The 136801-nt window shown below is 47.2% G+C and overlaps 2 protein-coding genes across 2 annotated transcripts; one reads left to right on the top strand and one right to left on the bottom strand.

Annotated features, from left to right (window-relative positions):
* The first annotated feature begins 25282 nt into the window (after positions 1–25282).
* Positions 25283–37651, top strand: LOC143936215 (uncharacterized). Its single transcript, XM_077460628.1, has 5 exons — positions 25283–25391; positions 25697–25723; positions 35841–36125; positions 36698–36796; positions 37528–37651. Exons 1-5 carry the CDS (start codon positions 25298–25300, stop codon positions 37542–37544), a joined length of 522 nt encoding a protein of 173 aa, XP_077316754.1. The 5' UTR covers positions 25283–25297; the 3' UTR covers positions 37545–37651.
* Positions 37652–49884: 12233 nt separating this feature from the next.
* Positions 49885–112115, bottom strand: PECAM1 (platelet and endothelial cell adhesion molecule 1). Its single transcript, XM_077460627.1, has 15 exons — positions 111715–112115; positions 111592–111618; positions 105901–106194; positions 102992–103285; positions 102027–102299; positions 95956–96243; positions 94119–94409; positions 90942–91229; positions 89399–89506; positions 87767–87794; positions 87592–87659; positions 85513–85569; positions 84687–84755; positions 66540–66562; positions 49885–50574 (listed from the first exon to the last, which is right to left on the bottom strand). Exons 1-15 carry the CDS (start codon positions 111743–111745, stop codon positions 50545–50547), a joined length of 2169 nt encoding a protein of 722 aa, XP_077316753.1. The 5' UTR covers positions 111746–112115; the 3' UTR covers positions 49885–50544.
* Positions 112116–136801: the final 24686 nt, after the last annotated feature.

Here is a 136801-nt window from a genome sequence, read left to right as displayed (position 1 = left end):
TTGGAAGGTCATCTGATGGATCATATCTTCCAGGAAAATCAGTGGTGCGCCTCTAAAATAGCTTCATATAAAGGGTCTGGAAGGCCATCTGATGGAACATATCTTCCAGTAAAATCAGTGGTGCTCCTCTAAAATAGCTTCATATTTGGGGTTTGGAAGGCCATCTGATGGAACATATCTTCCAGTAAAATCAGTGGTGCGCCTCTAAAATAGCTTCATATTTGGGGTTTGGAAGGCCATCTGATGGAACATATCTTCCAGTAAAATCAGTGGTGCTCCTCTAAAATAGCTTCATATTTGGGGTTTGGAAGGCCATCTGATGGATGATATCTTCCAGTAAAATCAGTGGTGCACCTCTAAAATAGCTTCATATAGAGGGTCTGGAAGGCCATCTGATGGAACATATCTTCCAGTAGAATCAGTGGTGCGTCTCTAAAATAGCTTCATATAGAGGGTCTGGAAGGCCATCTGATGGAACATATCTTCCAGTAAAATCAGTGGTGCGCCTCTAAAATAGCTTCATATGGAGGGTTTGGACGGCCAACTGATGGAACATATCTTCCAGTAAAATCAGTGGTGGGCCTCTAAAATAGCTTCATATAGAGGGTCTGGAAGGCCATCTGATGGATCATATCTTCCAGTAAAATCAGTGGTTCTCCTCTAAAATAGTTTCATATAGAGGGTCTGGAAGGCCAACTGATGGAACATATCTTCCAGGAAAATCTGTGGTGCTCCTCTAAAATAGCTTCATATAGAGGGTCTGGAAGGCCATCTGATGGATCATATCTTCCAGTAAAATCAGTGGTTCTCCTCTAAAATAGTTTCATATAGAGGGTCTGGAAGGCCATCTGATGGATCATATCTTCCAGTAAAATCAGTGGTTCTCCTCTAAAATAGTTTCATATAGAGGGTCTGGAAGGCCAACTGATGGATCATATCTTCCAGTAAAATCAGTGGTTCTCCTCTAAAATAGTTTCATATAGAGGGTCTGGAAGGCCATCTGATGGAACATATCTTCCAGTAAAATCAGTGGTTCTCCTCTAAAATAGCTTCATATTTGGGGTTTGGAAGGCCAACTGATGGAACATATCTTCCAGTAAAATCAGTGGTGGGCCTCTAAAATAGCTTCATATAGAGGGTTTGGAAGGCCAACTGATGGAACATATCTTCCAGTAAAATCAGTGGTGGGCCTCTAAAATAGCTTCATATAAAGGGTTTGGAAGGTCATCTGATGGAACATATCTTCCAGGAAAATCAGTGGTGGGCCTCTAAAATAGCTTCATATAGAGGGTCTGGAAGGCCACCTGATGGAACATATCTTCCAGTAAAATCAGTGGTGGGCCTCTAAAATAGCTTCATATAGAGGGTTTGGAAGGCCAACTGATGGAACATATCTTCCAGTAAAATCAGTGGTGGGCCTCTAAAATAGCTTCATATAAAGGGTTTGGAAGGTCATCTGATGGAACATATCTTCCAGTAAAATCAGTGGTGGGCCTCTAAAATAGCTTCATATAGAGGGTTTGGAAGGCCAACTGATGGAACATATCTTCCAGGAAAATCAGTGGTACGTCTCTAAAATAACTTCATATTTGGGGTTTGGAAGGCCATCTGATGGATCATATCTTCCAGTAAAATCAGTGGTGGGCCTCTAAAATAGCTTCATATAGAGGGTTTGGAAGGTCATCTGATGGATCATATCTTCCAGGAAAATCAGTGGTGCGCCTCTAAAATAGCTTCATATAGAGGGTCTGGAAGGCCATCTGATGGATCATATCTTCCAGTAAAATCTGTGGTGCGCCTCTAAAATAGCTTCATATAGAGGGTCTGGAAGGCCAACTGATGGAACATATCTTCCAGTAAAATCAGTGGTGCGCCTCTAAAATAGCTTCATATAGAGGGTCTGGAAGGCCATCTGATGGAACATATCTTCCAGTAAAATCAGTGGTTCTCCTCTAAAATAGCTTCATATTTGGGGTTTGGAAGGCCAACTGATGGATCATATCTTCCAGTAAAATCAGTGGTGCACCTCTAAAATAGCTTCATATAGAGGGTCTGGAAGGTCATCTGATGGATCATATCTTCCAGGAAAATCTGTGGTGGGCCTCTAAAATAGCTTCATATGGAGGGTTTGGAAGGCCATCTGATGGATCATATCTTCCAGCAAAATCAGTGGTGCGCCTCTAAAATAGCTTCATATAGAGGGTCTGGAAGGTCATCTGATGGATCATATCTTCCAGTAAAATCTGTGGTGGGCCTCTAAAATAGCTTCATATGGAGGGTTTGGAAGGCCATCTGATGGATCATATCTTCCAGCAAAATCAGTGGTGGGCCTCTAAAATAGCGATAACAAATATTTAAAACCAATTGGTACAGACATTAGCCAACATTTTTGGCTTTTGAGACCAGCTATGATTGGAAATCTCGGTTTTGGATGAAACCAGCGAGAGTTGGGTGACTTGACAACAACACAGGAGATGCGGATGGCACGTGTGTTGGAGAAATGCCTAATCTTTTGATGACAACAAAGCTTTGAAAAATCTCAATCATTGTCCATATACAGTACACATAAAAGGGGAAATGGTATTTCTACATGAACAGGGGGGGGGGGTTGGCTTTTGCTATATGATGAGAACATTGCGTCACAAAGGTCTGCAGGCCTCAGCTAATGACTGAGCAAACTTCTGCATGTCTTGGGAACTTCCTCGAAGTGCTCGTTTTTTTTTTTCTAAGGAAGCTGAGGTTACGGTTAGTATAGAAGAGTCATTGAGTTGGAGCTGCAAGGCATAGTGGCTCCTGCATAGACTGTCAGATCCGAGACACCAGACTGCTCTCCAGAAAAGCTCCTGACAACTAATTGCCAGGTGGGGCCACCAAGTGGGACGGCAGGATCTGCATATTGGATCATTTTCAGGATTAGCTGCATGGATCCTTCATACTGGGAAAAAAAATAGCTGCTGTTCTTTTGCCGTATAACCACCAGGTTTTGGTAAAAACTTTTTTTTAGACAGGGGGTCTAACCCCTCACTAATATACTCAAAACTAAAACAAAAATCTTGCCTTCACATACACTTTAATATACACAGATAACCAATGACGACAGAGCTAAATAATGGAAGATAAATCCCAGAGGAGAGTTTGCAGTTTGTTACGTTGTTGTGTTCTACTTTGTCCTTGGCAGCTGCTCCTTGTACGGGACGTTTTGTCTTGGAAGTGGGTGACGTCACTGTCCCAGGGGCGCGGCGTCCTCCTTGGCTGCTCTTCATTGGGTAACAAGACGGCAGCTCTATAACACAATACATCATTGAGGTCAGGGCTGGACGTCTCTGAAGGTCACCCCGGCTTGTGGGAAGTGACCATTGTCCTACGGCAGTCTAAACTTCCCCCAAATTTTTTCCTAGATCTGCCATCAGCTTCTGCAGACTGCAGATCATTTCACCTTCCACTTCAATACATTTATTTTTTTTCTGTTTTGGATCCTTCATGAGCCAAAAAAATTCAGCATTCCATTCAACTGGCAAAAGTTGCACCCTTCGTAGACCGAAGCCTGCAGGTTCTCATGCTATCACTCATCTTTTTGCTTCCTTATGTTACTCCTGCAGGCGGATGGGCAGGCAACCTGAATAGGCGGAGCCACTTCCTATGGACTTGGGGAGGCTACATAGGCTAATATAAATCCGATCTTCAGTCAGAAGTGACCGCGCCATCACCATCGCCATGTGTTCTCAATAAAGTCCCTCATTTTATTGTTACTAATGCCGCGTACACACGAGCGAATTGTCCGGCGTACTTAGTCCGCCGAAACGCATTTCAGTGGACAATTCGATCATGTGTGGGCTTCAGCTGACTTTTCCAGCGTAAAGTCCGGCGGACTTAGAAAGTCGTTTTGCACTCCAATCTTTCCGCCTTGGGTTTCAGCGGACAATACGTTTGCGAGTATGCTAGTCCGGCGGACTAAGAATGACGCATGCTCAGAAGCAAGTACGAAAAAGGAAGCTATTGGCTACTGACTATTGAACTTCCTTTTTCTAGTCCCGTCGTACGTGCTGTACGTCATCGCGCTAGCAAACGCCGGACTTTCTCTGTGTCCGTGTGTGGCCAAGTCCGTTCAGTAGAAAGTCCGCCGGACTATCCGCCGGATTGTTTGCCGGACTAAGTACGCCAGGCAAAATTCGCTCGTGTGTACGCGGCATTAGAAATAACAAAAGTACCCGATCTGTCATTTGCCTCCTGTGAGACGAAGGGACAGGGCTCAGCCAATAAGGTCCCTCTTTCTATGCTTGGTGTTGTCAGGGAATCTGGTTGCAACAGCAACGAGTGGAGTGATTACCTAATTGGTTTGCTGCTGCTCCTTCAGCGTCCAATCACAGACTAGGGGTGGGTCCTGGACCAGGCTGCAACGCTAAACCGCAGCGTAGTCTGCAGAGAGGTCCGGGACTTTTCTGTGCTGCCTGGATGCAGAAATACAAACTGATCTAGAAACTCAAAAGGAAGGCGATATTTACACTCTCAGCCTCTCACCCCAGACAGAGATGTTCCAGCTTGCAGGACAACCATCTAGGCACCAGCAGGCTGAGGGCGGACGTCACCGGGGTCCGGAAGCTCTGCAGTTAACCCTTTCACACACACAGTGGTCACCACTTTTTTTTTTTTTAACACACTCAGCAATCACAGAATCTTCTGCTGCAATTCTGACCTTTTAACCCCTTCAATACCGGCCACTTTCACCCCCTTCCTGCCCAGGTCAATTTTCAGCTTTCAGCGCTCTCACACTTTGAGTGACAATTGAATAAATGAATGATTTGTATAGTGCTGCAAATGCGAACTGAATCGCCTCAAGGCGCTTGGTCCGTCCTGTGTTGTCCTGCTTCTTAGAAGAGGAAGGTCTTGAGTTTTTTCCTGAAGCCCCCATGGTTTTCTTCCATGCGGATGTTCGTGGGTAGAGCGTTCCAAAACCGTGGTCCTTGGACTGCGAATCTTCGTTCTCCCTTTGATTTGTAGAGGGACTTGGGGATGAGAAGGAGGCAGGGCTGGACTGGGACAAAAATTTGGCCCTGGACTTCATCCAGACCAGCCCACTTTAATTTTGCAAACAAGCACAAAAACAGTATATAAAACTATACGTAATTGTGCAAAGAAACATAAGTAGCATAACATAAGGAGTCCTCACTAACCTCTTTTATTATTTCACTTATTTTCCTCTGTATTTTTCTCATCTTTCTCACATCACTGCGTGAAGTTGAGGGTGAGCCGCGCAGCCATTACTTTGTCACTGAAACCGGCCCACTGAGCCATCGGCCCACCGGGAAACTCCCTGTAGTCCCAATGGCCAGTACATGCCTGGAAGGAGGTTTTGGTTAGTTGATCGGAGGTTGTGATTGGGGGTGTAGTGTTTTACTTTCTCACATAGGTATTGAGGAGCGTTTCCTTGTGTGCATTTGTGGGTGAGGCAGAGGGTCTTGAATGTGATCCAATCCTTTACCGTTAGCCAATGTAGGGTCCTCATGGATGGGGAGATGGATTCCCAGTTTTTTTTTTCCTGTGAATAGTCTTGCTGCCATGTTTTGGACGACTTGTAGCGTGCAATCTGGTATTTAGGTAGTCCTATGTAGAGGGAGTTTACGTTGTCAAGTTGCGAATTGATGATTGTTCCAACTACTATTGCTTTCTCCTTTTCTGGAATGAAGGGGATGAGTCTACGTAGCCGGTGGAGAAGATGGTGAGATCCGCTGACTACTGATCCTATTTGTGCGTCCATTGACATCTCTGAGTCGAAGATGACTCCGAGACTTTTGGCTTTGGTGCTTGGGGAGATGGTCTGTCTAAGGATGGTGGGTGGAATCCATGGGGTCTTAGTTTTTGTATTTCAGTGTCATGCAACACTGTACCCAAACTACAAATGTATCATTTTTTTCACACAAAAAGAGCTTTCTTTTGGAAGTACCATATTTATCGGGATATAACACGCGCCGGCGTATAACACTCATCCCAAGTTTAGGAGGGAATTTTAACCACTTCCCGACCAGCGCACGACGATGTACGTCGACAGAATGGTACGGGCAGGCATATTGGCGTACAGGTACGTCCAATATTCAATGCCGCCCTGCCATCGGGAGCGCGCTACCGCGCTGGTCGGGACCCCCGTGAGTCCGGTCGCGGGACCCGCGGACTCGATCGCCACGAGCATCCCCGCGATCGTCTCACGGAGCGGCCGAATGGAGGAAATGCCGTGTAAACAACATTTCTCCATTCTGCCTAGCAACTAGTGACGCTGATCTCTGCTCCATGTGATTGGAGCAGAGATCAGTGTTCACTAAATGAAAGCCCAGCCCTCCCAACAGTTAGTAACACACCCCTAGGAACACTTAACCCCTACACTGCCACCCACTGGTTAACCCTTTCACTGCCAGTGTCATTTACACAGGAATCACTGCATTTATATAGCAGTGATTACTGTATAAATGACAATGGTCCCAAAAATGTGTCAAAAATGTCCGATGGGTCCCCCACAATGTCGCAGTCACAATAAAAATTGCTGATCGCCACCATTACTAGTAAAAAAATAAATAATAAAAAATTATTAATAAAAATGCTATAAAACTATCCCTATTTTGTAAACGCTATAACTTTTGCGCAAACCAATCAATAATCGCTTATTGCGATTTTTTTTTACCAAAAATATGTAGAAGAATACGTATCGGCCTAAACTGAGGGAAAAAAATGTTTTTTATATATTTTTGGGGGATATTTATGAAACAAAAAGTAAAAAATAATGCGTTTTTTTCAAAATTGTCGCTCTATTTTTGTTTATAGCGCAAAAAAATAAAAACCGCAAGGGTGATCAAATACCACCAAAAGAAAGCTCTATTTGTGGGAAAAAAAGGACGTCAATTTTGTTTGGGAGCCACGTCGCACGACCGCGCAATTGTCAGTTAAAGCGACGCAGTGCCGAATCGCAAACAGTGGTCTGGTCTTTGACCAGCAAAATGGTCCGGTCTGCAAGTGGTTAAGGAAAAAAAACTTACATTTAAATGCATATTATTAATGCAGCCTTGTCAGTTCCACCTGCAGCCTTGTCCCATTTACACCTGCAGAATTAAAAAATGGCGCCGCTGAGATACAGAGACGGATGTCCTGTGTATCTCAGCGGCGCTCGATAGTTCTTGTCGGCTTTCGGCCGCTCTCGATGGCTTTCCGGCGTTCTCTGAGGCCTTCGGCCACTTTCGGACGTTCTCGGCAGCTCTCGGCCGTTGGCCAAAAGCGTCCGAAAGCCTCCGAGAACGGCCGAAAGTGGCCGAAAGCCTCCAAGAACGGCCGAAAGTGGCCGGAAGCCTCCAAGAACGACCGACAGCCTCCGAGAATGGCTGAAAGCGGCCAAAAGTCACGAGAATGGCCAGAGAGGCTCAGAATCGGCGGGGGATCGACGTATAACACGCACCCATGATTTTCCACTGATTTTTAGGGGAAAAAAGTGCGCGTAAAAGGCTCAAAAATGTCAGGACAGTACAAATCCCCCCTCCCCCCCTGAATGATCCCTGTTTGGAAAGTAGACAGTCCAAAGAATTTAGTAAGAGGCATGGCGAGTTTTTTTGTCATAATTTTATGGAAAATTAAGAAATTAAGAAAAAAGAACGTTCACAATTTTACATGCTGTCACCAGTGCAGTACGGCGTCGTCATATAACTGGTGTGGCGGTGATCAGGGACACTGACTGGTGACAGTACAATAATAATCATAATGATTATGATAATATTGATAATGATTTATAAAAAAAATTAAAAATTCTGATCACTTCCCCAGAGTAGTACAATGTTACTATGGTGTGTTAAAAAAAAAAACTGTAAAACAAATAAATAAAAAATAAATAAAAAATGTAAAACTGTAAAATAAAAAAACTGTGAAAAAGGAAAAAATTACAGAAAGTAAATCAATATGCAGGTGGCAGAATTATTAAGCCTGATAAATACATGACACCATAAAATTCATAATATAGTAGCAATGTTACACATGATTGGTAATGAACCTGCAGTACACTCACAAGTGTATAAAAATGGCAACCAATATAAAATTAATTGAGGATTCAAACAAATCAAACCGATAGTAGACACATGGTTAATGCAGCATAACATCCAATAGGAAAAGCTTGACGCATTTCATGGATTGTTTCCACTCATTGTCATGGTTATGCAATAGTTTGTCTGCTTACTTGTTTCCAAGTGTTCATCTAGAGACCAGCCGACCCTCACCTGTCTGCTTTTGTAATCCATCCTCTGGCATGGCTCCACCCTAGCTCCTATCAGGGAGCTCTATATTAACCTGTGCACTTCAGGCCAACCCTGCTGATCAACCTTTGTGTGTTAGCTTCCTGTTACCTGCCGTGTGCTCTTCTGTTGTTCCGTTACCGACTTTGGCGTGTCCTTGACTATCCCTGTTGCCTGTGATCCTGACCTTTTGGCGTGTCCCTGACTATTCCTGTCTGCTTGTGGCCCCAACCTTGGCTTTGTCCCTCACTATCCCTATCCTCCTGTTGCCTACTGTGGGTGTGAGCTGGGGGACCTGGAGCCAGTTGCAGCCAAGTCCATCCTCACCACTAGAGGCGCTGGTGAACACCTGCTGGCTCTTAGACTCCGCACCCCAGGGAATCTTACGCTCTAACCCCAGTGGGATCTGTCTCCCGTCTGCAGCAGTCAGCCGTAGGGTCCACAACCTTGCGGTGCACTCCTGATCCCTACGGTGTGCATCTGTCACCTCACCTCAAGGTGACCTGACACTCATCAGGAGCAGCTCTACATTGGGGGTACCTATGGTAGATAACAGATTAATAATCAATGTTAATTGATTTTGGAAGGCAGAGAGGGAACAGCAACTAATGTCCTAACTCTTACCTATGGGTAGAGCAGGGGTCTCAAACTTGCGACCCTCCAGCTGTTGCAAAACTACAAGTCCCATCATGCCTCTGCCTGTGGGAGTCAGGCTTGTAACTGTCATCCTTGCAATGCAACATGGGACTTGTAGTTTCGCAACAGCTGGAGGGCCACCAGTTCGAGACCCCTGGCGGTAGAGAATAAAACTCATAGATAATGGTATTGGTGATAATTGATCGGAGGCACTGAGAAGTGTGGAAACATCCCCCTGGGAGCTGAGGTGACATCCATGATAGGAAGGAGGGCCAATATGTGAAGTGGGAACCACACGTGAGTGGGGGTCACTCTTTCAGAGCTGGGGTATAAAGGGTGAACCCTGGGGGCTACTAAAACAAATGACGGTAGAGAAGTGTTACTGAGTGTATATGACAAGCGAGTACATAGTAGAGATTGAAAAAGAGGGAAGGAAACTATGTGTAGGAGGTTGAGTTGATCCGGAGTAGACACCTAAATGTGAAAAAAGTTAGAAAGGAGATTATGCAGAGATGGGTACGTGCTTACTGGGTATTAAATGGTAAGTAGGTTCTGCCACAATTGGATTTCACTTGCTGTGTGGTGGCAAACCATTAGCAGAATCCACTACATCCCAGTTGAGAACTATAGTATGTAATCTTCCCAGTCCCGTTGTCCTTAGGTCAGGTTCACACCATACAGTCATTACTTTCAGTGTAGGCTTAATGCATCCTGGGCATCCAATGTGATCCTACAACCCTTCCAAATAGTGCAAGTAGGGAGGGTACCCCCTGTGCAATTTTGGTTTCATAACTCCAAATTACTTTGTGCCAGAAGGTTTGAGGCTTGTCTCTGTGCTGTTTGGCATATTGTAAGTGGGATACTTTGTGACATTTGCGTAGTAATGGCTTTCTTCTGGCGACTTGACCATGCAGCCCATCTTTCTTCAAGTGCCTCCTTATTGTGCATCTTGGAACAGCCACACCGCATGTTTTCAGAGAGTCCTGTATTTCACCTGAAGTTATTTGTGGGTTTTTCTTTGCATCCCGAACAATTTTCCTGGCAGTTGTGGCTGAAATTTTAGTTGGTCTACCTGACCGTGGTTTGGTTTCAACAGAACCCCTCATTTTCCACTTCTTGATTAGAGTTTGAACACTGCTGATTGGCATTCTCAATTCCTCGGATATATTTTTATAACCCTTTCCTGTTTTATACAGTTCAACTACCTTTTCCCGCAGATCCTTTGACAATTCTTTTGCTTTCCCCATGACTCAGAATCCAGAAACGTCAGTGCAGCACTGGATGGAAGATACAAGGGTCTGCCAGGAGTCCAGAAACTCATTGACCTTTTATACACACACACTAATTACAAGCAAACAGATCAGGTGAGGATGGTGTCTGTTAATAGCCATTCAAACCCCTTGTTTGCATGTTATCAGGCCAAAATCACCGGGGTATGTAAACTTTTGATCAGGGTTATTTGGGTCGTTTCTGTTGTGATGATTTATAAAGAGTAAGCACGGTTGATTGATAATAAATGGCTTCAGCCAAACACTAACCATGAGTGAAAAAATAAGTTTTTGTGTTATTCACATTCTCTGAAAAATGGCCAAGAGATCACAAATTCTGCCAGGGTGTGTAAACTTATGAGCACAGTCAGGGCCGTCTTCAATATTGATTGGACCCTGGGCAAAACTTTTCTTGGGCCCCCCCCATGCAGTTTTGCTCTCCACCTGCTCTGAGACATATAATAAATAGCAGCTAGACTCAAAATCAGTTTACTGAATCAGATCAGGCAGCTATTGCGATTGGTTGCCAGAGGTTACAGTGTACCATTACCGCTCACTGACTGGTTGCTAAAGGTTACACCACACGTTACGGCTCACTGATTAGTTACTAGAGGTTACAGCACATGATTTCTGCTTGTTGATTGGTTGCCAGAGGTTACAGTGTATCATTACCGCTCACTGACTGGTTGCTAAAGGTTACACCACACGTTACAGCTCACTGATTAGTTACTAGAGGTTACAGCACATGATTTCTGCTTGTTGATTGGTTGCCAGAGGTTACAGTGTATCATTACCGCTCACTGACTGGTTGCTAAAGGTTACACCACACGTTACGGCTCACTGATTAGTTACTAGAGGTTACAGCACATGATTTCTGCTTGTTGATTGGTTGCCAGAGGTTACAGTGTATCATTACCGCTCACTGACTGGTTGCTAAAGGTTACACCACACGTTACGGCTCACTGATTAGTTACTAGAGGTTACAGCACATGATTTCTGCTTGTTGATTGGTTGCTAGAGATTACTGTGTATATGACCTCAGGGAGACATGATATACATATCAATGCCACCGGCCGCCGCTATTTACATATGAATGCTGGTAATTTACATGTAAACACGGGGTCTGCAGGTGAGTCATCTGTACACAACAATAGGGCAGCATTAGTAACAGCACTTCACACTGAAATATCAGGACACAGCACAGGACTAAAACCTCAAGGGAACAAGGGAATTTAAACTGGGATAGTTGGCAAGTATGAGGCAGCTGCTTTGGGCCCCCACAACAATGACAGGGCCCAGGGCAGCTGCCCCTTTTGCCCTGCCTTAAAAACGGCTCTGAGCACACCTGTATGTATTGCAATAATAGCACAGGTGACTTTGGTGATAAAAGTAACAATGTGCAGCTCGGACTTTCTGCTTTGGGAGGGAGAGAAGGCAAAGAGCAGGGGTGAGCGTCACAAACTGATTTTTGCACCTGCCCTTTGAAAATGTACAAATCAGCTCCCTTTCCAGCTAATAAAAACGGATTGGTTGCCAGAAGGAACTGTTATGGTGAGGAGGAGGATGATTTCAGGTTTAGAAAACGGGAGTCTCACTCCACAGGGCGAAGTAGCCACATAGTGGAAAAAAAATAATTATATTTACTTTATTTATTTTTTAAAGTGGACTGCCTCTGTGTCCCATCTGTGATCCAGATATTGAGGTTTTCTGTTGCTTTATGTAAACTGTATAACAATCGTTACTGCTTATCGGGGGTGGGGGGGGGGGTATTATTTTCTCTGTGTGGCTCTCTTCCTGTGGGATGTGGCCCTTCCCCTATTACAGCTTTTGTTTGCTTATTTTTCTCCCTCTGACCAATAACTGCACATCCGCTCCTCCGAACACCGAGATCAGCCTCTGCTAATGATCGGGGGTTCTCTGTACAGCGCTGCGGTATATGTCAGAGCTATATAAATGTAGGACTGTGGGGGGGGAGGGGACATTAGAGTGTGAATTTTTGTTTATTAAAAAAAAAAAAAATCATACAAACATACAGCTTATTATTAAAAACATATTTACATAAAAAATAAACAACAACTAAACATAAACAAGCTTGCTTACATCAGCAAGTAAAGAACTTGTAACTATGTAACTACGATAGTTTGCAACTAAAACCGTTTCCTGACAAGATAACATATTAAGAAACTTATATTAATGACAACAAAAAAGAGACTACAAACTCGACTTAAACGCAATCCAGGCTAAGAAACATAGAGATTTAATCGCAATCAAGATGCGATTCCAAAACCCTCCATAAACCCCCCCCCCCACATCATTCACCCCGACTTCCACATCGTTCACCTTGCATTCTGCACCAGCCACTCTCATTCCCTTCCCCCCTCCCCCACCATCATCCAATCCATCCTTCACTCCATCCCTCACTCCATCCCTCGTGTCCGCTGACTTACAGCCGCACTTCTGCCACGCCGAGGAGGAAGGGTTGGAACCACCATACACGCTGGTCCGGCACCCTCCACTGCCTTCACTACACTAGGAGAAACAATAGGTGAAGACATAGATTTGACAACCACACTTTTCGACACTGACTGGTAAACCATAGACTGGAGGGACAACTGACTGACACCTCACAGGCACAGATTCTGATGGGACAGAGACACTAGGATATCCTGGTACAACCTCCACCAACCCAGACTCTTCTCTAGCCAGACAGAATAATTCCTCCACCAATAATTATTGGTTAACCTCGCGCTACAATGGCTAGACAAGAGAGCTAGTATGGTTGCAGCAAAACACAGACAGAGGTGCAAACCCTCCCCTCAAATGTGATAATAAGTAAAAAGTGGTGTTGCGCTCCACAAAAAAAAAACTAAATTAATTCAATAAATACATAGATAGTGATAAAAAATAATATATAAAATAATACCATACAAGATCTAAAATACACTATATGTGACTATTTGAAATCAATTATTTCAAAATGTGCAACCTATTTAAAGTGTATCAATGCCAATTAAGCATTATACAAACCATTGTAATGTGACCAGTTAGATATTCCAAATCAAATTAATAAAAGTATTCCTAATAAAATGCAAGTGAAATAAGTAGTGAAATCACAGATATGATTCAACCAGTGATAATAAAAATAAAAATAAAAAAACAATAAAATCCAAGATGTGTCTCAATCCATAAAGTGCATCCGGTGAAACAAATATATATTAATAGAATAAAAAGCATAATTCAAAAAAACGAAATTCTTAGGCCGCGTACACACGAGAGGATTGTCCGTCCAACTAAGTCCGTCAGACAATCCGACAGACAGTCCGTCCTACTTTTGAATGAACGGACTTGACCACATACGATGAACAGACAGTCCGTCGAAAGCGTGCGCGATGACGTGTACAGCACGTACGACGGGACTAGAAATACGACGTCCAATACACAACAATGCACCCTTCCGCCGTGTAAATCCTTTCTGAGCATGCGCCATACTAAGTCCGTCGAACTAGCCTACTGAGGAGCGGACTGTCCGCTGAAACCAAAGTTGGACGGACAATATTACGGAAATTCCGAAAGACTTAGTCCGCCAGACTGTCCGCTGAAAAAGTCCGCTGAAGCCCACACACGAGCGGACTGTCCGCTGAAACACGTTTCAGCGGACTAAGTTGGACAGACAATCCTCTCGTGTGTACGCGGCCTTAGGCCGCGTACACACGGGCGGACTGTTCATCCAACTTTGTCCGCTGAACAGTGTTTCAGCGGACAGTCCGCTCGTGTGTGGGGCTTCAGCGGACAGTTTCAGCGGACAGTCTGACGAACAAAGTTTTTCGGAATTTCCGTAAGACTGTCCGCTGAAACTTGGTTTGAGCGGACAGTCCGCTCATGTGTAGGCTAGTTCGTCAAACTAAGTTCCGCGCATGCTCAGAAAGAATTTACACGGCGAAGGTTGCATTGCAGTGTATCGGACGCCGAATTTCTCGTCCCGTCGTACGTGCCGTTCACGTCATCGCGCAAGTTTTCAGCGGACTGTTCGTTCGTCGTGTGTGGTCAAGTCCGCTCATGCAAATTTTGAACGGACTGTTTGTCAAACTGTTTGACGAACCTAGTTGGGCGGACAGTCCACCCGTGTGTACGCGGCCTTAGAGTGTCTCTATTTATAGAAAAAAAGGCAATCCATATCAAGCCATGCAGTAGGTGGGTCCACACTGTGCTATGTAACGGACTAGTTCCGTGAATGAAAGCAGGGGATAATTCCACCGGTGATCTCCTAAATCCTCAAGACAGGGGCTCACACACTGAGTGCAGTGGGTACCTTACCTCACTGCTGTCAGGTAGACAGCAATACGTTCCAGCGGTTAGAATGTATGTTATCAGCTGGTGCAGACACCCCAGGCAATCCCCTGCAGGTACTCAGCCATGGACCATAGATCGCAACCAAAAAAAGAGAAGGGGCTTCAATAGTGAAGTAATGCTAAACAAACTTTATTATAGAAAGGACATAGTCCTGGGTACTCACATTCAGTAGCACAATATTAAGCAAAAGTTACAGCGAAAAGAACCGAACGAACTCCTCGTTTGTACCCCGGACGTCACTTCCGGTATCCTCCTAAGCCAATCCTACGCGTATCGTCATTGATCACGTGACTTCATCAGGGACTGATTCCTCCACCAACTCTGGGTTATTGTGCAAAGCCTCAAGGCACTGGCTATAAGTGCTGGTTCACACAAGGGCGACCTGGGATCCGACTTCAAGTCGCCCCAAGTCGCGCAGTTAAGAAAACCAATTGAAGTGAATGGAGCTGTCTTAATGTACACTACTGAAGTCGCTCCAACTTCAGAAAAGGTTCCTGTACTACTTCAATCCGACTTGTAGGCGACTTGTACCCATTGATTTCAATGGCAGTTGCCTCCAAGTCGGATCCCCTGTCTTAACTTAAAGTGGTGTTGCCACCAAAAAAATAAAACTACTTAAAATTCTTAAAAAAAATCGAAAAAAAATAATTGGCAAAAAAAAAAATTTTTTACTCACCTCTAAATACCGGTTGCTAGGGGGTCCCTCGTAATCTGCCTTCTTCATTGCCCGGGCTGGTGACATCACTTCCCCTCGCGCCGCACATTCACCTGGGACCTGTCATGTGTCCCAGGTGACTGTACAGCGTATCACGGCGCCCTGCGCCGCTCGCGCATGCGCAGTGGGTGCCCGGCTGTGAAGCCACAGCCGGGTGCCCACAGTATGCATGACGGCGCCGCAAGCGGAGCGGGGAGCGAGGGGGGGGCTTCGTTCCCCCGCATCGCTGGACCCTGGGGCAGGTAAGTGTCCGATTATTAAAAGCCAGCAGCTGCAGTATTTGTAGCTGCTGACTTTTAATTTTTTTTTTTTAGGGGGTACCCCACTTTAAGCAACTTTCCAGGAAGTAAAAATAGCTTTCTAGGCAAACCCCTCCCCCCCACAGAGCTGATTATTAAGTGATTGGCCACTGGCAAAGTCCCCTGTCCTGGAGGCAACTTCAAGTTACTTCATACTCAAGTCGTGTCCAAGTTGCCTCCCAAAGTCGTGCTGGAAGTCGTGTTGCCCCTCTGTGAACCGGCTCTAAAGGTGACCAACCTTATCACATAGGTTACATTTAATGATGTTACAGTCCCTTGCCAGATGCCCCAGTTCCTGGCACAAAGAGCACTTCTGTTCTGGACAGTTAGAGGAGAAATGTCCCTTGACTCCACATTTATGGCACAGCTTAGGTTGACCAGGGTAAAAGACAGTAATCATATCTCTACCAATAAAGGTAGAGGAGGGCAAATGCTTGACCACATTCCCACACAAACACTCAACCTCATTGACACTGACCACCCACCTGTCCAGATTCCCCTATCAGCCACAATCTTTTTTAGCGGGCAAAAAGTTTCACTTCAGCCAGACTCATAAATCCTCAGGGGGTATGGACGCATTGCTTGTCAGGATAGTCACATTCTTAATCAAGGGCTGTCATGAGACAACTTTGACAACAAGCCCCTTCCAGTCCGGCTGGCCCCTATATACATGCTCAAACGATTTCCAAAATAAATCCAGCGATTCTGTACGCACAAATGACAAATCATATTCATGGGAACCAGCCGGACTGATAAGAGCATAAATATCCTCTGCCTTAAATCCCATGGCTAGGATCTTATCCACAACCACCCTCCTGCAAAGGTGGAATAACTCCTCCTTCCCACCTGAGCTGTACCACATTCCTGCATTTAATAGAAGAAGGTACGTTAGGTGGAAATCGCACAGCTGGCTCCCTTCCACTAGCAGCATGACTAGCAGCCTTAGCATAATTCCTAACTGGGATAGATGACACATTAACTGTCTGTGTAGGTATCTCTGAAATCTGGTTTGGTAAATTACCCACCACTTGATCCTTCCTTCTCCCCTCCAGCACAACAGTCCGACTTACCATAGTCCCAGAAGTACCACAGTTACCAGCATTCCCGTCATCAAGTAAAATCTTTCATTTAGAAAAAACACCAGCTGTTTCAGCATTTATACGGCCCTCCTGCTCTGCAGTTTCAATGTTCATGCGACATTCCTGCTCTGCACTGTTAGTGTCCATGTGGGACTCCTTGCAGCCAGCAGAAACATCTCTGTCTTGATACAAGCCAGCTCCTCCTGCATTCCCTGCTGATTACAAGGATCCGTTGGCAGGTGCAATCTCAGAAAAGTCGAGAGATTTTCAGCAAGCACTCCTTTACCATGATCCTCATCTGAGGAGTCAATGCCACTCAAGGGAGATTCCATTTCTGTAATGGCCTGCAGCAATCTGCCATTTTCCTCAATCTCCTCCTGAGATGACCTAAGCTGCTGGGGAGGGAGGGGGCAGATACTGACTCTGACACGACAGATCCCGAGACAGTGGTAATTCTGGGGCCACCATGCAAAGCCACTTCCTTACCCCCCACCCACACTGTCACCATTGCTCTGGCATCCACCCTTTGGCTGGTACTGGCACAGGCACTTTCCTTCATCTGTTGGAATCTCTCCTCATTCTCACACTTTTCTCTGAACACACCACTGCTTTCCTTCAAAGAGGTGACAAACTTCTCTTGCTTTTTTAATGCCTCCTCCAGAGACTTCAGCTTGGAGACTTCCCTCCCTTTGTTTCCAGACTTACTATGTAGGGATTTATTTTTCCTGGGATCTTCTTTCATAACAGCAAGTTTCTGTTCCTCCTTAGCAATGCTGCAAAGTCTGAAGATCCATTGCAGCTTGAGCACAAAGAGTAGGCCTCAGTGCCTCTGGAGAGCCTCGACCTTTGTCTCCTCCCCACCCACTACATGGTGGTTGGGGGAGAAGCCTGCAGGACAGGCCCAGGCTTGATGTTTCCTCCAACTGAGACCAAAGCAGAGTGAGCCAACAGCATCTTTGCAAAACAGCAAGACTGATGTGACTGGCTCATTGATCTCTGTGCAGCACGTCGGTTAATGTCAGTTATAAAAATGGCATTCTATCACTTTAAGGACTATTAGCCATCAGTCACAATGATTAGAAGATGTCTATTTTAGGGGCCATTTCTGACCATATATAAATAGATTCGTCTTTCATCCCGTTTCCTCCCGTATATTGTGCCGCTTTGCTGTATGTTGGTGATTTCCTCGGAACAAGTCTTTCATGTGAATACAGCTGGACTCCGTTGTTCTTTTATCTGTAGAAGGTCCTGGGAAGATCACAGAAGGAGATCCCTCTGATGTATGTGGAGTCCCAACATCCCATCTCCTTATTGGGCCCTCAGATCATTCAACAAGTAGCTCAAGGCTTCAAATAGAAGCTGTACAACCTCAGATCACCCCTGCCTAATCAGAAAATGTACACAAGTATCCGGCATGCTAGTCTACAGCCGTGGACAAACGTTTTGAGAATGACACAAATATCAATTTTCACAAAGTCTGCTGCCTCGGGTTTTTATGTCGGCAATTTGCATATACTCCAGAATGTTATGAAGAGCGATCAGAAGAATTGCAATTAATTGCAAAGATGCTCTTTGCCCTGAAAATGAACTTAATCCCCCACTGCATTTTTTAGCCCTGTCACAAAAGGACCAGCTGACCTCGTGTCGGTGATTCTCTCCTTAACACAAGTGTCAGTGTTGATGAGAACAATGCTGGAAATCATTCTATAATACTGATCGAGTAATGCCGCGTACACACGTAGCCGACTATCCGGCGGACTTAGTTCCGACGGACTTCCCGCCGGACTTTCCGAACGGGCTACTTGCCCACACACGGCACTTTTTCAGATGATCGGATTCGCCCACACACGCGGAGAAAAGTCCGCTCATTTTGAGCGCGTCTCCAGGTAGGCGGGGCCCGCGAAGGAGACGTCGCTGGCCCCGCCACCTGGTATGGACTTAAAGGGGAACCCCAACGCAGAAAAAAAACGGCGTGGGGGTCCCCTCCCAGGTCCACATCAAGACCCTTGTCCGAGCACGCTACCCGGCCAGCCATATACATGCATAGACATGACAGGTCCTCTATATACTTCTATATACATGTATAGAGACATGACAGGTCCTCTATATACTCCTATATACATGTATAGAGCCATGACAGGTCCTCTATATACTCCTATATACATGTAAAGAGACATGACAGGTCCTCTATATACTCCTATATACATGTATAGACATGACAGGTCCTCTATATACATGTATAGAGACATGACAGGTCCTCTATATACTCCTATATACATGTATAGACATGACAGGTCCTCTATATACTCCTATATACATGTATAGGAACATGACAGGTCCTCTATATACTCCTATATACATGTATAGAGACATGACAGGTCCTCTATATACTCCTATATACATGTATAGACATGACAGGTCCTCTATATACTCCTATATACATGTATAGAGCCATGATAAGTCCACATTAGTTATCATGATATAAAATAATGGATGTGGGGGCATTTTGGTGGGTGTGATTTTTTTTTTTTTTGGGGGGGGGGGGGCAGCATTTAATTCTTGGTACCAGGCCGCACAATGTCTTGGGCCGGCACTGTCTGTTCCTGATGTTTTTCCTGAAGAGAAGCGGCTTCTTTGCTGCCCTTCCTAATACCGGTCCATCCTCCAGAAGTCTTCTCCTCACTGTGCGTGCCGATGTCCTCACACCCGCCTGCTGCGATTCCTGAGTAAGATCTGCACTGGTGGTGGCCCCGATCCTGCAGCTGAATCAACTGTAGGAGACGGTCCTGGCGCTTACTGGACTTTCTTGGGCGACCTGAAGCCCTTCTTCACAACGATTGAACCTCTCTCCTTGGAAGTTCTTGATGATCTGATAAATGTTTGATTTAGGTGCAATTTTAGTAGCAGCAATATCCATGCCTGCGAATCCCTTTTTGTGCAAAGCAATCATGACTGCATGTGTTTTCTTGCAGGTAACCATGATTAACAGAGGAAAAACATTGATTTCAAGCACCACCCCTCCCACCTTCATTCCGGGACAATACAGTGTCCCGGAATGAAAAAAAAACCCACAGTGACCACTGACCAGACCAGTCCACTCCGCCAACTCACCTCCGCCAGTCCACCGCCAGCCCGCCACCCTTATAAAGTTTAACACATCATTAGGCTGGCTGGCTGCCAGGCTGGTTGCTAGGCTAGGGGCCGCTCCGCATCTAGCAACCAGCGACATCAGCTGAGGCCTGAGGGGCGGGCTGACAGACACGTGGGCGGCACTGGCAGTCAGTGTGGGCAGTGCACCCGCCCGCATCATATGGCTGAGAGGCGAACAGCGCGTGCGCCCACCGCCCAGTAGTCCAGAGAAGAGAGAGATCAGCCACACCACCAGGCAGCAGTGCACAGAGTGACACCAGTGACCTGAGTGACGGTGATCAGACTCACCACCAGACAGAGCCAGTGCCACAGTTGTTTAAACTTCTCTCCTGGCTGAGCACTGCAGCCAGCCAGCCTGAGCCTCGTCTGACTGAGTCCTCCTCCAGGCTCCTCCCACCCACGAGGTCCACAAGTGCTGCCTGCAGTCAGCACCAGACCATTCTTCCAGGACCAGGACAGGTTAGTGTACTTTCTGTGTTACATTCACACTTTGTCCCCCTCCGTTCTGTTGCTGTCCCCCTCCAGTTTTCCTCCGTGTCCCCCTGTGTTATGCTGTCCCCTTCCATTCTTCCTCCGTGTCCCCTTTGTTCTGCTGTCCCCCTCCGTTCTTCCTCCATGTCCCCCTCGGTTCTGTTGCTGCCCCCCTCCATTTCTTCCTCCGTGTCCCCCTCCGTTCTGCTGTCCCCCTCCCTTCTTCCTCCGTGTCCCCCACCGTTCTTCCTCCGTGTCCCCCTCTGTTTTGCTGCTGCCCCCCTCCATTCTTCCTCCTTGTCCCCCTCCGTTCTGCTGTCACCCTCCCTTCTTCCTCCGTGTCCCCCTCCGTTCTGCTGCTGTCCCCCTACATTCTTCCTCCGTGTCCCCCTCCGTTCTGCTGCTGCCCCCCTCCATTCTTCCTCCGTGTCCCCCTCCATTCTGCTGTCCCCCTCCATTCTTCCTCCATGTCCCCCTCCATTCTGCTGTCCCCCTCCATTCTTCCTCTGTGTCCCCCTCTATTCTGCTGCTGTCCTCCTCCGTTCTTCCTCTGTGTCCCCCTCCACGGAGGAAGAACGGAGGGGGACACGGAGGAAGAATGGAGGGGGACAGCAGAACAGAGGGGGACATGGATGAAGAACGGAGGGGGACAGCAGAACAGAGGGGGACACAGAGGAAGAACGGAAAGGGGATAGCAGAACAGAGGGGGACACAGAGGAAGAATGGAGGGGGACAACAGCAGAACAGAGGGGGACACGGAGGAAGAACGGAGGGGGACAGCAGAACAGAGGGGGACAGCAGAACAGAGGGGGACACGGAGGAAGAATGGAGGGGGACAGCAGAACAGAGGGAGACACGGAGGAAGAACGGAGGGGGACAGCAGAACAGAGGGGGACAGCAGAACAGAGGGGGACACGGAGGAAGAATGGAGGGGGACAGCAGAACAGAAGGAGACACAGAGGAAGAACAGAGGCCCTCCATTCTTCTTCCGTGTCCCCCTCCGTTCTTTCTCCGTGTCTCCCTCTGTTCTGCTGTCCATACCACCTGTCTAAACTGGTTACCACTGTTTGCTTTTTTTTGCCAAAAATTGGCAAAAAAAGTATCAAAAAACATACTTTTTGGGCGGGTGCGGGGGGGGGGGGGGCGGGTGGTGTGTCGAATGCCCTGAATGGCAGTTTGGAAATGTGGTCACCCTAGTCCCTATACATGTATATAGGAGTATATAGAGGACATGTCATGTCTATACATGTATATAGGAGTATATAGAGGACCTGTCACGTCTCTATACATGTATATAGGAGTATATAGAGGACCTGTCATGTCTATACATGTATATAGGAGTATAAAGAGGACATGTCATGGCTCTATACATGTATATTTATATATACTTCACAATTATGTGCCACTTTGTGTTGGTCTATCACATAAAATAACAATAAAATACAGCTCAGGGGGGAGAATCTGTCCACAGGACAACTATTAGTCGTCTCTCCACAAATCTGCCCTTTATGGAAGAGTGACAAGAAGAAAGACATTGGAGAAAGAAAGTCATAAGAAGTCCTGTTTGTAGTTTGTGAGAAGCCATGTGGGGGAGGGGGCAGCAAACATGTGGAAGAAGGAGATCTGGTCAGAGGAGACCAAAATTCTACTTTATGGCCTAAAAGCAAAACGCTATGTGTGGGGAAAACTAACACCGCCCATCCCCCGAACACACCATCCCCACCGTGAGACATGGTGGTGGCAGCATCATGTGGTGGGGATGGTTTTCTTCAGCAGGGACAGGGAAGCTGGTCAGAGTTGATGGGAAGATGGATGGAGACAAATACAGGACAATCTTAGAAGAAAACCTGTTATGCCCCGTACACACGATCAGAATTTTGGTCGGAAAAAGCTCTGATGATTTTCCCGAATGGAATTCCGACGGGATTCCACTCAAGCTGTCTTGCGTATACACGGTCACACCAAATTCCGCCCGTCAAGAACACGGTGATGTACAACACGTATGACGGGACGTGAAAAAAGAAGTTCAATAGCCAGTAGCCAATAGCTTCCGTCTCGTAGTTGAATCTGTTTTGCATACACACGAACGCATTTCTCACACAAATGCATTTTCGGATAGGAACTTTTTCCAACCGAAAAATTGAGAACATGCTCTCAGTCTTTTGCTGGCTGAAATTTGGTCCGATGGAGCGTGTATATATACATATGATTACATTTTTCAACCAAAAGCTCTCATCGGTCTTTTGCTGGCCGGATTTCCGATCGTGTGTACGTGGCATTAGAGTCTGCAAAAGACTTGAGACCGGGGCGGAGGTTCACCTTCCAGCAGGACAACGACCCGAAACATCCAGCCAGAGCTACAATGGAATGGTTTACATCAAAGCATATTCATGTGTTAGAATGGCCCAGTCACAGTCCAGACCTAAATCCCATCGAGAATCTGTGGCCAGACTTGAAAATTGCTGATCACAGACGCTCTCCATCCAATCTGACAGAGCTTGAGATATTTTACAAAGAAGAATGGGCAGAAATGTCCTCTCTAGATGGGCAAAGCTGGTAGAGACACCCCCAAAAAGACTTGTAGAGAAAGGGGGTTCTACAAAGTATTGACTCCGGGGGGCGCCATACAAATGCCCCTCCCCCACACTTTTCACATATTTATTTTTCTTAACACTTTGAAAACCTTTTATCATTTTCCTTCCACTTCACAATTATGTGCCACTTTGTGTTGGTAAATCACATAAAATCCCAATAAAATACATTTTTGGTTGTAACATGACAAAATGTGGGAAATTACAAGGGGTATGAATACTTTTTCAAGACACTGTATGTGTTTTGGGTTGAACTGTCCCTTAAATCTTTCTTTTTTAAATACCTTGCATCTAAAATGAAAGAAATCACAAACCTTCTTATGTAGACCTTAATAATTACAGTATGTCACAAAAGTAAGTACACCCCTCAGTCACATTTGTGTAAATATTTTCTTCTATCTTTTCATGTGACAACACTGAAGAAATGACACTTGTCTACAATGTAAAGTAGTGAGTGTACAGCTTGTATAACAGTGTAAATTTCCTGTCCCCTTAAAATAACTCAACACACAGCCATGAAAGAGGAAGCAAACCCTGATGGGTGTTACTTCCTCTTTGTTTCCCTGCAAAGGTAAAGCATAATGGACTACTATGCATCGCATCGCATCGCATCGCATAGTAGTCCATTATGTGACACTTACCTGCAGGAGAAGCCCGCGATGTCCCCGTCTTCCTCACTAGTAACGAGCGTCCATTCTTCACCCCTCTTCCTTCCGGGGCCGCGAACTCCGGCTCTGTGACCGGCCAGAGTTGCGTGACGTCGCGTGACATCACTCCCGCGCATGCGCGCGGGAGCTGCCTTTAACGGCATGACCCAAGCTAGAAGCGGCACAGCGTGCCCTTTCTAACTCCCGCGCATGCGCAGAAGAAATTGCCAAATGGCGATTTGCGAATATCTCCTAGACCGTGCAGGTCTGGGAGATACTTCAACATTAGAGTGGTTGTAAACCGTTTACAACCACTTTAACCTACAGGTAAGCCTAGATTAAGGCTTACCTGTAGGTTAAAGTGGTTGTAAACGGTTTACAACCACTCTAATGTCTAAATCGCTGGCAACAAAAGTGAGTACACCCCTAAGTGAAAATGTCCAAATTGAGCCCAATTAGCCATTTTCCCTCCCCCGGTGTCATGTGACTCGTTAGTGTTACAAGGCCTCAGGTGTGAATGGGGAGCAGGTGTGTTAAATTTGGTGTTATCACTCTCACTCTCTCATACTGGTCACTGGAAGTACAACATGGCACCTCATGGCAAAGAACTCTCTGAGGATCTGAAGATAAGAATTGTTGCTCTACATAAAGATGGCCTAGGCTATAAGAAGATTGCCAAGACCCTGAAACTGAGCTGCAGCACGGTGGCCAAGACCATACAGCGGTATAACAGGACGGGTTCCCCTCAGAACAGGCCTCGCCATGGTCCATCATATCCAGAGGTTGTCTTTGGGAAATAGACGTATGTGTGCTGCCAGCATTGCTGCAGAGGTTGTAGGGGTGGGGGGTCAGCCTGTCAGTGCTCAGACCATACGCTGCACACTGCATCAAATTGGTCTGCTTGGCTGTCATCCCAGAAGGAAGCCTCTTCTAAAGATGATGCACAAGAAAGACCACAAACAGTTTTCTGAAGACAAGCAGACTAAGGAGATGGATTACTGGAACCATGTCCTGTGCTCTGATGAGACCAAGATAAACGTATTTGGTGTCAGATGGTGTCAGGCGTGTGTGGGGGCAACCAGGTGAGGAGGACAAAGACAAGTGTGTCTTGTCTACAGTCAGGCATGGTGGTGGGGGTGTCATGGTCTGGGGCTGCATGAGTGCTGCCGGCACTGGGGGGCTACCGATCATTGAGGGGACCATGAATGCCAACATGTACTGTGACATACTGAAGCAGAGCATGATCCCCTCCCTTCAGAGACTGGACCGCAGGGCAGTATTCCAACATGATAACCACCCCAAACACACCTCCAACACCACCACTGCCTTGCTAAAGAAGCTGAGGGTAAAAGTGATGGACTGGCCAAGCATGTCTCCAGACCTAAACCCTATTGATCATCTGTGGGACATCCTCAAACGGAAGGTGGAAGAGCGCAAGATCTCTACCATCCTCCAGCTCTGTGATGTCATCATGGGGGAGGGGAAGAGGACTCCGGTGACAACTTGTGAAGCTCTGCTGACCTCCGTGCCCAAGAGGGTGAAGGCAGTGCTGTAAAATAATGGCGGCCACACAAAATATTGACACTTTGGGCCCAATTTGGAGATTTTCACTTAGGGGTGTACTGACTTTTGTTGCCAGCGGTTTAGACATTAATGGCTGTGTGTTGAGTTATTTTGAGGGGACGGGAAATGTACACTGTTATACAAGCTGTACACTCACTACTTTACATTGTAGACAAGTGTCATTTCTTCAGCGTTGTCACATGAAAAGAGAAAAGAAAAGATTTTTTAAAGAAAATGTGAGGGGGTGTACTTACTTTTGGGAGATACTGTATGTTGAGACATGTTGCAACAAATGCAACTTCCCTAAACCTTCTCATTCTCCCCGGTGTCTGCTCACGCACAGGACCTTCTACAAAGAATGATGGTGCGACTATTTTTTCTTCTTCTGCTCTGTGGGACATGTAAGACAAAACATTTATCATTTTACACATTTTATCTTTCCTTAATATGTTACATTGTAGCAACTAAATTCATTAAAAAAGGATTTTTTTTTGTCGCCCTTTTCTGGGTCAGCGGCGGGTTTTGGGTTCTGCGGAACTCAATGGACTTGTGTCTCTTTTTTTCAACCTGATGTAACTAATAAAACAACGGCGCTGCTGATAATTATTATTATTATAGTGATCAGTATTTTAGTAAGATACATTCTTCTTCTTTGTCGTCTCTTTACAGGTCACGTAAGTGAAGGACAGACTGTGGGTAAGTAACTCACATTTTTTTTTCTCTGTCACAGGAAACTTCGGCTGGAATTACGTAAGATTATAACTATTCTGTCCTAAAGAGAGTCTGTAACAATTTTCGGAACAATTGTATTCGAAGCCCCAGTTCAAACTGGTGCGGCGCTGAAATCGCGCTACTTCAGTGCGATTTCAAAGCCACACATCAGTGCGATTTGCACTGCCCGATTTCATTGCGACTTCGTTTTAACAGAACTGTATGCAAGTCGCGATGAAGTAGGTAAAAAGTGGTGGCGTAATCTTTTTCATAAGTCACGGCGAAATGAACGGTTCCATTGCCGGCAATTGGTTGCGACTTCTCATGCGATTTGGAACTGTCAAATCACAAGTGGCACCGTTGTGAACTGAGGCTAAAATTCAACAAATTCAAACTTAAATTGATGCTCATATATTTTTTTTCTATTCTATAGGTAAAGTTTATTTTTGAAATGAGGATTCAGCCGCCATCCTCATCCAGGGTTCCTCCCAGGAGCAGCCGGTCCATTAGAGGCGCAGGTTTGCATGCAGGGATGCATGCAGGGCGCTGGACTCATACGTTTGAATGAGTTTTTTTTTTTTCAAGCACTTTATTAGAGCCCGTTTGTGACAATAGCGTTTGTAATCAATATTCGCTATTGTCTTCTGGCTTATCCTCCCAGCCAATCAGGAAAGGAGGCAGATCAGGTTGGGCGGGAGGAGAAGCTGAGGAAGCCACAGAGGGACCGTTCCAGGGAGCGGTGAGTGTGGGGGGACCGTGCAGTGGAGCAGTGAGTGTGGGGACCATGCCATGGAGCGGCGAGTGTGGGGGGACCGTGCAGTGAAGCAGTGAGTGCGGGGACCATGCCATGGAGCGGCGAGTGTGGGGGGACCGTGCAGTGAGTGCGGGGACCGTGCCATGGAGCGGCGAGTGCAGGGGGAGCGTGCCATGGAGTGGTGAGTGCGGAGAACGTGCCATGGAGCGGCAAATGTGGGGGGACCGTGCAGTGGAGCAGTGAGTGCGGGGACCTTGCCATGGAGAGGCGAGTGTGGGGGGAGCGTGCCATGGAGGAGTGAGTGCGGGGAACGTGCCATGGAGCGGCGAGTACAGGGGGACCTTGCCATGGAGCGGCGAGTGTGGGGGGAGCCTGCCATGGAGGAGTGAGTGCGGGGAACGTGCCATGGAGCGGCGAGTACAGGGGGACCATGAAATGGAGCGGCGAGTGTGGGGGGACCGTGCCATGGAGCAGCGAGTGTGGGGGGACCGTGCAGTGGAGCAGTGAGTGCGGGGACCGTGCCATGGAGCGGCGAGTGCAAGGGGAGCGTGCCATGGAGTGGTGAGTGCGGGGAACGTGCCATGGAGTGGTGAGTGCGGGGAACGTGCCATGGAGCGGCGAGTGTGGGGGGACCGTGCAGTGGAGCAGTGAGTGCGGGGACCGTGCAGTGGAGCAGTGAGTGCGGGGACCTTGCCATGGAGCGGCGAGTGTGGGGGGAGCGTGCCATGGAGGAGTGAGTGCGGGGAATGTGCCATGGAGCGGCGAGTGTGGGGGGAGCGTGCCATGGAGGAGTGAGTGCGGGGAATGTGCCATGGAGCGGCGAGTACAGGGCGAGCGTGTCATGGATTGGCAAGTGTGGGGGGACCGTGCAGTGGAGCAGTGAGTGCGGGGACCGTGCCATAGAGCGGCGAGTGTGGGGGGAGCGTGCCATGGAGGAGTGAGTGCGGGGACTGCGCCATGGAGCGGCGAGTGCAGTGGGACCGTGCCATGGAGTGGTGAGTGCGGGGGGGGGGGGGGGGGGGGCGGGGGGGGGCATGCCATGGAACGGTGAATACGGGGGGACCATGCCATGGAGGAGTGTGTGCGGGGACCGTGCCATGGAGCTGCGAGTGCAGGGGGAGTGTGCCATGGAGCGGTGAGTGCAGGGGGACCATGACATGGAGCGCTGAGTGGTGTGTGAGTGCGGGGGGACATTCCATGGAGCGGCCAGTGCAGGGGGAGTGTGCTATGGAGCGGTGAGTGCGGGGGGACCGTGCCGCGGAGCGGTGAGTGTAGGGGGACCGTGCCATGGAGCAATGAGTGCGGGGACTGTGCCATGGAGCTGCAAGTGCAGGGTGGACCGTGCCATGGAGCGGTGAGTACAGGGGGACCATACATTGGGCGAGTGAGTGCGGGGAACGTGCCATGGAGAGGCGAGTGCAGGGGGGCCGTGCCATGGAGCGGTGAGTGCGGGGGGCCGTGCCCTGGAGTGGTGAGTGCGGGGGGGGGGGTGCCATGGAGCGGTGAGTGCGGGCGGGCTGTGCCGTGGAGTGGCGAGTGCAGGGGGTGTGTGCCATTAAGCGGCGAATGCAGGGGAGCGTGCCATGGAGCGGCGAGTGCAGGGGGAGCGTGCCATGGAGCGGTGAGTGCGGGGGGAGCGTGCCATGGAGCGGTGAGTGCGGGGGGGGCCGTGCCATGGAGCGGTGAGGTTTCTTAAAAAAAGGTGAACCTTGCTTTGGCCATGGAAGGTTCACTTTAACCACTTGCCATTCGCCCCATAACAGTTCTACTGCTACAGGGTGGCTCTCCTATGCAGAATCACATATATACACTTGATTCTGCACCACCACCTAGAGGTGGACTGTTTCTCCTTTGAATATTCACAGCAGAAGCCGATCTGCGGGTGTTGGGATTAAAGGGGGCTTACAGATTCCGATAAGCCCCCTGCCCGCAGACCCCAACAACCACAGCCCAGGGTTGTCAGGAAGAGGCCCTTGCTCCCCCCCTGCCCCCAAAGCACCCACCACCCCATGTGGGGGCATGTGGCCTAGTTTGGTTCAGGAGGGGAGGGGGGGGGGGCGCTCGCTCCTCTTTCCTGACCTGCCGGGCTGCATGCTCAGATAAGGGTCTGGTATGCAGTGGCTTCGCTAGGGAGTGGCTTTTAGCCACCCCCTAGCCCCGAGTCTCAGCAGGGGTCCCCAAGGGGAGGTTCCCCCAGGAAGAAGTCAGCTTTGACGAAACGACGTAGGGTTGAGCGGCATGCTGACGTCACCGCCATTCCCCGTTGGTCTAGGAAGGACGGGCAGTGTGAACGAGAGAGAGCCGGCCGGCTCATTATTTTACATACACGCTTGTATACGGCTGATTTGTGAGTTTGCAATCTTGATTTTATATGGTTTAATAAAAGTTTTATACGGAGTTACGCTATGGGACCTTTTCTGTTTGTTTTATCTCACTAAATCAATGTGGTTGGAACGAGAGACGTTCTGAGGAGGAGATATACAGATTGGAGGTATCAGCTGTGTTTCTTAAAGGTCCGGATCGGGGGGTTAAAATTACAGGCACGTGTGATCTCCTTAAAAAGAGATCTGGCTAGCTGGTAAGCCTCACTGGATCTAGTGGTGGAGGATTCTTCTCTGGGTGCACTTGCTTCATACTCTGAAGGTGCTGTGCAGGGCCATCTTTAATATAGATTGGACCCCGGGCAAAAATTTTCTTGGCCCCCCCCCCCCCCCATGCAATTTTGCTTTCAACCTGCTCTGAGACATACAATAAATAGACTTAAAATCAGTTTACTGTATCAGATCAGGCAGCAATTGCGATTGGTTGCCAGAGGTTACAGTGTATCATTACTGCTTAATGGCTGGTTGCTAGAGGTTACAGCACACATTACGGCTCACTGATTAGTTGCTAGAGGTTACAGCACATGATTTCTGCTTGTTAATTGGTTGCTAGAGATTACTGTTAAGTAATACTGCTCACTGAATGGTTTCGAGAGGTTACAGCACATCATCTCCTCACTGCAGGGGAGCATGATACACATATGAATTATGAATGCCACCTTTATTTACATATCAATGCTGCCAGCCACATCTATTTACTTAGTAATGCTGCCAATATTTACATACAAATGCCGGTTATTTCCATGTAAACACAGGGTCTGCAGGTAAGTCATCTGTACACAAAAATAAGGCATTAGTACCATCACTTCACACTGAGATATCAGGACACAGTACAGGACTAAAACTTCAAGGGACAAGGGAATTTAAACCTGGATAGTTGGCAAGTATGAGGCAGCTGTTTTGGGCCCCACAAAAATGACAGGGCCCAGGGCAGCTGCCCCTTTTGCCCTGCCTTAAACACAGCCCTGGTGCTGTGTGCGGAGTCACCTAAGTGGACTGAAGTTTCATCTCCTTATCCTCCTGCTTCTATACTTAATATTACTTTTGGACTATTCATAATTGTTTTTTATTATTGTTTTTCACCTTTTTATTTGTGTTTATATTAATAATTTTTGTACACATGGTGGAAAATAAGTTTTGTTATGGTGGTAATGATATCATTTAGCCCTATTTATGGTACATGGTTTTTCAGCGCAGCTTTCTTTTTTAAATTGCTATTGTAAAGGAATGGGATGAGAATTCCTTCTCATCCAATCCCAACGCTCTTAGCCCTTGTACACATGGTCAGAGATTCCGACAACCAAATCCGTCGGATTTTGTCCGAAACTGTTGCATACACACGGTTAGACAAAGTTGTCGGAAAATCCGACGTGATGACGTTATTTCGTTACGACGGGACTACATTCAGGCTAGTAGCCAATAGCTTTGATGTAGGAATTTGATCTGAGCATGCGTGGCACTTTTATCCGATGGGAATTCTCTACACATGATCGGAGTATGTCCGATCGGAGAATTTGTCGGAAAATGTTTCCAACAAGTTGGAAAACTTGGTCCGTCGGATACTCCGACGGAATTAGTCCAATGTAGACCACACACAGTCGGAATATCCAACAAAACGGTCCGATCGGAAACATTCCGTCGGAATCTCCGACCGTGTGTACAAGGGCTAAAACCTTTTTGGAACACTGCAATGAATTGGAATCGCCACAAGGGGGACCCATCGGAGTGTATGAGAAAAGACCTTACTACCCCGGGCTTATAGCCAAAACTGTCTTCACTGCCTCCACCGGAAACAACGGGGACCCAGGCAAAGATATAATTTGCACCTTCTTACCCTCTTGATCCGTCTTTGATTGGCGAATAATGAGGGACACCTCATCTTTACTGCAGCATAACTTCCGATCCAACATGCCCCCATGTACTACTTTAGATGGGCTAACCAGCTCCTCAATCCTGAATGCCCCAAAAAACGCCAACGTAAAGGCCGCCCTAAATAACACCGCCTCATAGCGGGGGCGGCTGATGAACATAAACTCCCCAACTGGACCATCAACTTCTGTAAAAGCTCAAACCACACCGGGCGCCTGGTGTCCCTAATGTTTTTGAGAGCGCCTGTTACCCTTCAAGGCTTGTTTCACCCAGAAATCTTTTGTGAAGTCTTGACACCCCTTCAGTTTAAATAAGAATGCCAATCCAGCTAATTTCTTATCCAGCACTGAAAACCGACACCCCGTTTTCCAGGTTTCGTGACTCAAAATAAAGAACCAGTAGGCGAACTTCTGGCCCGTTCTGATCCGCCTCCGATTGCTGCAGCAGGGTCATCCATTCATGCCATACCTTGCTGGAACTGTCTCAAAGGAATTATTGGTATGACGACATTGTGCTCCAAAGATCGAGGCACTGAGAAATGGTCAAACCAGTGGAGATTACTGTCTTCAGCATTCATTCTTTGACTTCCACCGTTTTCTCTGGTGGAAGTGAAATGGATAAGAACTACAACTAGTTCAAGGTTATCTGCTGCTATTTCTAATTAAAAAGTATAATACACTCAGAACAGGACATTACACCTGACAGCTCACCGGAGTTGCAAGACTGCCAAATTCCAGCTAGCCTTCGCTCAGTCTGCCCAATCCGCAGCTGAGATAAACCCTCAGGAAAAGCTCACCAGAGAAAAACGTTTATAGACGTTTGCAAGACTGCCAATTCCGCAAGCCTTCTTTCAAACTGCCATTTTCGCAGCTGACATAAACCCTCAGAGGTCCTACACAGCCAACCTCGAGTAACCCATCTATAAACGCCTGCAGAATTACACCCCACCACTAGAGGCAGAATCTAGGGGTGAGGATGGACACACGCCTGCAGCTGCACTTTCAGTCTGCTAAATTTGCAGTCCTTCAGAATGACAGACACTGAACAGATAATAGTCAGCAGAAAACCATTAGCGGGTTTGTTAAAACAGCTCCAGGCGAGAAATAAGTTACCTGCCTCTTTGAACAATCGAAAGGAGCATACAAGACAAAATCAACCGGCCCAACCAGAGAAGTCGTACAAATGGTAAGAATAAATATGCTTACAGTACTGTTAGGGCTGCGCTCTTAACCCCCTTCTCTGATCTGGCCAGCTGTTCGGTCCTGGAATGCGGTCTCCCTTCGATTGAAGCCTGGAGCTCCCACGTTCTGGGCGCCAGTTGAAATGGATAAGAACTACAAACTAGTTCAAGGTTATCTGCTGCTATTTCTAATTAAAAAGTATAAATGTGCAGCACATTAGAAGTAAACACTCTCTGAGATACGTTCAGCTCGGCTACTTCTAACTTCTGATTTATTGGTGGACGGTGTTGATATTTTATACAGAAAGATACGTCATTGCTATGTCAGTCTAATTGGTACATCTTATTGGTTAAAATACGAGAGAAATGGAGAAACTTGATGCTTGAAGTTCGGTTGAAGCTGGTTCTGTTATCTCAAATGCATTCTTCTAACACAGGGGATGTAGGGGGTGGACGACATCTTTAAGAGTCAATCTGTATACTACATAATAAGTAAGGAGCATAGAAACATGTATACACATAAGCAAATAGACATTTTCTGATTATCATTATGTACATTGGATTCCTTCACAGAAGCCCAACAGAGGAGTTGGCAGAGTACCTCCCGACATACTAACTGTTAAGTTAGAGAGAGTTAATAAACCAGCTATATCCCCCACAGGGCATCAGCAATTGTTTCAGACCTCTGGATAGAAGAATAATGTTGTCCAAATAACTTGTTCTCTGAGTGGGGCTAACGCTACACCGAGAACACTTGTGAACAGTTTTGGAGACCTGCATAGGCCAAAGGGCAGACTGTTAAAACTGGAAATGCGTCTAGCCGATCGCAAGCTTACCAATTATGAAAGAAATAAATATTTTGGGATGTTTCATCATGAAGATCCCAAAATAGCATTTTGCCATCTGGCTGCGCTGGCTCAATGGACTCCATTTTGAAGATCTCTAATGGCCCCGTACACACGATCCCTAAGATCTCTAATGCCCCGTACACACGATCCCTTAGATCTCTAATGCCCCGTACACGCGATCCCTAAGATCTCTAATGCCCCGTACACGCGATCGGAAATTCCACCAGCAAAAGTCAGATGAGAGCTTTTGGTCAGAAAATGCGATCATGTGTATGCTCCACTGCTCAGACTTTTGCCGGTGGAATTTCGGCCAGCAAATTTTTCGGTCGGAAAAAGTTCCATTCGGAAATTCTGACCGTCTGTACAAACTCCGACGCGCAAAATCCCTACACATGCTCGGAAACAATTCGACGCACGCTCGGAAGCAATGAACTTCATTTTCGCGGCTCGTCGTAGTGTTGAACGTCTCCACGTTCTTGACGCTCGAAAGTTCAGAGAACTTTTGTGTAACCGTGTGTATGCAAGACAAGCTTGAGCGGAATTCCTTCGGAAAAACCATCCAAGTTTTTTCCGACTGAAAATTCGCTGGTGTGTGCGGGGCATTAGGGGATATAAAAGTTTAACGCCTTCAGATCTACAATCAAACGCTAGCCACCATCCCTTGCAAACTACATAGAGGGTTGAATTGAAGCCTGTATATTCTTTTTTATGAATGGAATCAAGACAAACACCCCCCTCCCCCCCAACACAATAAGGGGGTGGCGTCCCATAACAGGTACACTTTAAAATATCACAAAGTAAAGTGTATGTTCACAGGGGAGTTCAGACCACCAAACACAAACATACAGCACAATAAAATGCTCATTATTTACTGTGGAATCTTTTAGATTACAAATGTTCTTATTATGCATTGAGATGAAATATATATATACCGTATCTCACCAAAGTAAGTACACCCCTCACATGTGTAAATCTTTTCTTCTCTCTTTTCATGTGACAACACTGAAGAAATGACACTTGTCTACAATGTAAAGTAGTGAGTGTACAGCTTGTATAACAGTGTAAATTTCCTGTCCCCTCAAAATAACTCAACACACAGCCATTAATGTCTAAACCGCTGGCAACAAAAGTCAGTACACCCCTAAGTGAAAATCTCCAAATTGGGCCCAAAGTGTCAATATTTTGTGTGGACGCCATTATTTTCCAGCACTGCCTTCACCCTCTTGGGCATGGAGGTCACCAGAGCTTCACAGGTCCCCACTGGAGTCCTCTTCCCCTCCCCCATGATGACATCACAGAGCTGGTGGATGTTGGAGACCTTGCGCTCCTCCACCTTCCGTTTGAGGATCCCCCACAGATGACCAATAGGGTTTAGGTCTGGAGACATGCTTGGCCAGTCCATCACCTTTACCCTCAGCTTCTTTAGCAAGGAAGTGGTGGTGTTGGAGGGGTGTTTGGGGGGGTTATCATGTTGGAATACTGCCCTGTGGCCCAGTCTCTGAAGGGAGGGGATCATGCTCTGCTTCAGTATGTCACAGTACATGTTGGCATTCATGGTCCCCTCAATGATCTGTAGCCCCCCAGTGCCGGCAGCACTCATGCAGCCCCAGACCATGACACCCCCACCACCATGCCTGACTGTAGACAAGACACACTTGTCTTTGTCCTCCTCACCTGGTTGCTGCTAGACAAGCTTGACACCATGTGAAACAGATTTATCTTGGTCTCATCAGACCATAGGACGTGGTTCCAGTAATCCATTTCCTTAGGCCGCGTACACACGCGGGGACTGTTCGCCCAACTTTGTCCGCTGAACAGTGTTTCAGCGGACAGTCCGCTCGTGTGTGGGCTTTCAGCGGACAGTTTCAGCGAACAGTCTGCTGAACAAAGTTTTTCGGAAATTCCGAAAAACTGTCCGCTGAAACTTTGTTTCAGCGAACAGTCCCCTCGTGTGTAGGCTTGTTCGTCAAACTAAGTTCCGCGCATGCTCAGAAAGGATTTACACGCCGAAGTTTGCATTGCAGTGTATAGGACGTCGTTTTCTAGTCCCGTCGTACGTGCCGTTCACGTCATCGCGCACGGTTTCAGCAAACTGTTCGTTCGTCGTGTGTGGGCAAGTCCGTCCATGCTAATTTTGAGCGGACTGTTCGCTGAAACTGTTTGACGGACAAAGTTGAGCGAACAGTCCCCGCGTGTGTACGCGGCCTTAGTCTGCTTCTCTTCAGCAAACTGTTTGTGGTCTTTCTTGTGCATCATCTTTAGAAAAGGCTTCCTTCTGGGATGACAGCCATGCAGACCAATTTGACGCAGTGTGCGGCGTATAATCGGAGCACTGGCAGGCTGACCCCCCCTCCACCCCTACAACCTCTGCAGCAATGCTGGCAGCACTCATACGTCTATTTCCCAAAGACAACCTCTGGATATGACGCTGAGCATGTGACCTCAACTTCTTTGGTGGACCATGGCGAGGCCTGTTCTGAGTGGAACCTGTCCTGTTATACCGCTGTATGGTCTTGGCCACCGTGCTGCAGCTCCGTTTCAGGGTCTTGGCAATCTTCTTATAGCTTAGGCCATCTTTATGTAGAGCAATAATTCTTTTTTTCAGATCCTCAGAGAGTTCTTTGCCATGAGGTGCCATGTTGTACTTCCAGTGACCAGTATGAGAGAGTGAGAGCGATGACACCAAATTTAACACACCTGCTCCCCATTCACTCCTGAGACCTTGTAACACTAACGAGTCACATGACACCGGGGGAGGGGAAAATGGATAATTGGGCCCCAATTTGGACATTTTCACTTAGGGGTGTACTGACTTTTGTTGCCAGCGGTTTAGACATTAATGGCTGTGTGTTGAGTTATTTTGAGGGGACAGGAAATTTACACTGTTATACAAGCTGTACACTCACTACTTTACATTGTAGACAAGTGTCATTTCTTCAGTGTTGTCACATGAAAAGAGAGAAGAAACGATTTGTGAGGGGTGTACTCACTTTTGTGAGATACTGTATATATATATATGTGTGTAAAGATTAAATTTTTGACTATATCTGTTATATCTGTTATTTTCCAGCTGAGGGAGTTTTACTAAACTCAGAACTGATTCCTGGGTCACCCGAGGCCACGATCGGACAAGTGCAAACCATTCGCTGCGTGTCCAGAGGTGGATCACTCCCCGTCACATACACATTATTCCACAACAAGTCAACCAAAGGAAAGATGACCGCGTCAGAAGAGCGAGGAGCCACGTTCAGTGTTACCATCTATGACCACGCCAGTCTCGGGTCCTATAGATGTAAAGCCAACAACAGCTTCACCGGAGACATCTACAGCAAGGAGTTCTGGTTTACATTACTAGGTGAGGAACGGAGGGAACCCAACTCCGTCACTGGAAATCCCAGTTGGGTTTCTGGAAGAACCTGAAGATTCAGTCCTATAGAGAATTCTGTTTTAGGTCAACTGTATTCCAAATCCTAATGTTTTTAGCTTTTCAAACTATTCCAACTTATTTATATATAAATTATTTATACTAAATGCCATTTATAGGCTTTTAAATTGATGTTTCATATCTTTTATTCTACTATTTAGATAAAATGGTTATTTTTTTTAAGATCAGTATTTACTAGTCATCCTCAACCAGGGTTCCCGCCAGGCAGGCGAGTCGGATTAGGGATTAGTCTGGTAAACAGGTGAACAAGAATTTAAAGCTCCCTGCTGACTAGACATAGGGAAATATGAAGTATTATCTGTTCATTATTTGATCAATAAAGAAATTACCTGATGGGAACACCATTTGATGAGTGAGCTCCATCAAAGTGACCTCCAGTTGTTCAAGTTTGATGTATATTCGCCAGTCCATTCCCGGGTTGTTACGAATGCGGTTTCGGATTAGTAATTTAGAGGGTTATCATTTTCTCTTTTTCTCAGCAGAACCAACATCACACTGGTTACTCTTATGGATGCGCCTTCTGATCTTCCTAAATCTCTTGGTTTTGACCCTGGTAATCATGGTGGCCTTGATAAGGACAGGTGGGTCATCCCTGGTGCTTGTATCGGGGAGATGTAGACTTATATACACCCCCTTACCAGCTTTAACAGTTTTGGGTCATTCTCCTATACTATGATGGGTTGTTGTACATAGCCGGGAGTCTTCCAACACCTGTAAGCTCTTGTAAACACGGTCGGAGATTCTGACGGAATGTGTCCTATCGGACCGTTTTGTCGGATATTCCGACTGTGTGTGGTCTCCATTGGACTGTTTCCGCCGGAATATCCGACGGACCAAGTTTTCCAACTTGCCGGTAAAATTTTCCGACAAAATGCTCCGATCATGTGTAGCCTACTCCGACGGACAAAGTGCCACGCATGCTCAGATTAAATTCCTAGACCAAAGCTATTGGCTACTAGCCTAAACGTAGTCCCGTCGTAACGAAATAACGTCATCACGTTATGTACAATCGGATTTTCCGACAACTTTGTCCGACCGTGTGTATACAACATAACTTCCGGACCTCTTCCGTAATTAATCCGTCGGAATTACTCCGATGGATTTGGTTGTCGGAATCTCCGACCGTGTGTACAAGGGCTTAGATGTCTTTTAGGACTAATGGTTTGACAGCTAAATGTTCTCTGTTGTCTTTCAGATACCGTAATCAAAATCTTCAAACTCCACAAATAATAGATACAATAAATAAAATATGTTATTTAAATCAATATAAAACATAAAATCTTAACAATGATCTCTTTTTTGGCACTTACAGGTGTTTGGAAGCCATGATGACCGAGGATCTGGACATTTAAAGTGTTTTTCTTATCACTTACCGGTGCCGGATCATGTACTTTGCTGGATGATGAAAAATATAAATATAGTGGTTTCATTGTAAACATTGTTACATATCTAGGCCAGCCTTTCTCGCCCAAGGTTCCTCCAAAGTTTGCCAGGGTTTGAGCCATTGGGTAGTACATTTATCTCCTGCCTGGTGGTGCACTGATCCCACTTGGCAGAGCCAGTGGCGTGCGACCAGTGTAGCTTTTCTTATCCTTTGTCAGGTATATATTCATGTTAGAAGGAGCTCATCAAACTGAACACCAATGTAAGGAACATTCTTCCCACTTACCACCGATATAACGGACATTTTAAGGGTTCCTCCATAGTAAAATATTTAAGGGTGGTCTAGGCTTTAAAATTGGCCTATTTAGCTTGTGGTTTGATTTTCTTTTATATATGATTCATTCTTGAAATAAGTTTACAGTAAGGCCCCTTTCACACATGTGGATGGTATGTCCATATTTCATCCATCCGTTTGCGGATGAAATACGGACATACATTCATCCCTATGGGATAGCGGGTGTCTTCGGATGAGCATCCGCAGACACCCGATTTCGTCCGCCTCCGCTACTGTCCGATTCTGCAGACGGAGGAAAATCCTATTTTTCTATCCGTCTGCAGAGCGGATCGGATGAACACGGACAGACAGTCCGTGCTCATCCCATCCCCATAGAGGAAAGCGGAGATCTGACAGGGCGGTCCCTGCACAGTGTGCGGAGACCGCCCTGTCCGCCGCCGGCTCAGCGGGGACAACGGAGCGATCCCCGCTGAGTGAGCGGATCATCACGGGGCGGATCATTACTGATCCGCCCCGTGTGAAAGAGGCCTAAAAGATTTGCTTTTATTTATTCCTTTATCGCTTTTCTGTTTTTATTTAATTATTTTAAATTTTTCACTTTATTTAGATTAGTAATAGCTAAAACGTTTCAAAGATTACTCCCTTAAGCAAACAGCAGAGGCATCGCAGCTTTGTAAAGGACACACCTCCAGCCTGTGATAGGTTCATGATGAAGCAGCAGGACACTGATGACTTATCCTCTCTACTCACTCTCTTGTCTCCCCCCCCCTGCCAGCACTAAACCTGATAAGATCCCACAGTGCTGGGTGTGTATACAACGGGATGATATCGGGGCAGATTCTGGTATTTCTGCTAGCTTCTCATTTAAAGACAAATAATTATTTCTTGATCATACATCACGGGACACAGGAGCTTCATTACATAGTGGGTTATATAGGCACCTCTGGTGATTGGACACTGGTTGACCCTAATTAAGGAGAATTCCTCCCCTATATAACCCCTCCCATCCGGGAGGCACCTCAGTTTTTTCGCCAGTGTCTGGTCGATGGTCACGTAAAACTTAGCTCTATGCGGGTCCCGGCGAGGGCCGAAGGGCTACAACAAACCGGATCCATACCTCGGGCCGATATTTGACTCCCAAGATGGTATGGTACCCGGGCCTCGTTTGCCGAAGACACGAGGTTTTGCCTGTAAGTCCTCTCCATTGGAAGACTGGACTCTGGGACAACCAGACTTGGGGTACTGTTGACTCAGGGCGCCCGTAAGTTTCTGGCAGAGTTTTTTACAAGGCCCAGGTAGGAGGATCTTTTCGTAAGAACCCCAGATACGCCTGAAGGTTGGCTAACAATACCCGCCGTGATGGGTGAAGGCTGGAATTGGTCTGAACACAGCAATTCCTGCGGCGGGGAACAGGTATGGGAAGTCATCCTATATATTTAATATATGAATGGATTTCTTCACTGTGAGTAGTTGTATGTCTTACCTGGTTTCCACCACTAGATGGAGTAAGAGCAGCCTGATGCATACTTACATGCCTTTCAATACTAACACGCTCAGTGAAATGCCTGGTTCTCCAGCTCTCACGTCTCCTTGCAGTCCCTGCCACAATAAAGGTAAAAGAGGGGTCCCACGCAGATCAGGGGGTCCCAGGTCACTCCTTTTGGGTTCTCCTCCCCCCCCCGGATCCCGCGGGCGCGTGCACGCGCGCCGGGCGCGCTCCCGGCCTAATGGGGAAGGGGGGGGGGTGTGGTTGCCAGCTGTGCACAATCAGGTGCTCTATGCTGTAATGCAGGCGCCAAAACGGCCGATTTAAAAGCCCAGAGCGTCAGGGGACTGTAAGGTGAGGCACAGGAGCTGTGGGCTGTAAGCATCCGTGGGATTGGATCCAGGCAAACCCTAAGACACCTACTCGGCATCATATTGTGCAGTTAAGCTAATATTGATTTATTGTGAGACTTTAAGCACAAACAAGTGATTGCATTTTACATTAGTAACTCTGCTTTGTAGCTCAGTACTATGTCTCCTCGTAAGAGGGTTTCAGGGGCAGGTAACAAAAGCACTGGCAAATCACCGCCTAGGTCCAGGGGTTCCAAAGGTGCATGCAGATTACCATCCCCCTCTGCAAGAGTGGAGCCTGCATCTCAAGACGAGTCAGTGCCCCTTTCAGGCTTTGCAGCCTCTCCTAATGTCGCAGCCCCGGTCTATGTCACTGAGGACTCCCTTAGGGCTTCATTGGAGAGTTTTGAAGGGAGGATAATGAATTTTATTTCTGCTTCCCTAAAAGATAGCAGAAAAAGGGGTAGATCCCCTCCCTCTGCTGAAATCCCTCTCTCAGACAGTTGTTCTGAAAATGAGGAGAGATCCCTATCTTTAGAAAGGGATCATGAGCAGTCGGATCAGTCAGAGGATGAGGAGATAGTCCCCTCCTCCCAGGCACTCAGAAAGCAGGTGCAGTATTACACTGAATTGGTGCGTACCACGTTCAGAATGCCGCCTGCTGAAGTCGCTACATCCTCTGTCTCTTCCCTGGGAGTCAGGAAAGCCCCACAAGACTGCTTGTTCCTTCCCAATTCATCCTTTAATGGCTGACTTGATGTATGAGGACTGGGGACATCCCGATAAACTGTTTACTCCTCCCAAGAGGTTTTCTATAAATTATCCCGTGGAGGAAAGTTTCACCAAGAAATGGGGGGCCCCATCTGTTGATGCAGCTATCTCTTGTGTGAATAAAAACCTAACTTGTCCTTTGGATAATGCGCAGGTATTTAAGGATCCAGCTGACAAAAGGCTGGAAACCTTGTTAAAAGCCTCCTTTTCCATGGCCGGCGCTGTGGTGCAACCTACAGTCGCAGCCATAGGATTGTGTCAGTTCCTTAAGGAACAGGTCAAACAAATGTTTGAACTCCTCCCCAGCGAGGAAGTAGTGAAATATGCAGAGATGCCTCACATCTTATGTTTCATAATTGATGCGATTTTGGATTCTGTCCAACAAGCATCCCGTTTGTCCCTCATGTTGGTACACATGCGTAGGGCTCTATGGCTAAAAAATTGGGCCGCTGAGATGTCATGCAAAAAGCATTTGGCTGGGTTCCCATTTAAAGGGGAACGTTTGTTTGGAGAAGAACTAGATAAATTCATCCAAAATATCTCAGGAGGTAAATCTACACTCCTTCCAGTCAAGAAGAGTAAACGTCCCTCATTCAGGCGTACTCTTTCTCCCGAAGCGTCAAGCTCTAAACAGTGGCGACGGCCTTCCCAGCCCTCCGCTGCTAGAAAGCCTCAGGGCCGAGCCCAGGGACAGAAAAAGACTTGGGGGCGGAAGCCTGCCAAGCAAACCTCCAAGACCTCCTTGTGAAGGGGCGCCCCCGCTCGGCCGAGTGGGGGAAAGGCTCCTGCAGTTTGCAGGCGCCTGGCGGGAGGAGATTCAGGACAAATGGGTGATCTCTTCGGTATCTCTGGGCTACAGGCTAGAATTTCAGAAGATTCCACCCTTTCGTTTTCTAAGGTCAAGGATCCCCAAGGATCCAATAGAGCGGAAATCGCTACTCCTGGCCTTAGATCTGTTACTATCCCAAGGAGTGATAGTAGAGGTGAGCCCGAAAGATCAGGGTTCAGGTTTTTATTCGAATCTCTTCACCGTCCCAAAACCAAACGGAAGTGTCAGACCTATCTTGGATCTCAGAGACTTGAACCGGTTTCTACACATCCAGACCTTCCGGATGCAGTCTATACGCACTGTGGTTTCCTCCCTGCAGGGAGGAGAATTCATAGCATCAATAGATATCAGAGATGCATATCTCCATGTGCCAATATTTCCCGCGCACCAGAAGTTCCTAAGGTTCGCGGTAGAGCAACGCCACTTTCAATTTGTGGCCCTGCCATTCGGCCTAGCCACGGCCCCCCGAGTCTTCACGAAGATTCTAGACCCTCTCTTAGCAACTTTAAGAGTTCAGGGCATAGCCGTCATGGCCTACCTAGACGACTTGCTTCTCGTAGAGAGAACTATAACGAGCCTAAGTCGCAGCGTCACCAAAACGCTAGAACATCTGGGCCGCCTAGGTTGGATTATAAACCTAGAAAAGTCGTCTCTGCAACCGACCACCAGGTTGGATTACCTGGGTCTCATTATCGACACCGCTCAGGGCAGGGTGTTCCTTCCAGGGCCAAAGGCCTTGGCCATTGGAGATCTGGTGCGCCTAGTTCTGGGCAGAAGATCTCCCTCTATTCGCCTATGTATGAGACTATTGGGAAAGATGGTCGCCTCATTCGAGGCCGTCCCATTTGCCCAGTTCCACTCAAGGCCCCTGCAAAGATGCATCCTTGCGATTTGGAACAGGAAGCCCCAATCCCTGGATCTTCCTTTGCGTTTATCCCCCCGGGCACGCAGGAGTCTTGTTTGGTGGTTACAAACCAGAAATTTGCTAAAAGGCAAAACATTTCTTCCCCTCTCATGGAAGATTGTCACAACGGATGCCAGCCTGACAGGCTGGGGAGCCGTATTAGAGGGAACATGCTCGCAGGGAAAATGGTCTGCGACCGAAAGTCTGTTGCCCATAAATATCCTAGAGATTCGGGCAGTTTACGTGGCACTCAGAGAGTGGTCTCACAGACTGCGAGGCTTCCCGGTTCGGATTCAGTCCGACAATGCCACCGCGGTGGCTTATATCAATCACCAGGGCGGTACCAGAAGTCTGGTGGCCCAAAACGAGGTGAATCGCATACTTGTCTGGGCAGAAGAGCATGTTCCGTGCCTCTCTGCAGTCTTCATCCCAGGAGTGGAGAATTGGCAGGCGGATTATCTCAGCCGCCAGCAGTTGTGCCCAGGAGAATGGGCTCTGCACCCCGATGTGTTTCGAGACATATGTTACAAATGGGGCACTCCAGACGTGGATCTTTTTGCGTCCAGATTCAACAGGAAACTGGACAACTTTGTGTCAAGGACAAGAGATGCACTTGCTCAGGGGTCAGATGCTCTGACAGTTCCCTGGGATCAGTACAATCTGATCTATGCCTTCCCCCCGAACCCACTACTGTCACGGTTCCTGGGAAGGGTCAAGAGGGAGGCGAAGTCGGTCCTTCTAGTGGCCCCGGCTTGGCCCAGGCGACTATGGTTCGCAGAAATCATGAAGCTAGCAGTGGGCAGGCCATGGACCCTCCCCCTCCGGCCAGATCTGCTCTCGCAGGGCCCAATTTACCATCCTGCTTTACGCAGTCTGAATTTGACGGCAGGGCTGGACTGGGACAGAAATTTGGCCCTGGACTTCATCCAGAATGGCCCACTTACATTTTGAGTGTCCCGTCACCAGCCCCCTTACATCAGAGTGTCCCATCAGCACCCCTTACATCAGAGTGGCCCACTGAGCCATCGGCTCACCGGGAAACTCCCGGTAGTCCCAATGGCCAGTACATGCCTGTTTGACGGTCTGGCTGCTGAGACCCACATTTTAAAAGACCGTGGTCTTTCGGGGCCAGTCCTTTCCACTCTGGTCAATGCCAGAAAGCCGGCCTCCAGGCGTATCTATTACAAGATCTGGAGGGCATATGTTTCCTGGTGTGAACCCAGGAGATGGCATCCCAGAAGGTATGTCATTAACAGAATCTTGGCCTTTCTCCAATCAGGCCTTGAATTGAATTTGGCCATAAGCACCATCAAGGTGCAGATTTCGGCCCTGTCGGTCTTTTTTCAAAGACCGCTTGCATCACATTCCCTGGTACGGGCCTTTATCCAGGGGGCTATGCGGATGAGACCGCCAGTCAGACCTCCGGTATGCCCATGGGATCTGAATTTGGTTCTCTCGGCCTTAGTAGCCCAACCATTTGAACCTTTGCATCTAGCTTCGTTAGTCCTCTTGACAAAGAAGCTAGTCTTCCTAGTAGCCATATCCACGGCTAGAAGGGTATCAGAATTGGCAGCTCTTTCTTGTAAAGAGCCCTATTTAATTATCCATAAGGACCGGGTGGTTATGCGTCCCAACAGGTCCTTTCTACCTAAGGTGGTTTCAGGTTTTCATCTGAATCAAGATATAATCCTACCATCCTTTTTTCCAAATCCTCAGTCCACAGAGGAAGAATCCTTACACACTTTAGATGTGGTTAGAGCAATCAGTCTTTATCTTCAAGCAACTGCTCAGATAAGAAAAACTGACTGCTTATTTATTCTGCCAGAAGGCCCTAGAAGGGGTCAGGCAGCGTCAAAGTCCACTCTCTCAAGATGGATCAGACAGGTTATTTCTCAGGCCTATAGCTTAAAGGGGAAGATTCCTCCTTTTCAGGTGAAAGCGCACTCTACTAGGGCTGTCAGTGCTTCTTGGGCAGTGCATCACCAGGCCTCCCTGGCTCAGATCTGTAAGGCTGCGACTTGGTCATCAGTCCACACATTCACCAGATTTTATCAGGTGGATGTCAGAGGGCAAGAGGATATCGCCTTCGGGCGCAGTGTACTGCAGGCTGCAGTTTAGGTCCTCAGGTCCCTGGCGGTCTATGCTTATGATCTGTGTCTCCCTCCCCTCAACCTGAGCATTGCTTTGGGACATCCCACTATGTAATGAAGCTCCTGTGTCCCGTGATGTATGATCAAGAAAATGGGATTTTTATATACAGCTTACCTGTAAAATCCTTTTCTTGAGAGTACATCACGGGACACAGGGCTCCCGCCCCTCTTGGGTTTTACGTGGTTCTTATTGCTTTGCTACAAAACTGAGGTGCCTCCCGGATGGGAGGGGTTATATAGGGGAGGAATTCTCTTAATTGGGTCAACCAGTGTCCAATCACCAGAGGTGCCTATATAACCCACTATGTAATGAAGCTCCTGTGTCCCGTGATGTACTCTCAAGAAAAGGATTTTACAGGTAAGCTGTATATAAAAATCCCATTTTTATGACTACACACGATAATTGCATTAAATGGTGATTTTATGTCTCTAGAGTTTAGTTTGCAGAAGACTGTGACCTGAGTAGTATGCTAAATGGCATAACACACTGCGGTAATCACAGAATTATATATGGTTAAGAACTAATAAAAAGAACCCCCATCCTCCAGGTCCCGGCCGGGGCACCTTAACATTTCCCACCACCGCCGCTTTTTTTTATCACACATGTTTTATTTACATTTTAAAAATATTTGTTTACATTGTTATTTTTTTTCCTTGTAAGGCTGTCCCTACCCAACTCAAGCAAACACAGGCAGGGGCCGCAGTGCAAACTGGGTACAAATCTTGGCAGCTGGGAAGGATGCTGAAAGGGGATCTGATTGTTTTTTTTTTAATTTATTTTTATGGGGCAGCCACATCTGGTGGGAGACTCCTTTCAATTCCCCTTTCAGTCCTCATTGGTCTTTACCTGTGTAGGAAAGTCCCAGACCTCTTTAGAGCTAATGGGGACCAACAGGTAGGGTCCACTGACAGGGGCTTAACTATAGGGGATGCAGCAATTGCGACCGCAACTGGGCCCTGTGCTGCAAGGGGCCCATGCAGCCCCCTCTACATATGGCCGGCAGCAGCATAGGCAGCTAGGGGTACCAGTGCACCATGCACACGGGTGGCTGGAGGTGGAGGGTGACTAGCAGAGCTCCATGCTCGACTATCGCACTGGCTGCTCTTTAGTTGTGCATTCCCTGCATGACCTGTGTCCTCGGCCGGCTCCTCAGAGTACCCCTCTCCTGCTCCATGCATTGCCGCTCAGTCCGATGTCTGTTCTCCCCAGCCAGAGTCCCGCCCCCCTGAGTCCGGCCCACTCTGCACTGCATACTTCTCCCGGGTAAACAAACTTTAAGCACACAGATGCAGTGCAGCCCTATGAGAGCCCCCCGGAGGACACTGCAGGCTTGTCTGCCAGCCCCCCTCCTCCCCCGTCATACACAGATGATGAAAGGTCTTTCTGGGAGATATGCTGATCACCCGTCCAGCACACTGGATGGAGCCCAGGCCAACATGGATGAGTGCGCGGCCTGCAGCTTGGTCATGGTGAGTGAGAGGACCCCATCCCCCACACACCATTACATACCCCCTCCATCTCCCCCTGGGGACAGGGGACCCTTCTCACGTGGGGACAGGGACCCCCATCTCCCCTGGGGACAGGGACCCCTTCTCACCTGGGGGCAGTAACTTCATCTTCCCTGGAGAAAAGGACCTCATCTCTTCTGGGGACGGGGACCCCATCCTGCCTAGGGACAGTCCCCCAATGAGGCACCTAAAAATGAAAAAAAAAATAATGAAAAAAAACTACTGATGCCAGTGGTGGAACTACAGGGCTCACAAAGGTCATACCTGTGACCATGCCCTGGAGTTCCACCGCCGGACTCGGAGGGAAGGGCCCTGGCTGGGGTTCAGGGGGGCCCTTCATGGTTTCATGCATCGGGGCCCTGAAGGTTCTAGTTACGCCACTGTCACTGACATCCTTCAGTGTAGAGGGGGTTACAAGGCATGGTGGGTGTAATGCAAGATGAAATGGTGGGCACCAGACACTTTTTGAATGGAAAGAGATTTACTGTCTCTTAAACAGAACTGTGGGAGAGAGGGTTAAGGTCAGGACACCCTTAGGTAAATGTAAAGATAATTAGCAGACTCCGAAGACTTCTATAGGTAGACAGCTATACAGGTGAAGGCCTCCAGCCGGACACCACTTCTGTATAGGTAGGACCGCTGTCTCCTATGGCAACAATCTTGTAGCTGTTACTAACCGCAATTGAATTTAACTATTTGCAACATGAACAGTCCTCAGTTTACCCCACACTCACTCTTGATGGGTCTTCACTCAACGAGCTCTCAGTCTCTCTCACTAGACTTCAGATCCACAAGCCACTGGATCCCCTGAGCTCTTTGACTTTAGCACTCAGTATCTTCCTCACGCGTCACCCCTGCTTCCCTGCTGGGTCCCTGGCTTGGCACTCATAGATACTCCTCAAGCGTCACCCACTCTGATACGTTAGGTCCCTGGCTTGGCACTCACTGATGCTCCACAAGCATCACCTCTGCTTCCCTGCTGGGTCTCTGGCTTGGCACTCATAGATACTCCTCAAGCGTCACCCCCACTCACACATTAGGTCCCTGGCTTGGCACTCACTGATGCTCCACAAGCATCACCTCTGCTTCCCTGCTGGGTCCCTTGCTTGGCACTCATAGATACTCCTCAAGCGTCACCCACTCTGACACGTTAGGTCCCTGGCTTGGCACTCACTGATGCTCCACAAGCATCACCTCTGCTTCCCTGCTGGATCCCTTGCTTGGCACTCATAGATACTCCTCAAGCGTCACCCCCACTCACACATTAGGTCCCTGGCTTGGCACTCACTGATGCTCCACAAGCATCACCTCTGCTTCCCTGCTGGATCCCTTGCTTGGCACTCATAGATACTCCTCAAGCGTCACCCCCACTCACACATTAGGTCCCTGGCTTGGCACTCACTGATGCTCCACAAGCATCACCTCTGCTTCCCTGCTGGGTCCCTTGCTTGGCACTCATAGATACTCTTTAAGCGTCACCCACTCTGACACGTTAGGTCCCTGGCTTGGCACTCACTGATCCTCCACAAGCATCACCTCTGCTTCCCTGCTGGGTCCCTTGCTTGGCACTCATAGATACTCCTCAAGCGTCACCCCCACTGACGCGTTAGGTCCCTGGCTTGGAACTCACTGATGCTCCACAAGCATCACCTCTGCTGTCCTGCTGGGTCCCTGACTTGGCACTTGTTAAAGTTTTCCCATTTCTTCACCATCCCCGGCTGGCGAGAAGTCTGCTCTGGTACTGGCCTCAGCTTACTCACAGTGGTCTCCAGTGGCGAGGTGGATGGTCCCTTAGTGGCGACAGCTTTCCCCTCTACCTCCGACCACCACAGGTTCCCCGTCCGGCAGAACCATTACTTCTGGTTGGACTTCAAGCCTGCAGTCCCAACCCTACGCTGCTTTTCCTGCTTTTTGATAGGCCTCCAGACAGCCCAGCAGCCAGATGTCCCCGGGATAGGGCACTACAACACACGTCCACCCAGACAGCCATCCAGGTGGCACAGAACCCTGATCACTTGACTCCACCCAAATAAATAGGCTCTCCCAGCAGGCCAAGGGACCCAAGAAAATCTCTGCCCATTGGCTGAGATACCCCATTCATTTCTAATCTGTCCTTGCTATGCCCTTGTCTTATCTAATGACACCAGATACAGTGCCACCTGGTGACAGAAGAGAATAGTGCAGCAATTCCAGAATTAGGGGGAAATCAATTGATCTCCTAGCAATTAGCCTGGACAACTAGGGCCTGGCAAATAAATTTGATAGCCCTTCCTAAACTTCAGGGTGCTACACCTGTTAGCCCTTCTCCAGGGGCAAGAGGGAGAAAAGGGCAGACAGCAGGGAAAATTGAGCATGCAATCCTACAGCCACAGGCTTGTGGGTGGGACTTGTGTGCTGGATTCCCGTAGGCAGGGCGCCTGTAGGCGGGGATTTTTTTTCCAGCAGGAACATGGGGGAACGCAGTTCCAGCACCTCCACCACTGAATATATGTAATGGCAAGGGGTGTTGGAGGGTCTTTTGAAGATGGTTGCTGGGGGATCTATTGTCGGTGGTGGGGATCTATTTTTACATGGGGATCTATTGTTGCTGGGTGGTCTATTGTTCCTTGGGGGGGGGGCGGGGGTTTTATGTTGCTAGGGGGTCAATTGTTGCTCGGAGGGATCTACTGACAGAAAGGTCTATTTTTGCTGGCTGCCAGAGGGTCTATTGATGCTGGCTGCTGGGAGATCTGTTGTAGCTGCAGGGGGTCCATTGTTGCTGGGGTGGTATTTTGTTTTGTGAGGGGGGGTCCATTGTTGTGGAAGGGGGCTTAGTTATCTCTGTATTCTCTTAAATGGCTGGTACTGAGAGGTGGGTAGATCACATGTGCTCAGCAGAATGCCCCTTTCCACAATGCGTGCCCATCAGAGTGGCCCTTTCTATCGTATGTGCTCAACAGAGCACCCATTTCCATGGTAAATGCCCATCAGAGTACCCCTTTCCATCATATGTGTCCATCAGAGTGCCCTTTTCCATTGTATGTGCCCATCAGAGTGCCCTTTTCCATCACATGTGCCCACCAGAATGCCCCTTTCCACAATGTGTGCCCATCAGAGTGCCCCTTGCCATTGTATGTGCCCATCAGAGTACACTTTTCCATCGTATGTGCCCATCAGAGTGCCCCTTTCCATCGTATGTGCCCATCAGAGTGCCCCTTTCCATCACATGTGCCCATCAGAATGCCCTTTTCCACAATGTGTGCCCATCAGAGTGCCCCTTTCCATCACATGTGCCCATCAGAATGCCCTTTTCCACAATGTGTGCCCATCAGAGTGCCCCTTTCAATTGTATGTGCTCAACAGGGAGCCCCTTTTCATGGTAAATGCCCATCAGAGTACCCCTTTCCATGATATGTGCCCATCAGAATGCCCCTTTCCACAATATGTGTCCATTACAGTTCCTCTTTCCATAGTATGTGCCCAGAGTGCCCCTTTTTCGATTGTATGTGCCCAAAAGAGTGCACCTTTCCATTGTATGTGCCCATCAGAGTGCCCTTTTCCATCACATGTGCCCATCAGAATGCCCCTTTCCACAATGTGTGCTCATCAGAGTACCCCTTTCCAATGTATGTGCCCATCAGAGTGCCCCTAACATAACATGAGCCCATCAGAGTGCTCCTGTAAACATACCAGCATGTAACCAGCATAACAGCAAGTAAGTAAACAGCATACCTTGTGGGCAGGCAGGGAACGGGAGGCGGGAGGGGTAGAGAGCTGCAGGGGGCTGGGAGCTGCACCGAGAACCTTGCTGAAGGGTGGCGGGGCGAACACATGACGTCATTGGTTGCCGGGATGCCCGTGGCCCCAGCAACCAATGACTGCTGAGTGGAAGGGATCTGGCACTTCAGACTGAGGGGCTGCCGGTCCGGCCAGGAGTCTCGCTCAGTCCGTGTCCAGACCGCGGTCCGCCATTTAATGACAGATGGTATCGTTCATAAAACCAGGCAGAAGGGTTCAATGGTATAAAATCTTTATTTACAACAAGCAAATACAAAATGATGCAATGCAGATTCCAGTGTTTTTTGATTTTTCTTTATAGATAAGGGGGCACAATGGTAAAGCTGAAGTCGGACATACTGAAAGGACGCAATGGGGGAGGGGCTCAGAGACAAACTCCCATATGGGCTAAGACATTTTTCCATTCTGTGGTCCCTGTGCACCGGTTTCTTCATATGTTCCTTGTAGGCCTCTGTAATGCTCTTCACAGGGTGCCGGCACACAGTGGTTCCCACCCATTGGGGATTGTCTGTAAATGATATCCGGGTCCCCCCCCCCCAAGCAGCCAGGCCCCAAAAACCGCCGGTGGCATGAGATGTGCTATGAAGCCTCCCCACCCAGAACTGTCTTTAATATTTACATGGGTCTCTTGTAAACATAGAAACATGGATTCCTTCTCGTGGTTCCAGGCCCCCGTGGTTGGGATGAAGAATCCACCATACATTGGTTGCGGATTGCGCTGTGATGTGGGGAAATTGACTGGTTGTAAAAAAAACGGGCGCCAGACGCCGGACCCTTTGGCGGTTTTAAAGATGATGTCGGTTATTGGGGGTGCTGCGTCCATGTTGTTACCACAATACGTGATGAAGGAGGACTTCTATTGATCCATGTTGCCCCTATGTGAGGTTGTTGGTGTTGGGGTTTTCCTACAATGACAAATAGCCCATTACAGGTCTGCCTATATTAACAAACTATATTGTGTAGGTTTAAAAAATAAAAAAATCGGTATAGAGAACAGCGTGTTGTCTCTACAGTTTAAATGTGTTAGTGGGGAAAATACTGCAGTATGGACACTAGATGGCACCGACGATCATAAGAAATGGAGTATGCTCCTCGACTCCATCTAGTGGCCATTATGCGGTATTTTCCCCATTTCACACATTCCATCAGCAGAGAATATAGCTTGAAAACATTCGATTTTTGCCCCGTTTGCACAGAACAAACTTAAGTATATGATATAAAAGATTTCTGTAAATTAAAATTTTAAAGTGCAGGTTTTAGTCTGCATGTTACATCCATATAAAACCACTGGAAGATCCCCCTCTCCTGACAAGGCCATTTTGTTTGTGAAACGGCACTGCGTTACTTTAACTGGCAATTGCGCAGTTGGGCGACGCTGTACACAAATTCAATTTATGTCCTTCCACCCCCCCCCCCCCCCCCCCACAAATAGAGCTTTCTTTTGGTGGTATTTGATCACCTCTGCAGTTTTCTTTTTTCTTTTGTGCTATAAACAAACCGACAGACCGACAATTAAAAAAAAAAAAAAAAAAAATTATATATATATATAAACATACAAAATTTATATAAATGTTTTATAGCAAAAAAAAAAATTATATATATATATATAGCATACATATTGGCCTAAATTGATGAAGAAATTAGATTTTTACATTTTTTTTGGATGTTTTATAGCAGAAAGTAAAAAAAAAAAAAAAAAAAAATTATATATATATATATATATATATATATATATATATATATATATATATATATATATATATATATATATATATATATATTTTTTTTTTTTTTTTTACTTTCTGCTATAAAACATCCAATAAAAAAAAATTTAAAATCAAATTTATTCATCAATTTAGGCCAATATTTATGCTATATATATATATATATATATATATATATATATATATATATATATATATATATACATATATATATATATATATATATATATATATATCTTTCTGCTATAAAACATCCAATAAAAAAATGTAAAAAATCAAATTTCTTCATCAATTTAGGCCAATATGTAATCTGCTACATATTTTTGGTAAAAAAAAAAAATCCAAATAAGTTTATATCCTCTTGCCACCCAGGCCCATTCTGACATTTCTCTGCTACATGTAAAAAATCATCCTTTTTTTTTTTTTCTAGAAAATTACACAGAACCCCAAACGTTATCTATGTTTTTTTTTCTCGCAAAGACCCTAGAGAATACAATGACGGTTGTTGCAACTTTCTATCTCACAGGGAATTTGTGCAGCAATTTTTCTTTGGGAAAAAAAAAAAATTTTTTTGGGAAAGAAACAGTTTTGTGCTTTAAAAAAAAAAAAAAACAATAAAGTTAGCCCAATGTTTTTACATATTGTGAAAGATGTAGTTACGCTGAGTAAATAGATACCTAACGTGTCACCCATTCAAAATTGCACACGCTCGTGGAATGGTCGCTGAAGTTCGGTAACTTAAAAATCCCCATAGGCGACGCTTGAATTTTTTTTTACTGGTTACGTGTTTTGAGTTACAGAGGAGGTCTATGGCTAGAATTATTGCTCTCGCTCTAACGTTCGCGGCGATACCTCACATGTGTGGTTTGAACACCGTTTTCATATTTGGGCGGGACTTACGTATGCGGCACACGGGGACTGGGGCGTTTAAAAAAAATATATTTTATTGTTAATTATACTTTCTTTTTTTTTATTTTAAAACTTTTTCGGGAAAAAAAATTTTTTTTGATCACTTTTATTCCTATTACAAAGAATGTAAAGATCCCTTGTAATAGGAATATGACATGACAGGTCCTCTTTATAGTGAGATATGGGAGTCAATAAGACCCCGCATCTCACCTCTTGGCTCGGAAGCCTGAAATAATAATAAAAAAAGAAACTAATCACGGCTTCCCAGCCATAGCGGCGCCATTTTTTTAAAAAAGTGCAGGATCACATTATATATATATTTGATCTGGAGCACAGCGGCCGCCCTAAAGCGGTAAAACTGCTATAGGGCGGTCGTAAAGTTAAATCACTACAGATCGCTCTTCCTCCTGCACCCCTGCCGTACTTCCTTCAGCCCCATAACTGCGGCTCTGTATGTCCGCACACACCTGAGGCACTGGGATGACATTTAGCCATTACATATAGTGCCTTGCAAAAAGTATTCACCCCCCCCCCCCCCCTTGGCTTTTTACCTATTTTGTTACATTACAGCCTTATGATGTCCACCTGTGTGCAATATAAGTGTCACATGACCTGTCATTACATAGACACACCTTTCTGAAAGGCCCCAGAGGCGGCAACACCTAAGCAAGAGGCACCACTAACCAAACACTGCCATGAAGACCAAGGAACTCTCCAAACAAGTAACGCACAATGTTCTTGAGAAGTACAAGTCAGGGTTAGGTTATAATAAAAAAAAATCCAAATCTTTGATGTCCCCTAGGAGGACCATCGAATCTATCATAATCAAATGGAAAGAACATGGCACAACCGTAAACCTGCCAAGAGACGGCCGCACACCAAAACTCACGGAGCGGGCAAGGAGGGCATTAATCAGAGAGGAGCACAGAGACCTAAGGTAACCCTGGAGGAGCTTCAGAGTTCCACAGCAGAGACTGGAGCATCTGTACATAGGAGGACAATAAGCCGTTCGCTCCATAGAGTTGGGCTTTATGGCAGAGAGGCCCGAAGAAAGACATTACTTTCACCAAACAACAAAATGGCACGTTTTGAGTTTGGGAAAAGTAATGTGGGAGACTCCAAAAATGTATGGAGGAAGGTGATCTGGTCTGATGTATGGAGGAAGGTGATCTGATCTGATGTATGGAGGAAGGTGATCTGCTCTGATGTATGGAGGAAGGTGATCTGCTCTGATGTATGGAGGAAGGTGATCTGCTCTGATGTATAGAGGAAGGTGATCTGGTCTGATGTATGGAGGAAGGTGATCTGCTCTGATGTATGGAGGAAGGTGATCTGCTCTGATGTATGGAGGAAGGTGATCTGCTCTGATGTATGGAGGAAGGTGATCTGCTCTGATGTATGGAGGAAGGTGATCTGCTCTGATGTATAGAGGAAGGTGATCTGGTCTGATGTATGGAGGAAGGTGATCTGCTCTGATGTATGGAGGAAGGTGATCTGGTCTGATGTATGGAGGAAGGTGATCTGCTCTGATGTATAGAGGAAGGTGATCTGGTCTGATGTATGGAGGAAGGTGATCTGCTCTGATGTATGGAGGAAGGTGATCTGGTCTGATGTATGGAGGAAGGTGATCTGGTCTGATGTATGGAGGAAGGTGATCTGGTCTGATGTATGGAGGAAGGTGATCTGCTCTGATGTATGGAGGAAGGTGATCTGGTCTGATGTATGGAGGAAGGTGATCTGCTCTGATGTATGGAGGAAGGTGATCTGCTCTGATGTATAGAGGAAGGTGATCTGGTCTGATGTATGGAGGAAGGTGATCTGCTCTGATGTATGGAGGAAGGTGATCTGGTCTGATGTATGGAGGAAGGTGATCTGCTCTGATGTATGGAGGAAGGTGATCTGCTCTGATGTATGGAGGAAGGTGATCTGCTCTGATGTATGGAGGAAGGTGATCTGGTGTGATGTATGGAGGAAGGTGATCTGCTCTGATGTATGGAGGAAGGTGATCTGGTGTGATGTATGGAGGAAGGTGATCTGCTCTGATGTATGGAGGAAGGTGATCTGCTCTGATGTATGGAGGAAGGTGATCTGCTCTGATGTATGGAGGAAGGTGATCTGCTCTGATGTATGGAGGAAGGTGATCTGGTGTGATGTATGGAGGAAGGTGATCTGCTCTGATGTATGGAGGAAGGTGATCTGCTCTGATGTATGGAGGAAGGTGATCTGCTCTGATGTATGGAGGAAGGTGATCTGCTCTGATGTATGGAGGAAGGTGATCTGCTCTGATGTATGGAGGAAGGTGATCTGCTCTGATGTATGGAGGAAGGTGCTCTGGTCTGATGTATGGAGGAAGGTGATCTGGTCTGATGTACGGAGGAAGGTGATCTGGTCTGATGTATGGAGGAAGGTGCTCTGCTCTGATGTATGGAGGAAGGTGATCTGGTCTGATGTATGGAGGAAGGTGATCTGGTCTGATGTATGGAGGAAGGTGCTCTGCTCTGATGTATGGAGGAAGGTGATCTGGTCTGATGTATGGAGGAAGGTGATCTGCTCTGATGTATGGAGGAAGGTGATCTGCTCTGATGTACGGAGGAAGGTGATCTGCTCTGATGTATGGAGGAAGGTGATCTGCTCTGATGTATGGAGGAAGGTGCTCTGGTCTGATGTATGGAGGAAGGTGATCTGCTCTGATGTATGGAGGAAGGTGATCTGGTCTGATGTATGGAGGAAGGTGATCTGGTCTGATGTATGGAGGAAGGTGATCTGGTCTGATGTATGGAGGAAGGTGATCTGGTCTGATGTATGGAGGAAGGTGCTCTGGTCTGATGTATGGAGGAAGGTGATCTGCTCTGATGTATGGAGGAAGGTGATCTGCTCTGATGTATGGAGGAAGGTGATCTGCTCTGATGTACGGAGGAAGGTGATCTGCTCTGATGTATGGAGGAAGGGGATCTGGTCTGATGTATGGAGGAAGGTGATCTGGTCTGATGTATGGAGGAAGGTGATCTGCTCTGATGTATTGAGGAAGGTGATCTGGTCTGATGTATGGAGGAAGGTGATCTGCTCTGATGTATGGAGGAAGGTGATCTGCTCTGATGTATGGAGGAAGGTGATCTGCTCTGATGTATGGAGGAAGGTGATCTGCTCTGATGTATGGAGGAAGGTGATCTGGTCTGATGTATGGAGGAAGGTGATCTGCTCTGATGTATGGAGGAAGGTGATCTGGTCTGATGTATGGAGGAAGGTGATCTGGTCTGATGTACGGAGGAAGGTGATCTGGTCTGATGTACGGAGGAAGGTGATCTGGTCTGATGTACGGAGGAAGGTGATCTGGTCTGATGTACGGAGGAAGGTGATCTGGTCTGATGTATGGAGGAAGGTGATCTGGTCTGATGTATGGAGGAAGGTGATCTGCTCTGATGTATGGAGGAAGGTGATCTGCTCTGATGTATGGAGGAAGGTGATCTGCTCTGATATATGGAGGAAGGTGATCTGGTCTGATGTATGGAGGAAGGTGATCTGGTCTGATGTATGGAGGAAGGTGATCTGGTCTGATGTATGGAGGAAGGTGATCTGCTCTGATGTATGGAGGAAGGTGATCTGCTCTGATGTATGGAGGAAGGTGATCTGCTCTGATGTATGGAGGAAGGTGATCTGGTCTGATGTATGGAGGAAGGTGCTCTGGTCTGATGTATGGAGGAAGGTGATCTGCTCTGATGTATGGAGGAAGGTGATCTGCTCTGATGTATGGGGGAAGGTGATCTGGTCTGATGTATAGAGGAAGGTGATCTGGTCTGATGTATGGAGGAAGGTGATCTGGTCTGATGTATGGAGGAAGGTGATCTGGTCTGATGTATGGAGGAAGGTGATCTGCTCTGATGTATGGAGGAAGGTGATCCGGTCTGATGTATGGAGGAAGGTGATCTGGTCTGATGTATGGAGGAAGGTTCTCTGGTCTGATGTATGGAGGAAGGTTCTCTGGTCTGATGTATGGAGGAAGGTGATCTGCTCTGATGTATGGAGGAAGGTGATCTGCTCTGATGTATGGAGGAAGGTGATCTGGTCTCATGTATGGAGGAAGGTGATCTGCTCTGATGTATGGAGGAAGGTGATCTGGTCTGATGTATGGAGGAAGGTGATCTGCTCTGATGTATGGAGGAAGGTGCTCTGGTCTGATGTATGGAGGAAGGTGATCTGCTCTGATGTATGGAGGAAGGTGATCTGGTCTGATGTATGGAGGAAGGTGATCTGGTCTGATGTATGGAGGAAGGTGATCTGCTCTGATGTACGGAGGAAGGTGATCTGCCCTGATGTATGGAGGAAGGTGATCTGCTCTGATGTATGGAGGAAGGTGATCTGCTCTGATGTATGGAGGAAGGTGATCTGGTCTCATGTATGGAGGAAGGTGCTCTGGTCTGATGTATGGAGGAAGGTGATCTGCTCTGATGTATGGAGGAAGGTGATCTGCTCTGATGTATGGAGGAAGGTGATCTGGTCTGATGTATGGAGGAAGGTGATCTGGTCTGATGTATGGAGGAAGGTGATCTGCTCTGATGTATGGAGGAAGGTGATCTGGTCTGATGTATGGAGGAAGGTGATCTGCTCTGATGTATGGAGGAAGGTGATCTGGTCTGATGTATGGAGGAAGGTGATCTGCTCTGATGTACGGAGGAAGGTGATCTGCCCTGATGTATGGAGGAAGGTGATCTGCTCTGATGTATGGAGGAAGGTGATCTGCTCTGATGTATGGAGGAAGGTGATCTGGTCTCATGTATGGAGGAAGGTGCTCTGGTCTGATGTATGGAGGAAGGTGATCTGCTCTGATGTATGGAGGAAGGTGATCTGCTCTGATGTATGGAGGAAGGTGATCTGGTCTGATGTATGGAGGAAGGTGATCTGGTCTGATGTATGGAGGAAGGTGATCTGGTCTGATGTATGGAGGAAGGTGATCTGGTCTGATGTATGGAGGAAGGTGATCTGCTCTGATGTATGGAGGAAGGTGATCTGCTCTGATGTACGGAGGAAGGTGATCTGCTCTGATGTACGGAGGAAGGTGATCTGCTCTGATGTATGGAGGAAGGTGATCTGGTCTGATGTATGGAGGAAGGTGATCTGGTCTGATGTATGGAGGAAGGTGATCTGCTCTGATGTATGGAGGAAGGTGATCTGGTCTGATGTATGGAGGAAGGTGATCTGATCTGATGTAAGGAGGAAGGTGATCTGGTCTGATGTATGGAGGAAGGTGATCTGCTCTGATGTATGGAGGAAGGTGATCTGGTCTGATGTATGGAGGAAGGTGATCTGGTCTGATGTACAGAGGAAGGTGATCTGGTCTGATGAGACTAAAATTCTACTTTTTGTCCATCAAAGAAAATGCTATGTCCGGTGCAAACCCAACACATCTCATCACCCAAAGAACACCATCCCCACTGTGAAACATGGTGGTGGCAGCATCATGCTGTGGGGATGTTTCTCAGCAGTCCAGACTGAGAAACTGGTCAGAGTTGAGGGAAAGATGGATGGTGCTAAATACAGGGATATTCTTGAGTAAAACCTGTACCCCTCTGTGTGTGATTTGAGGAGAGGACGGGGGTTCACCTTCCAGCAGGACAATGACCCCAAACACACTGCTAAAGCAACACTTGAGTGGTTTAAGGGGAAACATGTAAAATGTGTTGGAATGACCTAGTCAAAGCCCAGACCTCAATCCAATAGAAAATCTGTGATCAGACTTAAAGATTGCTGTCCACAAGCGCAAACCATCCAACTTGAAGAAGGTGGAGCAGTTTTGCAACGAGGAGGAGGAATGGGGCAAAAATCCCAGTGGTGAGATGTGGGAAGACTCATAGAGACTTATCCAAAGAGACTTGGAGCTGTGATAGTCGCAAAAGGCGGCTCTACAAAGTCATGACTTTAGGGGGGTGAATAGTTCTGCACATCGACTTTTTCTGTTATTTTGTCTTATTTGTTGTTTGCTTCACAATAAAAAATAAAAACATCTTGAAAGTTGTGGGCGTGTTCTGTAAATTAACCACTTGCTTACTGGGCACTTAAACTCCCGAAATCCCGAAAAACTGTCCGCTGAAACTTGGTTTCAGCGAACAGTCCCCTCGTGTGTAGGCTTGTTCGTCAAACAAAGTTCCGCGCATGCTCAGAAAGAATTTATACGCCGAAGGTTGCATTGCAGTGTATAGGACGTCGTTTTCTAGTCCCGTCGTACGTGCTGTTCACGTCATCGCGCACGGTTTCAGCGGACTGTTCGTTCGTCGTGTGTGGCCATGTCCGTCCATGCTAATTTTGAGCGGACTGTCCGCTGAAACTGTTTGACGAACAAAGTTGAGCGAACAGTCCCCGCGTGTGTACGCGGCCTTACAATACCACATGTGTGGGACTTTTTCACAGCCTGGCCACATAGAGAGGCCCAACATGCAGGGAGCGCCGTCACTTGTTCTAGGAGCATAAATTACACATCTAACTTGTTGACTATTTATTACACTTTTGAAGGCCCTGGAGCACCAGGACAATGACACGTGGCACTGATGACAGATGGCACTGATATGTGGTACTCATGACACTTATACGTGGCACTGATGACAGATGGCACTAATATGTGGCACTGATGACACGTGGCACTAATACGTGGCACTGATGACAGATGGCACTAATACATGGCACTGATGACAGGTGGCACTAATACGTGGCACCGGTGACAGATGGCACTAATACGTGGCACCGATGACGCGTGACACTGATGACAGATGGTACTGATAAGTGGCATTGATGACACCTGACACTGACAACAGATGGCACGTGACACTGACAGGTGGCACTGATGACAAATGGCACTGATACGTGGCACTGATGACAGGTGGCACTAATATGTGGCACTGGTGACAGATGGTACTATGTGGCACTGATGACACGTGGCACTGATGACAGATGGCACTTATACGTGGCACTGATGACAGATGGCACTGGGGACAAATGGCACTGACATCAGGTGGCACTGGGGACAGATAGCACTAACAGGTGGCACTGGGGAGGATGGCACTGGGCGAGGATGGCACTGCGGAGGATGGCACTGGGCGAGGATGGCACTGGGCGAGGATGACAATGGGTCGGATGGCACTGGGGGCGGATGGCACTTTTTTTCCTTTTTTTTTTAACTTACGGCCTCTGCAGCCATTGATCTCTCCCTTCTCACACGCTGTCTGTGTGAGGAGGGAGAGCGGCGCTGAGAGATGATCTCATATGGTTACTTATGAGATCATCTCTCATTGGACACGCCGATCGCGCTGTAAACGGCTGCTGTGATTGGCCGTTTACAGCGATCTGTAGCTGGCTGTGTCCGAGGGACACGGGCAGCACAGAACTTCCCTGATGCTCGCCTGCGGTGGCGCGCAGAGGGGTAGTAAATAGGAGGACGTCCAGGGACGGCCTCCCGGCAGCTAGCGTCCGCTCTGTAGCCGTCTTTCGGCTATAGGGCGGGCGCGAAGCGGTTAAATGATGCAAATCCTCAAACAATCCGTGTTATTCCAGGCTGTGAGGCAACAAAACATGAAAAATGCCAAGGGGGTAGAATATTTTTGCAAGGCACTGTACACACACACACCCGCCTTTACGCACACACAAACTTTAATGGCATCCCAGTCTTAGGCTTAGACTTTAATGGCATTCCAGTGCCAGGGGGGGGTGAATACTTTTGCAAGGCACTGTATATGCGATGCGGGATATGATGAAAAAGTGTAGAGGTAATGTGATCTGCTGCGGGTGTCAATGTTAAATGAATGGCACCCCAAAACAGCTCGCACAAGGCAGTGCGGTTGCCTGAATCGCATTGGGTGTGATCCTATTCCGGTGTGGCATATGAAAGGGTCCTGCGCTATTTTGGTGCGATTTGAGCCATACAGAACGAATGTCTCAAATCGCACTGCACAGACACCGCATGTGATTTTGCACAGGAATGCGGTGCAATTCCTGCGCGGATCACGTGCGATGTGCCGCATCACGCCAGTGTGAACCTAGGCTGGAGGAGGCTGGGCATGGCATCCAGGATGCACGGATTGTGTGCGCATTGCTCTGTGGAGTTCAGTAAATGAAGAGCCGTCACATGGGGGTGTACAGGGGTTGGGTGCACCCCATACAGGCCGTCCCATTCATGTCTGCTGCACAGACACCGCCGCTGATCCCACTTTGGGTGCACATTGACTGCGTTTGGGGTCGTGCCCCCCGCACAGATTTTACATTGGGGGGCAGCGGCTGTGTCTGTGCAGCGCCCAATTGACATGAACGGGACTCGATGCACCCAACACCTGTGCAGGTAAATACGGCCCTGGCGCCGATGTACACGCCCGGGGGTGACCGCGGAATTATGACCGGGAGGGGTTAACTCAGCATATTGAATGCTGTGTGCAGGATCTGAGCTCTCAGCTAATTTGGTAATGTGCTCCTCCTGGTGATGGGGGGAGGGGGGGATGGTATGTCCATACCTGCACTTTATGGTTGGACCTCCCTCTTCCCTTGTGTTACATTGCAGTGATGTCCACCATTGCTGCAATTACATTATGTTAGCACATTGCTTTACTGTTCATTTTGAATGGCACCCCCAAGTCAGTGTTTTCCAAACTGAAGTCTGTTGGGGCATTATTAAATCCACTGATACTAACAGTGGGGCATAATTTCCCCCCCCCCCCCCCCACTGACACCTATGAAGGGGCACAATCCCTCACAATGACACCAATGATGGGGACTGATTTATCCCAATGATGGGGGACACATCCTTCTAATGACACCAACAATGGGTCCTAATACCCCCCAATGACACCAACAATGGGGCCCATACACACCAATGGTGCGGCAGGATTCCTCCCAATGACACCAACGATGGGGCACTATTCCTCTCAATGTCACAATTGATTGTCAAAGTAATTGGGAAGAATTTTGCCCAATGGGGCCCAATGACACCAACAACGGGGCCCATTTATGCCCATGATGAGGCACGATTCCTCTCAATGATGCCAACAATGGGGCCCATTGACACCAATATTGGGGCACTATTCCTCCCAATGACACCAATGATGGGGGGCACATCCTTCTAATGACACCAACAATGGGGCCTAATACCCCCCAATTACACCAACAATGGGGCCCAGTGACACCAATGATGGGGTACTATTCCTCCCAATATCACCAATGATTGGGCACACTTCCTCCCACTGACACCAAAGATGGGGCATTGTTTTTTCTCACTGACGTCAGGACCTTGTCTAAGCCCCATGGCTGCAGTCTGCCCCCATAATGTCTGAAGGACCGTGAACTGGCCCTTTGTTTTGAAAGTTTGGAGACCCCCACACTAAGACAACGCAGTCCCACTGCACATGCTTTGCAGTGTACCTCAATGTTGTTGTGTGTTGGAGTATGGGGGGGGGGGGGGGTAAAAACAGGCAGCTGAGCCTAAGCTGCAGTTTGACACCCCCCCCCACCACATGAAATGTCCCAATACAGCCAGACAGGGCTGTACAGATGCTGCGGTTGCGGAGCTTTGCTTCATGGCTGCTGCATTGGTGCACATCGCTGGAAGTCTGTCGCCAAAAAGAAGCTGCTGCATCCTGAGCGACACGATTTGCTCAATGGAGTTTTACTGCATCGCGTTTTGGTGTCATTGAAAATGAATGGCACCTGAAACAGAGGTGTTGTGATTTTGGCATTTGTGCAGAGCGTTTTGGGTATGTGGCTGGAATTGCGCCGATTCTACCTGAGATCGCAACCATTCAAGTGTGAACGGGGCCTAACTTACAGCCTAAGTAAATACAGCGATCGGTGCTACTGTACTAATGACACTGGCTGGGAAGGGGTTCACATCAGGGGCGATCAAAGGGTTAACGGTGTGCCTAGCCAGTGTTTTACTGTACTGTGGGAGGAGTTTTTACTAGGAGAAGCCCTTGGTCGTGACAAGTCTATTGCCGACATTGGCACCGTTCCAATCGGTGCACCGCCGATTTCGGGATGCGACTTCCAGGCCTTTTTTTTGTCAGCGGGAACGCCGCGGAGGAACGCAGTTCCGGCACCTCCAGTGCTGAATGTACTGGCGTGAGCTGAAGGGCCTATTAATGCTGGCTGCTGGGCGATCTATTGTTGCTGGAGTGGATCTATTTTTAAATGGCGGTCTAGTGTTGCTGGGAGGTCTATTGTTGTTGCTGGGGGTGGGGGGGCAATTATTGCTGGAAGAGATCTCTATTGTCTGAATTGATCTGAATTTGGGACCAGCTGTCACACTTGACCATTGAGTTCAATGGGGCAACCCGCGGCATTGTCTGGCGGCAGTGCGGCACACATTCGGACAGTGCCATTGCCGGCAATAGCCGCTGATTTGGCATGCGGTCTGACGTGTCAAATCGCATTGGCAAATTGCTCCAGTGTGAAACCTGGGGGGCTAAAGGATTAAATCACTTGGGTGAGGAGACGTTATATTGCGGATTTCTCTTCGCAAGTCTGACAGAGTGCTGAATGCAATACACGCCAGCGTGTGAAGAAAACGCACGGTAATGCATGTGTGTGTACCCAATGGACCAAGAAATTCGGAAATTGGCCATCATGATTTTTTTTATTTTTTATTTTTATTTTTTTTTATTCCTTTGCGTTCCCGGATTTTCTGTCCTGTTCACTGTCATTTTAGCGTGGGAAGCGTTCCATTGAAAGCTTGTGCTGTATCAGGGTTGTAATTATAAATGTCACCAGCAGGTGTCACTCAGCGTCTCTGTGCGGCTAATGACAGATCGCCTGCACCTGCTGGGGGTGTTATATATATCCCCTTCAGGCGGGACTCCGCCCCTCCTCTGCAGTCTAGTTTAGTATGTTTGTGCGGCCACCGGGGCTGTGCTTGTCGCAAAATATATTTATTTGTAATGAGTTCTTAGTCCAATGTAACAGTTTCAGGAGATTATCGGTTCTGACGCTTTAGGCCTCTTTCACGCTTGTTGCGACTTGGGATGGCAAAGTCGCATGACAAGTCGCCCCCCCCCCCGTGATTTCCGATGAGCACCATTTATATCCGTGCGAATTCAAAGTAGTCCCTGCACTGCTGTGGTCCGACTTCGATGCGACTTGAGGGCCATAGACCTCAAGATTACACAGGCGTTGCTTCAAGTCGCATCAAAAAAAAAACACAAGTGTGAAAGGGGCCTTCGTCTCATTCAGTATAAAATGGAGGCTTGGTAGCCAAGTCATACCAGAGCTGCGTTCACGCGTGCATTTTTTTTTCCATACAGCGCTTTCAGGCGTTTTTGGAGCTTTGGCATTTTTATTGGTCAATAGAGGAAACTATCATCTGTTGCTTTATTTGTTAGGTTTTTCAGTTTTTTTTTTTTTTTTTTCATTATTTGCATCATTTGCTTTTATTATTAGCATCAGCTTTTATTTATTTTTTATTATTATTTATTTGCTAGGCTAAGGGGTTAAGGTTATAATTAGGCGTTAATATTGTGTTCTTAGCCCTTTTTGTTAGGGCGTTAATATTACTACTAAGAATAATGCATGTAAAATAAATACACATATAAATAAAAATAAAAAATCATAAATAATGCAATAAATGAATATTTATGTTTATAATAAATAACCCCGAACGTTAACACCCTATTCCTTAAAAATAATTAAAATGGTGCCTCTCCACGGCAGAATATTCCCCTCCCTTGTTCTCATTCCTGTGGCTGAATTGAGTCTAGTTATGAGAATGGGGGGGGGGGGGGGCGGCGGCGCTCTCTTTTATAGAGTTCTAATGGTCCTGGGGGTTGGCCGGGGGGGGTGGAGCAACCAACCTTGCGTATGCTGCCATGGATAGGCACCAGGAAAGGGAAATAAATGACGGAAAAGCACGTCTTCGACTTCCCTAGTTATAGATGTGACAGTTCTCCATTATCATTGGTCAAAGCCAAATTCGCATTCCAAGTTGCACCATCCAAAGCTGCATGGCGAGTCGTACAAGTGTGACTGGAGCCTTACAGCGGTTGTATCGTCATTTTTTTTTATTTTTTACTTTGACCTACAGGTAAGCCTATAAGACCCCTTTCACACTGGGGCGTTTTTCAGGCGCTTTAGCGGTAAAAAAAAAAAAAAGCGCCTGTAAAGCGCTTGAAAGAAGCTGCAACTGCAATCCCATTGTGAAAGCCCCGAATGCTTTCACACTGAGATCCCTTTCACACTGGAGCGTTTTTCAGGCGCTTTAGCATTTAAAAAAAAGCGTCTGTAAAGCGCCTGAAAGAAGCCGCAACTGCAATCCCAATGTAAAAGCCAGAGTGCTTTCACACTGAGGCGCTGCGCTGGCAGGGCGTCAAAAAAATTCCTGCAAGCAGGCTTCTTTGCAGCGCTTTTGGAGCGGTGAATACAACGCTCCTAAAGTGCCCCTTCCCATTGAAATCAATGGGAAGCGCCTGAAAAGCGCCTGAAAAGCGCTATTGGCAGCAGCGTTTTGTGGGCGCTTTTAACCCTTTATTTGCCCACTAGCAGGGGTTAAAAGCGCCCCAATAACGCTCGAAAAACGCTGGTAAAGCGCTGCTAGTTTAAGCGGCGCTTTACGAGCGTTTTTCGGGCGCTGACATTGTGAAAGGGCTCTTAAAGCACTTGGGCTTTCACATTGGGACTGCAGATGCGGCTTCTTTCAAGCGCTTTACAGGTGCTTTTTTTTAAATGCTAAAGCGCCTGAAAAACGCCCCAGTGTGAAAGAGGTCTAAGGCTTGCCTGTAAGTAAAACAGGGGCTGAAAGTCATCTCCCGCGCGGGAGTGACGATATCGCGGCTCCGGGCCACTCACAGCGCCGGAGCCGCGATACCCGGAAGACACGCCGAGGGAACGTGTCGGCTCCCTCGGGCGTGGATCGGGCGAGATGTCGGGGCCTCGTTCGAAGATAAGTATTTCATAATGAGCTAGTATGCGGTGCATACTAGCCCATTATCCCTTTTTCTTTGCAGGTCAAAAAAAAAAAACTTCAGCGGGTTTACTACCGCTTTAAGACCCCGTTCACATCTAGAGTTGCCACCTCATCCTTATACAGGTTCTGAGGCTAATCAAATGCACATAAGGCACCGAGATAAGCCCTCCTCCGGTCCTCCTCCAGACCTTGCACTTTCTGCTTTCCATCTCTGCCCCCAGCAGCACAAGGTAAGGGGGGGGGGGGGGGGTTGCAACCTCATCCCTTTAAACCTGAACAGACATGAATTACACAGGTTTGGGGGCTAATTTAATGCAGATAAGGCACCAAGTGAGTTTAATTACCACCTTAATCAGCCACAGAACCCGTGTAATTAATGCCTAAATGCCGCTGCATTTGCATTTTTTTTTTTTGGGGGGGATTTTTTATTTATTTATTTTATTTGGGCATTTGTGTGTTTTTTAGCATTTTTGTACAGACGCGTTTTCGATCTTTGTATTCGCCAATGGAGAGAATTATCACCGGCGACATCATTTGTTGCTACGCGTTTCTGCTTTCAGCCGCTTCAAAAGCGCGCCGATCTGCCCGATTCGAGCTACAAAACTTGTTGGAGTGGAGATGTGACAACTCCATAGGGAATAATTTATTTTTTAATTTTTTAATTTTTTTGGAGCTTCTAAACGCGGCGTGTGCAAGAGACCTAAAAACGACCCGAAATATTCCGATAACATACGGTACTGCATCAGATTTTTTATTTTTTCCCCCCTTTTTACATATAATAAGCTTTCACAATAAATCAGCGTCCTGCCGCTTCCGCCCTGCGAATTCCCTTCCTTTAATAGTCCAGCCGGGACCCCCCAAGACAATGCGGAGCGATCTATCAGCGCGGCGACACACAAATAGGCGCATTCCTCGCCGCGTTTAAGTAAACATGGCCGACGAGGAAAGAAAAATAAGGCGGGCTCGCAGACCGTTTTTAGCCGGGGGGATATAAATTTTAATGGAGCTGCGAAGGAAATAGGAGTGCGTTTCCTTCCTCCGCCTAGAACTGACAGCGATCGTTTAAGACGCGGCCTTTGGAAAAAAAAAAAACATATTCGAGGAAATATCTGAACAATGACAAGCCGCCTCGGCCAAGGATGACTAATCGGCATTGTTTATGTAGTATGAAACCTGGGGGCCGCCGCACCGTTCTTAATGGGGCCCCTCCCTCTGAACTGGCCCTTTAACCCTTTCATCCCCCTAACGTTCGATTCGTTATACCCCCCCCCCCCCCCCGACCCCCAGTCTTTAATAGGGGCTGCCAGATACTTACATTCAAGTTGTTTTCTACAGAATCTGGAAGAGAAAAGGGCAAAAAAGAGTTAATTATTTGAAGTGTGTTTTGTATTAATAGCAACAAAGTATCAATAATAGAAATAGAGATCCTACAATAAAAACAATACAATTGTATCAATCTTATAGGATTAAGTCTACACAATGCTGGCCATACACGCTTCAATAAATGATCGATTTTCTTTCCCAATCGATAATGGCTCTTTAGTCAATGACCCGTTCAATCGATAAGACACGCACGGGGTCAGTCGATAGTTGGAAGATTCGATTGTAAGTTGTTGGAGGAGATTTACTAAAACTGGAGAGTCCAAAATCTGGTGCAGCGCTGCATAGCAACCAATCGGCTTCCAGGTGTTTTTAAAATTTGGGGTCAAGGCTACATCGCTTTTCGCGTGCGCGGCAGTGTGCGGCTCTCCGATTCTGGGAGGATGTCCGTGGACGCCTTCCCATGTGCACACCTCCAGCGATCTGTGACCGCTGTGCGCCTTGAACACAGTGGATCACAGATCGGGGTAAAGGGTCAATCATATCGGCCCTGTACCATGTGATCAGCTGTCTCCAATCACAGCTGTCGCATGTAAACAGATTTGCTAGTTATTGGCTCTCCTTTCCTCACACAGAGACAGCACGTGTGGAAAGGAGAGCCAATCTGACAGGGCGCAATGAGTACAGCATTTACACTGATAATCAGTGCAGCCCCATCAGTGCCACCTACTAGTGCCCATCAGTGCAGCTTTCTCAGTGGCAATCAGTGCAGCCTTATCATCAGCGCCCATCAGTGCAGCCTCCTCAGTGCCGCCTCAGTGGCCATCAACACAGCCTCATCGGTGCCCATCAGTGCCACCTACTAGTGCCGATCAATGTGCATCAACACAGCCTCATCATTGCCTATAACTGCAGCCTCATCAGTGCCACCTCAGCGCCCATCAACACAGCCTCATCAGTGCCCATCAGTGCAGCCTCGTCAGTGTGCATTAACATGGCTGCCTCCGTGCCCACTGCCCATCAGTGCAGCCACATCGGTGCCACCTACAAGTGCCGATCAGTGCACATCAACACAGCCTCATCAATGCCCATCAGTGCCTATCAGTGCAGCCTCATCAGTGCCCATCAACACAGCTTCATCAGTGCCTCCTCATTGGTGCCCATCAGTGCAGTCTCAGTGCGCATTAACACAGCCACCTCAGTGCCCATCAGTGCAGCCACATCAGTGCCACCTACTAGTGCCGATCAGTGCACATCAACACAGCCTCATCAATGCCCACCAGTGCCTATCAGTGCAGCCTCATCAGTGCCGCTTCAGTGCCCATCAACACAGCTTCATCAGTGCCTCCTCATTGGTGCCCATCAGTGCGCATTAACACAGCCGCATCAGTGCTGCCTTATTAGTGCCAATCAGTGCCCATCAACGCAGCCTTATCAGAGTACATCATTGCCTCCTCATCAGTGCAGCCTTATCAGAGTACATCATTGCCTCCTCATTGGTGCCCATCAGTGCAGCCTCATCAGAGTACATCACTGAAGGAGAAGAATTACTTAGTTGCAAAATTTTATAACAGAAATTAAGAAAAACATTTTTTTTTTCAAAATGTTTGGTCTATTTTTTTGGTTGATTTAGCAAAAAATAAAAAATAAATACCCCAGTGGTGATTAAATACCACCAAAAGAAAGCTCTGTCTGTACCAAAAAAAAAAAAAAAAAAAGGATACAATTTTTATTTGGATACAGAGTTACAGAATAAATACTATACACTGATTTAGGTTATTTTTTATCAAAGAAATGTAGCAGAATACATGTTGGCCTAAATTTATGAAGAAAGATTATTTATTTGCATAATTTTATAATAGAAATGAAGAAAAACTAATTTTTTCAAAATTTTGGGTCTTTTTCATTTTGCAAAAAAAAAACAAAACAACCCCAGATGTGATTAAATACCACCAAAAGAAATCTCTATTTTTGTGAAAAAAATGTCCTGTGTGTACAGTCAGTGTTACATGACCGCGCAATTGTCATTCAAAGTGTGGGGGGGGGGGGGGGGGGTGTGGAAGTGCCCATGCCCGGGACTTAAGTGGTTAATTAAAGAAGCTGAAGTTAGAAGCTGATTGGCTCCCACGCACAGCTGCACCAGATTCTGCCCTCTCCAGTGTCAGTAAATCACCCCCCATTGATTACACCTGTGTGTTTTCCTTCTCAAAATCTGACCGCAATGCAATGGAATTCGTGAACAAAGTGACTCTGCCCCGGCTCACACCGATGCGACAATTGCTTCAACTTTGGCGCATTTGTCGCATCAGAAGTCGAACTCCAGTTGGACTCCGTTTTGTGCAATGGAACCGCTCTAATCGGTGCGATTCACAAAAAGGTTCCTGCGCTACTTTTGGGGCGACTTGCACTGATTTAGGTTACAGAAGTCGCGTGCGCTGTGAACCCGGGCTTAGCGCTTACCCCGGTGCGACTTGTCATGTGATCTGACAGTTCCAAATCACAGGACAAGTCGCACCCCATTGCTGGAAAATGGAACCGTCCATATCGCCAGGACTCAACAACGTCGCAACGATTATGAGAAAGCTTCCTGCACTACTTTCTACCAATTTTCATTGCGACTTGCATGGGCTGTTATTAAATGAAGTCGCAAAGAAACTGTCAGTGCAAATCGCAGTGATGTGGGGGCTTTGAAATCGCGCTGTAGAAGCATGTGAATGGGGGGGGGGCGGGGCTTAGTGCTTCCAAGTGATGCTACTTGATCAATAAATTTCCACCCTGGACGATCAACTGATCTAATCCCGTCTAAATCGAGTGGGAAGTAAGGCTATGTTTAGCCCCGCGGCTGCTATTGCCACACCTCCTGAAAAGCGATTTTGGTTCTTTTTTCAGCGGCTTTATATAGGCAGTGAGGAGGCCAATATGATGCCACCTTAACGACTGCTTTAACCCTGTAAATGGCGCCCTAGCGTGCTGCAACGCCATACATTGCACACGATTACGAGATGCGGCCTTTTGCTTGAATGAACCACATTGGCGCTGGTACTGACCGCCAATCACAACAGAAGGAATAATGTTTGCTGCTGCCACTGCATGTATGCACCCCCCGATTGGCTGCCTTTGCAGTTTAAGGGGTGGCAATAAAAACAAGGCTCAACCACCTGGTTTTACCACCATCCCCATCGCAAATAATGAGCCCCTCTGCCTATTGGATTGTTTTGAGATTTGATTGTATCGGCTGATTAATACATCGATTGAAATATATTTTAAGCATGTGTGGCCACTTTATGAGATTTGGGGGGTTTGTTCTAGAAGAGGTGATATGGTGGGGGGATATTTTTCCTGGGGGAGATTGTGCTAGTAAGGATGATTGAGTATTTGTGCTAGGAAGGGATTTTTTTTTGGGGGGGGGGGGTATTTGTGCTGGGGGGGGGGGGTTGGAGTGGTGGGGCAGAACATTTGTGGTAGGAGGGGTGATTTGGGTGCCTTGTTCTAGAAGTGATATGGTGTGGGGGATTTGTGCTTGTACGCATGACTGCGGAGTATTTGTGCTAGGAAAGGATTTTTTGGCGGGGGGGGGGGGGGGGTTTGTGCTAGAAGAGGGAACTGAGTGGGGATTTGGAGTAGAGGTGGGGAAAACTTTGAGGAGTAGGATATTTGTGCTAGGAGGGGTGATTTGGACGTCCAAAACACGTAAGTGCATTGTTTGTAGGTCCACAGAGGAGGACAAAAAAGGAACGCAGTGGTGAGCTCAAATTTATGGGAGTGGGGGTCCTATAGCATTGGAGAGGAGGTGAGTTTAACCCACGGGTAGTCTGCCATGGAGTCCGGAGTCAGGAAAGGATTTTTTTTTGGTGGGGGGATTTGTGCTAGAAGAGGGAATTGAGTGGGGATTTGGGGAGGAGGGGGAAAAATATGTGCACTCGGAGGGAAATTTTGAGGGGTAGAAGATTTGTGCTAGGAGGGGTGATTTTGGGGGGGGTTGTTCTAGAAGAGGTGATATTGTGGGGGGAGGGGGTGGATTTGTGCTAGTAAGGGTGACTGGTACAAGCGTGTCCCCTTTTTGTTCTGATGAGGGCCACTACGGCCAGAAGAACTTTTTGAAAAGACTTGGGGTGAGGTTGTCAACCCAAAAGGGAAGCAAGTGAACTGTAGATGTTCTTGCCCGACTCTGAACCGGAGGTATTTGCGTAATTCTTCTGCCACAGGCACATGAATATAGGCATCTTTTAATTCGATTGAGATTAGCCAATCGCCTGGCTGCACAGGTTGTTGGATGGTAGATAAAGTCTCCATTTTGAATCTCTCATATTTTATAAACTTGTTTAGATAAGTTATCACGGGGCGCCATGTACCGTTTTTTTTCTGCACAAGAAAGAGAGAGGAGTATACCCCCTGAAACTCTTTGCCTTTCGGGACAGGCACCGCGGCTCCTTGTACTATCAGTGAATCCACGTAGGACAGGAACACCTGCTTCTTTTCTTCTGACCATGGATGCAGGGGGGAGATAAATCTTGGGGGAGAAGTACTGGTGAAGGACCATGTATGGCCCATGGAGACCATCTTGGTGGTCCAGTAGTCCAAGACCGAGGCCACCCAGACGTGCTAGAAGACGTGTTCCCACCCGATCCGCCTGGGCAGGCCCAATCTCAAAATGACTTAGCCGGCTTTCGTCTACCGGACGCCTGGTTTTTAGCAGACTTTTGGAAGGATGTCTGACCTCCAATTCCTTCTGAAATCCCAGCTGGGCCTGTAAGAGCGTGCTTCCCTTGAACGCTCAGTGCTGCGTCTTCTGTGCTGAGGCTTCTTTTGACCCAACAGACGCCTATCCTGGGGCAGGAAACCCGATTTGGGCTATGACGTTATCCAACCTGTTAACAAACAATGAGGGCCCCTCAAAGGGGATACTACACCAGGCCTGCTTAGATGCTGGATCAGCGAGCCAAGGTCGCAACCATAGGGCCCGCTTAGCCGTGACCGAGGATAGCATAGTCTGGGCAAACATGGCAGATCAGATCGGTAGAAGCTTCCCCCAGGAAGGCCACTGCCAGTTTCAATTCCTGGACTGCCGAGTCCCTGGCCAGATCTTCTGAAATGCCCTTGAGCATGGAGTCTACATTTTCTGTCCAGGCTTCCATAGCCTTGGATTCGGAAAGGAGTGGGAAGATGGAACGTTCCTTTCCCAGGTGCCTTAACTGCTTGCCGACTGCCGGCCGTCAAATCCCTGTTCCTTTGGTGGCGGCTGCGTGCCACGAAGACACCACTCACCACCGAAGGGGGTGAACAGCCATTGGGTATGGCTGTTTACCATGTGATCGGCCCTGATGAAGTCACGGCCGATCACAGATGGTTACACCCCCATGGTGTGCGCGATCACGTGTTCCCGGGAACACTGCTCGTCACCGCGGCTGGTAAACAGCCATTGGCCGGCTGTTTACCCACGTGATCAGCTGTGTGTAAACAAACCGCGGTAACGAGATGTTACCGGGTTTTCCTCCTCACACACCGATCGTGTGTGAGGAGGAGATTGCGGTAACATCTCGTTACCGCTTACAGTGTACACCAATCATACTGATTGCCCCCCCCAATAAAGAGGACCTGTCACCACCCCTCATAGTACCTGTCACTCACAGTCCATCAGAGTACCTGTCACAGTCCATCAGAGTACCTGTCAGTCCATCTGAGTACCTAAGTACCTATCACCGCCCTTCAGAGTACCCAAGTACCTATCTGCAGCCCATCAGAGTACCGAGTACCTATCTGCAGCCCATCAGAGTACCCGAGTACCTATCTACAGCCCATCAGAGTACCCGAGTACCTATCTACAGCCCATCAGAGTACCCGAGTACCTATCTACAGCCCATCAGAGTACCCGAGTACCTATCTACAGCCCATCAGAGTACCCGAGTACCTATCTACAGCCCATCAGAGTACCCGAGTACCTATCTGCAGTCCATCAGAGTACAGAGTACCTATCTACAGCCCATCAGAGTACCCGAGTACCTATCTACAGCCCATCAGAGTACCCGAGTACCTATCTACAGCCCATCAGAGTACCCGAGTACCTATCTGCAGTCCATCAGAGTACAGAGTACCTATCTACAGCCATTCAGAGTACCCGAGTACCTATCTGCAGCCCATCAGAGTACCCGAGTACCTATCTACAGCCCATCAGAGTACCTGAATACCTATTTGCAGCCCATCAGAGTACCGAGTACCTATTTGCAGACCATCAGAGTACCTGAGTACCTATCACCGCCCTTCAGAGTACCCAAGTAAATATCTACAGCCCATCAGAGTACCGGAGTACCTATCTGCAGCCCATCAGAGTACCGAGTACCTATCTGCAGCCCATCAGAGTACCGAGTACCTATCTACAGCCCATCAGAGTACCCGAGTACCTATCTGTAGCCCATCAGAGTACCGAGTACCTATCTGCAGCCCATCAGAGTACCTGAGTACCTATCTGCAGCCCATCAGAGTACCGAGTACCTATCTACAGCCCATCAGAGTACCTGAGTACCTATCTGCAGCCCATGCCTCAAAGAATATACATTGGGGTGTTTGCTTTCCAAAATGGGGTACTTTTGTGGGTAATTCCACTGTCCTGGTGCTCCAGGACCTTCAAAAGTGTGATGGGTAGGAAAGAGAAGCCTGGCGCAGAGAGGGTTAACAGAACACATAGGCAGAGGGCTGGCATGAAAGTGTTAACATTACAGTCATTGGAGAAGGGATTGGGGATGTTAGAAGGTCAGGGATAGGTGGGAAGTTAAGGCAGGGGGAGGGGTTTAAGTTAAGGAAGGGAAACCCCTCCCTCCACGAGGCAGCAGAAAGCCAGGAAAGTTCCCGCCCTCCTTACCTAATATTGGGTATTAGGAGTGCAGGTTGTCTCTTTCTTTGTGTGTTGTGTGTCTGTTTATTCCAGCTCAAGAGTGGCATTGTTGTGGCAGTGGCTGGTGTTTGGTCTTTGCGGGTAAAAGGAAAAGAGTTCGGAATGCAGAGTCAGGACCTGGCGGTGGTACGGGTCCTGAGGGTGGTAACCCAGTTAACTAAGGATAGCTGGAAATTGGGATGGGGGCACTGCGGTAAGTGGGCGTCTTTGAGTCAGCGTGTCGGCTTGAGGCCTAATAAACCACGTCAGAGGGACCGCAGTGCCCATTTTGGTTACAGATGGTTGATGATTGGTGGACCTGCAAAGACCAACACTAGGAGGAGTAGAGAGTCGTCAGGAATGTTGGGTGTTATTTGTTTATGTTATTTGTTTACGTTTTTGGTTTATGTAATTTAAAAGAGATATATCTATTTTTGATATTTATACAGTTTTGTTAATAAAGATAATGGCTGCTGTGGCCTATTTTACTCCAAAACGTGGTATGGCTTTTATTTAATAAGTAAGGTTACGGGGAGTAGAAAAGGTTGTAACATGATGCATATATGTTGTACACTAGTCATGAAATGAGATGTGTCATTTATGCTCCTAGAACGCCTGAAGGTACTACTTCAATGTTGGGCCTCTGTATGTAGCCAGGCTGTGTAAAAGTCCTACACATGTGGTATCGCCGTACTCGGGAAGAGTAGCAGAATGTGTTTTGAGGTGTCATTTTTGCTATATACATGTTATTTGTTAGAAATATCTTATAAATTGACAACTTTGTGTAAAATAAAATGCGTTTTAACCGTTCAAAAGACTCACTATGCCTCATAGATTATACATTGGGGTGTTTGCTTTCCAAAATGGGGTCATTTTGTGGGCAATTCCACAAAAGGTCAGTGTATGTAGGTCAGGCAGGTCATGGCCCAGTCAAAAAAAAAGCCTGCGTCACGTACACCACCACCCCCCAACCCCCCCGCCCCCCCCCCCCATGTTTCCAGCCTTGGACTTCAGGCTGAAGCCCCTGGTCTTTTTGCCACCTACCAATGCCCCTGGCTAGGACATATTCCCGGCAACAACCTCGATTGTTTTGGACGTCCGAAACACGTAAGTGCATTGTTTGTAGGTCCACAGAGGAGGACAAAAAAGGAATGCAGTGGTGAGCTCAAATTTATGGGAGTGGGGGTCCTATAGCATTGGAGAGGAGGTGAGTTTAACCCATGGGTAGTCTGCCATGGAGTCCATCAGGAAAGGATTTTTTTTTGTCGGGGGGATTTGTGCTAGAAGAGGGAATTGAGTTAGGATTTGTGCTGGGGGGATTTGGAGTGGAGGGGGAAAAATATGTGCACTCAGAGGGAAAATTTGAGGGGTAGGAGATTTGTGCTAGGAGGGGTGATAATGGGGGGGGGGGGTTTGCTCATAAGGATGGCTGTGGAGTATTTGTGCTAGGAAGGGATATTTTTTTGGGGGGTGGGTGGGGAGTATTTGTGCTAGAAAAGGGAATTGAGTGGGGATTTGTGCTGGGGGGATTTGAAGTGTAGGGGGAGAAGATGTGCACTCGGAGGAAAAATTTGAGGGGTATTAATTTGTGCTAGGAGGGGTGATAATGGGGGGGGGGGGGTTGCTCATAAGGATGACTGTGGAGTACTTGTGCTAGGAAGGGATATTTTTTTTGGGGGGGGGGGAGTATTTGTGCTAGAAAAGGGAATTGAGTGGGGATTTGTGCTGGGGGAATTTGAAGTGTAGGGGGAGAAGATGTGCACTCAGAGGGAAAATTTGAGGGGTAGCAGATTTGTGCTAGGAGGGGTTATTTGGGGGGGGGGGGGGTTGTGGTAGAAAATGTGATATGGGGGATTTTTTCTAGTAAGGATGACTGTGGAGTATCTGTGCTAGGAAGGGGTTCTTTTTGGAGGGGGGGGGATTTGTGCTAGGAGGGAGAATTGGGGGGGGGGGGTCGGTTTTTGTTGGTGGATGCAGGGTAAAAATGTGTACTGGCAGGGGGATTAGTCCTGGAAGGAGGGAAAATTTATTCTTGGGGGGTAAACATATTGATTTATGTTAAAAAATAAATAAAATTGGGGGGGGGGGGGGGGGTTGCTGACACATAATGCTTATACATTGGGGGTGGGTGGTAGTTTGCCCCAGGCTCTAGATGACCCCAGAAGAATATTGATGAATTCCCCCCGTCAGCCTTCTTCAGCCTATAATGGCGGCTCACACACACAGCCCAGTGATTGGATTGATGGATCCTTTCTACATTGTAACAATAATCCGGACAGTCCACGTTTTATTGTTAATGAACTGATACAAGTCTTATCCGTTTCATTTCCCTTAAAATAAAGTTTAGAAGATGATTTTGCTGATGATGGGCCCCCCCATGTAGTACGATGTTGGGGGGGGGGGGAATCACTCTCCGCCTGCACCCTCCCCTCCCCTCCCCCACACCATGTGGTCAGTTGATAGAAGGTTTCATAAACAGAGCTTATCTGCCCCCTATAATGACAATGATGGGGGTGTCATAGTTTCCAGAGAACTCTTTGCTGGAAGCGGAGTGTTTGTTTATGTGGTGAGCTATGTGATCTATCGGACGTAGAATCTCGGCACATGAAATCTGTACGGTATGTTTGCTGTGAGCCAGGCTCGTATGATGCCGCCTTATCTCAGCTAAACACCCTTCCTGTCCATCCGTCAGGAAGAGACGCCGCTTTCCCAAACAATGAGCTGCTTTAACTCTTCCCGAAATAACCCGCCAGTGCCTGGCCTATGTGGAAGGGAGCAGGTGAAAAAGAGTGTATGCTGTGGTCTCCCTCCACAGTTGCTCAGGGATCACATGTCATTTCAAGTCATGTGTAATGTTGCCTGGGATTTTAAACTCATAAATTGGAGGGTGTCTTTGGTTTTCTAAAAAAAATGAATTGCCAAGACAACTGGAACCACCATTGTTAGTTCTTCAATTCACAACAGAACCAGGCTGACCTGACCTCCCTTATTATAGTGCAGCAATACAGCTTGGTCACCTCCCCGCCCCCTGGCGACTGGACAATGAAGGCACAGTAACACACTAATAAGCTAACTCCTTAGGTCACTCTGCTCTCATCTAGTGTCAGCATGTTCCTTCTCAGCTCATGTGCTCATGTGCTGTTAGGACCTAGTTCACCTGCTGGTGGCACTGTGGCTCCCTGGGCAGAGGGTTGTAGTTCCAGTGTCCACCAGTGGGTTTCTCTCGCAGCAGATCCCAGCAAATCAGTCTTCACCTGGGGCTGGCTGCTGGGAGGGTATTTAGTTCCTCCTCTACTAGTGCATCTTACTTCAGTGTTTTGCCTGCTAGCCAGCAACCTGCTTGGAACCAACATCGTCTGTTCTTAAATTCACAGCAGAACCCTTACTATAGTGGAGCAATACAGCTAGATCACCTTCCCGCCCCCAGCCGGTGACTGGACAGTGAAAGTAGAGAAGGAGCTAACTCCTTCTAGTGTCAGCCTGTTTCTTCTCAGCTCATGTGCTAAAGATTGGCAGAACCTAGACCACCTGCTGGTGGCACTGTGGCTTCCTGGGGCGGAGAGTTGTAGTTCCAGTGTCCACCAGCAGGTGTCTCTCAGCATCCAGCAGATCCTAGTAATCAGTTTCCATCCATTACTGGCTGCTGGGAGGGTATTTAATTCCTCCTGTGCTAGTGCATCTTGCTTCAGTGTTTTGCCTGCTAGCATGTGACCTGCTTGCTTTCTGGAACCAACATCGTCTGTTCTTAAAATCACAGCAAAACCCGACCTCCCTTACTATAGTGGAGCAATCAGCCCGTGACTGGACAGTGAAAGTAGAGAAGCACACTGATAAGCTAACTCCTTCTAGTGTCAGCATGTTTCTTTTCAGCTCACATGCTAAAGACTGTTAGGACCTAGTTCACCTGCTGGTGGCACTGTGGTTCCCTGAGCCAAAAGTTGTAGTTCCATTGTCCCCCAGAGGGAGTCACCCAGTAGATCCTAGTAATCAGTTTCCACCCCACGCTGGCTACTGGGAGGGTATTTAGTACCTCCACTACTAGTGCCTCTCGTTTCAGTGTTTTACCTGCTAGCCAGAGAATTGCTTGCTTGCTGGAACCACATGTGTCAGTTCTTAAATTTACAGCAGAACCTGACCTCTCTTACTTTTGTGGAGGAATACAGGTCGGCCACCTCCCCACCTCCAGCCAGTGATTGGAAAATAAAGGCAGAGAAAAGCGCACTGATAAGCTAACTCCTTAGGTCACTCTGCTCTCACCTAGTGTCAGCATGTCCCTTCTCAGCTAAAGATTGTTAAGATCAGTTTCAACCTGGTACTGGCTGCTGGGAGGGTATTTAGCTGGGAGGGTATTCACCCCTACTAATGCCTCTCGCTTCAGTCTTTTGCCGGCTAGCCAGAGACTTGCTTGCTGATTCATCCTGCACCTTATCTCTGATCCTGCCTTGTACCTTCATCCTGTGCATTGCTGCCTTTTACCTGCTTCCCTTGTTCCAGATTCCAGCCCTGGTTCCCCTCTCTCCTTAAATCTCCAGCTTTATGTGATCTGGGTTCCTCATTTTGTATATATATGTATTGTATTATGGTTGGGTTGTTGGTTATTTTGTCACTCAGTTTATGGTTCACTTGTATTTTCACAATTGCTGTCTATTTTGTTTGGCGGTATTTGGATTTTGGTTTCACTATAAATTAATCTTACTCAAGGCATACACAGTCTGGTCTTGGTTTCCTAAGTGTAGCCAAACAGATCTGACCATCCCTGCTGCTGATTCCTGACAAAGATACTGGACGCGGGACAGCCTTAGGGTTGCCACCTGTCCAGGATTCACCCAGACAGTTCGGGTTTGCAATCATGCGTCCCGGTTTCAGACCACCTGAAACCCGGACACATTATTTAGACTGGACTATGGCTTTCCAGCAGAGTTGCTGGCTGCAGCCAGTTGCTGGCTGAGACAAGAGAGGGCTCGATCTGCTCCTCTTCCCTCCCACCCCTACCTCCTCTGTGTCTGCCCCACACTACAATCGCCAGGGATGTGCCTTAGAATAGGAAAGTAAGTTGGGGCCGGAAATGTGAAATTCAACAGTCTCAGCTACATCTGGATGAGAGGTGCTGACTGCCAAGGGGTGAGTGAGCTCACCATCCATCCCTGTCTGTGACTGAACCCCCCCCTCTTCTCTCTCCTGCCTCTGAGTGAGTACACTAAGGTAAATCAGAGTTCTCAGAGCACCCCTTACATCAGAGTTCCCCTTTACACCAGAGGCCACAGTGTTTCCCCTACATCAGAGTCCTCTCTGTACATCAGAGTACTCAGTATCCCCCTTAAATATGGGTTCCAAGAGCATCTCTTAGGTCAGAGTCCCCAGAATTCTCCCTTACATCAGAGTCTGCAGAGTCCCCCTTACAGTGAAAGGGAACTCTGCAAGTTCAGATGTAAAGGGAACTCTGCAAGTTCAGATGTAAAGGGGCACTCTTGTTCTTAACTTCATATGATTAGAAATGTTATTTAATAGCAAAATATATGTATAGTTTTATACTATAAAAAAAAAAAAAAAAAATGCTGCTAAAGTGTTTGGGTTTGACTTGAAGAAAATGTGGCAACCCTAGACTGCCTTCCTGACATTTTTATGGCACTCTATCTAGACCACATGTGTCAAACACAAGGCCCCTGGGCCTAAAACAGGCCATTTCATGTGGCCCTCACACCTCTCCTGCAGCTGCAGCCCTCACTTTGTCTCCGCCCTCAGCAGCAGAGAGGAGTACAGAACTCCTCCACCAGATCCTGGGCTTCTCCTTGTAGCCACAAAGAGGCTCGTATCCGCCCCCACCTTGTCTCAGCAGTTGACAGCAGAGAGGAGGACAGAACTCGTCCTACAGATCCCACGCTTCAGCTGTGCTGTGCAACTGCAGCACTCCCTTGTCTTCTCCTCCCCAGGTCTCATCATTCAGAAGACTCTGGCAGCTGACTCTAGCCCTCCTCTGGTCCTCCTCCAGACCTTGCACTTTCTGCTTTCCCTCTCCTCCCCCAGCAGCACAAGGTAAAGGGGGGGGGGGGGGGTGTGCAACCTCATCCCTTTAAACCTGAACAAACATGAATTACACAGGTTCAGGGGCACCAAGTGAGTTTAATTACCACCTTAATCAGCCACAGAACCCGTGCAATTAATATGTGTTCTGGTTTAAAGGGATGAGGTGGCAACCCTAGTCTACTGTGATGTAAGAGAGCGTGAGGGTCTCTTGACTTCTGATGTAAGGGGAGGTGGGGGGCTCTGAACATCTAGTCTTACAGATACAACCCATCCCTTTGAGGGCAACCATAATACTGGTGAAATCGAGTTTGACACCCCTGATCTAGACCATCTCTGGGTTTCTGATGGTGTTGAGCCTGTAGAGTGGCTGTTCCCAAGATGGCTAGATGGCCAAAGCAAGATTGGTCGCCCTATTTTCTGTTTAGCTGGAGGGCTGTGACACCTTATCTAAGACTGCAAGTGGTTACCTGCGCACCACATTGAACAGAACTTGGGCTAGAATTTGAACAAAAAAGACTAAAGTGGAGTTACTTGAGTCTGCTGGAACCTCATTGAGCTTCTCGCCAGGTGTCGGCTAAGCTGTCTGGGAGGGAAATAGTCCTCCAGGCTGAAACAGGAACCTTGACTGCTCGAGCCCCAGACTATTCATGTTCTGAATACTGAATACCGAGGAGTACAAAAAAAAAAAGAAATAAATTTGCCTGAAACCATAGCACCTAACTAGGAGGGTGCAACCCAGAAAACCAAAGTATGGTGAATGTGAACTTTGGGACTGTTTATCATCTATGTGTGCAACCAACATCTTCTCTCTACCTGAGGGTTAGAAAGAGAACGACCAAAAAAGTTGGTCAAAGATGACCAAACTGGCAGATATGTCCAAGTGTACATCTTCCAGAGGAGCTGAAAGACGCCCCATTGTTGGTGGTTGGGTTCTTGCATCCCAGTAGTGACATTCCCAGCTGTAAGAGTGATCTCTCCCACAGGAACCCGGCATTGTTCTAGAGTTTAATGTATGCATGTATTGCCCTAATCCCCTGAAGACCACAGATGTAGTTATGCTTTCTCAGACACAATCTGCCATTGTCAGGGAGGATGCAGAATGAAGGTTTTCTCAGCTGATGATTATCGTGGCTTGCAGAGGAACTCTCAATCCTTTTCAACAGGAAGGCAACTAGATGCTGTGAAGAATCCCAGAAGAGGAAGTGATACCATTCCTGGAGTGTGAGCTTTCTAGTACAGAACTCCATTATGACTCTGTACTAGAACTTGACGCTAATGTACTGTACGGCAGCCTCTGCCACCCTGGCAGAGGCACCACCAAAGGGTCACGACAGATGCACCAACAAAGGGTCGCTCCAACAGAGGCACCACCAAAGGGTGGCTCCAACAGAGGCACCACCAAAGGGTGGCTCCAACAGAGGCACCACCAAAGGGTCGCTCCAACAGAGGCACCACCAAAGGGTCATTTCGACAGAGGCACTACCAAAGGATTGCTCTGACAGAGGCACTACCAAAGGGTTGTTCCAACAGAGGCCCTACTGAATGTTCACTCCGACAGAGGCACCACCAAAGGGTCATTCCGACAGAGGCACTACCGAAGAGTCGTTCCTACAGAGGCACTACCGAAGGGTCGCTCCGACAGAGGCACTACCGAAGGGTTGCTCCGACAGAGGCCCTACTGAATGTTCACTCCGACAGAGGCACCACCAAAGGGTCATTCCGACAGAGGCACTACCGAAGAGTCGTTCCTACAGAGGCACTACCGAAGGGTCGCTCCGACAGAGGCACCACCAAAGAGTCGTTCCGACAGAGGCACTACCGAAGGGTTGCTCTGACAGAGGCCCTACTTGAACGTTCACTCCGACAGAGGCACCACCGAAGGAGCCCAGGTTTTATGAACATACACTGCCACCAAAAACAGGGGGAAAAGCTCAGATAAGGGAAGCTTAAAACTGAAGTTAGTCACATTGTCTTTGATCTGCCTCCTAGTATCTCCAACAAAATAATAGACTACATTTTCACTCTGTACTTCACTATCCCCTTTGCCATGTTGCTATGGACTCAACTCAATTCAACGCCTTTTAAAACCCTCTGTGAATATTTTTTTCTATAGACTTTTTGTCCATTTTATGGGTGTCAGCCAGAACATGAATGGGGAGCATACTGTATATCTAAACAAAGGGTCTTCATACTTTCTAACAAAGGGCCGGTTTACTGTCTTTTGGACTTCAGGGGGCAAGACTGAGGTCAGTGGGAATAAAAAAAAGTCGTATATCAGTGGGAGTAAACAATGCCCCATCTTTGGTATTAGGGGGAGGAATAGTGCCCCCTGGTTGGTGTCAGAGAAAGGAATAGTGCCTTATTATTGGTATCAGTGGGAGGAATAGTGCCCCATCATTGGTGTCAGTGGGAGGAATAGTGCCCCACCATTGGTGTCAGTGGGAGGAATAGTGCCCCACCATTGGTTTCAGTGGGAGGAATAGTGCCCCACCATTGGTGTCAGTGGGAGGAATAGTGCCCATCATTGGTGTCAGTGGGAGGAATAATGTCCCATCGTTGGTGTCAGTGGCAGAAGTTATGCCCCACTGTTGGTGTCAGTGGGGAGAATAGTGCCTTAAGGGCCGTATAAAGATAAGAAAAGAGCCACAGTTTGGAGAGCACTGATCTATTCTAGAAGAATGAGGGAAGAAATATTTTCCCCATGTGGCAAAATTGGCTGTAAATGCATGGTAGCCTTTTCTCTAGACCTTGACAGGTTCCAAACAGATACCTATGTTCAACCTACAACAAAATCCCCATAACCTGCATAAAACGTAACCATCCCATGTGTTCGGTATAAAGAAAGAGCTCTGTATCTGCTATACTAGGAAAGAAGCTGACATCAAAGGGCCAGAAGATCACAAATCATATTCATCACACAAGACTTACAATAGTTCCCCGTCCATCTGCTGCTGGGGTCAAGACGAACAAAGATCTTATCAGTGTCCTATCCATCCAGCACTTCCATGGCCTGTGTAATGGAGCTCCCTGTGTCTGGTGTACAAGTTATGGCTCTCATATTCCAAAGCCCAATAAGTAGACCAGTGGTCCTCAACCTCAGTCCTCAAGACACCCCCAATGGGCCATGTTTTGGGGTCTTCCCTTAGATAAAATAGCTCTAATCAATACCAAGTCATTGATTTAAAGCAGCTGTGCAAAGTACAGGAAAACTTGAAAACATGGCCCGTTAGGGGTACTAGGGGACCGAGGTTGAGAACCACTTGACTATACCAGCTCTGTGTATATTAATAAGCCCCATGTCCACTACATATCATGATTGCTCCTTGCCCAACATATATTAAAATCATTCCAGTGTCCACTACAACATCAGCCCACCGCTTACTACTATACAATCCAAATACCGAGAGCAACGCCCATATCCAGGTGTAATGCAGCATGGTAATAATTTCCAGGGCAAGTAATACCCATCATATATATGAAACCTACCATATGCAGTATACAGAAGGCCTATATTCAAGGATATATCCTGACTATGCAATCCCCCATGTTCAGCAATGAATGAAATACAGTGGTGGACCTCTATATACAGGCCATGCAGTCCCCCCATATTCAGCAGATAATTGGACCAAACTATATGCAGTATGCAATGGGGGGGGGGGGGGGGGACTATAGATCCAAGTCATGCAGTTGTCCTATATTCAGTATTCAATGGAAAAGACCATGTTTAGTGTACAATGGGGGAGTTGTATATCCAGGTCATACAGTCCTTCCATATGTATTATATAATGGAGTAGACCACGTACAATATACAATGGAGGGATTATATTTCCAGGCCATGCAGTCCCCTCCATATTCAGTAAACGATGGAACAGACCATGGGTAGTATAGGATGAAGAGCCATAAGTCCAGGCCATGAAGTCCCCTCATATTCATCAAACTGTGGAAAAGACCATGTGCAATATACAATGAGGGAAGGGGGGGTCATATGTCCAGGCCACAAAGTCCCCTCATATTCATTAAACTATGGAGCAGACAATATGCAGTATACAATGGGGGGAGGTATAAATCCAGGCCATGCAGTCCTACTATATTCGATGTATATTGGAACAAACCATGAGCAGTATACAATGAGCAAGCCATATATCCAGGCCATGTAGTCCCCCATATTCAGTGTATAATAGACCAAACCCTATACAGTATACAATAGGGGAGCCATATATCCAGGCCATGCAGTCCCCCCATTTTCATTATGTAATAGGACAGATCATGTGCAGTATACAATAGGGAGCCATATTCCCAGGACATGTAGTCACCCCATACTCAATATATAATGGAACAGACCATGTGCGGTATTCAATGAGGAGCCATATATCCAAGGCATGCAGACCATGTACAGTATACAATAGGGGAGCTGTATGTCCAAGCCATGCAGTACCCCTATATTCAATATATAACGGAACAAACCCAATACAATGGAGGAGCTACTCCAGGCCATGCAGTCCCCCATATTCAGCAAAGTATGGAACAGACCACCGGCAGTATACAATGGGGAAGCCATATACCCAGGCCATCCAGTTCCCCTATAATCTGTATAATGAAACAAGCCATGTACAGTATACAATGGGGGGGGGGGGCTATATATCCAGTTCCTGCAGCCCACCCCCACCCCCTCCCCCCCATATCCTTCAAAATATGGAACAGACAGTGTGCAGTATACAAAGGGGAAGCCACATATCCAGACCATGCAGTCCCTCTATATTCTGTATATAATGAAACAAACTATGTGCAGTATATACAATAGGGGTGCCATATATCCTTGCCATGCAGTCCCCCTATATTCCAGTAATAATGGAACAAACCATGTGCAGTATACAATGGGGGAGCCATATACGGTATCCAGGCCATGCAGTCCCACTATATTTTCCATATATAATGAAACAAACCATATGCAGTATGCAAGGAGGAACCATAGATCCAGGTCATGTTGCCTTCCCATATTCTGCAAACCATGAAACAGGGCATGTGCAGTATACATTAGGACAATCTTATCTCCAGTATACAAATCAGTCACTTCCAGATACAGATTATTTTGGATATAGATGAACTTGATCCAAATAGACATCAGTGACCTCAAACACTGTATTACTGCAGCATTGTATAATTGTATTAAGGTAAATTTTATCAGTTTAGCATTGTATCAGTTTAGCATTGCATCAGTCTATCATTCTAAGGGGGAAATGTGACTCTCACCATGATGATGATCCGGTGCTGAACTGTCAACCTCTGTGTACTCTACTTCATGGTTCTGCTGGTTGTTTCCTGAAGGAAGAACACAAAGTCAATGACGGAGGCTGAAGATTGAGTCCTAATTTAGATGGGGACTTTACTCCTCAGAGGTCACACAACACTGTCTGCATTACTTTAATAACAATATCAGGGTTAGGGACCCCCCATCCTTTAATATGATGTTCAGATATGTGTATTATACTGAAAAGAAATAACTTTTGTGTATTAATTGCTTCTCCCTGACAATTAATATGTCAGAAATTGGAAAAAATATTACAAAATACCAGTAAGTGATTTGAGTCAGTGAGATACATCTGATCTCTGTATTCCACTGCAAGCAGAATTCAGAGAACACTTCATAGGGTGACTGGGAGGGTACTTCCTAGAGCAATTTCTTCCCTCTCTGCTTCCTAATTCAGATTACAACTTCCAGGACAGATTCCCATCTGTTTGATGACTGGAAAAAATGTGTAGCTCCTCAATTTAACATTAGGATTAAGCAAGGAACTTGGGGTGGGTGTGTCTGGGAATTGCTCTTCACCATCTCAAGATGGTAATCTCAGATCACCAGTTTATGGGGGCAGTACAGCCATTGTGGAATGAAAAGCCTTGAGCAAGCCAGGTAACTCAATGTATGTGTCTCAAGGCTTTAGTTTCAGTTCTGGCTGGGATGCATTTCCTATAGCTGGTAAGAGATGAAAGATTTGAGGGCGTTGCAGCATTAATAACCAGAAAGACTTCCAAGTAGGAACTGGGAAAGTCCCTTAAATCAGATAAATTCCATTCATACCGTTGGTTTCTTCTGCTGTTTTCAGGATATGTAGCTCTTCTTCGTTCTGTACATTGCCTGCAATTAAATAAAACTATTGTCACACAGAAGAGAACTCCACATTCAACGTATGGCACAGAGAGTCATGATTCATGCAGTCTGGGGTTCTGTATATTCACAAATGGTGGTTTCTAAGGAGGCATCTATGAAGGAACCAGCCCCAGTCCAAATTTTGGGTTCCCCTCCCCTTTGACGCTAAGTGGTGTATTTACGAAAAAATTGCATAGCTGTCCATCTATATTCTAGGCAGATCGAATGTATGAATAGGGACATAATGGCATTATGGCCGCTTGATGGAAATGAGGAGCATACTTATTTCCTATGATAGTCTGCACCATCCAGTGGCCATAATGCAGTCGCGGCACCTCTGTGTCATTGGCCCTTGTCCAAGAAAGAATGCTGAACTCATGAGGAACTCCTCACGTCCTCTACCATGACGCTCCTATAGGACAGGAATTGAGGGGACCATCATGGGACCTTCTCCACTCTTGGATGAGGTCTGGTTGCTGTGGGTTATCGCCTGGAATGACAGTGAGATTCTTTGTAATGGGGCCCCATAGGACAGGAAGGGATAGGACCTTCCCTACTTTTGGATGAAGTCCGGTTGCTGTGGGTTATTGCCTGGAATGACAGTGAGATTCTTTGTAATGGGGCCCCATAGGACAGGAAGTGATAGGACCTTCCCTACTCTTGGATGAAGTCCGGTTGCTGTGGGTTATTGCCTGGAATGACAGTAAGATTATCGGTGACGGGGCCCCCATAGCACAGGAGGTGAGGAGACCTTCCCCATTCTTGGATAAGGTCTGGTTGCTGTAGGTTATTGCCTGGAATGCCAGTGATATTCTCTGTAAAGAGGGGCCCTCATAGGACAGGAAGTGAAGGGACCATCAGAAGGCCTTCACAACTCTTGGATGAGGTCTGGTTGCTGTAGGTTATTGCCTGGAATGCCAGTGATATTCTCTGTAAAGAGGGGCCCTCATAGGACAGGAAGTGAAGGGACTATCGGAAGGCCTTCACAACTCTTGGATAAGGTCTGGTTGCTGTAGGTTATTGCCTGGAATGCCAGTGATATTCTTTGTAAAGAGGGGCCCTCATAGGACAGGAAGTGAAGGGACCATCAAGAAGGCCTTCACAACTCTTGGATGAGGTCTGGTTGCTGTAGGTTATTGCCTGGAATGCCAGTGATATTCTTTGTAAAGAGGGGCCCTCATAGGACAGGAAGTGAAGGGACTATCGGAAGGCCTTCACAACTCTTGGATAAGGTCTGGTTGCTGTAGGTTATTGCCTGGAATGCCAGTGATATTCTTTGTAAAGAGGGGCCCTCATAGGACAGGAAGTGAAGGGACCATCAAGAAGGCCTTCACAACTCTTGGATGAGGTCTGGTTGCTGTAGGTTTTTGCCTGGAATGCCAGTGATATTCTCTGTAAAGAAGGGCCCTCATAGGACAGGAAGTGAAGGGACCATCGGAAGGCCTTCACAACTCTTGGATGAGGTCTGGTTGCTGTAGGTTATTGCCTGGAATGCCAGTGATATTCTCTGTAAAGAGGGGCCCTCATAGGACAGGAAGTGAAGGGACCATCGGAAGGCCTTCACAACTCTTGGATGAGGTCTGGTTGCTGTAGGTTTTTGCCTGGAATGCCAGTGATATTCTCTGTAAAGAAGGGCCCTCATAGGACAGGAAGTGAAGGGACCATCGGAAGGCCTTCACAACTCTTGGATGAGGTCTGGTTGCTGTAGGTTATTGCCTGGAATGCCAGTGATATTCTCTGTAAAGAGGGGCCCTCATAGGACAGGAAGTGAAGGGACCATCGGAAGGCCTTCACAACTCTTGGATGAGGTCTGGTTGCTGTGGGTCATAGCCTCAGGTGACACTGATATTTTCAGTGACGAGGCCTCTCATAGTACAGGAAGTGAAGGGACCATCAGGGGACCTTCCTCACTTTTGGATGAAGTCTAGTTTTTGTGGGTTATTTCCTCGGATGACAAAGAGATTCCCAGTGATGAATTTCGGGAAGTGACTGAAGATTTAGGCAGCTCACCAAAATACGAGTCATCGCTTTTCACGTCCGCCGCTGACTTCTCACCGCTGGAATTAACAGCCTTTGATCTGAAAAACAAAAACACACCTTTCGTGGAAAATCTGCTAAAATTGGCACCAGACAACGATGAAAACAACAGATCTACACAGAAAATGTCAGGAACGGCGGGACGCACCTCGATGAGTCACTCGTAATGTTTTTCGCTGGAAAAGATACAAAAAGAAAAGAAAGTAAAATTCCCGATCCCAGAATGTAATGGCGGTTGTTCTGAACTTTGCAACCAATCATTCGTGACGTCATCCCTCTACTCACATGGATACTTTGTATGACGTCATCCCTCTACTCACATGGATACTTTGTATGATGTCATCCCTCTACTCACATGGATACTTTGTATGATGTCATCCCTCTACTCACATGGATACTTTGTATGACGTCATCCCTCTACTCACATGGATACTTTTTATGACGTCATCCCTCTACTCACATGGATACTTTGTATGACGTCATCCCTCTACTCACATGGATACTTTGTATGACGTCATCCCTCTACTCACATGGATACTTTGTATGACGTCATCCCTCTACTCACATGGATACGTTGTATGACGTCATCCCTCTACTCACATGGATACTTTGTATGATGTCATCCCTCTACTCACATGGATACTTTGTATAAATGTTCACATCATTCAAAGGATCAATAAATGTCAGAGCTCTGCCCCCTACAGCCTTCCCATTGGTTCGTTAATGTAGTAGATGGCTTATTGGTCCAATAACAGGGTAGCAGTCTCAAATATTATAGCAGCAGTCTCCAGTAACATTGTAACATTCCATAGCTGTTTCCAATAACATGGAAGAATTCTACAGCAGTCTCCCAAACATGGTAGCAGTTTTAGTAGTCTCCAGTAATATGGAAGCAGTCTCCAATAACATATATGCAGGCGCAAATAACCATGATAGCATTCTACAACAGTCTCTAATAACATGATAGCAGTCTCTAATAACATGGATGCAGTCTCTAGCAGTCTCCAATACCATGGTAGCAGTCTCTAATAACATGGGAGCAGTCTCTAGCAGTCTTCAGTAACCATGGTAGCATTCTACAGTAGTCTCCAGTAACATGGACGCAGTCTCCAATACCATGGTAGCAGTCTCTAATAACATGAAAGCAGTCTCTAATAACATGGAAGCAGTAATCATGGTTGCATGCTACAACAGTCTCCAATTGCATGGAAGCAGTCTCTAGCAGTCTTCATTAACCATGGCAGCATTTTAAAGCAGTCTCGAATGACATAAAGACACAGTATCTAGCAGTCTCCAATTCCATTGTAGCAGTCTCCAGTGACATGGGAGCAGTCTCTAGCCATCACCAATACCACAGTAGCAGTCTCTCATAACATGGAAGCAGTCTTCAATAATCATGGTAACATTCTACAGCAGTCTCCAATAACATGATGATAGCAGTCTTCAATAGCATGGAAGCAGTCTCTAATAGTTTCCAATACCATGGTAGCAATCTCTACTACCATGGAAACAGTCCCCATTTACCTTGAGTATCACTGTAGCATACTCTAGCCATCTCAGATAACATGGTAGCAGTCTCCTGTAACATTATTACATTCTCTAGCAGTCTCCAATACCCATGATAGCATTATCTAGCAGTCATATAAATCTGATACTTATGATCTTGCCCGTCTCCATCCACAACTTCCAACCAACATCCAGCCATAGACTAGGAGTTATAAATGGTCCTCCAAAGAGCTCTCAAGCAACTCTCCAATAGTGTGGTTCAGAGAGACATTACCTTTTTTCTTTTTGTCCAGATATAAGTAGAGGGCGATGGCTATGGCAGCCACGATAATGACAAGGACAAATGTGCCGATTACGGCCTTCTTCCATCTGGCGAGGACGGCTACAAACAGAGAGACCAAGATGAGTTTTCACCACATTGAGTCTAACAACGATCATTACAACGATGGCTTGAGACACAATATTTATACACTATAATCCATCCAATTACTATTACAAATGGTTTTCATTTATATCTTCAGACTATAAGAGGCACTTATATATAGTAATATATACATAAATGTATTACCCTTCTTGCTTCTCTTGGTGTCTCCCTGCTAATTGTCTTCTTTGCCCAAAAGATTAGGACTTCTAGGACTTCAGTGATTATCTCAGGATTCACAACATGCCATGTATGAGCCCCACCATGGGTGTATTCCTCTAAACACCAACCCCTCACAAACACCGGTGCATGTCTCTCCTCTACGGGTTCTAGTTGTCTTGCACCATCCAAAAAGACAATGGTACCGTCTCCTGATTACTCCCCTAACCTGTGTCTCTGCCCCTCCCACAAGGTGGTACTGGTCCACAGCTGAAACCTTCCTGCAGGTGCAGTCTACTTTCCCCAGTGTAGGCGGCACTCTCTGCAGCGGCACTGCGGTTGGAGAGGAAGTCAGGAGGAACATATGGTTTCCTGAGTCACTGGGAAGCATCCAATTGGATGCTGCCACCTCACGTGACTCTGGCAGCCATTTTTGGGTCAGGCAGAGCCTATTTAAGGCCCTGGCTACCAGATTTGGCATGCATTTGCGAGTTGGTGGAGTAGGGACAGGTACTCCACCTGTTAGGGACAGAGCTAGCAGTAGGGAAAGGTTCCTGATGTGGGGTAAAGGGTAGGGATTGCAACCTCCCTGGAAACCTGCTTGTTGGGCACAAGATGGCCAGGCCGCAGTGGCGTCACTAGATATAAACATGGTACAGTCCTAGCTGTTAATTACGCCAGAATAAGTACTGTAGGACAGTCCCAGTGACTTATTAGTAAGTACTCCGGCATCATACACCGCCTGTTAGTCCTCTCGGGGTAACATGGGGGGTAGTACCATGTGGGGGAGGGGCTCTGCTCTCTACATGCCTTTGCTATTGTAAGTGTTCCTGGCTGGGCTGCCTTCCCAACGGGTTATCTGTGAACTGTCTGCATTATTTCAATATAAGTTCTTTCACTGCACTGGGATGGAGTGTGTTATTCCGCCGCACCTCGCTGCACCCCACCTACATACCCAAAGGGGAAGGGTGTCATTTGGCAGAATTTGGAAATTTTGGCGGTCATATCTCACCACTGGAGACAAAAATAAACCTCTTGTAACTGAGTTTGCCATCAACCATACAAAACTGAAATATTTTTGGGTGCAGATGGCATCTGACATCCACCCAAAACAGGTTAGTGTGTGTGTCTGCATCACTGTGGTGGGGACAACAAACAGATGTGTCCAGAGAGAGCTTTGTAAAGAGCTGCAGAAAATATTATTAAGTAAAATCTAAAAGTTATATATTTGTCGGACCTTTTACTTCCATGCTCTTGCTGCTGGCGATCTTGTTGGCTTTGTTGGAAGCCTTACAGAAGTAGGTGCCATCCTTTTCTTTGGTGAACAATGATACTGTGTGTTGCGTGTGCATGATGTCGGTTTCGGTCACGTTTCTCAGTAGAATTTCGATGCTTTTCTTGACGTAAAAATAAAAGGTAAGGGGCAAAGTTCCATAATCCGCCCTACATACCAAGGAAAGCTCTGCTCCCTCCTCTACTTCTCCATTTTCAGGGATAATTACAAGGCTTACTTCTCTAACAGGAGCTGCCGGGACAAAAAGATCAAAACAAGACCGGGTGTTCAGGTGGAATATATTGCATGAGGATGAAATACATAATGGATATGGTCTTTCCAGAAGACCCAGCTTTCCTATTCTCCATATACACTGAAATGGGGACCAGGTGTTCAGGTGGGACATATTGCATGAAGATGAAATACATTGAAATACATTGGAATGGGGAAAAGGTGTTCAGATGGGACATATTGCATTGAAATGGTGACCAGGTGGGACATATAGTATGAGGATGAATTACATTGAAATGGTGGCCATGTGTTCAGGTGGAACATATTGCATGAGGAAGAAATGCATTAAAATGGTGACCATGTGTTTAGGTGGGACTTATGGTATGAGGATGAAATACATTGAAATGGTGACCAGGTGTCCAGGTGGGACATATTGCATGAGGATGAAATACATTGAAATACAGATCAGGTGTTCAGGTGGGACATATTGCATTGAAATGGTGACCAGGTGGGACATATAGTATGAGGATGAAATACATTGAAATGGTGACCATGTGTTCAGGTGGGACATATTGCATGAGGATGAAATACATTGAAATGGGGACAAGGTGTTCAGGTGGGACATATTGCATGAGGATGAAATACATTGAAATACATTGAAATGGGGACAAGGTGTTCAGGTGGGACATATTGCATGAGGATGAAATACATTGAAATGGGGACAAGGTGTTCAGGTGGGACATATTGCAAGAGGATGAAATACATTGAAATGGGGACAAGGTGTTCAGGTGGGACATATTGCATGAGGATGAAATACATTGAAATACATTGAAATGGGGACAAGGTGTTCAGGTGGGATATATTGCAAGAGGATGAAATACATTGAAATGGGGACAAGGTGTTCAGGTGGGACATATTGCATGAGGATGAAATACATTGAAATACATTGAAATGGGGACAAGGTGTTCAGGTGGGACATATTGCAAGAGGATGAAATAAATTGAAATGGGGACAAGGTGTTCAGGTGGGACATATAGTATGAGGATAAAATACATTGAAATACATTGAAATGGGGACAAGGTGTTCAGGTGGGACATATTGCATGAGGATGAAATACATTGAAATACATTGGAATGGGGACAAGGTGTTCAGATGGGACATATTGCATTGAAATGGTGACCAGGTGGGACATATAGTATGAGGATGAATTACAATGAAATGGTGACCATGTGTTCAGGTGAAACATATTGCATGAGGAAGAAATGAATTAAAATGGTGACCAGGTGTTTAGGTGGGACATATGGTATGAGGATGAAATACATTGAACTTATGTTTCCAGAGGGTATGCCCTCTTTTAGGTGTACCAACCAGCGAGACCGAGGCACGCCGCAGGTCTCGGTAGTTATGGTTATACGTATGTCACAAGTGAAGACTCTGACTACAAATAATATTACTCTCCATCCTCTATACCCTGTTTCGCCCGAAAATAAGACCTAACGTGATTGTCAGTGATGGCTGCAATATAACCCCTTTCTCCAAATAAGCCCTACCCCATTTCCCAGAAAAATAAGACCTACACTGAAAATAAGACCTACAAGGACTTTAACTAGGGCTTATTGGGGGGGGGGGGTAGGGCTTATATTGCAGCCATCACTGACAATCACGCTAGGTCTTATTTTAGGGGAAACTGTAGTATCCTGTGTGCATGTTTTTTTTGTTTGCATCATAACCACTTTTCTCTCCATACAAATCAATAGCAATGCAAAAGCTTCTTGAAGCAGCTTAGTAGGAGGTCAACTACAGGTCAAATACACCTGTGAAGGATCTCAAATGACTCTCATATCCAAAAGCTTACTGCTTCTGTCCATCTACCCAAACCCCGAGTCATACCTTGCTAACTCTCAGTTCAAACTTCTAGATCAGGGGTCTCCAAACTTTCTGAACAAAGGGCCAGTTTACTGTCCTTGAGGCTTTAGGGGGGGGCCGGACTGTGGCCAGTGGGATTAGAAAAGGCCTTGGCGTCAGTCAGAGTAAACAATGTCCGATCATTGGTTTTAGTGGAAGGAATAGAGGAAGGAATAATGCCCTATTGTTGGTATCTATGGCATAAATGGTGCCCCATCATTGGTGTCTATGAGAAGAATGGTGTCCTACGCCCATTATTGATGTCTATGAGAAGAATGGTGTCCTACGCCCATTATTGGTATCTATGAGAAGAATGGTGTCCCATCGTTGGTATCTATGAGAAGAATGGTGCCCCATCATTGGTGTCTATGAGAACAATGGTGTCCTACGCCCATTATTGGTGTCTGTGTCTATGAGAAGAATGGTGTCCCATCGTTGGTATCTATGAGAAGAATGGTGTCCCATCATTGGTATCTATGAGAAGAATGGTATCCCATCATTGATGTCCATGAGATGAATGGTGCCCCATCATTGGTGTCTATGAGAACAATGGTGTCCTACGCCCATTATTGGTGTCTATGAGAAGAATTGTGTCCTACGCCCATTATTGGTGTCTATGAGAAGAATGGTGTCCCATCACTATTGTCTATGAGAAGAATGGTGTCCCATCACTATTGTCTATGAGAAGAATGGTGTCCCATCACTATTGTCTATGAGAAGAATGGTGTCCTACGCCCATCGTTGGTATCTATGAGAAGAATGGTGTCCTATCATTGATGTCCATGAGATGAATGGTGTCCCATCATTGATGTCAGTGGATAACATGGTGCCCCAAGGGCCAGATAAAGGCAAGCAAAGGGCCACATCCTTGCTCGCGCCTGCAGTTTGGAGACCACTGTTCTACATGTCAGCTAAAAAGGTCCCCACAATGCTGCCCTGACCTATGTATATTTCTGTAAAAGGCTAAAAAGTCCAACAGATGTTAAATGTATATAAAACACATACCGATAACCATGACATTGAGAACCTCGCTGAGTGCACTGGACTTGTGGTTCCTGTTTGAGGCTTTACATTTGTAGTGTCCCAAATCATGCAGCTTGGTGGTGTTGACCATGAATGTGACCTCACTACTGTTCTTCATCTCCTTGATCTCAAGCGGCTCTTCCTCTCGGTACAAAGTATATACAATGGGAGGGGTGCCGGTCGGTGATCTGCAGGTTAGTATTAGGGTGTCCCCGAGGACCACCATTTTGTTACCCTTAAGAATCTGTTTGAGTTCCGGCTTGGTGACTGGAGCTGGTGGAGAAAGTTCAAATGTTAGAGGCTAAAAAGAACCAAATTATCTGTCAAGACACACACTGTCACCTTATCTACAGATTACTGATCCAGCACTGCTTCCTCCTCCTCTATCTCAGAAGCCACACACTGTCACCTTATATATAACGTTTTCCATCCTGTAAATTGCTTGTTTAAACCTCTAGATTGGTATACAGATATGTTTTTTTTTTACTTCAATTAAATCATTCAGATGCTGCATTGGTTCTTTTATGTCAGGGGTGTTATAACGGGCTGCATCAGCATTATGGTTGCCCTCAAAGGGCCGGTTGTATCTGCAAGACTATATAAAGGGCTTTTTTTAAGGAGAATAGGCACAGGAACTCAACCATGCCCCCAGCCCCAATTCAAACGGTGGGTCTGTTCAAATTGTTTAGAGTTTAGGGCTGAGCTATGTGCAGAGTTCAGGGGTATGCTATGTACAGAGTGTAGGGTTCAGGTGTGTGCTATGTACAGAGTGCAGGGTTCAGGTGTGTGCTATGTACAGAGTGCAGGGTCCAGGTGTGTGCTATGTACATAGTGCAGGGTCCAGGTGTGTGCTATGTACAGAGTGCAGGGTCCAGGTGTGTGCTATGTACAAAGTGCAGGGTTCAGGTGTGTGCTATGTACAGAGTGCAGGGTTCAGGTGTGTGCTATGTACAGAGTGCAGGGTTCAGGTGTGTGCTATGTACAAAGTGCAGGGTTCAGGTGTGTGCTATGTACAGAGTGCAACATTCAGGGGTGTGCTATGTACAGAGTGCAACATTCAGGGGTGTGCTATGTACAGAGTGCAACATTCAGGGGTGTGCTATGTACAGAGTGCAACATTCAGGGGTGTGCTATGTACAGAGTGCAACATTCAGGGGTGAGCTATGTACAGATAGCAGAGTTCAGGGGTGCACTATGTGCAGAATGCAGAATTAAGGTGTGTGCTATATACAGAGTGCAGAGTTTAGGGGTGTGCTATGTACAGAGTGCAACATTCAGGAGTGCACTAGGTACAGATAGCAGAGTTCAGGGGTGCACTATGTGCAGAATGCAGAATTAAGGTGTGTGCTATATACAGAGTGCAGAGTTTAGGGGTGCATTATGCACAAAGTGCAGAGTTTAGGAGTGCCCTATTTTCTTGGCACACTTTGGGCCTCTTAGTACCAATTGAGCATGGTTTAAACACCACGGCCTTCCAGAGTATTGTTGTTGACCATGTCCATCCCTTTATAACTACATTGTCCCCATCTTCTGATGGCTCCTTCCAGCAGGATAATGCCCCATGTCACAAAGCTCCAATCATCTCACCACTGGACAATGAGGTCCCTGTCCTCCAATGGCCTCCACACTCACCACATCTCAATCCAAAATGGACACCTTGATTGAATCTATGCCACAAAGAATTAAGGCAGCTCTGAAGGCAAAAGGGGGTCCAACCTGGTACTAGCAAGGTGTATAAAGTGGCCGGTGGGTGTAGAGCCATGTGTGCTCATCTAAAATAAGCAGAGATGTGGATATAGAAGGTTCTCACTCTACTCACCATAGACCTTTACCTGAACCTGCTCACTAGTCTTGGTGATGTTGGCGATGGTGACCTCACATTTGTAGTGTCCGCTGTCCGTTGACCTCAAGTACATCAGGAACTTCCCTCCCCTTCGCATATGTCTCCGCTCTCCATTGTTGACTATTAAATAAAAGTCCTGTTTGATTGACTCCCGAGGAGATAAACTGGAAACGGAACATTCGAGAGCCACCAGATCTCCATCATTTATGAACTCCGTCTTGTTGTTTGTTAGCGTCAGAGTTAGTCGAGGTCTTGGAAACAGCTCTGGAAAAGAATAGCATTTTGTTTATTGCATTGTTGATCGGCATTTATATTAATAAAATATACTAAAGGTTTTCTCCTTTCCCTTTCCCTTTCCCTTTCCTTACCTCCAAAAACCAAAAAGTGAAATTTAAATGATAAAAAGTCATCTATATGTCAACGTAATAAACATGGAATAAAGGAGAATGTGGAGATCTGTGGTCTTCCAATATGGCATGGTGATTGATGAACTTAGATATTAATCCACAAAGCTCTTTGATATTATTTAAAGTGATTCTACAGTCAGTTTTTTTTTTTACCTTAACGCATTCTATGCAAAACCTCCCAGTTGATGTTAATCCCCCTCCGCCCACCTGCCCTAAAAACGCTGTGCCTGTCTGTAGGTCTTCTACCCTCTCTTGGCTGGTTTTGGCTGGGAGCCATTGTCAGTCAAATCCAGTGAGGAGGGAGTGGGGCCAAGCCATGCTGTGTGTGTCTATGGACGCACACAGCCCTGCTTGGGACCATGCCTGCACGTATGCTCCCATAAGAGGCAGCTTCCTATGGTGGCAAAAGGCGGAGCGGAGAGTGCCAAAGGGGGTCTCTAAAAAAAAAAGGGGATTTGAGGGCCACTCTGTGCAATATCCTTGCATAGAGCAGGTAAGTATAACATATTTTTTTTATATTAGTTAAAACAAATTTTGACTTTACAAGCTCTTTAGCATATTGGCAACCAGGAACATGGCTTTGGGAAAACCATTATGTAAAATAACCACCGGGGCCGGATTCCCCACAAGGCCACCGAGGCCAGGCCTCGGGGCGGCAGTGGGGCAGGGGCGGCTCCATTCCTGCAGCGACTTCTCTCTGCTCCCCCCCCCGCAGTCGCACTAACATAGCCCCTGGCACGGCAGCCTGTGAGTGTGGAGTGGCACTGGCAGTGGCACTTGCTAAATTACGGGCCACGTACTTGGCCAGGGGGGGGGAGCAATTGACGCCCTGTGAGGCTGTGACTGGCCAGACCGCGTGCATGTTCCTTGTGATAGGGGTGGGGCCTAATGCTCCGCCTACCCTCCTCCATGTGACATCCCTATTATGCAGCTTCTCCTTGGCCGGGGGGGGGGCGGGGTCTCAGACTGTGACTGTCTGTAGCCAGGCTGTAGGAGGAAAAGAGAGAGGAGGCTGACAGGAACATGGGAACCCCCGCAAGTGGCGGCCAGGACAGACAGTAAGTAAAATTGCATTTATTTTTGTAGGTCAAGTGGCAGTGGTCTTAGGCTCGGTGTGGATTTTAAATGCAATTTTTCAGAGCATGCATATTGCAATAAAGTGCTCTATGCATACTCTGCTCAAACTCATTAAACAGTCCACATTCAGTGAAAGTTCATGTACTGCAAAGTGTTCCATGCTATAATAAAAGTTGTGTGAGTAATATACACTAGTAAGCTGTAAGCTGTGATATTTTGAAACTGACGTGGCTACACTGATTGCCACTGATGAGGCGGTACTCCTAGGCGGCATTGGTAGGCTGCACTAATAAGCGCCACTGATATGCACTGATGGGCTCTGGTAGGCTGCACTGGTGAGCACTGATAGGCGGCACTGGTAGGCTGCACTGATGGGCACTGGTAGGCTGCACTGATGGGCACTGGTAGGCTGCACTAATGAGCAATGATAGGCGGCACTGATGAGCACTGATAGGTAGCACTGGTAGGCTATGTGTGTGTGGAGGGGGGGGGGGGGGGCGGCATTGAAGGACCCGGCCTTGGGGCAGCAAAGGGAGTAAATCCAGGCCTGATAACCACATCACAGAACAACAACATCCCTTTCTATAAAAAAACATTTTCTAGCAAGTAAATGTAAATCTTCTTGCACTTTAGCTCTTTTGCTTTACCACTCTTTCTCCCCAAATTATCATAGCCGAGCACATCTGAGCCAGGAAAGCAAATGTAAGATGTATCTGGGTAGATACTGTGGGTTTGGCTAGACTTATCCCGTATATTGTAGAGCCAGAAGAGCAGGGGCGGACTGACAACTCATGGGGCCCCCGGGCAATAGGAGATTATGGGGCCCCCAGGCAATCAGAGATTATGGGGCCACATAGTATACACAAACACACACACAGTATAATATCACACACACAGTACACACAGACATGTTTCTATTGGCTGAGAAGGTACTGGAGAGGTGGGGCAACTATAATCTTGGGTTTTACTGAGGCTGGCAACCCTGATGGGGCCCCCTAGTGGCATGGGGCCCTCGTGCAGTGCCCGAGTAGCCCAATGGTCAGTCCGCCCCTGCAGAAGAGCTTGATGGGAAGAGGCTACCCCTTTTATACTATTATGTAAGCTTGTAGCCTCAGGAAATGAACCCTCTGGGGTAGGCCCAGTTTAAGTTCCCTTTAGAGTACCCACCTAAGAGGACCTACAATGGGGAACTGGAAGTGATGGCTGGCAAGCCTATGTTGAAGTTAAGCTTGAACTGTACAGTGCTGCTGATTTTGGAGGTAAAGAGGCAGAAGCAGCAAATATGAGTAGGTGTTAGTATCCCTTTTAGGGAAACCCTTCTCTGAAGAGCTTGGGGCAGAGGTTGATGGGAAGAGGCTACCCCTATTATACTATTGTGTAAGCTTGTAGCCTCAGGAAGTGAACCCTTTGGGGTAGGCCTGGCTCAAGTTCCGATGGAGTATCTACCTAAGGGGACATACAGCGAGGAACTGGAAGTGTTGGTTGGTAAGCCTATGTTGATGTTAAGCTTGAACTGTACAGTGCTGCCGATATTGGGGGTAAAGAGGCAGAGGCGGCAAATGTAGCAGGGGTTAGTATGTCTTTATTAGAGACCCCCTCCCCTGGGTAGATACTGTGGGTGGGGATAGACGTGCCCCTTATATTCTAGTGCCAGAAGATATTGGGCCAGAGGTTGATGGGAAAAGGCTACCCTATTATACTATTATGTAAGCTTGTAGCCCCAGGAAGTGAACCCTTTAGGGTAGGCGCGGTTTCAGTTCCGTTGACGTACCTACCTAAAGGGACCTACAGTGAGGAACTCGAAGTGCTGGTTGGCAACTCTACGTTGAAGTTAAGCTTGAAATGTACAGTGCTGCCGATGTTGGGGGGTAAAGAGGCAGAGGCAAAGTTGTATTTAAGGGAGACCCCCTACCCTGGGTAGACACTATGGGTGGGGCTAGACGTGCCCTTTATATTCTAGAGCCAGAAGAACTTGGGCCAGAGGTTGATGGGAAGTGGCTTCCCCTATTATACTATTATGTAATCTTGTAGCCTCAAGAAGTGAAACCTTTGGGGTAGGCCCTGTTCATGTTTTGTTGGAGTACCCACCTATGGGAACCTACAGTGAGGAATTGGAAGTTATGTTTAAATTAAGCTTGAAGTGTACAGTGCTGCCAATGTTGGGGGTAAAGAGGCAAAGGCGGCAAATGTAGGCAGAGGTTGGTATTTCTTTAAAGGAGAACCCCCCCCCTGGGTAGATACTGTGCATGGGGCTAGACTTGTCTCTTTTATATTCTAGAGCCAGAAGAGCTTGGGGCAGAGGTCGATGGGAAGAGGCTACCCCTTTTATAGTTTTATGAAAGCTTGTAGCCTCAGGAGGTAAACGCTTTGGGGGTAGGCCCGGTTTAAGTTCCATTGAAGTGTCCGCCTATTGGGACCTACAATGAGGAACTGCAAAGTTAAGGTCGGCAACCCTGCATTGACGTTAAGCTTGAACTGTACATTGCTGCTGATGTTGGGGGTAAGTATCCCTTAAAGGGAGACCCCCTCCCCTGGGTAGATACTGTGGGTGGGGCTAGATTTGTCCCATATATTCTAGAGCAAGAAGAGCTTTGGGCAGAAGTTTATGGGAAGAGGCTACCCCTATTATTCTATTGTGTAAGCTGTACAGTGCTGCTGATGTTGGGGGTAAAGAGGCAGAGGGGACCTGTGCATTTTGTTGCTGCTGATGTAAAACGTTAAAAAAGATTGAATGTGTGGACATTCCTTTATTTCTGGAGAATTTGGGAGAATATGAGTAATCAAGATGGTGGATTTCCTTCACGATACAGGTGTGGGTACACTCAGGGCAGGACTTACCATTGGGCTTGACTGGGCTCAAGCCCATGGGCCCCGCCCAATAGGGGGCCCCCGCGGGCCGCGCCGAGATACATAGCCGAGTGTACTCGGCTCAGCTCCGCTCACACCTGGTCCTGCCCTATGATGGACATAACACAGGGACTGGGCGTGACTGTGAGTCGAGCCGAGTACACTCGGCTACTCTCGGCTCCGCTCGAGAACTGCGAGAGGACTCGAGAGCCGCTGAGAGGACCCGAGAGCCACCGACAGGACCCGAGCGGCGCCATTTTTAAACTTCAAGACTGCAATGACAAGGCTGCAAATGACAAGGCTACACTGACAAGGCTGCAAAGGACACTGGACAAGGCTGCAGATGGATGGGCAAGGCTGCAGATGGACACTCATAAGGCTGCATTGATGGGCATTTAAATGTAAGTTTTTCCTTAAACTTCCCTCCTAAAAGTTTTTTTCCTTAAAATTCCCTCCTAAACTTGGGGTGTGTGTTATACGCCAGCTCGTGTTATACGCCGATAAATATGGAAATGTATAGAAGGTAGGGCCCGAAAGTGACTCAAGCCCAGGGGCCCCCACAACCCTAAGTCCTGCCCTGGGTACGCTATATTGTTTCAGTTGCAGGAGTCCCTGGCCAGCATGGTCATTGCTGGTATGAATCAGGGCCCCACCTACACACTCTTCTAAGAACAAAGGAAGCCTTGCCTGGATTACTCATGGATAACGTTTAAATAGGTGCTTGATTAAATGGCAGTTGGGTTCCAAGAGCCTCTCCTTATTTTACGTAGACTGGAAGATATGACTATCAATAGACAGTGAATTGATGGCCAAGATCAACCTGTATGGCAAATAATAATTTCAAAAGGTTTCAGAAAATTGCCATGACATTTGTAGGACACAACCCAGTGGTATGTTTATGAAACCTTCCCCCATGACCGGCATACCCCCTCCAAACCCCATCCCCTTTAACAACGACTAGACTAGAATTGGAGTAAATGGCCGTCAGGCTTAAACTTTATTAACAAAATATAATTTTAATAAAATGGCATAAACTTTTAAAAACTATAAACATTCCCAGCCTTTACAAGGGGTCATGGGTACGTAGCATCACAATATAATGGTCACTGTGAACAACTTCAACTTTAACCTCTTGACCTCCAGACGGCAACCCCTGTCTCGGAGGCTATAACCAACTGTAGCAGTGACCTACCCTTTTAAACCCTTCCAGGTTAACCCTTCGTAACCTGGAAGTACATAAAACCACCCCCATCCCATAGATGGGTACAACAGGCTTTTTACCTGTACCTCGCTTCCTCTTCTAAAGCCCCAAGAACCACCCAACGGATCACCCTCTGATATACCTGGAACCAACCCCCCCGTAGAAACAGGGAGGGTGGGTGGGGTATCGCTTCCTCCTGCGCTCTCGGAATGCTAGCATTACAGGCTGCTAGCACATAGGACACGCCGTGGCTCCGACCCCGGCTCCGCCCACCCCTTTCTTAAAGTGGCCAACCACCCAATGTTAAAACGGAGACTGTGCAGTCCAGCACATGTCATGCCATCCCTACGCCTTCCCCCTTGTGGTTGTCAGCTGCGGGACTCTCTTTACTTGAAGAATGTAACACTGGGACATGAGTACCAACTTTACAAGCTGCCCAAAGGACCAATCATCCAGGTCCTGGCCACTGACCCTCTGAGGACCAACACAAAATGGATAAAACTGACATGATGTACCTTTCACCTTGACCATGGCACTGGTGGTTTTTGAGGCTGTTTTTCCTTCAGCTTTACAGGTGTAGTTGCCCATGTCGCTCACAGTTGCCACCAGAGAATAAGTCAATCTTTCAGAGTTGGAAGCCTTTAGAATGTGGTTTCCCTTCTGTAAGGTGATGCTCACATCCTCGGAGTGCCTGTATGACTTCTGAACTGTGCACGTCACCTCCATGACTGCCCCTTCCGTGAAATTGTTTGATGGGCGAACTGTGATGGTTGGTGTGCTAAACGGCTCTATAGGAAAACCAAAAACACATTGTGTGAAGGTGTAATTACAGCCAATGTACTGTGTAGATATTGTTAGGAAACAGAACAAGCAATGCTGGTGTTGATTTAAGTCCATGAGTAGGTCTGTGCTGACCAAGACTAAACCTTATGATACATAGTATGTTTTTTACAACTGAAAAACTATATTTCGTGCTATCCATGTATTTCCCTTCACTTCCTGCCCAGTCAGACGGAAGAAGAAAAAAAACTCCTAGAACCGTGATGGCAAACCTTGGCACCCCAGATGTTTTGGAACTACAATTCCCATGATGCTCATGCACTCTGCCGTGTAGTTGAGCGTCATGGGAAATGTAGTTCCAAAACATCTGGGGTGCCAAGGTTCCCCATCACTGTCCTAGATGGAAGCACCAACAAAAATAAAAAAGTTGAAACAAAACTGAAATAACAAAGTATTTTATATTCTGAGTGTTGAGCTTGGGAAGGGTTAGTTCACCCAAAGTTGATAAAGATGAATGCCTAAGTTCATCCAGCCTAAAGCCGGGGCTGTTGCCACCGAGTTCTGTACACTGAAGATTCCAAGGAACATAAGCCTTGGTTCAATGATCTAGATGACGTCCATGGGTGCACAATGAGATTTAGGCAGATCTAACTTTTAAAGTTCTCCTTTAGACATACAGTAGAGGAATAGGAGTACCTACCCACCACGGTTACTGTCTGTCTCCTACTTAAAGGTGACTCTGGCTCATCCTCAATCATCAGCTTTAGGGTGCACTCAAAGTGCAATATGCTCTCCCCTTCTTTAATGTCATAGGTGAGTTCTGCATAATTGTTGTTGGACCAAATCTTTTTTGGAGGTCCCTTCTCCTTGACTGTCTTGTAGAAATTGAACGTCATGGGGGGTTTCTCATTTGGGGCTTCACACCTGACCGTTATCTCATCTCCCTCTGAGACGGGCTCCATCTTTGTTATGCTGATCAAAGGTGCCAACAGTCCTTGGAGATAAAAGAAAAATCATTTTTATAATTGGGGGATAATATTATTTTATGCCTGAACAGCAACTGCAGAAGCTGAAAAAAGGAGTGTAAAGAAATGATAATGAATGCTGTGATTGTGTGTGTGTGTATATATGTGTGTGTTTGTGTGTGTGTGTGTGTGTGTGTGTGTGGGGGGGGGGGGGGGGTGTAAGGATGGTCACATTGGAGGAAGGGTTTGGGGATTGGTTATTATTGTGATATGAGGTGTACTACCAGCAGTATGGATAAACAAAGACTATAGTCCCCAGCCACTGCTGTAGCATGTGCCCAGTCAATAACCTGGTGTAGAATGTCCCCAGTCTCCAACCAATACTGTAGCATATCCCCAGTCTCTGACCCCTACTGTATCATGTCTCCAGTATCCAACTACCAGTGTAGCATGTCCCCAGTCTCCAACCAATACTGTAGCATGTCATAAGTCTCCAACCAATACTGTAGCATATAACCAGTCTCCAACAATACTGTATTATATCTCCAGTCTCCAGCCACTATTGTATCATGCCCCCAGTTACCAAAAACTACTGTAGCATGTCTACAGTCTATAACAACTATTGTAGCATGTCTCCAGTCTCCAAACCCTACTGCAGCATGTCCTCAGTCTCCAACCCCTACTGTAGCATGCCTCCAGTCTCCAAACCCTACAGTAGCATGCCTCCAGTCTCCAACCCCTACTGCAGCATGTCCCCAGTCTTCAACTCCCCTACTGCAGCATGTCCCCAGTCTTCAACCCCTACTGCAGCATGTCCCCAGTCTTCAACCCCTACTGCAGCATGTCCCCAGTCTTCAACTCCCCTATTGCAGCATGTCCCCAGTCTTCAACCCCTACTGCAGCATGTCCCCAGTCTTCAACTCCCCTATTGCAGCATGTCCCCAGTCTTCAACCCCTACTGCAGCATGTCCCCAGTCTTCAACCCCTACTGCAGCATGTCCCCAGTCTTCAACTCCTACTGCAGCATGTCCCCAGTCTTCAACTCCTACTGCAGCATGTCCCCAGTCTTCAACTCCCCTATTGCAGCATGTCCCCAGTCTTCAACCCCTACTGCAGCATGTCCCCAGTCTTCAACTCCCCTACTGCAGCATGTCCCCAGTCTTCAACCCCTACTGCAGCATGTCCCCAGTCTTCAACTCCCCTATTGCAGCATGTCCCCAGTCTTCAACTCCCCTATTGCAGCATGTCCCCAGTCTTCAACTCCTACTGCAGCATGTCCCCAGTCTTCAACTCCCCTATTGCAGCATGTCCCCAGTCTTCAACCCCTACTGCAGCATGTCCCCAGTCTTCAACCCCTACTGCAGCATGTCCCCAGTCTTCAACTCCTACTGCAGCATGTCCCCAGTCTTTAACTCCTACTGCAGCATGTCCCCAGTCTTCAACTCCTACTGCAGCATGTCCCCAGTCTTCAACTCCCCTATTGCAGCATGTCCCCAGTCTTCAACCCCTACTGCAGCATGTCCCCAGTCTTCAACTCCCCTACTGCAGCATGTCCCCAGTCTTCAACCCCTACTGCAGCATGTCCCCAGTCTTCAACTCCCCTATTGCAGCATGTCCCCAGTCTTCAACCCCTACTGCAGCATGTCCCCAGTCTTCAACCCCTACTGCAGCATGTCCCCAGTCTTCAACTCCTACTGCAGCATGTCCCCAGTCTTCAACTCCTACTGCAGCATGTCCCCAGTCTTCAACTCCCCTATTGCAGCATGTCCCCAGTCTTCAACTCCCCTATTGCAGCATGTCCCCAGTCTTCAACTCCCCTATTGCAGCATGTCCCTAGTCTTCAACCCCTACTGCAGCATGTCCCCAGTCTTCAACCCCTACTGCAGCATGTCCCCAGTCTTCAACTCCCCTATTGCAGCATGTCCCCAGTCTTCAACTCCTACTGCAGCATGTCCCCAGTCTTCAACTCCTACTGCAGCATATATGTCCCCAGTCTCCAACCCCCTACTGTAGCATGTTGCCAGTCCCTGATAACATTGGGTGATGTCAGGGGTCACAGATGAGTCCCCTCTTGCATAAATAAATTCAAAACCACTAAATAAGGTATTCCCCCAACCTAGCACACTGTATTTTAATACTTCTATGTTATCCTTTCTATTTTATAGGGGAAATGATTAAACCTTTTTTTAGATGTAAAATAATTTGTTTTCTGTAGTCTTTTTTTATATATGATCACATTTTGTCAAACACATTAAAAAGCCCAAATACAGTTAGGGCCAACTAACCTCTGTTGGGTTCAGCTGGTGGTCTGAGACAGTGTTGGGCTCTATAATCAAAATGTGTAACCGATATGAGAGTTTGAAGTTCATCCCCAGTGGTGTAGTCACAGGAGTAGCAGAGGTATTAAAGCATACTGAGCCTATGGCCAATGGGGGTCCAGCTCTGACCTCCATCCACCATGTTTCAGTCTTTCCTGCTGTTGCACTGATGGAGGCATTGGCATGATGAGTTCTATGCTATGAATCCATATCAGAATGAAATCTTGGTAGCGACCATTGGAAACTCGGCATGTGTCAATGAACAAAAATGGTTACCTGTATCAGCCGGTGGTCCCGTACAAACACAGAGACCAGCCTAGACTTACCGGTGACCTTCACCTTGATTTCTTCGCTCGTCTTTTGTCTCCTGTCTGCATTAATCTTACACATGTATGAGCCGGACTGGGACACACTGGCATTCTGAATGGTGTAAGTGGCCTGAGATCTGGTGTTGGTGACATTGTGGATGACTCTGTTGTCCTTGTAAAAGGTGAATGTACTGGCCAGCACAAAGTCGGCGATCTTGGCGATATTCACAAGGCACTTCAACTGCAGATTGTCCCCATTTTTTAAGGTGGATGGCGGGAAAGCCTTCAGTTCAATGCTGTTAATAGTGAAGTCTAAAGAAGAAGGTTAAACAATGAAAAGCAAAATATGCAAATAGAAATTTATGTTCCATTTTAGTGGTCTTTGAAACATTAAGTAACATTTAATAAAAAAAAATAATAAAAAAAATATTTTGTATGTTTCATTAGAAAGCTGCTAAATCTGACGTTTCATTGGGTGTGCCAAGATGGTGCCAACTGCAGGTGATGAGTCACTGTGGGTAAATAAGGTGATAGAAGAGTATGGTGGACCCCAGATGTCCCAGAACCGAAAGTCTAAGGACACCTGCTGTGTAATACACAAGGATGTTTATTGAAGCCTATGAACAATAGCTGAAGTCATTCAATCCTGACGCACCCTTTTTGACCTTTATCGCCCTGGAGCCCTACAAAATAAACATGTATAAATGGTACAGATGGTTCTGAGGCTGTTTAACAACATGTGACCTGCACCACCAAATGCTGTCCTCCACCCCTCTCTACCAATCTCTCCACCGGATTCTGCTCAGTGTCCTCCACCCCTCTCTACCAATCCCTCCACTGGCTTCTGCTCAGTGTCCTCCACCCCTCTCTACCAATCCCTCCACTGGATTCTGCTCAGTGTCCTTCTCCCCTCTCTGACAACCTCTCCACTGGCTTCTGCTCAGTGTCCTCCACCCCTCTCTACCAATCCCTCCACTGGCTTCTGTTCAGTGTCCTCCACCCCTCTCTACCAATCCCTCCACTGGATTCTGCTCAGTGTCCTTCACCCCTCTCTGACAACCTCTCCACTGGCTTCTGCTCAGTGTCCTCCACCCCTCTCTACCAATCCCTCCACTGGCTTCTGCTCAGTGTCCTCCACCCCTCTCTACCAATCCCTCCACTGGATTCTACTCAGTGTCCTCCACCCCTCTCTGCCAATCTCTCCACTGGATTCTGCTCAGTGTCCTCCACCCCTCTCTGACAACCTCTCCACTGGATTCTGCTCAGTGTCCTCCACCCCCTCTGCTAATCCCTCTGTTGGCTTCTGTTCAGTGTCCTCCACTTGTCTCTGCTAATCCCTCCACTGGATTCTGCTCACTGAGGACACTGAGCAGAAGGCAATTCCTACACTGACTTCTGCTCAGTGTCCCCCCCCCCCCCCGGCCAATCCCTCCACAGTCTTCAGCTCATTGCCTTCCACTCCTCTTGGCCAATCCTGCCACTGGTTTTTGCTAGGTGTCCTCCACCCCCCTTGGCCAATCCTTCTGCTCAGTGTCCTCTGCTCCTCTCTGACAAAATCCCCCCACTCCCCACTGGATTCTACTCAGTGTCCTCCACCCCTCTCTGCCAATCCCTCCATTGGCTTCTGCTCAATCTCCTCCACCTGTCACTGGCTTCTGCTCGGTGTCCTCTCCACTCTCTCTGCCAATCCTGCCACTGGCTTCTGCTCAGTGTCCTCCACCCCTCTCTGACATTCCCTCCACTGGCTCCTGCTCGGTGTCCTTCACCCCTCTCTGCTAATCCCATCACTGGCTTCTGCTCAGTGTCCTCCACCCCTCTCTGCCAATTCTACCACTGGATTCTGCTAGGTGTCCTCCACCCCTCTTTGCTAAAACCTCCAGTGCCCTCCACCCGCCTCTGCCAATCCCTTCACTGGCTTCTGCTCAGTGTCCTCCACCCGCCTCTGCCAATCCCTTCACTGGCTTCTGCTCAGTGTCCTCCACCCGCCTCTGCCAATCCCTTCACTGGCTTCTGCTCAGTGCCCTCCACCCCTCTCTGCCAATCTCACCACTGACCTCCATTCAGTGTCCTCCACCCCTCTCTGCCAATCCCTCCATTGGCTTCTGCTCAATCTCCTCCACCTGTCACTGGCTTCTGCTCGGTGTCCTCTCCACTCTCTCTGCCAATCCTGCCACTGGCTTCTGCTCAGTGTCCTCCACCCCTCTCTGACATTCCCTCCACTGGCTCCTGCTCGGTGTCCTTCACCCCTCTCTGCTAATCCCACCACTGGCTTCTGCTCAGTGTCCTCCACCCCTCTGACATTCCCTCCACTGGCTCCTGCTCGGTGTCCTTCACCCCTCTCTGACATTCCCTCCACTGGCTTCTGCTCAGTGTCCTCCTCCCCTCTCTGCCAATTCTACCACTGGATTCTGCTAGGTGTCCTCCACCCCTCTTTGCTAAAACCTCCAGTGCCCTCCACCCGCCTCTGCCAATCCCTTCACTGGCTTCTGCTCAGTGTCCTCCACCCGCCTCTGCCAATCCCTTCACTGGCTTCTGCTCAGTGTCCTCCACCCGCCTCTGCCAATCCCTTCACTGGCTTCTGCTCAGTGCCCTCCACCCCTCTCTGCCAATCCCTCCACTGGTTTCTGCTCAGTGTCCTCCACCCCTCTCTGACATTCCCTCCACTGGTTTCTGCTCAGTGTCCTCCTCCCCTCTCTGCCAATTCTACCACTGGATTCTGCTAGGTGTCCTCCACCCCTCTTTGCTAAAACCTCCAGTGCCCTCCACCCGCCTCTGCCAATCCCTTCACTGGCTTCTGCTCAGTGTCCTCCACCCGCCTCTGCCAATCCCTTCACTGGCTTCTGCTCAGTGCCCTCCACCCCTCTCTGCCAATCCCTCCACTGGTTTCTGCTCAGTGTCCTCCACCCCTCTCTGCCAATCCCTCCACTGGCTTCTGCTCAGTGCCCGCCACCCTTCTTTACCAATCCCTCCACTGGCTTCTGCTCAGTGCCCGCCACCCTTCTTTACCAATCCCTCCACTGGTTTCTGCTCAGTGTCCTCCACCCCTCTCTGCCAATCCCTCCACTGGTTTATGCTCAGTGTCCTCCACCCCTCTCTGCCAATCCCTCCACTGGTTTATGCTCAGTGTCCTCCACCCCTCTCTGCCAATCCCTCCACTGGCTTCTGCTCAGTGTCCTCCACCCCTCTCTGCCAATCCCTCCACTGGTTTCTGCTCAGTGTCCTCCACCCATCTCTGCCTATCCCTTCACTGGCTTCTGCTCAGTGTCCTCCATTCCTCTTTTCTGAAGCCTCCACTGGCCTTCACCCCTCTCTGCCAATCCTTCCACTGGCTTCTACACAGTGTTTTCCAGCCCTCACTGCCAATCCCATCATTGGCTTCGCCCCAACAAATAAAATTCAAAATACTAACAACGTTCAAAGCCATTAACAACTCTGCCCTAAGCTACATCACCAACCTAATCCCAAAATATCACCCAAACTGTCCTCTCTACTCCTCCCAAGACCTCCTGCTCTCTAGCTCCCTCGTCACCACCTCCCATGCTCACCTTTAAGACTTCTCCAGAGCCTCTGAAACTCCCTACCACAATCTGTCTGTCTATTTTCTACTCTGTCCACCTTTTGGGAGATCCCCGAAAACACATTTCTTCAGGGAAGCCTATCCCGCCTCCATCTAAGAAATGAACTTATACTTTCTCCACCACAGTTATGTCCTTTGGTATCTTGCCCTTCCCCTTTTAGATTGTAAGCTCTCACGAGCAAGACCCTCGTGTCTTGTTGTCTCTTTTTAATTTGTAAAGCACTGCACAATTGGTGGTGCAATAAATATTTCCTTATAATAACAATAATAAGTGATTGAAATGCAATATGGATAAGCACACGTGAGACCACCCAAGTTTCCCGCTTGAGCAGGCATGTACTGGCCATTGGGACTACCGGGAGTTTCCCGGTGGGCCGATGGCTCAGTGGGCCACTCTGATGTAAGGGGGTGCTGATGGGACACTCTGATGTAAGGGGGCTGGTGATGGGACACTCTGATGTAAGGGGGCTGGTGATGGGACACTCTGATGTAAGGGGGCTGGTGATGGGACACTCTGATGTAAGGGGGTGCTGATGGGACACTCTGTTGTAAGGGGGCTGGTGATGGGACACTCTGTTGTAAGGGGGCTGGTGATGGGACACTCTGTTGTAAGGGGGCTGGTGATGGGACACTCTGATGTAAGGGGGCTGGTGATGGGACACTCTGATGTAAGGGGGCTGGTGATGGAACACTCTGTTGTAAGGGGGCTGGTGATGGGACACTCTGTTGTAAGGGGGCTGGTGATGGGACACTCTGTTGTAAGGGGGCTGGTGATGGGACACTCTGTTGTAAGGGGGCTGGTGATGGGACACTCTGTTGTAAGGGGGCTGGTGATGGGACACTCTGTTGTAAGGGGGCTGGTGATGGGACACTCTGTTGTAAGGGGGCTGGTGATGGGACACTCTGTTGTAAGGGGGCTGGTGATGGGACACTCTGTTGTAAGGGGGCTGGTGATGGGACACTCTGTTGTAAGGGGGCTGGTGATGGGACCCTCTGATGTAAGGGGGCTGGTAATGGGACCCTCTGATGTAAGGGGTGCTGATGGGACACTCTGATGTAAGGGGGCTGGTGATGGGACACTCTGTTGTAAGGGGGCTGGTGATGGGACACTCTGTTGTAAGGGGGCTGGTGATGGGACACTCTGTTGTAAGGGGGCTGGTGATGGGACACTCTGTTGTAAGGGGGCTGGTGATGGGACACTCTGATGTAAGGGGGCTGGTGATGGGACACTCTGTTGTAAGGGGGCTGGTGATGGGACACTCTGTTGTAAGGGGCTGCTCATGGGACACTCTGATGTAAAGGGGCTGGTGATGGGACACTCTGTTGTAAGGGGGCTGGTGATGGGACACTCTGTTGTAAGGGGGCTGGTGATGGGACACTCTGTTGTAAGGGGGCTGGTGATGGGACACTCTGATGTAAGGGGGCTTCTGATGGGACACTCTGATGTAAGGGGGCTGGTGATGGGACACTCTGATGTAAGGGGCTGGTGATGGGACACTCTTTTGTAAGGGGGCTGGTGATGGGACACTCTGATGTAAGGGGCTGGTGATGGGACACTCTTTTGTAAGGGGGCTGGTGATGGGACACTCTGTTGTAAGGGGTGCTGATGGGACACTCTGATGTAAGGGGGCTGGTGATGGGACACTCTGATGTAAGGGGTGCTGATGGGACACTCTGATGTAAGGGGGTGGTGATGGGACACTCTGATGTAAGGGGGTGCTGATGGGACACTCTGATGTAAGGGGGTGGTAATGGGACCCTCTGATGTAAGGGGTGCTGATGGGACACTCAAAATGTAAGTGGGCCGGTCTGGATGAAGTCCAGGGCCAAATTTCTGTCCCAGTCCAGCCCTGCGCTTGAGTATGGTGGACCTGGCACAGGACGTCATAGAACAGAATGAATCTGCGAGGAAACAACCACAGAAACTGCAACTGATGACTTGTTCGGAAAGATGCAGACTGCGACAACTCCCTGATTTCTAAACGGACAGATTCCCTTTTAAAACTGCGCTAAATCCAATCTCCATATTGTCACCCATGTGTAAGCAGAATATGCAGACCCCGACAGGCTCAATAATGAAAAGCAATCACAACTAAGACACAAAGTCATAAAACAGAGAGCCGTGTACTCACTGACAGATTGTCCGCAGACCATCCAGGCTGGAAAAACAGAAAAAAAAAAGAAAAAAAGATGGAATTATTTCCTGAAAAATGACAGCCGTCACCTTTTCCCTTACCGCGTTGGTCGATACTTACGCGCTAGGAGTAAGACTACCGTCAAATACATGTCGACATTGGAATGGACGCCCACTGTGCGATTCAAAAAATAAATAAAAAATATTCCAAGCAAAAAAAATTGACGTTGGGGGGACGTAGGTGTCCTGGGAATGGCGGAAGCAGCGACTCGCCCCTGAATTATTCGCCCAGCGCAGACGAAGGGCTAGATCATCCTCCGAGTGTCAGCGCAGGTTTGGAGAGGCGACGCGATGTGGGAATATTTCGGCTCACAGGCAGACGAGGGAGGAAGTTGTGGAAACGACACTTTTCCTGCAGCAACTTTTCCTGCCTGGGTCCTTAAGATGTACTCCTGAACAATGCCATAATGACCCGACGGGCGCTGCAGGGGATGTGCGCCCTGATTAGCTCTGATGAGGGTGGCAGGGATCGCCAGTAACCCACTGGAGGCTGGAGAGGCTCGGCCAAAAGGGTTAAAGCGCGCCAGCCAGCGGTGACGCGGGGAGGCGGCGTTAGGGGCTGAACTGGCTTGTGATAAAAATAATGATCCTGCTGAGGTTTCCAATGCCTCATGCCTCGGAATGTTACAGTGCCTTGAAAAAGTATTCATACCCCTTGAAATTTCCCACATTTTGTCATGTTACAACCAAAAATGTAAATGTATTTTATGTGATGGACCAACACAAAGTGTCACATAATTGTGAAGTGGAAGGAAAATGATACAAATAAATATGTGAAAAGTGTGGGGGAGGGGCATTTGTATGGCGCCCCCCGGAGTCAATACTTTGTAGAACCCCCTTTCTCTACAAGTCTTTTTGGGGGTGTCTCTACCAGCTTTGCCCATCTAGAGAGGACATTTCTGCCCATTCTTCTTCTTTGTAGAATATCTCAAGCTCTGTCAGATTGGATGGAGAGCGTCTGTGATCAGCAATTTTCAAGTCTGGCCACAGATTCTCAATGGGATTTAGGTCTGGACTGTGACTGGGCCATTCTAACACATGAATATGCTTTGATGTAAACCATCCCATTGTAGCTCTGGCTGGATGTTTCGGGTCGTTGTCCTGCTGGAAGGGGAACCTCCGCCCCGGTCTCAAGTCTTTTGCCGACTCTAACAGGTTTTCTTCTATGATTGTCCTGTATTTGTCTCCATCCATCTTCCCATCAACTCTGACCAGCTTCCCTGTCCCTGCTGAAGAAAACCATCCCCACCACATGATGCTGCCACCACCATGTCTCACGGTGGGGATGGTGTGTTCGGGGGGATGGGCGGTGTTAGTTTCCCCCACACATAGCGTTTTGCTTTTAGGCCATAAAGTAGAATTTTGGTCTCCTCTGACCAGATCACCTTCTTCCACATGTTTGCTGCCCCCTCCCCCACATGGCTTCTCACAAACTACAAACAGGACTTCTTATGACTTTCTTCCTCCAATGTCTTTCTTCTTGTCACTCTTCCATAAAGGGCAGATTTGTGGAGAGACGACTAATAGTTGTCCTGTGGACAGATTCTCCCCCCTGAGCTGTGGATCTCTGCAGCTCCTCCAGAGTTACCATGGACCTCTTGGCTCTTCTCTGATGAATGCTCTCCTTGCCCGGCACGGTCAGTTTAGGTGGACGGCCATGTCTTGGTAGGTTTGCAGTTGTGCCCATACTCTTTCCATTTTCCGATGATGGATTGAACAGAGCTCCGTGAGATGGTCAAAGCTTGGGAGATTTTATTATAACCCAACCCTGCTTTATACTTCTCCACAACTTTATCCCTGACCTGTCTGGTGTGTTCCTTGGCCTTCATGATGCTGTTTGTTCACCAAGATTCTCTAACAAACCTCTGAGGGCTTCACAGAACAGCTGTATTTCTACTGAGATTAAATGACACACAGGGGGACTCTGTTTATTAATTAGGTGACTTCTGAAGCCAATTGGTTCCTCTAGATTTTAGTTAGGGGTATCAGCATAAAAGTGGCTGAATACAAATGCCCCTCCCCCCCCACACTTTTCACATATTTGTATAATTTATCATTTTTCTTCCACTTCACATTTCTGTGCCACTTTGTGCCACCTAAAGCTTCACATTATGTGCCACCCAAAGGTGTCCCAGGCCAGCAAAAATGTTCGGGTTTGGCTTAATGAAAAGGTGGCAACCCTAGGGCCAATTTTGGGTGGAGGAACTTGACTGGCCTGCACTGGTCCAAATCATTTGGTGGAGGGGGGAGTTATGGTGTGGGGGGTCGTTTTTCAGAGGTTGGGCTTGGTTCCAGTGAAAGGAATTCTTAAGGCGTCGGCATACCAAGACATTTTGGACAATTTAATGCTCCCAACTTTGTGGGAACAGTGTGGGGACGGCTCCTTCCTGTTCCAACATGACTGCCCACCAGTGCACAAAGCAAGGTCCATAAAGACATGGAGGAGCGAGTTTAGGGTGGAGGAACTTGACTGGCCTGCACAGAGTCCTGGTCAAACATCCCCATAGACACCCTCCTAAACCTTGTGGACGGCCTTCCCAGAAGAGGTGAAGCTGTTATAGCTGCAAAGGGCCAACTTAATATTGAACCCTTCGGACGCTCTACGCTCTTTGTTATGGGGGATGTGTTTGGCGCCAAGCGCCTGATCGGCTCCAGCCAGTCAGCTGATGGCGCCTCCTCTCCCCCCCTTTGTAAGTGCGCTACGTGACGCTGGGGGCCATTCTTGTGCATGCCTGTTGGGGATAACATCTACCCCCTCTTGCAGAAAAAAACACAGTGATGATCCATTAAATTAACTTTGCACCCTATTTCTCGATCCCTCCTCTTCAAGGACACAATACCAACAGCTAGGTAATTGCCTTAGGATGAACAAATGTTTTCTCTTCTTTTCACTCACACTTACAAATCCCTCACTCAACCCCCTTGGATCTCACAGGCACTCTACACTCTCCACATCACCATTGTTTGCACATTGAGACACCATTATCACCCCACAGATATACTTTCCATCATAAGCGCTATTCATTTCCCTTACTGGTTCATGCTTCCTTATAGTCTACCTCCAGGGGTCATATCAATAACAACATCACTAATTTATCTATTTAATTTACTTCCTTTTTTTTTTTCTTTTTTTTTTATATACAGTGGTGCTTTAATTCCCATATTTATGCTAATTCGAGAAGTTTTGGGCTGCACTGATTTCTATGACCTATTTTACAGTCCTTGTTGTGCTTTTTCCTTAGTGACTTTCTTATCTTCTGTAACTAATCACTGGCTCCCCTGAAGAAGCCTACGTTTAGGCGAAACATGTCGGGACTCCACCAAAATAGCCAAGTGTAATCCCAATTGCAGTAATTGACTAAATGTGGATATTTTACTGCTAAACTATTATATTGGTTCATTTGTAACTTTGAATATTCGCCTTGGATTTTAAACTATTATATAAAAATAAATAAAATGTTTTCTCAATTTTAAAAATTATTATTATTTTTTTCTGTACCCACTATCTGGGTTTCCTTTTCAAACAAAGTGACCAGCACCGCAATAATCCCGCTCTGTCCTCCTCTATTCTTTTTATTACTAATTTATAGTTCTTGTGGTCCAAATACACCTACTATATATGGATTAACCATCATTTATTATGATTTTTTAATTTAGATACTGTTAATTCATAATTCTATGGTACCCTTATACAGACTTTATATACTATACTGCTCCTGAGGAAGTGAAATGTTTTCACGAAACGCGTAGGGAATATATTGTGTGTTAATCCCTCCAATGTATAATGTATACAATGTATGTCTCTATTTTTTCTGTATATCTTGTTGCATCACTGCTATGGTATGTTACCAGTAACTGTTATACTATGATATATTACAGTTTTATGCATTTTTGATACAATCCAATAAAGATTGGTTCAATATGTAATTATCTTATTCGTATATTCATACTCAGATTGTGTTCTTTGCACTGACCATTGGTATGCAGGCCTCCTTTAAAGTATCAAACTCTCTTCTTTTTCACAACTTTGAAGATTTTTTTAATATATTTATTTATTTATTTATTTTATTGTGAAGCAAACAACAAATAAGACAAAATAACAGAAAAAGTCGATGTGCTGAACTATTCACCCCCCTAAAGTCAGTACTTTGTAGATCCGCCTTTTGCGACTATCACAGCTCCAAGTCTCTTTGGATAAGTCTCTATGAGTCTTCCCACATCTCACCACTGGGATTTTTGCCCCATTCCTCCTCCTCTTTGCAAAACTGCTCCAGGTCCTTCAAGTTGGATGGTTTGCACTTGTGGACAGCAATCTTTAAGTCTGACCACAGATTTTCTATTGGATTGAGGTCTGAGCTTTGACTAGGCCATTCCAACACATTTCCATGTTTCTCCTTAAACCACTCAAGTGTTGCTTTAGCAGGGTGTTTGGGGTCATTGTCCTGCTGGAAGGTGAACCTCCGTCCTATCCTCAAATCACACAGAGAGGGCTACAGGTTTTACTCAAGTATATCCCCGTATTTATCACCATCCAACTTTCCCTCAACTCTGACCAGTTTCCCAGTCCGGACTGCTGAGAAACATCCCCACAGGATGGTGCTGCCACCATCATGTTTCACGGTGGGGATGGTGTTCTTTGGGTGATGTGATGTGTTGGGTTTGTGCCAGACATAGCGTTTTCTTTGATGGACAAAAAGTTCAATTTTAGTCTCATCAGACCAGATCACCTTCCTCTGTACATCCGACCAGATCACCTTCCCCCATACATCAGAGCAGATCACCTTCCTCCATACATCAGAGCAGATCACCTTCCTCCATACATCAGAGCAGATCACCTTCCTCCATACATCAGAGCAGATCACCTTCCTCCATACATCAGACCAGATCACCTTCCTCCATACATCAGAGCAGATCACCTTCCTCCATACATCAGAGCAGATCACCTTCCTCCATACATCAGAGCAGATCACCTTCCTCCATACATCAGAGCAGATCACCTTCCTCCATACATCAGAGCAGATCACCTTCCTCCATACATCAGACCAGAGCACCTTCCTCCGTACATCAGACCAGATCACCTTCCTCCATACATCAGACCAGATCACCTTCCTCCATACATCAGAGCAGATCACCTTCCTCCATACATCAGAGCAGATCACCTACCTCCATACATCAGAGCAGATCACCTTCCTCCATACATCAGAGCAGATCACCTTCCTCCATACATCAGACCAGATCACCTTCCTCCATACATCAGACCAGATCACCTTCCTCCATACATCAGACCAGAGCACCTTCCTCCATTCATCAGAGCAGATCACCTTCCTCCATACATCAGAGCAGATCACCTTCCTCCATACATCAGACCAGATCACCTTCCTCCATACATCAGACCAGATCACCTTCCTCCATACATCAGAGCAGATCACCTTCCTCCGTACATCAGAGCAGATCACCTTCCTCCGTACATCAGAGCAGATCAGCTTCCTCTATACATCAGAGCAGATCACCTTCCTCCATACATCAGAGCAGATCACCTTCCTCCATACATCAGAGCAGATCACCTTCCTCCATACATCAGAGCAGATCACCTTCCTCCATACATCAGACCAGATCACCTTCCTCCATACATCAGACCAGATCACCTTCCTCCATACATCAGAGCAGATCACCTTCCTCCATACATCAGACCAGATCACCTTCCTCCATACATCAGACCAGATCACCTTCCTCCATACATCAGACCAGATCACCTTCCTCCATACATCAGAGCAGATCACCTTCCTCCATACATCAGAGCAGATCACCTTCCTCCATACATCAGACCAGATCACCTTCCTCCATACATCAGACCAGATCACAGATCACCTTCCTCCATACATCAGAGCAGATCACCTTCCTCCATACATCAGACCAGATCACCTTCCTCCATACATCAGACCAGATCACCTTCCTCCATACATTTTGGGAGTCTCCCACATGACTTTTCCCAAACTCAAAACGTGCCATTTTGTTTTTTGGTGAAAGTAATGTCTTTCTTCAGCTGAAATTAAAAAGATTGGACAAAGCCGCGCTTATGCAATACGGGAAGCAGAAGGAATACAAAGAGCGAAAAACATACAAATATCTGTACATACAGGTTGCAGCCCCCCCAACCAAGAAATCCCCGCAAGGGTCTTTCAAATTAATTAATAATCTCAAAAGAATGTGGGGTATCCGGCGCTACCTAATATTAGAGATGAGTGCCACCCTTATTTCCACTAAACACAATATTACCAGGGGGGCGTGGCCTAGGTGGTCATGTGAGCGGACGTCTTTCTGAGCAGCTCCGTCTTCTCCCGCTACAATCCTGCTCCATCCTGGGTTAATCCCACGCTAATCGCCGACCGAAAGACACCGACTGCACCGGAGGACCCCCCCGCTTCCCTGGCAGGTGATATCGGCGGATGGGCAAACGCAGAAGGCAGCCGCCGGCGCGAATGTCTGCGCACACACGCTCAGGCCAAGATGGCCGCCGGACCACCACCGCGGAGCTCTGTGATTCTCCGGCCTCCACGCCGGATCTCTTTGGGGAATCCTCTCCGCCGTCCTCCCCGGGACATTCGGACCCCCCGATCCTGGAGTCACAGATCTCGGAGGGAGAGGAGGCGGAGGGGAGCGGCCGGGACCCGACGCTTGCCGATGTGCTGCACACCATTAAGGTAAACCATGTGGCTCTAATGGGGACTGTGGCTGAAATAAGAAGTGACTTTACATTGCTGAGACAGGATGTTCAGAAAATACGCGGAAGGGTGTATGAGACTGAGAAACGTATTAGTGACTTGGAGGATGCAGTTGACCCTATCTGGCCTAAACTTAATACGGCGGGGGGTAAAATTGCCTCCCTGGAAAACAAGATGGACGACCTCGAGAACCGCCTCAGACGTAACAACCTGAGGCTGGTGGGTCTTCCTGAGCGGGTAGAGGGGTCTGACCCAGTGGCCTTTCTGGAAAGTTGGCTTGAGCAGGAATTTGGCCGTGACACCCTGTCCCCCTGCTTTGTGATAGAACGGGCTCACAGAGTCCCGGGCAGACCTCTCCCCGCGGGCAATCCGCCACGTACCATGGTAATTAGGTTGCTGAACTACAGAGACAGAGATGCTATACTGCGGGCGGCCAGAGTGAAAGGCAGCTTGAAGATCAATAATGCTGCTGTGTCACTGTATCCAGATTATTCTGTGGCTGTTCGCAACCAACGGGCGCAATTCCAGTCTGTTAAACGCAAGCTGAGAGAACACGCAGTGAAGTATTCTATGATATTCCCGGCTACCCTACGTATTGTCCTTAAGGAGAAGGTTCTTTTCTTCCAGTCACCCAAGAACGTCCTTGCATGTGGGAATCCCTACCCCAACCCCCTCAAGATCCTGCCTGAAGGATAATGGCCTGGATGGTTATCATTCTATTTTTCTTCTTTGCCCCCCCTTTTTTCTTTTCTTTTTTGCAACTGCCTCGGTCAGGGAGGCGGGTCTCTGCTGCTCTTATTGAAACATGTTGGGACTAACAAGATTTATTTTTTTATGTTGCGGGACTCTTTTTTCTCCTCCATTTTTTGGATGAGTACCTGGGAGCTGCTCCAGGCAGAACGATTTTGAGCCACATTGTGGTGTAGTTATCTAGTTGTGGATAATTGCATGGCTATCAGGCCATGCGCCCCACGCATGGCCCCAGTTTTGGGTACAAGCCCGCTCCATTTCCGTGGGAGCAGGGCAGGGTTGTTGCTGCTACTTGGCAGCCCTTTATTTGTTGTCTGTTGTATGGGTGAGGAGTGTGTGGTGTGTGGATGGATGGGAGTATGTATGTGTCACCTGTCCCCCTGGAGGTACTGTGGCTCTGGCTGTCTGGTGAGGGACTGTTTTGGGGTTCCTGGGCGGGCTACACCCGCTTGTTCGCGTTCTTTTACACTATTCCCAGCCCGTACATGGCTGAGGTAAACATATGCTCCTGGAATGTTCGGGGGCTAAATTCTAAATTTAAACGTGCATTGGTGTTTGAGCAGATTAAACGACTGCACCTGCATATTCTTTGTCTGCAGGAGACTCATCTGGTGGGCTCAAAAATCCTTGCGTTAAAAAAGTGTTGGGTGGCTCACAACTTTCATTCCACTTACTCCAACTATGCTCATGGGGTGGCCATCTTAATACGCAAAGGGCTACAGTTTGAGTGCCATCAGGTGGTCTCGGACCCCGGGGGTCAATTTTTAGTGTTACATGCCACGGTGCTAAGAACTCCTGTCATTCTGGTCACAATTTATGTTCCTCCGCCAGCCACGGCCACGGTGTTCTCCGATTTGAGTACTAAGTTATCACTGTTACCTGTTTGCCCTACGTTTATTGTGGGTGATTTCAACTCGGTGCTACAGCCTGATCTGGATCGGTTGAAAACCCCATGGAAGCGAATCAAGAATGTTTAGTAAATGGTGTGAGGCCTATGGATATGTTGATATTTGGCGTTGGAAATTCCCGGGGGTAAAGGTATTCTCATGTCAATCCAAAACGTATGGCTCTTTGTCCAGACTAGACTATGCACCAGCCACCGGGAGTTTCCTGCCGGTCGTCAGGGCGATTAAATATATCTCTCAAACAGTTTCGGATCACTCACTACTGCAGGTTACCCTTTCCCTGGGGCACTGTCCTTCATTTAGGGTGTGGAAACTTAGTCCCTTGTGGGTGTCCACACCGGGGATACAAGAGGCCATTCCCTCAGATATGTCAGACTACTGGTCCACGAACACTGGCACCACGGCACCGGGACCTACCTGGGATGCCTTTAAGGCGGTTTTGCGCGGATCGTACATATCCCGTATTAAGCATCATAGACGAGCGGGGAGGGCCCAACAACTGGATCTCGAACGTTCCCTTGAGGAGGCTAAACGTAGACATATACTCAACCCGACTGAGACTACTCGAGGTGACCTGACGAATGCCCACAAGCTGTTACAGTTACATCTCGTGGACACAACTAAAATACAACAACTACACCTGACAGCAAAACTACACAAACACGGGGGTAAGAATGGGAGGCTATTAGCCTTCCTCGCTCATACGGATTATCTGGATAGTTCCATCTCTGCCATACAACTGCCCAATGGTTCTACTACTGAAGACCCGGGGGCGATAAATCAGGAATTTACCTCATACTACAGCAAACTTTATGACGATCCAGTGCCCCCATCGGAGGCTACATTTCAGGGTTTTTTCTCGTCGTTGGTGTTTCCTGGACTGGAGGAGGCCCAACGAGACCTCCTTGAGCAGGAGATTACTCTTGAGGAGGTGGAGGCAGCGATAGGTTCCCTACCGCCTTCGAAGGCCCCCGGCCTTGACGGTATCCCTTCGGCGTGGTACCAGACCTATACTGAATTGGTAGCCCCTAAGCTACTCCTTACGTACAGAGCGTCTTTGAACATGGTATCTCTTCCTGACTCCATGAATGAAGCCCTGATAGTGGTCTTGCCCAAGCCGGGCAAGAACAAATTGCTATGTGAGTCCTACCGTCCTATCTCCCTCCTAAACCATGACGCAAAAATTTTGGCCAAGATATTGGCTCTTCGTTTGCAAAAGGTTATACTCTCATTAATCTCGCCAGATCAGGCTGGGCTTATGCCTGGACGTAGCACTTTTGACAATATACGCAGATTATATCTACATATCCATAGAGCATGTAGGGATAAACAAAGTAGTTTGGTATTGTCCTTAGATGTGTTAAAGGCATTTGATACGGTGCGTTGGTCATTTTTGTGGGAGACAATGGCTAACATGGGCTTTGGCTCACTATTTACAAAATGGGTCCGCCTGCTATACGCTAAGCCGAGTGCGAGGGTGAGAACTAATAGAGATGTCTCCATTTCGGCTGCTTAGGGGGACTAGACAAGGGTGTCCCCTGTCCCCGCTCCTGTTCGCCATCGCCATAGAGCCCCTGGCCCTGGTGGTGCGGCAGGCTTCGGGGATAGGGGGCATCCGAGTAGGATTACTGGAGGAAAAGATATCTTTGTATGCAGATGATGCCTTGATTTATTTGGATGGTAAGGAAGGCTCCTTTCATGGTTTCATGCAGGTGGTTGAGGAATTTGGAGATGTGTCTGGTCTGAGGGTAGGTTGGGACAAGTCGATAGCTTTCCCCATCGGCCCGCGCTGCTCCTATGAGTACTTGACCGCGTCTAAACTTTAGACGTCCCAGTCATTTAAATATCTGGGCATTCAGATACATAACGTGCTCCCCAAATATGAAGCCTTGAATATTACCCCAATCACAAAACAGATGGTTGACAGACTTCAAGCGTGGGCAACTCTCCCTCTCAACTTAATAGGTCGTATTAACATCTTTAAGATGATATTCCTCCCAAAATTTCTATACTGTTTTTTCGAGCTGCCCTGGTCTATCTCCCAAAAAAGGTATTTATGAAAATAGAATCCAGTGTGTCCTCCTTTATCTGGCAAAACTCCCATCTGCGATTTGCCAAGACATCTTTGCAATCCTCTAAATCGAAAGGAGGCCTGGCCCACCCGAACCTAGGCAAGTATTTCCTTGCCTCCCAACTGACATATATGTATGATTGGTTGCATTCCAACCCCCAGCCCCCCTCCGCCATTCTCATGTCAATCCTCCATGCCCCGTTTGACTCGGTTAATGACGTACTGCACAGGGCCCTACATTCTAAATGCTCTAGATTTTCCCCTATGGAGGTGGGTCTACTGGCCTGGAGAGAGGGAGAGAAACTCCTTTCTATTTCTACCCCGGGCAGGTCACCACAAACACCGCTATGGGACAATCCCAGTATACCTGAACTACAGGGGCACCCAGACTCCCAATGGTGGGCTAGGCTGCATGTTCTGCGCCTGTCCCACATCGTCAAGGGAAATGAGTTTGAATCCTTTGAAAACTTACGGGGTACCTTCTCAATAGATAATACATTTTTCTATAAGTATCTACTTCTTAGACATGCCATTCGGGCGCAGTTTGGTTCCTTGCACATAGAGCTTCAGGAGTCCCCTATGGAGGACCTAATGTCTTACCCGGATCTTACTAAACAGGTTACAACTTTTTATGATCACCTCTCCAGGGCAGGAGCAGACCCATTTTGCAATTCCTTTGTGAAGTGGAAGCGTTTGATACCTGCCCTGGTAGAGGAGGGGTGGGAGGAAACTACTGAAACCTGCTTCCAGGATATTATCAGCACCTCCGACCAATATGTTCAGTTTAAGTTTATTCATCAGCTGCACTACACACCGGCTAGACTGGCTAGAATGGGTTTGAGAACTGAGGCCTTGTGTCCTAGATGTACTCACGATAATGCTGATCTATTTCATATGTTTTGGAGTTGTCCTGGACTAAATGTGTATTGGACGGACCTGTTCACATTCTTTGATGATCATCTTGCTCTCCCGGTGCCTCAAACCCCTGAGGTGGGGCTGCTGGGTATATTTAATGACTTTGTCCACAGGGCGTCAGAACGGACTCTTCTGCGTACCATTTTATTTTATGCACGTAAAGTGATCTTATTGCACTGGAAAGACAATGTTCCTCCCAAAATTCAATCACTGTATGGTATTATTAATGGTGAACTCCCTAAGTTTAAAATAGTGTATAAACACAGAGCTTGCTTGAAAAAGTTTCATAAGGTGTGGCAACCATGGTTGGATGTCTCTGGTTCATTTTGGGGGACGGTCCTATCCTCGCAGGACCCCCTGGGGGGGCTGCGGGGGTAGGGCTGGAGGTTTGGGCTTTGTGGATGGTGGTCCCGGGTATGGGGGGGGGGGGGAACGAAACGGGGTGGTAATTTTCTACTGTATGACCTTATATGGCAGCTATTTATGTTGAAATGATACTGCATAGGGGGACGGTGACAGGTGTGTGATGGGTGTGTGTGCGCGAATGTTGGCATGTCTGTTGTTGTGTCTTTGTTTTGTTGGGGTTTCTCTGTGTTTTTGCATATAATGGTAGCAGTTTGGTTTACTCCAACGAGGCGTCTTTATTGATGCCTCTGTATTCACCTCTGGAGGGAGACTCCTTGACTTGTATACTGTTTGCCTTATATGCTGTATGTATGTTCAAAAATATTTTAAAATAAACACCTTTTAAAAAAAACAACACAATATTACCACAAAACGGAAGGTTAATCGTTATAAATTTGTTGAAACCAATCGAATTCTCACCTTAAAAATTCAATAAACTGCATAAAGGGACTACAGGAAATATTATAAAGTGCTTATGTGCAAAGATAAATGCTGCATATAATACCGAATGTGAGTCACAGGCAATTCACACAATTCCCTATATGTGTTATATTAATCAACATTAATCAACTACAAACTATCAGATAATCAAGATAAAGTGCAACCTCATGAAAAAAACAAAACAATATGGCTATAAAAAATTATTTTCTATATACACAAAACCCCAAACCTCATGTATCTAGATGTGCAAACCTGCAAAAGAATCTAACTAAGTATATGCATATACAATAAATGTCAACCAGGGTATTTATATATTATAGAAAAAAGGAAAAAAAAAAATATATATATACGATTGTGTGTCTAAATATGTGAAAAAATAAATTTAAATCAGAAATAAAAAGTTTTTCAAAAACACCAATGAATAAACAATAAAGCCAAAAATATAAATAATAAATATAAATAATATTTATAATATTTAATAATATTTTATTTAAATAATATTTTATTTAAATAATAATAAATATTTTTTATATATATATATATATATATATATATATATATATATATATATAATAATAAATATAATATATATATATAATATAATAAATAATATTTTAATAAATAATATTTAATAAATAATTATAAATAATATAAATAAAGCCAAAAGAAACAAAAGCAGAAAAAAAGAAAAACCAAAAACCACAAAAAGAGTCTATTGATGTCCACATGTGAAAAAAACAACAACAACAGAACAGATGAAAAAAAAAGAAAAAAAAATCAATAAAATCCTTGATTGTGCAAATCCAGCAGTAATAAAGTGACTTTTGGTGCTTGCGACTAAAATTCTCCAGGTGACAGTGTGCTCCCCCACAAGGTTCCCGAATCACCAAAACCATACACCCCCTACAGGGGTACTGGGCCTTCAGAACAGTCTTTATGTGATTCCAATCTTCAAATCCATATTGCAATGTGATTACTCCAAGAAATACACCCCTCCCCCGGGGTACTACACCTTTAAATGCCATCCCAGTTTTCAGGCACCATATGCGCATTCCAAAAGGAGGGAGTCCAATTTAATCCTCATAGGAGAAAAAAATATGAAATCTCCATAGTGTAGTAGATCATTTTAAATGTGATCAAAAAATAGGAGCACTAATTATAATGGCAGGAAAAAAAAAACTTTTATTCTTAAGAAGCACGTATGCCAAAAAAATGTATAAATTAAAAGATATTTTTATATAAAAAAAAATGACAAAAAATATAAAATACAAAAATATATGAAAATTAATTGTCACATACTCCCACTTAACAGTTCATACACCAGTGGAGTAACAGGATAAAAAATAATAATTAATAACAAAAATACAAAACAAAAAATAATAAAAATAAAAATAAAAAAACAGAAACTAATAAAAAAAGGATTCCAAAAAGGAGGGAGTCCAATTTAATCCTCATAGGAGAACAAATATGAAATCTCCATAGTGTAGTGGATAATTTAAATGTGATCAAAAAATAGGAGAGCACTAATTATAATGGCAGGAAAAAAACTTTTATTCTTAAAAAGCACGTATGCCAAAAAAATGTATAAATTAAAAGATATTTTTATATAAAAAAATGACAAAAAATATAAAATACAAAAATATATGAAAATTAATTGTCACATACTTCCACATAACAGTTCATACGACAGTGGAGTAACAGGATAAAAAATAATAATTAATAGCAAAAATACAAAACAAAAAATAATAAAAATAAAAATAAAAAAAACAGAAACTAATAAAAACCAGTCTCAGACAAGTTAAAATGAAGCTGTGAAAAAAGCTAGCAGAGGGCAGATTAAAGACTTTCAAATAGCTCACACCATGATAGGTCCCAAATTAATAGTCAGCAAGTGTTCCGCAAACTAAAGAGGACATACATCCAATTCAAAATTAGCTTATAGTGCCAGCAGTCCGCTGTTATAAAGTGCGGAAAAACCCCACTGCTAATCCTCAGGTTGTGGCTAGAAAAAAAATATACATACACCCTCTGCAGGCTTCAAAAACGTATTCGGGACCTGATCAGAGGATACACAGCGCGCGCTCCAACTGCGTTCCACCCGTTCGGGGCGACCCCGGAAATGACGTAGTGTGTGTGGCTCCCCTGACGCGTTTCGTCATTGACGTCTTCAGCGGCGGTGCCACGCCACTACACACCACGTATTTTATAGGACCCCTCCACATGTCAATCACCGTAAAAAAGAGCAATCAAAATCATAGGAGACGGGCACGGGGAGGGGCCATCATGACCATACTTGTAAATAATGAGGATGTCTCGATATACCCCACACCTCCCATAAATGGACCAATCCGGTCACGAAAGGGCGGGCACAGAGGAGGGACTCCTCGAGAACTGTACGCAGAGAAGAACACACACCTTATCTCTATAAACGAAACCTCTATCCCAAAAAATATTTTGTTATTAATAAATAAAACATTTCCATAAATGACGTAAATTGAAGATAAAACAAAAGGAGATAAAATAAAATATGAATAAAAAGCAAACCAAAATCTTCAATCATACGAGCCGAAATCTTTAATAAAATTATTTTGTTGGGGTAAGATAGAAAAAACACCAAATAAAAGCCAAATCTTATATGAATCAGATATTATACCATATTGGCTAAGTGATTTCCCTGTTCAGTACTAAGACTAGACAACATCCATTCTGCCTAATTGCAACCACCCTAGGTTTATTAATAGACAGGAGGGACAGGAAGCCATGGCATCTAGAGGACAGAAGTATCTTTTTCTTTCATCTTTACAAAGCCAGATACTATCCCGTAAAACTAAAAAGTAAGAGACAAAAATACTCAAAAACTATACCAATCCGGATATTATCAAGTAAAGTTATATAAGGGGAGATCTGTCTCAGATCGAGGATAGGATGAGAGCTTTTGCTAATAAATGAGACGACGATAAAACGATATAGCCCCATATTAATCTAAATGTCATCCAACAAGGCTATAGATCCAAAAAATAATAATAATAATACACAAACAAATTCCCTTATCCCATATATAAGGTATATAAATAAGTACCTCTACCCAATATGTAACAAAAAGAAAAAAATATATATAAATATGGGAAAAGGGAAAAAGAGAGAACCCTGAACACAAAAATAAATAGAAATATAAGAATAAGAATATAAAGAAAAGACCATAAAGAGGAGGAGGTCATTGTATCTAATGTCTAGGGGTTAGCTATAAAGCAATTTAGGTCTATATCAAGGTTGAGGCCCCGCGGAGCAAGGGACCCCAACCTATAGATCCATGCAGTTTCCGTTTTGTGAAATCAAAGTTGTTTTGTTACCTCCCCTCCAATTATCCTTAATACAGTCTATGCCAGTGATGGGGAACCTTGGCACCCCAGATGTTTTGGAACTACATTTCCCATAATGCTCCACTACACTGCAGAGTGCCAGGGCATCATGGGAAATGTAGTTCCAAAACATCTGGGGTGCCGAGGTTCACCATCACTGGTCTATGCCATAAAATATTAATCCCGACGGATCTCTTTGATGAAATTCGTCAAAATGACGGGATAAATTATAGTATAAATTAAAGTATATATTCAAACCAACCTGAGGAATAGATCTACGTTTAACCCAAATACACCAGGAAACCAATGTTTGGGGGCATTTGGGAAGATGGTGGAAGAAGATCTAAAGAAATTAGAAAAAAAGGAATCATAAGAAAACTGAAAAAATCTGGAGAACAATAGAAAAGAAATTGGGGGAGAAGAAGGAAGTGGTCATCAGACCGGCTGACAAAGGGGGGGAGGGGGGGCCTAGTGATTTTGAATAAATTTGACTATAAAGAGGAAATGAATAATCTGTTGAACACCAAAAATAAATACAAGAAGTTGAGGGGAAATCCGAAACATGAATATGAAAATAAATTAGCAGCATTTGTGAAAAAAGGAAAAGAAAAAGTGGAATCCTTAACACATGTGAGGCAGAATATTTCATTTCAAATTCAACAAAGACTTCGGTTATTTATTATTTGCCGAAAAATTTATAAAAGACTCGAAAAGCCCCCAGGAAGGCCAATTGTCAGTGGGGGGTAAATTCCATCTTTTCACGCCTTGGGGAATATCTGGATAAATTCCTAAAACCCTTAGTGCTGCAAGGGAAATCTCACCTGAAGGATAGCACCCAACTTATAAAAGAAATACAAGATATGAAAAATACTGAGGGATACCTACTGGCCACTATCGACGTAAACTCTTTATACACTAGTATTATACAGGAAGATGGACTAAAAGCAGGCATGTACTGGCCATTGGGACTACTGGGAGTTTCCCGGTGGGCCGATGGCTCAGTGGGCCACTCTGATGTAAGGGGGCTGGTGATGGGACACTCTGATGTAAGGGGGCTGGTGATGGGACACTCTGATGTAAGGGGGCTGGTGATGGGACACTCTGATGTAAGGGGGCTGGTGATGGGACACTCTGATGTAAGGGGGCTGGTGATGGGACACTCTGATATAAGGGGGTGCTGATGGGACACTCTGATGTAAGGGGGCTGGTGATGGGACACTCTGATGTAAGGGGGCTGGTGATGGGACACTCTGATGTAAGGGGGTGCTGATGGGACACTCTGATGTAAGGGGGTGCTGATGGGACACTCTGATGTAAGGGGGCTGGTGATGGGACACTCTGATGTAAGGGGATGGTGATGGGGCACTCTGTTGTAAGGGGATGGTGATGGGACACTCTGATGTAAGGGGATGGTGATGGGACACTCTGATGTAAGGGGATGGTGATGGGACACTCTGATGTAAGGGGGTGCTGATGGGACACTCTGATGTATGGGGTGCTGATGGGACACTCTGATGTAAGGGGCTGCTCATGGGACACTCTGATGTAAGGGGGCTGATGATGGGACACTCTGATGTAAGGGGGGTGCTGATGGGACACTCTGTTGTAAGGGGGCTGGTGATGGGACATTCTGATGTATGGGGCTGGTGATGGGACACTCTGATGTAAGGGGGCTGATGATGGGACACTCTGATGTAAGGGGGGTGCTGATGGGACACTCTGATGTAAGGGGGTGCTGATGGGACACTCTGACATAAGGGGGCTGCTCATGGGACACTCTGATGTAAGGGGTGCTGATGGGACACTCTGTTGTAAGGGGGCTGATGATGGGACACTCTGATATAAGGGGTGCTGATGGGACACTCTGATGTAAGGGGGTGCTGATGGGACACTCTGATGTAAGGGGGTGCTGATGGGACACTCTGTTGTAAGGGGGCTGGTGATGGGACACTCTGATATAAGGGGTGCTGATGGGACACTCTGATGTAAGGGGGTGCTGATGGGACACTCTGATGTAAGGGGGTGCTGATGGGACACTCTGATGTAAGGAGGTGCTGATGGGACACTCTGACATAAGGGGGCTGCTCATGGGACACTCTGATGTAAGGGGTGCTGATGGGACACTCTGTTGTAAGGGGGCTGATGATGGGACACTCTGATATAAGGGGTGCTGATGGGACACTCTGTTGTAAGGGGGCTGGTGATGGGACACTCTGATATAAGGGGTGTTCATGGGACACTCTGACATAAGGGGGCTGCTCATGGGACACTCTGATGTAAGGGGGCTGGTAATAGGACACTCTGATATAAGGGGTGCTGATGAGACACTCTGTTGTAAGGGGGCTGGTAATAGGACACTCTGATATAAGGGGTGCTGATGGGACACTCTGATGTAAGGGGGCTGGTGATGGGACACTCTGATGTAAGGGGGCTGGTGATGGGACACTCTGATGTAAGGGGGCTGGTGATGGGACACTCTGATATAAGGGGTGCTGACGGGACACTCTGTTGTAAGGGGGCTGATGATAGGACACTCTGATGTGAGGGGCTGGTGATGGGACACTCTGATGTAAGGGGGCTGGTGATGGGACACTCTGATGTAAGGGGGCTGGTGATGGGACACTCTGATGTAAGGGGGTGCTGATGGGACACTCTGTTGTAAGGGGGCTGGTGATGGGACATTCTGATGTAAGGGGGCTGGTGATGGGACACTCTGATGTAAGGGGGCTGGTGATGGGACACTCTGATGTAAGGGGGTGGTGATGGGACACTCTGATGTAAGGGGGTGGTGATGGGACACTCTGATGTAAGGGGGTGGTGATGGGACACTCTGACGTAAGGGGGCTGGTGATGGGACACTCTGATATAAGGGGTGCTGATGGGACACTCTGTTGTAAGGGGGCTGATGATGGGACACTCTGATGTGAGGGGCTGGTGATGGGACACTCTGATATAAGGGGTGCTGATGGGACACTCTGACGTAAGGGGGCTGGTGATGGGACACTCTGATATAAGGGGTGCTGATGGGACACTCTGTTGTAAGGGGGCTGGTGATGGGACACTCTGATATAAGGGGTGCTGATGGGACACTCTGTTGTAAGGGGGCTGGTGATGGGACACTCTGATGTGAGGGGCTGGTGATGGGACACTCTGATATAAGGGGTGCTGATGGGACACTCTGTTGTAAGGGGGCTGGTGATGGGACACTCTGATGTAAGGGGGCTGGTGATGGGACACTCTGATGTAAGGGGGCTGGTGATGGGACACTCTGATGTAAGGGGGCTGGTGATGGGACACTCTGATGTAAGGGGGCTGGTGATGGGACACTCTGATATAAGGGGTGCTGATGGGACACTCTGTTGTAAGGGGGCTGGTGATGGGACACTCTGATGTAAGGGGGCTGGTGATGGGACACTCTGATGTAAGGGGGCTGGTGATGGGACACTCTGATGTAAGGGGGCTGGTGATGGGACACTCTGATGTAAGGGGGCTGGTGATGGGACACTCTGATGTAAGGGGGCTGGTGATGGGACACTCTGATGTAAGGGGGCTGGTGATGGGACACTCTGATGTAAGGGGGTGCTGATGGGACACTCTGTTGTAAGGGGGCTAGTGATGAGACACTCTGATGTAAGGGGGCTGGTGATGGGACACTCTGATGTAAGGGGGCTGGTGATGGGACACTCTGATGTAAGGGGGCTGGTGATGGGACACTCTGATGTAAGGGGGCTGGTGATGGGACACTCTGATGTAAGGGGGCTGGTGATGGGACACTCTGATATAAGGGGGTGCTGATGGGACACTCTGATGTAAAGGGGATGCTGATGGGACACTCAAAATGTAAGGGGGCCAGTCTGGATGAAGTCCAGGGCCAAATTTCTGTCCCAGTCCAGCCCTGACTAAAAGGGGTCAGAAAGGCATTGTATGAGTATACTGATATGCGGCAGGAACAAATTGAATATATTATTGAAGGACTTAAACTGGCAATGGAGTGTAACTATTTCTGGTATGATCACCAATATGATACCGGAGTCTTTGTTGAATTTGAAATGAAATATTCTGCCTCACATGTATTAAAGCGGGAGTCCGCCGGGACTCCGCGTTTTTTTTTTTTTTTTTAAAAGCCAGCAGCTACAAATACTGCAGCTGCTGACTTTTAAAATAGTGACACTTACCTGTCCAGCGCGCCCGCGATGTCGGCACCCGAAGCCGATCTCTAGATCGCCTCTCGGGTGCTGCCGCCGCCATCTTGGGTATGGGAATCAGGAAGTGGAGCCTTTCGGCTTCATTTCCCGGTTCCCTACTGCGCATGCGCGAGTCGCGCTGCGCAATAAGGACGGTCCCCGCTGCCTCTGGCATCTGTGTGTTTCCCAGCAGGCAGCGGGGCACTTGCGGAAAGGGGCGGGCACTTGCGGAAAGGGGCGTAATCTACGCCCCTTTCCGCAGAGAGCTATCCCGGAAGTGGGTGCAGATACCTGTACTGTACAGGTATCTGCACCCCCCTCACCCCTGAAAGGTGCCAATTGTGGAGCCGGAGGGGGAGGGGGGCTCCGATGAGCGGAAGGTCCACTTTAGGGTGGAGCTCCACTTTCTTTTCCTTTTCTCACAAATGCTGCTAATTTATTTTCATATTCATGTTTCGGATTTCCCCTCAACTTCTTCTATTTATTTTCGGTGTTCAACAGATTATTCATTTCCTCTTTATAGTCAAATTTATTCAAAATCACTAGACCCCCCCCTCCCCCCCCCTTTGTGGGCCGGTCTGATGACCACATCCTTCTTCTCCCCCAATTTCTTTTATTGTTCTCCAGATTTTTTCCGTTTTCTTATGATTTTTTTTTCTAATTTCTTTAGATCTTCTTCCACCATCTTCCCAAATGCCCCCAAACATTGGTTTCCTGGTGTATTTGGGTTAAACGTAGATCTATTCCTCAGGTTGGTTTGAATATATACTTTAACCACTTGCTTACTGGGCACTTAAACCCCCCTCCTGCCCAGACCAATTTTCAGCTTTCAGCGCTGATGCACTTTGAATGACAATTGCGCGGGCATACAACACTGTACCCAAATGACATTTTTATCATTTTTTTCCCACAAATAGAGCTTTCTTTTGGTGGTATTTAGTTACAGCTCGGAGTTTTATTTTTTGCTAAACAAACAAAAAAAAATGCAAAAAATAAAAAAATAAAATCATGTTTAATAGTTTGTTATAAAATTTTGCAAACAGGTCATTTTTCTCCTTCATTGAAGTGCGCTGATGAGGCGGCACTGATAGGCTGCACTGGTGGGCACTGATAGGCTGCACTGGTGGGCACTGATAGGCTGCACTGGTGGGCACTGATAGGCATAGTTAAGGCGGCACTAATAGGCACAGATAAGGCAGTACTGATGGGCACAGATAAGGCGGCACTGATGGGCAAAGATGGGCACAGATAAGATGGCACGGATGGGTGGCACGGATGGGTGGCATGGATGAGTGGCACTAAGGGGCACTGATAGGTACCACTGATAGATGGGACTGATGGGCACTGATATCTGGCACTGATAGGTGGCTCTGATAGGTGGCACTGCTGGGCACTGATGGGCGGCACTGATGGGCATGGATATGTGGCACTGGGGTGCAGCACCGTTGTTGGGGCAGATTGTGGGCACTGCTGGGTGGCACTGTGGGCACTGCTGGGTGGCACTGTGTTCACTGCTAGGTGGCACTATGGGCACTTCTGGGTGGCACTGACGGGGGGCACTTATTTTTTAATAATGTGGCACTGGCAGGGGGCAGGTGGGCACTGGCAGGGCTGGCCGTGATCGGCTTTTTTTCTCCTCGCGCTGTCAGCGCGAGGAGGAATAATAGCCGATTACCGGCTCCGTTGAATCACATGATCAGCTGTCATTGGCTGACAGCTGATCACGTGGTAAGGGGTCGGGATCGACCCCTTGCTCAGATCCGTGATCAGGCGAGTCTCATAGACTCGCCGATCGCAGAGCACGCCGCGCGCGCCACTCAGGGGGCGCGCAGGCCGCTCGTGCACGGGACGACGTCAATAGACGTAGTCCCGGCAAAGGAGGTCCGCGCTGTAGCCGTCATTCGACTATAGCGCGGGTCTCTAGTGGTTAATTTATACTATAATTTATCCCGTCATTTTGACGAATTTCATCAAAGAGATCCGTCGGGATTAATATTTTATGGCATAGACTGTATTAAGGATAATTGGAGGGGAGGTAACAAAACAACTTTGATTTCACAAAACGAAACTGCATGGATCTATAGGTTGGGGTCCCTTGCTCCGCGGGGCCTCAACCTTGATATAGACCTAAATTGCTTTATAGCTAACCCCTAGACATTAGATACAATGACCTCCTCCTCTTTATGGTCTTTTCTTTATATTCTTATACTTATATTTCTATTTATTTTTGTGTTCAGGGTTCTCTTTTTCCCTTTTCCCATATTTATATATATTTTTTTCTTTTTGTTACATATTGGGTAGAGGTACTTATTTATATACCTTATATATGGGATAAGGGAATTTGTTTGTGTATTATTATTATTATTTTTTGGGTCTATAGCCTTGTTTGATGACATTTAGATTAATATGGGGCTATATCGTTTTATCGTCGTTGTCACGGTCGTTCCACCACCCCGGTCACCCAAGTAAGACTTACCCGCAGGTTCCCGGTACGAGGGGATCGTCGGTGCCTTCGGACGCGGGTTGGCGCTAACGAACGCACGCGAGTGCACATAGTCCCCAACAGGCGCACGCGGGTGCGCGTTGACACAAGCGGGCGCACGCGGGTGCGCGACGAGCCGAACGGGCGTACGCGGGTACGTGGGGTCACGAACGGGAGCACGGTCACCCGCGGGGGTACGTAGACGTACCGTGCGACCGTTCTTGGCGCCCAGTTGCCTACTTAAGGGACCTGCTCCTGCTCCTCTGTGCTGTCCCGCCTGCAGCGTTCCCGTGACTCCTGCTATCTGTTCCTGTGTGTTTGTTCCTGATTCTGTACCCGGCCTGTTCCTGGACCTTGCCTGTTTGCCGCCTGCCTCCGACCCTTTGCCTGATTGACCACGCTTCTGCCTTCTGCCTTGTACCTCTGCTGCCCGATTGTTGCCGACCCAGCTCGTTCCTGACTACTTCTGCCAGTCTGCCTACGGACCTGCTCTGACTACTGCTTCCGCAGCTCCTGCCTGTTCGCCTGTGCCAGCCATCCAGCAGTTCCTGTCCAGCATCCTGCGCTGGTTGCACCTTCCGCTCCGGCCCACCATCTGCTCCGGTCTCTTCTACCAGCTGACCAGTTTGGCACTTGTGCCCTCCGGACTCCTGAATCCCTGTTCCCATCTCCAGGGGCTCTCGAGCCGGGGCTTACGAGGCGCCGCTCCCTGCACGCTTGGGCTCTCCAACCAGGTACGTGACAGTACGGGACAGCCATGTCCGAGCCCTCGCAGGGAGCGTCTCCGATGGATGAACTGTGCCACCATCTAGCCGGCCTCACCCAGGCCGTGAAGAACCTGCAAGAGGGTTATGGTCGTTTGGAGGAACGGGTTCAAGCCCTATCTGCCGCAGCTCCAGTTGCCTCCGGATCCCCAGGTCCCCCTTCAGTGGTCATGTTGCCGCCAGAGCCAAGGGTCCCTACACCAGACCGTTTTTCCGGTAACCGGAATAAGTTTAGGGCCTTCCGGAATTCCTGCGAGCTCTTCTTCGCCCTTCAGCCCCGGACCTTTTCTCTTGAGGCTACGAAAGTAGGGTTCGTTATCTCCTTACTTACCGACGAACCCCAGGCCTGGGCACATCGCCTCCTTGAACGAAAAGACCCCTGTCTGGACTCCTTAGATGTCTTCTTCCAAGCCATGTCTCGTCTTTATGAGGACCCCCAGCTCGCAGCCACCGCAGAAGCGGCTTTGCATGCACTCCAGCAAGGTCACAGGCCAGTAGAGGACTACGTGTCTGAGTTCAGGCGCTGGAGCGCCGACACAGAGTGGAACAGCTCAGCTCTCCGTTACCAGTTCCGCATGGGACTCTCGGAGGCTTTGAAGGACGAACTGGCCCGTGTAGGAACTCCTGAGACCCTGGAAGCGCTCATCGACCTCTCTGTCCAGATCGACAGGCGGTTAAGAGAGCGTCGTCTGGAGCGCTCTTCTTCCACCTCTCGCCCAGTATGGATGATGCCACGGGTTCCAAGTGCCAATCCACCGGTTCTCCCTGGTCCTTCTTCTCCGGATTTATCGGAACCCATGCAGCTGGGATTACTACGTTCACCTTTGACCCCCGAAGAGCGCCAACGCCGAAGATCTGGTAACCTGTGCCTCTACTGCGGAGGATCTGGACATTATGTTCGCACTTGCCCCGCCAAGTCGCGTAAGTGCCTGCTTATACCTCCCGCCTCTCCTCCTACTCCGCCTAGTACCAGTACCATCTCTCACCTGGCTGTGCCTCTTCTTTTACAGTTCTCCGGCAAGACTATCCGCGTCAACGCGATCATTGACTCTGGGGCCTGTAGCGGTTTTATGGACCTATCCTTCGCCCTGAGGAACAACATTCCCCTTCGGCCCAGGGCCAAGGAACTTCCAATCTATTTGGCCGACGGTTCCTCTCTGAGATCCGGACCTGTAACCCAGGAAACATCTCCCCTTCTTGTCACCATCACGGGGGACCACCAAGAGCACCTGTGTCTGGACATTATCAAGTCTCCTCTCTTTCCCATAATTCTTGGCATACCCTGGTTGAAGGCCCACAATCCCCTGATAAACTGGTTCACTGGAAAGATCGAGTTCCCATCTGCCTATTGTCATCAGTATTGCCTTCCAGCCATCAAGACGGACCCTCCTTCCCTGCTCTGCTTGGAGACAGACACCGAAACCCGACTGGCAGTGCCCGAAGTCTATCACCAATTTTTGGATGTTTTTAGTAAGAAGGGCGCAGAGACTCTACCTCCCCACAGACTATATGATTGCCCGATAGACTTGCTTCCGGGAGCGGAGATTCCCTTCGGGAGAATCTTTCCCCTATCCGAGACCGAGCTGGGAGCTCTAAAGACCTACCTGGATGATAATTTAAAGAAGGGCTTTATCCAACCTTCCACTTCCCCGGCAGGTGCAGGGATTTTCTTCGTCCAGAAGAAGGATCACTCCCTACGACCATGTGTAGACTACCGGGCACTCAATAAGGTTACTGTGAAAAACCGCTATCCTCTACCGTTGGTACCTGAATTGTTCCAGAGACTGGGGTCGGCTAGGGTGTTCTCCAAGCTGGATCTGCGGGGCGCCTACAACCTGGTCCGTATCCGCAAAGGCGATGAGTGGAAGACCGCCTTTCGTACCCGCTTCGGGCACTATGAGTATCTCGTCATGCCCTTTGGACTCTGTAATGCCCCTGCTACATTCCAGCATTTCGTCAACGATGTCTTCAGAGAGTACTTAGACCTGTTTGTTGTTATATACCTTGACGATATACTAATCTTTTCTTCCTCCTTAGCCGAACACCGGGAGCATGTGAAGATTGTCCTGGCTCGTCTCCGTCTCCATGGCCTGTACGCCAAACCAGAGAAGTGCGTCTTCGAGCAACAGAGCATTCAATTCTTGGGCTTG

Source organism: Lithobates pipiens, unplaced genomic scaffold (genome assembly GCF_037356315.1).
Source record: "Lithobates pipiens isolate NorthernLeopardFrog02 unplaced genomic scaffold, aLitPip1_a1.2 Scaffold_28, whole genome shotgun sequence".
Classification (NCBI taxonomy): domain Eukaryota; kingdom Metazoa; phylum Chordata; class Amphibia; order Anura; family Ranidae; genus Lithobates; species Lithobates pipiens.
Note: the sequence above shows the minus strand (reverse complement) of the source record. Positions and strands in the feature narration are given on the sequence as shown.

Excerpts from the sequence above, each read along its gene's own strand:
- LOC143936215 (XM_077460628.1), top strand. The coding sequence starts at position 25,298 with ATGTTGAGACATGTTGCAACAAATGCAACTTCCCTAAACCTTCTCATT. Across the intron at positions 25,392-25,696 it reads ACCTTCTACAAAGAATGATG|GTCACGTAAGTGAAGGACAG; the intron begins GTGCGACTATTT and ends GTCTCTTTACAG. Across the intron at positions 36,126-36,697 it reads GTTCTGGTTTACATTACTAG|AACCAACATCACACTGGTTA; the intron begins GTGAGGAACGGA and ends TTTTCTCAGCAG.
- PECAM1 (XM_077460627.1), bottom strand. The coding sequence starts at position 111,745 with ATGTATTTGACGGTAGTCTTACTCCTAGCGC. Across the intron at positions 91,230-94,118 it reads TCTCAATGTCATGGTTATCG|CTCCTGTTAGAGAAGTAAGC; the intron begins GTATGTGTTTTA and ends TTGTCCCGGCAG. Across the intron at positions 84,756-85,512 it reads AACAGCAGAAGAAACCAACG|GAAACAACCAGCAGAACCAT; the intron begins GTATGAATGGAA and ends TTCTTCCTTCAG.